Source organism: Pecten maximus, chromosome 10, assembly GCF_902652985.1.
Source record: "Pecten maximus chromosome 10, xPecMax1.1, whole genome shotgun sequence".
Lineage (NCBI taxonomy): Eukaryota > Metazoa > Mollusca > Bivalvia > Pectinida > Pectinidae > Pecten > Pecten maximus.
This window is the reverse complement of record NC_047024.1, coordinates 39,461,402-39,582,463: the sequence shown is the minus strand read 5'-3', so window position 1 is coordinate 39,582,463 and position 121,062 is coordinate 39,461,402. Positions and strand designations below refer to the sequence as shown.

Here is a 121,062-nt window from a genome sequence, read left to right as displayed (position 1 = left end):
GAACTACATTTTGTATCAGAGTCACGGACCCTTCGAGCCTACTATATAGGTAACCAATAGCTTATCCGTCATCCAAATGTGTTATTTTCGTACAAATAACCACGAAAAATTTGAAATCGGGATTGGCTCTCCTCTCGTATGAACATAGACGTATGACTGATTTACAGTATATATATATAGTTTTTAAATGCACAGTTATTTTATTGGGTGCCAATTTTAAATTATAACATTTTTCATTGTGCAAAATCTTTCTGATTTTAGTGTAGCATTACGGTGATTGTCACAAAATCCATTTTTAATAAAATTATATTTTTCAGTCGCGAAGCTAACAGTTCCTGATGATCAGCCATTCAACGTAGCTAAATCAACGACAACTACCCAGCCCACCCCTGCCGAGAGGACGCCACAGACCCCTGTACCGGTAAAAGCTCCCCCATCGGAGGTATGCGAAGTTGGGTGGTTAGAATTTCAACGTGACTGTTATTACTTCAGCGATGACAAACGCACGTGGAATTCAGCACTAGTGAGTATATCCTGTGTAACATTTTATTATAATGAGAATTAAGTTCCCTATTCACTGTAAGGCATATGTCAATGTGAGAAAAGATTGCTCTAAAAACACACACTATACTTTAAAATACTGTTCGAGGGCCGTACATACCTGACAACATTAGCTTATCGATAAAATACGGAACTCTTACTATTCCGTAACACCTGGACCCAGTTTTTTTTTTACCAAATTGAGTTTAGCTTAATCGCAGTTTAACAACAATTTACAACAATCCTGACATGAAGTCATTTAGGGTAAAAGTCACAACAAAAGTCTATAGCACTATTCAGTCTCTTCCTACCTGCCAACTTTAAGGAATACACACACTTAGGTTTAGAAGAAAACGAGAAGTGATATTTTCACATATTACGTGATTTAGCGTTTTGAACAACTTGACCCTGATGGTGTTATTATCCTTGCTCATTTCAATAGTCTAAATTTCCATTAAATGAAAATTGTATGATTTATCACATTTTTTATTAATTTTGGATAAAAGAAATCAACAGTCTGCGTGACCAACTTATTTTTCTTTACATTTCGCCCTGGATTTTGGAGATTCCTTGTTGTTTACGTTACAGACACAGTGCCATAACATGGGAGGACATCTTGCCAGAATATATACTACCGAGGAAAACCGGTTCATACAAGACACAGCCCGGAACAGAGAAGGTAACATTAAGAGTAAGAATTGAAAAAGACTATCTTATGGAAGACGACATTTAGAACAATCATATTCTACAATAGACGAGAAAACAGAAACGTTAACATTACATCATGAAAATTGAACATTACATCGTGAAAATTTAACATTACATCGTGAAAAGCTAACGTTACATCGTAAAAAGTTAACATTACATCATGAAAATTGAACATTACATCGTGAAAATTTAACATTACATCATGAAAAGTTAACATTACATCGTAAAAAGTTGACATTACATCGTGAAAAATTAACATTACATCGTGAAAATTTAACATTACATCGTGAAAAGTTGACATTACATCGTGAAAATTTAACATTACATCGTGAAAAGTTAACATTACATCATGAAAAGTTAACATTACATCGTGAAAATTTATCATTACATCGTGAAAATTTAACATTACATCGTGAAAAGTTGACATTACATCGTGAAAGTTAACATTACATCATGAAAAGTTAACATTACGTCGTGAAAAGTTTTCCGATTTTCTTTATTACATTATATATATGTTATATAAATACATTAAGGTTGACAGTTGGCATGACAAAATGATTTACTATTGTTCGTGATAACCATTTGCAATACACATTGACAAAAAACAAATTAGCATTTTCTAAAATTATTTCATAATAAAATGTTTACTTTAAAATGGCACAAACTGATAATTCATTTTAAATATTGGCAAAAATGTTGTCCAAAAAATTCAGATAACAAAAATCTTCAGACATGATTTATCAAACGACGAATACCATATTTCATCAATTGTATAAAGGTCAATATTTTACCTGTATTTAATGTACAGGTAAGTGACCTTATGTTGACCTAGTAACGTAGTATTAGGAAGTAATATAGATAATTATTTACTGTAATATATCAATGTTGTTCTCAGTAATATTGACAGGGTTCAGCAACCTCTGTTACGCAGACGTATGTGACATGGTTCTCTCACGGGACTTAGTTTTCATTGAACAGCGAAGATACTTGACGGCTGTTTGATTTACTTGGGAAAAGTGTATCCAAAAAGCTAAAAAAAACGTCAAATCATTGCCGAAGTGTAAACAAGAATCTTAGAATTTAAAAAAAAGAAGATAATGCTTTAGGAAAATAAAGACATTTTTATCAATATAGGTTTGTAAAAGAAGAAGGAAAACGAGATCAGGTGTTTCGGGGGAGAAAGCGTCTTCTGCTTCATAATATGGCTTTATTTATTTATTTATTTATTTATTTATTTACTTATTTTCATCATATGCTTATAAACTACGGGTACATGTAAATTTCTATTCTAATTTATTTGTATTATATATTCTATAAATCCATCCTGATGTACGTAAATCACAAAAAAACTGAACTTTTTTATGGGTGGAGCAGATCTGGGATTAAAACCTGCTCGATTGATTTCTCCTATAAACCGTAGAGTGATCCGTTAGAACATTTATCTGCTGTGACATGTTATCAAGTCTTTTATATTTTTCTTTGATTGATAAACCATCACAGAGAAGGGCGTGATTATTCTTATTAGCGATAAAAAGTGTGAATTTTAACAGCTAACCGCCCGAATGAATTGACATAGTTAATCCCGTCACCAACAGCAGGCTTTATTGTTTTCTGTCTTGGATAATTTGTAAAATCTCTCTTCCGTATCATTTCTCAAATGGAGAACTTTTCGATTGAAGATGAATTAAAGTGATCAGTGAGTCTGGTGTGGCTGTGTTTACTCCCACGCTTAACACAATTGATCATCTTAAAGGACATGTCAGCTTGGTCGGAAAATAAATAAAATAACTTTAAAAATACCGGAGAAGTCATGTAATGCACATAAAATTTGATGTGAAATTCTTGGAAAGTTTTACTCGATAGAATATACAAAACTTTGATAGGTATATAATGTTATATGTATAAGTCTTTTAATGACATGTAAGAGCAACAATAAAGCACGTTTTAATATGCCAAACAACAAACATATCTTTTGTTCATCAACTCCTCAAGATAGTATTGAGTCTGATTAAGGACCCTAGGTAACTAAGTTAGATGCCTATAATAGCTATTTTCGGTATCTTAGTAACTAAGCTAAGAGCGTAGGTAGCAACACACTTAGGTCAGGGTCATAATATAACTAGGTCACGTTTCTAAGTAACCAAGTTAGGATTATAAAATAATTTTGTTCACGTCTCTAAGTAATCATATAAGAGAGCCCTGGAATAACTAAGTTAGATCTCAAGGTAACATGTAGTTAAAGTCCTAGAACAACTAAGTTAGGTCTCAAAGTAACTTAGATAGAGCCCTGGAATAACTTGGTTAGATCTCAAGGAAACTTAGATAGAGCCCTGGAATAACTTGGTTAGGTCTCAAAGTAACTTAGATAGAGCCCTGGAATAACTTGGTTAGGTCTCAAAGTAACTTAGATAGTGCCCTGGAATAACTTGGTTAGGTCTCAAAGTAACTTAGATAGAGCCCTGGAATAACTTGGTTAGGTCTCAAAGTAACTTAGATAGAGCCCTGGAATAACTTGGTTAGGTCTCAAAGTAACTTAGATAGAGCCCTGGAATAACTTGGTTAGGTCTCAAGGAAACTTAGATAGAGCCCTGGAATAACTTGGTTAGGTCTCAAGGAAACTTAGATAGAGCCCTGGAATAACTTGGTTAGGTCTCAAGGAAACTTAGATAGAGCCCTGGCATAACTAAGTTAGGTCTCAAGGAAACTTAGATAGAGCCCTGGAATAACTTGGTTAGGTCTCAAAGTAACTTAGATAGAGCCCTAGAATAACTTGGTTAGGTCTCAAAGTAACTTAGATAGAGCCCTGGAATAACTTGGTTAGGTCTCAAAGTAACTTAGATAGAGCCCTGGAATAACTTGGTTAGATCTCAAAGTAACTTAGATAGAGCCCTGGAATAACTTGGTTAGGTCTCAAAGTAACTTAGATAGAGCCCTGGAATAACTTGGTTAGGTCTCAAAGTAACTTAGATAGAGCCCTGGAATAACTTGGTTGGGTCTCAAAGTAACTTAGATAGAGCCCTGGAATAACTAGGTAAGGTCTGAAGGTAACTTCGTTAGAGCCCTGGAATAACTTGGTTAGGTCTCAAAGTAACTTAGATAGAGCCCTGGAATAACTTGGTTAGGTCTCAAGATAACTTAGATAGAGTCCCTGGAATAACTTGGTTAGGTCTCAAAGTAACTTCGTTAGAGCCCTGGAATAACTTGGTTAGGTCTCAAAGTAACTTCGTTAGAGCCCTGGAATAACTTGGTTAGGTCTCAAAGTAACTTAGATAGAGCCCTGGAATAACTTGGTTAGGTCTCAAGGAAACTTCGTTAGAGCCCTGGAATAACTTGGTTAGGTCTCAAGATAACTTTGTTAGGTCTCAAGATAACTTTGTTAGGTCTCAAGATAACTTTGTTAGGTCTCAAGATAACTTGTTAGAGCCTTAGAATAACTAGGTTAGGTATCAAGGTAACTTAGTTAGAGCCCTGGAATAACTAAGTTAGGTCTCAAGATAACTTTGTTAGGTCTCAAGATAACTTTGTTAGGTCTCAAGATAACTTTGTTAGGTCTCAAGATAACTTTGTTAGGTCTCAAGATAACTTGTTAGAGCCTTAGAATAACTAGGTTAGGTATCAAGATAACTTTGTTAGAGCCCTGGAATAACTAAGTTAGGTCTCAAGATAACTTTGTTAGGTCTCAAGATAACTTTGTTAGGTCTCAAAGTAACTTAGATAGAGCCCTGGAATAACTTGGTTAGGTCTCAAAGTAACTTAGATAGAGCCCTGGAATAACTTGGTTAGGTCTCAAAGTAACTTAGATAGAGCCCTGGAATAACTTGGTTAGGTCTCAAGATAACTTTGTTAGGTCTCAAGATAACTTTGTTAGAGCCTTAGAATAACTAGGTTAGGTCTCAAGATAACTTTGTTAGGTCTCAAGATAACTTTGTTAGGTCTCAAGATAACTTTGTTAGGTCTCAAGATAACTTTGTTAGAGCCTTAGAATAACTAGGTTAGGTATCAAGGTAACTTAGTTAGAGCCCTGGAATAACTAAGTTAGGTCTCAAGATAACTTTGTTAGGTCTCAAGATAACTTTGTTAGGTCTCAAGATAACTTTGTTAGATCTCAAGATAACTTGTTAGAGCCTTAGAATAACTAGGTTAGGTATCAAGCTAACTTTGTTAGAGCCCTGGAATAACTAAGTTAGGACCCAAGTAAAATTATGTTAGGTATCTATGCAACGAAGTTAGAGCCATAACATAACTATGCAGGTTTCTAGGGAACTAGGATTGGAGACATGAATAATTATTTAAGACCCTACAGATGTTACCACTGTTAATCACCTAGAGTTCGCGAATACATTATTTCACAAACGTTAGGGTCCCTACAGAGAAAGATATCTTTGTATCACGCCATAGGATCTAAGGATAAGGATATATAGTAACGTTTCTTCCAACTTAATAGCTAACTAATTGTTCTTAAGGTGTTATTCTTGATTGATATCACGATCCCAACTCTTTTGAATATTATACAGGTTTTGTCTTTGACACAGTTTTAAGCTCCTTTGTTGTTTTTTGGGGGGGTTTTGGGGGGTTTTTTTGGTTTTTTTTTTATTTAATTTTTATTCATTTATTCATTTTATCTTCTAAAGAGGAATGTCATTGTTCAATAATTATTTATACAATATTCAGCTTTACTACATTCATTCTTTGAGGATAACCTCCTTTTTGATATCAGTATAGGCACTTTTATTTCACCTTTGTCTTTTCGACACAACTTTCACAAAATATTCACAATATTACAGATGGTGGTTCTTACGATGGCTACTGGCTCGGAGGTTCTGACATCCGGAATGAGGGAGTATGGGAATGGCACGAGACACGTAAGGAGATAGGACCGTTATTCTGGCACCAGAGTGAACCGAATAGTTTCCAAGGAGACCAGGACTGTCTCCAGTTGTATGTTCATCATGGCTTCCAGTGGGACGACGAGGTTTGTGCTATTCCAAGACACTACGTGTGTGAAAAACCCGCCAAATTTGATTGAGGTTGTACAAATATTATGTGATTTCTGTTTAAGTGTTTGAAAATGCTTGATGCTGTTTCTTAATTCTTAAACCATGCTTAGGCATTGAAGCGTTGTCAGATAAAGTGATAAAAGTACAGAATCCCATCTGATCATCTGGCTTCACTCGCTCCCATTAGAATGGCTGGACTGTGAGAAAGTGGAATTATATAAAGGAAGGAATGACAAAATGTTGGATGGAAAACAAAACACGATTCCTGCCGGTTGGATGAGCGAGTCTACATTGTAGTGTAGATAACTAGATTTAAGTAAAATATTTAAGATTGTATTAGTAATAGACATTTTCAAATCGTTCAAATCGAGGCGCTTTATAATACCAGTTTGTTATATATATACTCAAAACGAGGCTGTATATAACACTAGTTGGTGAATAGATATTTTCAAATCGAGGCTCTATATAACACCAATTGGTGATATAATTTCTGAAATCGGGGCTCTTTGGAACTACAGTTGGGGATATGAATTCTCAAATCGAGGCTCTATATAACACCAATTGGTGCCATAACTTGTCAACTCGAGGCTCTATTTAACATCCGTAGATGATATGAATTCTCAGATCGAGGTTCTATAAAACACAATTTGTGATAGATATTTATAAATCCAGGCTTTATATATGGACAAGGATATCTGATAATATCCCTTAACTGTACAGGTACGAGACACTTCAAACTTTAACCAGTAAAATCACTTTAGCTCCAGTGATATTTGGGGAGATCGTAACATACACCTAGGTGTAACCATCAGTAGTGATATTTATGCATCACTGTATGTAGAATCGCAATTATTTTATTTTCTACCAAATATAATCTATTTTCTTAAAGTTTCCAATAGTTATCACTCAGAATGATTCATGCTATGATAAATGACATGTATTTATTCAAAGATATGGTATATTATAAATTCAAATTACCTAAAACCATTTGGTTCGAATTATCGTAACACTGTCTTTGTTGGAAGAATTTTCAGACAGGGATTGATCAGAAGGCTGGTGACTTCAACCACGATAACTACAATGGTTTTGCAAATCAAAGCAGTATTCCACCAAAATAATCTCGCACAAACTAAGTGTAATATTTAATTTACTTACTTTAAACATATTTTATTTCAATTAAGGAAAAGGGATTAGGCACAAGTTATTGCAACTTACTAAGGCCTTCTCCCATTTAATATCGGAACATTACCCACGTGTCCCATTAAATTGTTACATATTTGACCTACTTTCAGTCCAATGAATACTTCGGTCATCTTAACTCTAGGGATTACAACAATGAGACAAAAAATGCACGTGTCACGTGTGATTACGTGCAATTTATCAGCATGTGATACGTCACACTGACAGGTCAGTTTACCGTGTAAAATGCGCTGCTGGGTTAATGATGGGAGACGCACTTCCTGGTAATATCTTAACAGCCAACCAGTAATTAGATATTATGATTTCTTATTCCGTGAACGAGTATGTGTGGACAATAGGTTATTATGAGTCTAGATTTTGTCTGGGTTAAACGTCCTCTATGAGTTAGCGAAATTTGTATGAGTCAATATTTATGCTATAAGCCCATCATCTACAGATGAAACAGATTTTTTTTAATTATATGATTGTTATTGTTAAAACGCCAATTAAAATGGAACAATTGTTTCCCAAAACAATACAATGAAAGGCCACCTTGTTAGTATAGTGCTACTGAAAGATGACGTCACAAAACATTTGTGTGTACCTATCTCACCAATATGATGTATTATGTTGTTGTAAATATATGTATTGTTATCTTTCACTTTCCTATTTTTGCCCTTTGTGTGTGTATTTTTTACATGTTTATCTTTACATTTAATATTAACTATTTTACAAAGTCTTTAACTTATCTTTCCTGTATGATCTATTCAAGGCAACTTTAGGGGCAACACTAGGGGCGACGTAAGGGGAAACATTTGGGGAGGGGGAGGGGGGGGGACTGAGGCAAAGTTAGGGGCAATGTTAGGGGCGACCCTAGGGGCAATGTTAGGGACGACGGTAGGGGCAATGTTAGACAATGTTAGGGGCAATGTTAGGGGCAATGTTAGGGACGACGTTAGGGGCAATGTTAGGGGCAACGTACGGCAATATTAGACATATTAAACAATATTATTTATGATACGTTTATAGCTTCCATAGAGCACATTTCGAGGTTGTTTGAGCTACTATTACACGTGAATTAGCTTCAGAAGTACAAATCATGATAGCTATAAGATAACGCGAAGTAATGTCGTAACAAACAAACTATCCCTGTACATAAACACATTCCCAATACAGCCAAAACAGTGATGTAAATAATCCAAATTATTGTGTATTATTATTATTATTGACAATTACGTGTTATCTATTGTTTGTTTAGACGATGGTGTGATATTCTAACTGGTGACACAATATACCGTAAGTAAAATGGGTGTCAGCCCTACAAATCGACCCCATGTTGATGTACATATATAAACAATTTGCTTGTATTTCTTTATTTTTATATTCTGTCTTTTGTTTTTGTTGATTCGAGTATTTCACTATTCTGTAGAAAAGATGAGACACAAAATGGGTGCGACTTTATGAAAAGTGATTTTGTTGTAATTATATGTTAATTAAAACCTCTTTATAATGCCATTATACCGACAATGACATTTGGGTTGGTTTTGTATCGTCATATCAATAGCTAGTTCATTTAATGACGTAATAAAGGTAGACATTTGTATAATAGGAGAGAAACACATCGTATATAGGGGTTTACAAAATTGAAGTGGAGTCTTTTAAAATGGGTAGGTATTTATCGAGATTTGAAATAAGTGAATGTCATATTGGAGGTTTATTATACAAAACATATCAGTGGCCGTATATTGAGGTTCATTATAGATATACAGTGTATCAGTGACGTCATAGAGACTTTTAATTGTTAATTGATCAGTGACGTCATAGAGAGTTTTTATTGTTAGTATATCAGTGACGTCATACAGAGTTTTGCTGTTAATATTTCAGTGACGTCATACAGAGTTTTAATGTTAATATAGCAATGACGTCATACAGAGTTTTAATGTTAGTATATCAATGACGTCATACAGAGATTTTATTGTTAGTATATTAATGACGCCATACAGAGTTTTGATTGTTAATTTATCAGTGACGTCATACGGAGTTTTGATGTTAATTTATCAATGACGTCATACATAGTTTTTATTATTAATTTATCAATGACGTCAAACAGAGTTTTTATGTTAATTTATCAATGACGTCATACAGAGTTATTATTGTTATTTTATCAGTGACGTCATACAGAGTTTTGATTGTAAATTTATCAGTGATGTCATACAGAGTTTTGATTGTAAATTTATCAGTGATGTCATACAGAGTTTTGATTGTAAATTTATCAGTGATGTCATACAGAGTTTTGATTGTAAATTTATCAGTGATGTCATACAGAGTTTTGATTGTTAATAACAGTGACGTTATATAGATGTTTGTATTGTATATATATGTCAATGAAATCGAGGCTTGATGAAGTCAAATGTATATGTCTATTGTTTAATTGAAATAATATGTTTATCAAATATGCTACAGCGCCGATTATGATCGATTTAAAACAAGAATAGGTTGTTTATTTTTATACAATACCCAAAGTTAGAAACGTCATGCTATTACCACCCTCCAAATGCGTCAGCTTCTAATTTATTTTTTTTCTCGTAATACGCAAAGTTGGCGATCCGTTAGTGCGTTGGTATATATGTTACATATATATATGCTGTGGAGTAACCGGCTGAAATAATACGTACAAGAGATTTGGAAACACAACAGCGACCAGTGGCGGGTCTTTTAAAAAACGTAATAAATTAATATTGTATTATACGATAATATTATGTTTATTGAGCATGGTCCCTGTGTCATGTATTCAATGGACCTATACACCAACAGGTAAAATAGAAAAGAAAAAAAAGGAAAAAATTAAACCCAGTCGCTGACATGTAAAACGTATTTACGTATTTTAATCATCAACAGTTAAATATCGAATATTCTTGGTCGTTAGAATACCTCTCTGATGACGGCAATAAAGGAATGTAAAACTGGAAAAAAAAAAAGAAGGAAGAAGAAAAAATAGGAACAAAAAAAGTTACATAAAAAATACCGACGAACAAAATACAGCACACCAACAAAAAAAATAAATACTTTTATTATAACGGAAAAAAAGGATATTTGAGATTCGAACTCGTTACACCTTATATACCTGTACTCACCTGAGCAGCCCCTCACGTGATTCCCCAATGCAAGAAGTCTTCCATATATTGATATCAACTCGCCTGTCAATCAAAGGTCAACACGACAGGCCACTCTGGTGGGGTTATAAGTCATAAAAACGATCATTATTGGGACACTGTTAATATCTTTTTATTTGTTGGTGTCAGTTGAATGGTTTTGATACCGTGGGTGCCGTTTTATAAATTTTAGTGAAAGGCGGTGTATATGCTGACGGCACTGTAGCATCTTTGATAACGGTATATTCAAGTTCATTAAGTAATTTCTGCAAAAACTATATTTATCAATGATTTTTATGTAACCATGTCCTACAAAACCTTTGTTGCTATTGTCCTCACCTGCAATGCTATTGTATTGTTTCAATAAATGTTTCCAAAAATACCACCTGGATTTTGTGTATGTGTAAAAAGGGTTTGTGTGTGTCAAGATCGATAACTCTGGAAATAATCACAGGTAAAACCAGAATCGCCAGGTGATAATTCAGTTTTGTTATGAAAAAGGACAGGGCTCTGACACCAAATCCAAACCCGTGGTCAGTATTATACATTTGGTTTAAACAGTATTTATTTGTTCAAAATGACAATAAGATAATACAAAAAGAGAGAATAACAGAGAATTCGGAAAGAAGTACTTACGTACTTATATTATTCCGTCTTCTCTTTTGTGACAAGCATGTTAAACGGAAAAGATGTCATGGTGAGCCACAGACATACATCTTGTATGTACATAGCTCAACATGACTCCAGGCCCGTAGGTTGTAAAATCAGCAGAGAAAAGATAATACTGTCGTTATAATAGTAATATCAATACGTAAAATGATAACATTAACACATTAAGAATAATGTAGCTGAATAGAAGAGAAAATATTGAAACGAGAAGGGGAGGGGGAGAAGGAAGGGGGAGGAGGGGGGAGTGGTGGAATACATTTCTTGGAGGAGTAGAGTACAACACACACTCGTAAACCCGCGTAAAGTAGTGACAGCTGTAGATATGATTAAAAGATATAGTTTCAGGAATGAAATGGAAGGATTAACTTTTATATCAGGAGGCAAATTATTCCTTAAGTTAATAGTAAGAGGATTTATTATAAAACGTGGTTCTGGCCTGTACAAGTAGGTTAGCATTATTTTGAGATTGGCATGTATTATGACCATGCATTTTATTGATTCGACTAGGTAGTATTTCTGACAAATAGCTGGGTGTCAGTCCCTGAATGATTTTATAAAGTTGGATAATTTTATGTTTGCGTCTTCTTTCCGACAATGGCTCTATTCCAGTTTCCAGGTAAAGTGAATCATGACTAGCTAGTTTAGTGACACCACATCTTATTCTAATAGCTTCAAGTTGGATACACTTTTTTACATATTCTATTGTGAGGTTGTCTCATACGACATCGGCGTATTCCAACAAGGGACGATTAAAAGACAAATACATCTGTTGCAGACTTCGGCTGTCGACTCTAAATTTCAATTTTCTAAAAATGTTAATGCGATATGACACTTTAACAATACCATTGTCAATATGCTGTTTCCATTCAGCGTTGTTTGAGATAGTAACATCCAGGTGTTGGTGAGAATTAACTTCAGAAATAGGGATAATATTTAAAAGGAGAACCGGACGAGGAGGTTTGTTAACTTTTTTACTTATACGAGACTCTCCGTTTTATTAGGGTTAAGATCTACCAACCATTTAGAAGACCATTCTCCTACCAACAATATATCGTTTTGAAAAATGCGAGAAGCATTAAGAGGTGTTTATACAATAAGATATAAAGAAGTGTCGTCAGCAAATAACTTTACCATTGCTTGAATATTTTCAACAATATCATTAATATGGATAAGAAAAAGAAGAGGCCCAAGGATGGATCCTTGAGGAACGCCTGCATTTATATTAAGCACACTAGAAGAACTTTCATTTAAGACCACTCTCTGTTTCCTATTTGAAAGATAGTTAGCAAACCAAACTAATAGATTCCCTCGAATTCCCACTGAAAAAATGTTGCATACAAGACCGCGATGCCACACATGGTCGAATGCCTTGCTTACATCACAAAACACTGCTCTTACTTCTTTACCGTTGTCAATGGCTTTACCTATGTCATGAGATATACCTAACAACTGATTTACAGTAGAGACACCTGCTGGTGGTTTGTTATGATAGTACATGTATTAGTATTAAGAAAATTAAAAACATGTTTATAAACACATCTTTCCATCAATTTTCCAATTATACTTAACAATGAGATAGGGCGGTAATTCTTAATATTACTAAGATCGGATTGTTTGTGAATAGGAGTAACATTCGCTTTTTCCCACAATTCCGGAAAAGTGTTAGTAGACAAAGATTTGTTAAATAAGATTGACAGGTGATACCAAAGGATATGTGAAGCTTCCTTGGCGTAGACTCATCAGATCAGGGCCAACTGCCTTGGAGATGTCTAAGCAAGAGCTCGCATCTTTGATATCGTCTTCAGATATAATAAGATTGTTTAAACATTTATACATTTAATACATATTAACAGTCAAATGTACCTCGGATGAAGAAATGTGTCAAATCCCTGTGATTAAGAAGTCAAACATTTATCTGAATTCATCAGTACAAGTTATATTGAGCTGATTCGAATATTTGTAAGGATATAAGTTATTTAGTTTTTTCGGTATAGCCGTATAATATTCTCTTGGTCCCGGATATGACGCGACAGGTGGCGTTACTGGTAAAGATGAAGTATGTGATTGGTCAGTGTAGCGGTAAATGCAAAATGCAGATATAACAGTTAAAAACGAAACAAAGTTAAGAATGCAAGCTGAAAAAGTGGATGTATCTTTTCAAATGACACATTAATAAAATTATATTCCGGATTCAAACGCAGTCTTATTATCACCAAAAATGATTCAAACTGATATAATTTTGTTATCCGTGCTGAAACGCATTAGTTCGTTGATTTATTTCACTAGCAGTTTTACAATAACCACCAGCATTAAAACTATGCCGTTTATCTTTTTTAAAGATATTTCCTGTTCCCTTTAATTCGTTGTTTTTATTCTATTATTTAAATCTTTGCTTAATTTATTTCTAATTCCCCTTTACCTCTTCAATCAGCCATATATGATTTGATTGGTGATGCTATACTATTTAACATTGTACCGTGTATTTGAAAAGTTCATTAATGTGAACTGTACACAACTGTAGCTGTTATGTAGAGTTAATTAAAACTGAAGTTAAAAGATTATTAGACTAGATTTAACCTCTCACAACTTTCTCTTCAAATCTTTGAGTTCTGTTAATAGCCACTGTCCATCTTGGTCACTTAAGTGGTTGACGATAGGTGGCGTGGCAAACTCACTCGAAAGATCGAGTGACGTAACCATTAGTTTACGTCTGTTGTATATGGGGGCATTTTACTGTGGTATCAGATATATATTGATATCTTGCTCCCATAACATGAGGAAAAAATTGCTGATTGCTGAACAATTAAAATCTGTATATTTACTGATAGATAAAACAGGTATTACGCAAGAATATAATACTTCCAGTTACTAATTTAAAAAAGCACATGATTAATAAATAGATAAATAAACATTGATATTGTATGCCTAATATATTATTTGATTTTAGATATCAATGTTCTTGTTTCTCATTTACGCATTTGCATCAGAGATTTTCCTGCATCCAACCATTGAATGAAAGCACGTTAAGGTTTTTAGAGTATGTTACAGCGAACTACTAGGTCACGACAAACTGTTATCCATGCATATCTTTATATCCATTTTGTTTCTTTAAACAAAGAATTTATTTCTTTTATTTATTTGTTTAAGAGTTATCTCTCTTGATCCAATCACAACTAAATTAAGATGAAATAAATTATATATAAATATCATATAATTAAGAATTTCCCTCATTCACTGAAATCTAAATTTTCCTCATACATGTTTGATAGTTGCCTAAAAATAAACAAAACAATTAAATTTCAATATTTTGATTGCGAATATAGATCTTCTCCATATTGCTTCGCTATGATACCGCGTCATGGAAAATTTGAAAACAAAAAAATAAACAATACATATTGTGTACCTATGTTCCCTCCACACCAGATATACACAAAAGCTACGAATTTTAGATAAAACATTTTAATGTAGGTAATGTACTCCGATATACATATACAAAACATCATGGATATCACCATCATATTCATCACATCCATGACTTAACGTGGTTATATTAATGATATCATGTGTAATGATTTTATGAGCTAATTTCTAAGAATTAATCGTTGAATAGTAGATATTGGACAGATATGAAATTAGCGTTCTGCAGTTCCCTCACCGAGATTGCAGTCTCGTATTGGATCTTTCAAGAAAAAGGTCAAGACTGCTTTTTTAAGATGACACATACCTCTGTTTATTGCTTATATTTCGACTGCCTTTATATGCAAAACGTTTTGTTGTAACAGAGATGCATGTAGTTTCATCATTTATTGAAGAAAGTTTTTAAGAATATATTTCTAACTTGTGACAGAGATTAGAGAGCAAATTAGTCTAAATTCTCTACATACACCAGAAAAAAAGCTACGATAAACCCTCGCTGTTCTACATATTGTAATATTGGAATATCTAGTCATCCTTGCCGGGTATCTCTCCTTTTTATTGTGAACGTGACGTTTAAACGGTTTGACAACATCTTTCAGGTGTGGTATTTCCGTCCAGAGAGATTCCCAATCAAGCTCGGTATATAATATATACATCTGCGCGTTCCTTTTATTGCCCTAACAGTTTCTTAATAAACTAATGCTAATTCTTGCATTTGATAAGATTGCTTCGTGTATTCCAATATAGGCACAATAGATATCTGAGAATTTTTTTTTTAAATATTCAATTATTTATTTATTTATTTATTTATTTTTTTATAATTCTGTTTTATATACATATTTTTTATTTGGTTTATTTTTGGGGGGTGGGAGGGGGGGGGGGGTTGCTGAATTTTTATTGATTTTTCATGTACATGTTCCTAAAAGTACTGTTCGCAAAAGGAACACTACGCATACCCGTACCCGTATGTCGACAAAATTCATTCTTGTCGCTAATAATTTACAGGTATTAGTAATCTCAATAAGCTAAGAGGTCTCCCAACATAATTATTTATTAGTAATTAGTTAGAGTAAAGTTTGAGATAGATAAGTATGTAGAAGCTCGAGTGGTTATACCGAGAATCGCTGTGTTTTGCTATATCATCAACATTTTTCATTATCTATATTTAGAATGTATCTATATATATTGGATATGGTTATCATTTCTTCATCAGATGAAGGTCTCTTGGGGCATATTAAATGGATTCTCGATACGATAGAATACAAAAAAGATATTTATGATTTATTTCAATGTTACCTCAGGGGAAATTCTTCCCAAAACAACATGTTGGCTCGTTAGCATTGTCGGTGTTATTGACGATACTGTTGATGTTGTGAGCTTGTTTTAGCTTATAATCTCGTAATGTAGAAGGTTTCAATAATTGATATCAACATTGGAGAAAATTCCCTAGTCCGTATAAGCTGTGGCAATGTCATTGGTTTCCAGCGGTGCTGATCATATGTGGGGTGTTAACAAACAGTCTTAATAATGTATTAATCCTCAGAGAAATGTGTTACTAGTCGCTGACTTAATGCGACGAATTTTATATTTTTTTTTTCTCTCAAAAATTCTATTTGGTCACATGAAGCGTAACGAACGCGCCCTAGAGAGACTTTTAATTGCTACGTTACCAGTTGTTATCAACATAGTTCAAACAATTAACGTAATTTTAAAAATAAAAATTCTTAAAAGCGAGTATATCAGTTTCTAATAAAAACGTGTTTGCTAATTATTATTAATGATTATTTTAATTTTTTAGCCCACTTTCATCAGATGTTATTCAGATCGTATCGCTGTTCGCTGTTTTTGGAGAATGAAATACTTGATAGATTCATATGTAGGATATTTACAATAAAAATGTATTTCTTATTCAAAATGGCTGCGAATTGAAATTTAGCATATTTACAATAAAATGTATTTCTTATTCATAGAAAATTCTCCTTAGACCTATCCTAGATTTTATATGTAGATTCTACTTGTTATTAAATCATTAAAGTAGAGTAAAGATCATTCCTAGAAGTATTAAAGATCGTACAATGGTGGGCGTCAAGATTCCTCTGGGATCTCCTGTTTTTTTCAAATTGTCTTATTTATAATGAACCACCCAGAGATTGTTCTTGTATGCATGACTTAGCTAACAAATAACTACCTATCGATTTGTGACTTCTTCTGAAATGGAAACAGAAGATGTCGACTGGAGAAGTTCCAATCACTCCGCTATATCTAAGAAATACTCAACCGTCTTGGATACAACGAAAACAAAAAACAAAAGAAAACAAAAAACAAAAACAAAAAAAACAATCTACAATAAAAATCAAGAAGAGATGCAAAGATAATGGACTTGCATATATCGTTATCTGTTAAATTTTATCACAAACCTGCCCGTGACGATTGTTAAGAGATATTTTTCTTTTTAAAATGAACCCCTAGAGAGGTTAATTTTGGTAAGTTTCCTAAGTTAAATCATTTCACTTTTTATAATTGCCAAGGCAGGCTTTTCTTTTTAAAATTAACCCCTGGATATGTTGCCAGTCATCTTGGTAAGCCTCCTAAATTTTTCATTTCAATTAAACTATAGGACGTTATTTCGGAAATGATGGCCTGATTTGATAATACCGTTTTATTGTTCCTATTTGATACATATGTTCTTCATAATTCAACTTCAACTACATTGTCTTCTTAAATAGGCAAATGTGGTGGTAACGTAAGTCCATCGAAGATTCAGAAAGTGACAATTATTGCTAAAAATATCGACTTTTATGACAGAAGACGTTTGCCCTTCAGAGACACCTGGATTATTTCCAATGTATTATGTATGGAGCTAAAATATTTATTTTATATTATTTTACGCGCTGAGTCTTGAATATCGAGATTATATGGTATTGTGGTTCTCTCTGTATTGCGAAAAAAATGTTGATGAACATTTTTTGCTTTTTAGTAAAAATCGAGAGAGAAAAAAAATATAAAATATATATAATCAAAAGAAAATAAGATAACATTCTCGCGTTTTGTTAAATCGTTCCCTGCTTCTCGTCTGTCGATTTGATCCACACTAAAATGTGTTTTCAGCATCCCTCCATAAAACGGACGAAGGTTATTTTTTATGTATATGATAAAAACTCTGTAAAACAGGAGAACATGAATCGTAGTTACCTACGTGACGAATCTTTCCCATAATGCATTGCGGCCCCTAACGACTTCGCGGGTAACATCCCTTACAATTATCAAGTATGACTTTTGTAGGTAAATGTTGGTATCAGTTTATCGTTGTACTATACTGATGGCTTTAACGAAATCCAGTAGATCAGAATGGTTGATATAGATGAACCGTCCTCAGGTAATTCAGCACCTGTTGTGATTCCTAGTGACCTTTTGTGATTCCCAGTGACCTGTTGTGATTCCAAGCGACTGTTGTGATTCCCAGTGACCTGTTGTGATTCCCAGTGACATGTTGTGATTCCCAGTGACCTGTTGTGATTCCCAGTGACCTGTTGTGATTCCCAGTGACATATTGTGATTCCCAGTGACCTATTGTGATTCCAGTGACCTGTTGTGATTCCCAGTGAACTGTTGTGATTCCCGGTGACTTGTTGTGATTCCCAGTGACCTGTTGTGATTCCCAGTGACATGTTGTGATTCCCAGTGACCTGTTGTGATTCCCAGTGACCTGTTGTGATTCCCAGTGACTTGTGATCCCAAGTGACCTGTTGTGATACCTAGTGACCTGTTGTGATTCCCAGTGACATATTGTGATTCCCAGTGACTTGCTATGAGTCCCAGTGACCTGTTGTGAGTCCCAGTGACCTGTTGTGATTCCCGGTGACCTGTTGTGATTCCCAGTGACCTGTTGTGATTCCCAGTGACCTGTTGTGATTCCCAGTGACATGTTGTGATTCCCAGTGACATATTGTGATTCCCAGTGACATGTTGTGATTCCCAGTGACATGTTGTGATTCCCAGTGACCTGTTGTGATTCCAAGTGATTTATTGTGATTCCCAGTGACATGTTGTGATTCCCAGTGACATGTTGTGATTCCCAGTGACATATTGTGATTCCCAGTGACATGTTGTGATTCCCAGTGACATGTTGTGATTCCCAGTAACCTGTTGTGATTCCCAGTGACTTGTTGTGATTCCCAGTGACCTGCCATAATTCCCAGTGACCTGTTGTGATTCCTAGTGACCTGTTGTGATTCCCAGAGACTTGTTGTGATTCCCAGTAACCTGTTGTGATCCCCAGTGACCTGATGTGATTCCCAGTGACATATTGTGATTCCCAGTCACATGTTGTGATTCCCGGTGACTTGTTGTGATTCCCAGTGACCCGTTGTGATTCCCAGTGACCTGTTGTGATTCCCAGTCACATGTTGTGATTCCCAGTGACCTGTTGTGATTCCCGGTGACTTGTTGTGATTCCCAGTGACCTGTTGTGATTCCCAGTGACCTGCCATAATTCCCAGTGACCTGTTGTGATTCCCAGTGACCTGTTGTGATTCCCAGTGACCTGTTGTGTTTTCCAGTGAACTTTTGTGATTCCCAGTGACATGTTGTGATTCCCGGTGACTTGTTGTGATTCCCAGTGACCTGTTGTGATTCCCGGTGACTTGTTGTGATTCCCAGTGAGTTGTTGTGATTCCCAGTGACCTGTTGTGATTCCCAGTGACATGTTGTGATTCCCAGTGACCTGTTGTGTTTTCCAGTGAACTTTTGTGATTCCCAGTGACATGTTGTGATTCCCGGTGACTTGTTGTGATTCCCAGTGACCTGTTGTGATTCCCGGTGACTTGTTGTGATTCCCAGTGAGTTGTTGTGATTCCCAGTGACCTGTTGTGATTCCCAGTGACCTGTTGTGATTCCCAGTGAGTTGTTGTGATTCCCAGTGACCTGTTGTGATTCCCGGTGACTTGTTGTGATTCCCAGTGACATGTTGTGATTCCCGGTGACTTGTTGTGATTCCCAGTGACCCGTTGTGATTCCTAGTGACCTGTTGTGATTCCCAGTCACATGTTGTGATTCCCAGTGACCTGTTGTGATTCCCGGTGACTTGTTGTGATTCCCAGTGACCTGTTGTGATTCCCAGTGACCTGCCATAATTCCCAGTGACCTGTTGTGATTCCCAGTGACCTGTTGTGATTCCCAGTGACCTGTTGTGTTTTCCAGTGAACTTTTGTGATTCCCAGTGACATGTTGTGATTCCCGGTGACTTGTTGTGATTCCCAGTGACCTGTTGTGATTCCCGGTGACTTGTTGTGATTCCCAGTGACCTGTTGTGATTCCCAGTGACCTGTTGTGATTCCCAGTGACATGTTGTGATTCCCAGTGACCTGTTGTGTTTTCCAGTGAACTTTTGTGATTCCCAGTGACATGTTGTGATTCCCGGTGACTTGTTGTGATTCCCAGTGACCTGTTGTGATTCCCGGTGACTTGTTGTGATTCCCAGTGAGTTGTTGTGATTCCCAGTGACCTGTTGTGATTCCCAGTGACCTGTTGTGATTCCCAGTGAGTTGTTGTGATTCCCAGTGACCTGTTGTGATTCCCGGTGACTTGTTGTGATTCCCAGTGACATGTTGTGATTCCCGGTGACTTGTTGTGATTCCCAGTGACCTGTTGTGATTCCCGGTGACTTGTTGTGATTCCCAGTGACCTGTTGTGATTCCCAGTGACATGTTGTGATTCCCAGTGACCTGTTGTGTTTTCCAGTGAACTTTTGTGATTCCCAGTGACATGTTGTGATTCCCGGTGACTTGTTGTGATTCCCAGTGACATGTTGTGATTCCCGGTGACTTGTTGTGATTCCCAGTGAGTTGTTGTGATTCCCAGTGACCTGTTGTGATTCCCAGTGACCTGTTGTGATTCCCGGTGACTTGTTGTGATTCCCAGTGACCTGTTGTGATTCCCAGTGACCTGTTGTGATTCCCAGTGACATGTTGTGATTCCCGGTGACTTGTTGTGATTCCCAGTGACCTGTTGTGATTCCCGGTGACTTGTTGTGATTCCCAGTGACTTGTTGTGATTCCCAGTGACATATTGTGATTCCCAGTGACATGTTGTGATTCCCAGTGACCTGTTGTGATTCCCAGTGACTTGTGATCCCAAGTGACCTGTTGTGATTCCCAGTCACATATTGTGATTCCCAGTGACATGTTGTGATTCCCAGTGACATGTTGTGATTCCCAGTGACCTGTTGTGATTCCCAGTGACATGTTGTGATTCCCAGTGACATGTTGTGATTCCCAGTGACATATTGTGATTCCCAGTGACATGTTGTGATTCCCAGTGACATGTTGTGATTCCCAGTGACCTGTTGTGATTCCCAGTGACATGTTGTGATTCCCAGTGACATGTTGTGATTCCCAGTGACATGTTGTGATTCCCAGTGACTTGTTGTGATTCCCAGTGACATGTTGTGATTCCCAGTGACCTGTTGTGAGTCCCAGTGACCTGTTGTGATTCCCAGTGACTTGTTGTGATTCCCAGTGACCTGATGTGATTCCCAGTGACATGTTGTGATTCCCAGTGACCTGTTGTGATTCCCAGTAACCTGTTGTGATTCCCAGTGACTTGTGATTCCCAGTGGCTTATTGTGATTCCCAGTGACATGTTGTGATTCCCAGTGACTTGTTGTGATTCCCAGTGACATATTGTGATTCCCAGTGACTTGCTGTGAGTCCCAGTGACCTGTTGTGATTCCCAGTGACATATTGTGATTCCCAGTGACCTGTTGTGATTCCCAGTGACCTGTTGTGATTCCCGGTGACTTGTTGTGATTCCCGGTGACCTATTGTGATTCCCAGTGACCTGTTGTGAGTCCCAGTGACCTGTTGTGATTCCCAGTGACTTCTTGTGATTCCCAGTGACCTGATGTGATTCCCAGTGACTTGTTGTGATTCCCAGTGACCTGTTGTGATTCCCAGTGACTTGTTGTGATTCCCAGTGACTTGTTGTGATTTCCACTGACCTGTGGGTGATTCACAGTGACTTGTTGTGATTCCCAATGACTTGTTGTGATTTCCACTGACCTGTTGTGATTCCCAGTGACCTGTTGTGATTTCCACTGACCTGTTGTGATTCCCAGTGACCTGTTGTGATTCACAGTGACCTGTTGTGATTCCCAGTGACTTGTTGTGATTCCAAGTGACTTTTTGTGATTCCCAGTGACCTGATGTGATTCCCAGTGACTTGTTGTGATTCCCAGTGACCTGTTGTGATTCCCAGTGACTTGTTGTGATTCCCAGTGACTTGTTGTGATTTCCACTGACCTGTTGTGATTCACAGTGACTTGTTGTGATTCCCAGTGACTTGTTGTGATTTCCACTGACCTGTTGTGATTCCCAGTGACCTGTTGTGATTCACAGTGACCTGTTGTGATTCCCAGTGACTTGTTGTGATTCCCAGTGACTTGTTGTGATTTCCAGTGACCTGTCATAATTCCCAGTGACCTGTTGTGATTCCCAGAGACTTGTTGTGATTCCCAGTGACCTGTCATGATTCCCAGTGACCTGTTGTGATTCCCAGTGACATGTTGTGATTCCCAGTGACCTATTGTGATTCCCAGTGACCTGATTGTGATTCCCAGTGACATACTTGTGATTCCCACTTTGTATGAAAGGTTGGAGTTATTTACATGCAGTGAAATCTGTCTGCACAAATGTTCAGTAATATATTATTTAAAAAATTTGTCCAGAATAAAAAAGAACGTAAACACTGTTTTGTAAAATGTATTTACATAACCATTAAAAATTAATAATTAAAAGCTATGCTATTTTAATAATTAATAAATTCATACAAAAATAACTAACATTTATATCACAACATCGAAGGCCTTTTAAAAATATTTTATCAGCACCGATTCATTCTAAATTTCAAACCGGACAATTCAAGTATCCGGTTTTCGCAAAAAAACTTTGATGTCTCGTAAAACGAGCCATTGTTTCTGTGGGCGCGTGACGTCAATCGACAAACAGTTTACGTCAGAGGGGAAGTCACTGATTCCTTGTTCTATTGTGTCCACATAGCCGCGTACAAACACCCCTCTTCTGATCAGATTTTTACACGGAGGGCTACCTGTCCCCATTCGAAGATACCCGGATGACAACCGGTCTTTCTCGCCGTTGTCACTTCCGGTCATCACAGTTACCCGCGATATGTTAACAGTTGAGTTAAATATCAATCTGAAATTGTCTCCTAGTGCTAAAGACGAAGCCCAAAAAAACGTTGAGTTGTCATTATCGTAAGCTTTTTCTGGTGAATGGTTTCCAAACAACGTCATCGTGGTATCAATTATTGCGGGTGGATTATCTCCCTTTAACAGATCAGTGTTATCTCCCCTTTCGAAGAGAAACCTGCTTTTCAGTCGATCTATATCGTGATGCAGACAAGGCGAAGAATTAGTGAAGATTAAACACTTTTTTGAAATTGTCTGATACAATTGGCGTAATAATACGTTGATGTTTTCAATCCGATACCGAGAGGCTAGATATTCTGCCATGCTCTGGAGAAAAGTAGAATGAAACAGAGTACCAATAAATCCGAAATGTCCGAAGTCGAGTCCAAACCAGATCCCTGTCTGAACTTTGGCGATCTTTAAAATATTTCTGATAATAGATCGTTCACAGACGATTCCCGGTTCTAACTGGACAAAATACGTTGCTAGGTATCTTGAATAAAGGAACAGTAGCGCGTAGTCAAGGATCTCTTTACGCATGTCTGCATCTGTTTCCTTCGGAATACCAAATCGATGGTACAAATCCGAAGGTCCAATGACGATATGAACTTGACCGGTCTCATAAAAGTCGGCATAACGCTTCATGGCGTCCTTAAAGACTTTGACCCCGAGGTCAGCGTCTCGCATAGAAAGTTGAAGAATGAGTAGGAACTTTTTCCTGTCTTCGCCAGCATTCTCCTCCAAAAGAGTATCCATCGTTTTAAAGGTTTTATCCAGTTGGCCAATTTCATTCACCAGTATTCCTACGCTGACTAACCCTAACAAGAAAAATACAAGATGAAATGTTAAGCAAAAATTTTAGTTTAGATGGACATTAAACGTTGAAAATACAGACCGTCGAATATCATTGATTATGTTTATTAATTTATTTTTTCCTTTATAATATTATTTATTTATTATAAATTTTATTTTTATTTTTTGCAAGAGGAGAAAACTTTCGGATACAAAGTTAATAAGTTTTTTGTTTTTAAGAGTGAAAACTTGAACCACTGGAAATAACGACATTTGCAGTATTTCGTCTATTTTAGTGCATGTCGTCACGTGACTAACAGGACCAATATGAGATACTGTTACTTACGAGATTTGCTATGTTGTGAGTACTTGTAGGAGAGGGAGCTGTTCCGGACCAAATCGAGTCCCGTCGTCAGAAAATTAGTTACATTCTTTGTCAGTTTGACTCCAATTAGGGGATTCTTGAACTCAGATAACCATTCATCATAGATGTTATTTGTCTGGACAGTCTAGAAATCATTAATACAAAAATCATACTAACTGGCTTAGAAATCAGTAAAACAAAAATCATACTAACTGGCTTAGAAATCAGTAATACAAAAATCATACTAACTGGCTTAGAAATCAGTAATACAAAAATCATACTAACTGGCTCACACATTAGACAACCCCTACCTCCTACGAATACAATACCTTTGAGCAAGTCTACATTTCGGTTAGTTTCACAACATTTGTAAAATCGCTTTTGAAGTTCAAATTCATGCATGTAAAACCACACAAAGTGTCGAATGAGAATAGCTTCAAACATATCTATATATTGAAGGTAAATCCAAATTCACGTGTTTAGTACCTTCAAACACTTATAATTACAAAATGTAAAACAACAATTGTATAAAATGATTAACTCACATTTGTAGTAATAAGTTTCGGTGTGTTTTCCTGTGTTTTCTTCCCAACTGGACGCTTTTCATTACAGGTCCGGTTTTCTTTGTCTGATGGTACTGTGAGACATGAAAGAAAAGTCAGTAAACATCAAGTTGAAAATTTCGCCAGTGAGAGTTTCCGGAGTCGTAGTGGTCAGTGAGAGTTCGTGGTCGTTTTGGTAAGTGAGAGTTAACGATGGTTTCGGTCAGCAAGAGTTCGGGGTCGTTTTGGTTAGTAAGAGTTCGTGGTCGTTTTGGTAAGTAAGAGTTCGTGGTCGTTTTGGTTAGTAAGAGTTCGTGATCGTTTAGGTCTGTGAGATTTAACAATGGTTTCGGTCAGTGACAGTTTATCTAGGTGAAATGTTCGTTAATGAGAGTAAGCGCTGGTTGGAGTGACCATTGGGAGTTCGAGGCGATTTTGGTCGGTGAGAGTTTGTGCTAGTATTTGTTAGCGAGAGTTTGCTTAAGTTTTGACCAGTCAGAGTTTGTGGTCGTTTTGGTAAGTGATAGTTTGCGGTGGTTTTGGTAAGAGAGAGAGTTTTTGGTAGTTTTGGTCAGTGCAAGTTTGCGGTAATTTTTAGCCAGTGAGAGTTTGCGGTAATTTTTAGCCAGTGAGATTGTGCCGTAGGTTTTTGCCAGTGAGAGTGTGCGGTAGTTTTTTGCCAGTGAGAGTGTGCGGTAGTTTTTTGCCAGTGAGAGTGTGCGGTAGTTTTTTTGCTAGTGAGAGTGTGCGGTAGTTTTTTGCCAGTGAGAGTGTGCGGTAGTTTTTTGCCAGTGAGAGTGTGCGGTAGTTTTGGTAAGTGAAAGTTTGCGGTGGTTTTGGTCAGTCGGAGTTCATGATAGTGATATTGAAATACATTTGTACGTCTTTGAATTTGTCAAATCCCTTTTTTTCAAGAAGTTAATAGCAACGCCTAACATTATTAATTTATCAATTTACAATTTGTACTTAATCTTTTGCTTGATTCATTCTTATCTATCGTATACGTACCAACAAAAAGGATGCGTAGCTGTATAATTATACACAGAATGAACACGACGGAGGGGATGTACACCCTTCGAGGGATCAATCGGATCTTCATTGGTATAGGTGGCGCTGTTGGCACCAACGCTCAAAGTCACAGCCGATCAATGGCGTAATATCCGATAGGTGGCGTTATCCTGAGTGGGCGATGGTGTGCCTTACATTAAACTTTCTGTCCGGTAGATGGCGTATTTTACATACTTTAAGTGACACTGATGTGACGATATTCACTTTTAGGCGGCGTTGCAGAAAGTGTTCTTCTTTCACTAGGTTTGAAAGGTTTGATGGTGCAGCGGTAAGTTGGCGTTATTTTCGACAGGTGGCGTACCGCGTGCTATGCATACGATGGTGGCGCTGTTATCGTTGTAACTCAATGATGACACTTCTTTGCTGTTTTGAGTGAGTCATATATAATTCGAACTCGCCCAAATAAATTGTAACTCATCAGAACCACTATAGTCGATCATGTATCCTTCGCCTTACGCCCTTACCATTAGGAGATCCCCTTCCATTTCACACACTGGTCTCTAACACACATCCACAAGAACTCTTCATTTCGGCTGTACTCACAGGACATCCAATGAAATGAAACAAAAGAGACAAAACACCAATCATAGACTTTATACATTGATATCTACATACATTGTGTGTGTGTGTATACTGTATGTATGTCGTACAGTTCAAAGCGAGTAAAATAGTATAAAGTCGGTACCACTGAAAACGACGCCATGTCCAGCAAAATTGGTGTCATTTCCGCCTTATCCAAGGTCAGTATGATATTTCAGTTAGCTAGAGCGAATATTACATTTATATTAAATAAATGGAATTTCTTGACACCGATCGATGAAATGTTTAACCGGGGTATACAGATAGATATGCATATTTAATTAGCCAGCCCGAGTTACACACGTTTAGCGTTCAAATTATATCTAAATCCATTTATACAGCATTAATTGCCTGTAACAACACAATTTCCTTTTGTTTAGACGTGTATATAATACGTTCATTTATATCATCAAAAGAAATTGTGGTGTAACTACTGAAAACATCACCAATAGATGTAACTAACACCATAGTTTGCGGTTCGCCGGTGCTGCCATTTAGGCCATCGTCAATACCAAAATTCTACCTCCAGGGCATTTCAATGGATAGTCTACATAAAATGTATTCTTTTTAATTGTACATACCATATTGTCTTTGTTTCGGTATCAATAACTGTGAAAATCGTTCTAGTTTTCCTACACAGTATGGTGAATTGTAATTTCTGGAATACTGTCAAAATTATCAAGATTTCAAACTGAAGGCTGTCTAAAATATTTGAAATGAAAACCATGTTTTTCGAAACGTTCCCTTCGGGACAATATTTGTCATTACTACATTACTAAGTCGTTATTTCTAATTAATGACGCTTGATAATTAACATGAGTGGAGCTGAAAAGGTAATTAAAGCATTATTATAATTATTGTAATTAAGACATGTTTAAACATGATACCCGCGAATGTCTCGAAATTAATAAACAATAAAACATTAATTATGATATTAAATTAAAAACCGAAGTTTGAAATTTACCAAACAGTATGATATAAGTTAATGGAACCTTAGGTAACATGTATGTATCTATAAAAATAGATTTTTATTTTTGAACGGATGTAGAGAATACCTTCAATATAATGTCAATAGATTTTTACCGGAAGGTAAAATAAACCGGAAGTAGAATTACACAGGTAACCTTCGCGCTTTTACACTACAGAACTTTAGCCTATACTCATATTTGATATAGAATAAGCAGAGTTCTAAAATAGCATTCACAAGAAGGCAATGGTACATGTATATAATTTATGTGTTACAATGTAGTATTAGGTAGTTTCGCGCGTGCGCGCGTGAGTGTGTGTATTGTGTCGACCAAGCACTTTTATCGACATGTTATTAGAAGGGGTTCATCAGCAGAATCGATATTAAAGATTCCCTTGCGGAACAACTACGGTTATTCAAAGACCTTGTTTACTGTCCAAATACAAGCCAATAAGTCCCCAAAGTTTATTGTGTAGAAAGTTTGACAACACATCAGTATGAATAATCTCAATTTAACAGAAAACATAATAAACATGTATATGCCAAATTTCAACCGTTTGTTATTGGTACTTCTAAAACGAATATAGATTACATATCTTATTAATTTCTGATCTTTTGTATCCTTGTTTAACAGCGTTTTAGAGCATTCGGTTCCAGCCTACGACAGTGTTTAATTGATTTAATATATGATGATCATTCGTCAGAATAGATTGTCCATCTTCTATTCTATTACTATTACATAATGCAAACTGTCTGTTGTAATGTTTTCAGACAGTTTCACTACATGATCACGTGATTATTGTTTGATTTTATTTTATAGTCGACAAAATAAAACGAACAAAACATACCTGATTTATTAACATACCAATTTCATGTGGCAAATACCTGAATTATTTAAATGTCACGGATAATTTATGTTCTGACAAATGTATGGTCGTGAATGAAAATAAATACTGTTTAGTCGCTGTGATAACTAGAACTGTTTTCTCCTAATACATCCTCACCACCAACAACCCCCATCATCACCACTACCCTCCCCCATCATCACCACCAACAACCCCGATCATCACCACTACCCACCCCCATCATCACCATCAACAACCCCCATCATCACCACTACCCTCCCCATCATCACCACTACCCACCCCCATCATCACCACTACCCACCCCCATCCTCACCACTACCCTCCCCCATCATCACCACTACCCTCCCCCATCATCACCACTACCCTCCCCCATCATCACCACTACCCACCCCCATCATCACCACTACCCCCACCCCCATCATCACCACTACCCACCCCCATCATCACCACTACCCTCCCCCATCATCACCACTACCTACCCCCATCATCACCACTACCCTCCCCCATCATCACCACTACCCACCCCCATCATCACCACTACCCACCCCCCATCATCACCCTAAAAACCTACCCCCATCATCACCCACCCTCCCCCCTCCACTACCCACCCCCATCAAGGACCACAACCCCCACCCCATCATCCACAACCCACCCCCCCACCGACCATCATCACCACTCCCCCCCCCCCCCCATCATCCCCCCGCCACCCCCCCACCACTTTCCCAACCCCCCTCCTCCCCCCCCCACCCCCATCCCCACTGACCCCCCCTCCTCCCACTCGGCCCCCACCTTTCCACCCCCCCGCCCCCCCCCCAAAAATCCCCCCCCCCTAACAACCCCCCCCATCCCCCAAACCCCCCCCCATATCCCACAACCCACCCCGCGTCCTACCCTCCCCTCCCCCCTCCACCCGGGCCCCCCCCCCCTCCCCCCTACCCCCCCCCCTCTCCCCCTCCCACCCCCACCCACCCCGCACCATCCCAACTCCCCCCATCCTCACCAACCCCCCATCCCCCAAACTCCCCTCCCCCTCCCCACTCACCCCACACCCACCCCCCCCATCACCACTCCCCCATCATCCCCACCATCCCCCCCCCACCCCTCATCACCACACCTCCCCCATCATCACCACTCCCTCCACCCCTCCGCCAACCCCCCCACCACCCACACCCTCCCCCATCATCACCCTACCCCCCCACCCACCCCCTCCCCCCTCATCACCAAATTACCCCGCCCCCGCACCCTCACCACGCCCCCTCAGTGCCCACGGCCCACTCCTCCCCCCCCACCCCACCCCCCTCATCACCACTACCCCCCCCACATCCACCACTACCCACCCCCATCATCACCACTACCCACCCCATCATCACCACTACCCACCCCATCATCACCACTACCCACCCCCATCACCCCCCCCTACCCCACCCCCATCATCACCACTACCCCCCCCATCATCACCACTACCCACCCCAATCATCACCACTACCCCCCCATCATCACCACTACCCACCCCCCATCCTCACCACTACCCACCCCCACCATCACCACTACTCTCCCCCATCATCACCACCAACCTCCCCCATCATCACCACTACCCCCCCCATCATCACCACTACCCCCCCCCATCATCACCACACCCCCCCCCCCCCATCACACCACCTACACCACCCCCCCACTCATCACCACTACCCACCCCCACCTCACCACTACCCACCCCATCATCACCCCTACCCAACCCCATCATCACCACTACCACCCCCACCATCACCACTACCCACCCCCATCACCACTACCCAACCCCATCATCACCACTACCCACCCCCACCATCACGATTACCCACCCCATCATCACCACTATAACTGGGCCTAGGACACTTAATAGCGGTTTGTATTCCATGGTGTATAAATATAGCCTAGTCGTCATTATGCAAATGACCCTGTACAAACTGTTTTATTTACGTGTGTGATATACGTGTTTTAGTCATTAGACACGAGTCCCTAATAAGGAAAACCTGAAAATAATATAAACAAAACCATAAGGGAACCATGTGCCAACAAGTTATATGATTTCTCAACGCGTTGTTGTCTAAGTCATGAAATATTGATGCGGTGTTCATTAAAACTACGGGTTCGCGAATTGCATTCTGGGTGATTTCTGAGTTGATAGTTCCGCGATGCGCCTTCAGATAGTTATTGAAACACTTGGGGAATCTATTATATAGCTGTAAAAACAAGACTATTACGGCTTCAGTATGACATACTAATATTGTTACAGAAAACCAATTATTTCGACTTTGTATATTTATATTAGATACGTAATTATTTCTCAATATACGATAAGAATATATACCTATTTAAGGGTCATTCCTTCATTTGAATTAAGTTTCGGTCGTAAAAATTAAACTTACTGGAAAATATGTATTTTTTCCAAGTAGGAAAAGTTATAATCTTTACATTAATACGCCAGTTTTAATCTGAAGATATACCAAAGTTCTTCTAGTATTACGTCCTGAAAATACTTAATTCGACCCGAAGTATCACTTATTACCGCAAAGACATACGATATTTGTATACGATACACGTTTTTCTTGTATATTTCATTGTTTATTTCATTACTTGTAGACACAAACACTCAAATAATCATTGTTCGGACATAGATTCCATCAACAGAAAATGTGCATGTTTCTGATTTCCGAACGAAGGAATGTCCCTTTAACTGTCAAGCACGTGTGGAATAATGCATTCTTAAGAACCAGTTGTGATATCGTGTTCTGTAACGTAAAAACACGCGTATACAAACAGCACAGGAGCGAGGGAAAATGCCAACTATTTCTCAAGACAATGTCGACAAGACGAGGGGCAGAATAGGACGTTTCTGTTGTGCTTTGTACTTTTATGACAATAAAAAAAAAACACCCATCCTAATGACCCAGAATGTTTTGACCTAGCCTATAAGTGTCCCACTAGACACCTGTCCTTATACGACCCTAGCTGTTAAGGGTCCCCCTAGTTACCCATTCTCATACGACCCAACATGTAAGGTCCCCCTAGACACCCATCCTTATACGACCCTAGCTGTTAAGGGTCCCCCTAGTTACCCATTCTCATACGACCCAACATGTAAGGTCCCCCTAGACACCCATCCTTATACGACCCAGCCTGTTAGTGTCCCCCTAGACACCCATCCTCATACAACCCAGCATGTAAGGTTCCCCTAGACACCCATCCTCATACGACCCAGCATGTAAGGTCCCCCTAGACACCCATCCTCATACAACCCAGCCTGTTAGTGTCCCCCTAGACACCCATCCTTATACAACCTAGCCTGTTAGTGTCCCCCTAGACACCCATCCTCATACAACCCAGCCTGTTAGTGTCCCCCTAGACACCCATCCTCATACAACCCAGTCTGTTAGTGTTCCCCTAGAAACCCGTCCTCATACAACCCAGCCTGTTAGTGTCCCCCTAGACACCCATCCTTATACGACCCAGCCTGTTAGTGTCCCCCTAGACACCCATCCTCATACGACCTAGCATGTAAGGTCCCCCTAGACACCCACCCTCATACAACCCAGCCTGTTAGTGTCCCCCTAGACACCCATCCTCATACAACCCAGCCTGTTAGTGTCCCCCTAGACACCCATCCTCATACGACCTAGCATGTAAGGTCCCCCTAGACACCCACCCTCATACGACCCAGCATGTAAGGTCCCCCTAGACACCCACCCTCATACGACCCAGCATGTAAGGTTCCCCTAGACACCCATCCTCATACAACCCAGCCTGTTAGTGTCCCCCTAGACACCCATCCTCATACAACCCAGCCTGTTAGTGTCCCCCTAGACACCCATCCTCATACAACCCAGCATGTAAGGTTCCCCTAGACACCCATCCTCATACAACCCAGCCTGTTAGTGTCCCCCTAGACACCCATCCTCATACGACCCAGCCTGTTAGTGTCCCCCTAGACACCCATCCTCATACAACCCAGCATGTAAGGTTCCCCTAGACACCCATCCTCATACAACCCAGCCTGTTAGTGTCCCCCTAGACACCCATCCTCATACAACCCAGCCTGTTAGTGTCCCCTAGACACCCGTCCTCATACGACCCAGCATGTAAGGTCCCCCTAGACACCCATCCTCATACAACACAGCATGTAAGGTCCCCCTAGACACCCATCCTCATACGACCCAGCATGTAAGGTCCCCCTAGACACCCATCCTCATACGACCCAGCCTGTTAGTGTCCCCCTAGACACCCATCCTCATACGACCCAGCCATTCTACCTTTGGACAGCAATCCATCAAATTCCAAGGCTTCTCAAATAATGCTAGGAGACCAAAAGTTTAAAACTGACAATAAAATTAGCTATTTATCGAGATGGACGTTTCTTAAATATCATTAAATACCTTTCTAATTGAGACCGGGATGGCCTCATGCACATCCCATATATAATATACAATATACCGAGACTAGCGTCTATGTTTAAATCAATATACCTCGACAGGTAAGGTGTTGATGTGACTACCATCATAATGACGACAGACAGACAGAAAACAATGCGCTATAAATAGCCCTGAAGTATAATTATGTACTGTTAACATCTTATTGTTATTGTTTGATAAAGTTAAGGAGCGTACAGAATCCGCGCGTGAATAACACGTCTGGTTTTCGTACTTTTGTTGGATGTTTAAGTAGGTAAATTAGATTAAAAAAAAGTTTGTAGAACAGAATTCGTATGTCCTTGAAATGAAAATTATGAGTCCTATAAGACCGAAACAATTGTATGATGTCCCTAGCATCACTGTCGAGTCCTAGAAATATGAAACAGTTGTATGATGCCCCTAACATCACTGAGGAGTCCTAGAAGAACGAAACAATTGTATGATGTCCCTAACATCACCGTCGAGTCATAGAAGGATGAAACAGCTGTATGATGTCCCTAACATCACTGAGGAGTCCTAGAAGAACGAAACAATTGTATGATGTCCCTAACATCACCGTCGAGTCATAGAAGGACGAAACAGTCGTATGATGTCCCTAACATCACTGAGGAGTCATAGAAAGTCGTAACAGCTGTATGATGTTCCTAGCATCGCTGAGGAGTCCTAGAAGAACGAAACAATCGTATGATGTCCCTAACATCGCTGTCGAGTCCTGGAAAGACGAAACAGTTGTATGATGTCCCTAACATCACCGCCGGGTCCTAGATTACAGTCCTGTGGCGTATTTTGTGCTCCACCTTTTTGGCTATATAATATGAAGATACTGTTTATGTTGTAAATATGTTTAGGCAGCATGGCTGACATCGTTGTTACCATGTCTGCCATGTTATTCGTCATTTAATAAAATGACATTTACTGGAAACAGTTCTTCTCTGTTGTTCTTGATATATACTTACAACACATCATAGGTAGCCAAAAACATAGCTAAGTCGTGACTTTGTTATCGTCATGAAGATTTAGACATAAATACAATTTATGCAAATAAATAAATTTATGTTGTACATCGTAATATTATGTATGTGTGTAAAGTAGCCAAATTGATGGAGTAAATACTTATATAACACGGCTGAAGTAAATCGAGTTCTCCCACAAAAACCCCGTAACGATGACAGTAATTAAATATAATATGATAAGAGGGAGGGGAACCAAGTACACCCACACATGATCCGACATCCAATCAGACAGTCGGATTCATGCCACGTGATCATTTCTGATATTTACTTTCAAAGGACTGGTGCTCGGAATTTCGTTGTCCCACCATCCCACCCTTCGTTTTAAAAAGCTGTACTTCATCTCCGGCGTAGTTTGTGCTCCACCTTTTTGGCTATATAATAGGCGTATTTTGTGCTTATGTTGTAAATAATATCAAAATACTGTGTATGTGATTGGTCAATGTAGCGGTAAATGCAAAATGCAGAAATGCAGTTAAACACGAAACAAAATTAAGATTGAATGCAAGCTGAATAAGTGGATGTATCTATTCAAATGACACATTAATAAAATTATATTCCTGATTCAAATGCAGTCTTATTATCACCAAAAATGATTCAAACCGATATAATTTGGTTATCCGTGCTGAAATTATTTCACAAGCAGTTTTACATTATAACTACCAGCATTAAAACTACGCCGTTTATCTTTTTAAAAGATATTTCCTGTTTATTTATAATTAAATTATCTAGACATATTTCCCAAAACGCTACAGTAGCACATGGAATATGTATTCATGTTATTCAGTTTACTGGTTTTAAGACCATGCATTTTCATTTGATTTAATTTGATTTTTTTTCGCCTTTTTAGCAACAAGATTGGGCACAGTCGAAGCTTTTGGGCTAAATTGACAAAAAAATAATGAGAATAAGTTGAGCAACAAACTATTAACAATTATGTCATATTATAACTCGTCTTGGTTGAAATATGTGGAAAATATATTTGAAGAATGTAGCATTTTAGAAATATTTATTAGTCAAAAGTTTTTTTAAAAGATAAATTGGCTAAAGAGTGCAATATTTTATAAAGATAAGGCATTTTTTTAACAACTGGAGAAATGAAATTTTTACCTCCTCGAAAGACAACAATTATAGAATCTATAGGACTAAATTTTGTTTAGAGAATTACTTACACTTTTGTACTAGAACTCCCTCCCATATAAGCCAAGGATTACTATACAACGGATAATACAAAAATACCAATCGAAAGTGGTAGCTGTTCTAAAACAGAGTCTCTGCTTGTAAGCAAAAAACGTACTAGACCCATTCATCCGCCAGTTTTTATGAACAATACAGTCGTATCCAATGTAACGTCTCATAAGCATCTTGGTGTATACTTGTCCTCTAGTTTTGACTGGGTTGACCACATTGAATACATTTTAAAGAAAACTTCCATACGTTTAGGTACACTGAGGAAACTGAAATATGTTCTTGATAGAAACTCTCTACAGACTCTATATATATATTTCATAAGACCAATATTAGAATATGCCGATATTGTTTGGGATGCACTACCACAATATCTTATAGACAAAATAGAGCAAGTTCAACTTGAGGCTGGCAGAATAGTGACAGGTGCTACAAAAATTGTTAACATAGAACTGTTATATAAAGACTTATGCTGGGAAAAATTATCAGATCGAAGAAAAAAGCATAAGATTGTCCAATTTCACAAAATGTTTCACAATAAAACACCAAACTATCTATGTTCCCTTGTACCTTCCTTACACTCAGATCTTCATGATTATAGAACCAGACAAGCTGATCAGCTCTTATCAGTTCAGACAAAAACAAATTATTATAAATCATCTTTCTTGCCGTCAGCTTTAAAATTATGGAACTCCGTACCTCCAGAAATTAGAAATAACCCGGCAATGACAAGCTTAAAAAAATTCCTTGATAAAAATCTTACACGTCCTCCTTCATACAGAAACTATGGAAAACGTAAATTGCAAATTTTACACACGAGACTTCGCTTACATTGCAGTATATTGAAAGAACATTTGTTCAATAGAAACTTAATTGACAGCCCGTTTTGTACGTGTGGATATATTGATGACAACTTTCATTTCCTCTTCATGTGTGAAAAATATCAAAATCAAACAGAACAGTTCATTTTTACCCTCGATATGGACTTAAACACAGATATACTGTTATCAGGACACAGAGACTTATCTGACGAAGAAAATGAAACAAATGTTGCTGCGGTGCAGAATTTTATTCTTTATTCTAAAAGGTTTGATTAAAAGGAATCTGAATAGATATCAAAGTTAACCCCCAGTAACAAATCAAATTGAAGCTATGAATGTGATAGTTATGTATGTATGTAAAATATTAAAATAACTCACAAATAATTTTCGTTATATATGTTCCACCAATGTTCTTTAACTGAAATTTCATTCCTTGAATGTACACCTTATGTTTTAATACATTATCATTTACATAACTACCTATATGAATTGTAAAATGATTAAGCAGTGTTGTGACTTGACCACTATGCTACATAAAATTTCGCTGACCTCTTGAGGGAGATGGATTGATAATAAGCTTTAAGCTTGTTTCCAGATCCTTTTGCAAATTATGAACTGATATGTTGTATTTTTGTATGCAATGTCTATGAATTAAATACAATACTGTTTAAACTAAGTGGTAGATGGTCTAGAATACCACGTGGAAATGGAATTTGCAGATTATGTAATTTAAGAGAAATAGGCAACAAATTTCATTATTTATTTAACTGTGATCAACAACTTATACTCAATAGCAGACGGAAATATATGTCTAGATATTATTATAAAAGACCAAATACATTTAAATTACATACATTATTCAATTACGTAACTCAAAACACTTATGTGATTGGCTAAATTTATTATTGATATAAATGAGATAATAATTCACAATACTGACGTCCATCCTGTTTTACCATGTATCATTAATAGTGTTACCATTTGTTTGTACTCATATTCTCTGCACTGTTCTGTTGACAAGAATAAACAATTGGCATTGCCATTGAGGCCTTTTTTTTCATCTTCTAAGCATGAATAAACCATTTGATGTTTAAGGCGACGCGTCCTGTCTAAATCTGATATAACAATCATAGTTTCCCTTTAGTTAATTTAGAATCACATCATTTGATATTGATTGTCCTATTTAGAGATAATTATTTTTTAAAGATATTGTTTAAAAACATTCCGATAAAAAATTAAAATTGAGTGAAGGAAGCGGATTTTCCTTGAGACTATATAGCTTCTTATGTTTTAGCTATACGCTTCAAAAATGTCCGATTTTCACTTCTAGTTTTGGAATGCGAGTCGTTTCTCTTATAAAGAAAGTAAAAATAAACATTTTAACTATTACAATTCTTACGAAAAGCACGACATTTCTAGATGTAGTTTTACGATCCTTGTTTATGCTTGTCTAAGAGTAGTCATTAAGTTAAATACCATTGGTATGAGATGTAAACATGCGCTTTCACCAGGACAATTGATATCGTCCCCTACTGAAGCGATGTTTTATGTAAATGCCTTGTAAGATATATTTCACACGATAAATAATATACACCGTATCCTTAATTATCTAAATGTATATCAACTTCACACTTCCACATTTTCATAAACGACCGTAAACACGTACGTACAGGTCTCAATATCCTTGTGTTGTATACTTGAGATAAATCAATTATTTCCCCCGTTATATACGTACGCCGTTAAAGCGTACAAGATACTCAATTCATACACAATATCAAGTTTACGATGAAGCTCGTGCACCTGAAAACATACTGATGTTTAATGAATGACTATCAACCTGTCAAACAGTCACTTACCTGTTTAGGTTTTGTTGAGATACCTGTACAGTTCGCTGCTGTTGCGGAGACTGCTGGGTTGGCGAACTGCTAAGATGTTCGTCAGGTAAGGCTGTATATTTCACCGAGTTGACAAATGAACTACCAAGCTATACCCGGCCGATATAGAGGTCCGCGTGACAAAGATCGATACGGTATATTACGCCTTCTGAGAGCTGATAGGTAATAAATATGGAGTAGGGATGTTCTGGAATATAAGAAATACACAACGGTGTCATCAAAGCTATACTAATCCAGACTTTTTAATACTGTGTACAAACAACACTAGTTATATGAAAGATTGTACAAAAGCACAAAAGAGATTTGGACTTGGTGTTGATGGCTAGGAGACATCAATGACAAAGCATACGACATCATGTTATGGATAAATATTATGAAAACAAAAACAAAAAAACAAATAAGAAAACAAAAACAAAAAGAAACAAAAACAGACCTTTGCGTCTTTGTCTTCCAAGATTCTACGAATCATCAAAATGATTTTTAGTGAGGGATAATAAGTCTTGGACGTTATGAAGATTTGTAATAAACCTAATCAAAAATATCCGGTCAGTAACATTAATGCTATATTCTTCTGTCAACAGTTTAATATCTATATGCTTGAAGGCAATTTGTATACCATCAGGTTAAGTGTATATTTTTACCGATAGGAATATCATCAATTGTTTAATGTTTGTTTCTGGGTCTAAAGATCCTTTCACAATAAGAATCATTCGAGGCATTGTAGTAGTTGGTGGCTACCTCACTGAAAATAATGCGAAAACCCGTCGCATGCTAACAATGCTAATAATAGTATGTGTATAACATTTGATATGTCTGAGAAAATAGATTAAACCAAACACAAAAACACACAAATCTCAATACGTTTGCATCTGAATAGCAGTATGTGGTTTGGGATGGCAACGACCAATGCTTTTGATCTGATAAAATGAAACACATATGTTTTGTATGAAAATTTCACCATCGGTATATCTAACTAAGTAAATATTATCTGTTTTCAACATTATTATCAAATCCAAAAACATCTTTATAATGATTTTATATGTGAAAATTGCGATAAATTACGCTATTTGATTTCGATACAATGTAACGATCTTTCTTTTGTTTAATATGTTTATTCATTTCAATGCGACAAAAACTGATGTATAATTTCTATGAGGGCCATCCCATGAGCCTATCCGGAGATATATCTACAAATTGTTTGGCCGAGTATTAAAAGTGACTTTGAAATGCAAATCGCAGATGTGAACATCACACTTATATCGCACATAGAGCGACATTTCACACATCAAAAATGCTCCTTTTAGACACCATATAGAACTCAGAACATAGCAAGAAAACTGTTTTTAGGAAAAATCGTGAAAACTGGAATTCGGGCGTTTTTTTAATCTTCACTTTTTACCTTAAGCTCAGCGGTTGAACTATCTTTCCTAAAACAGGAAAACTTGAAATGAGTCTCTATCTGCTGAATTTTTGTGATATTATTCATGACCGGTTTTTACAACCAAAGGCCAATTGTAAGTCATGAATTGCACCACAGAAGTGACTTATAGGTTTGTGAAAATTTCACTAGATTTGTTGTTTAGATCACGCTTATTATATCTACTGAATTACCACAGCCATGGAATTATTAGTCTATCAAATGAAATGTTCACTTAAATACCCACGTTTACCAGAATTGATAACAATGGATCGAATGGTTCAAACTGGGTTAATTGTGTCCCGGGATTATTTAGGAACAGGTCAGTTGTTTACTGAAACAGCTCGATAATTCTTATGTACATATATAGAGTTTAATGCTGTTTGTGTTAGCTGTATCACATTCGATGATCAATAACTTTGTATTTACATACATGATTGAGATTATGATAATACTGACAACACGGTAGCCTTTTTGGGGCGAAAAGACGAAATTTATGTTCTGTTAATTCTGGACGAAATGGCACAAATCAGCCACCGTATACATGTCTGTAGTCGTAGAAACCCTGGCCTCCATTGTAGTATATCTGTTTATGACAACAAAGACAATTAAACTTTTCTGCCGAAATCTCAGATTAGTTTCTAGAATTATTGTCATTCGTATAAATGGTTACAGCCAGGAATTACGGGTGTCTTTCCGTGTTGGTATTATGTGTTGTTTTTGAAAAAATCTCTACAGATACCACATCTAGAGACACAAATCTAGAGACACAAATCTAGAGACACAAATCTAGACACAAATCTAGAGACACAAATCTAAAGACACAAATCTAAAGACACATATATAAAGACACAAATCTAGAGACACAAATATAAAGACACAAATCTAGACACAAATCTAGAGACACAAATCTAAAGACAAAAATCTAAAGATAAATATTCGAAAAACACAAATCTAAAGACAAATATCTATGCACAAATATCTACAAACTCATATCTAAAGAAACATATATAAAGACTCAAATCTGAAGACACATAATTAGAGACACCACAACAAGAGACACCATATCTACAGACACAACATCTAGAGAGACAATATCTATCACGATAACATCTGTTTCAGGCCTTTACCTTTCTATACATCCGGTTTCGCTGAATCTTGGACTGTAAACTGTGGACCGTTAACATTGATACAAGACTTGGCAGTTCTTTGACGACGTCTTTATCCTAAACAGTGGACCTAAACCGTGGACCTAAACTGTGGACCTAAACCATGGACCTAAACCTTGGACCGTAAACCGTGACCTTGGACCGTTAACCTTGGACTGTAAATCTTGGACCGTTAACCTTGGACTGTAAACCTTGGACTGCAAACCTTCGACCGTAAACCTTGGACTGTAAACCTTGGACTGTAAACTTTGGACCGTAAACCTTGGACTGTAAACCTTGGACTGTAAACATTGGACTGTAAACCGTAGACCGTAAACCTTGGACCGTAAACCTTGGACCGTAAACCTTGGACCGTAAACCTTGGACCGTGGACCTTGGACCGTAAACCTTGGACTGTAAACCTTGGACTGTAAATCTTGGACCGTAAACCTTGGACCGTTAACCTTGGACTTTAAACCTTGGACTGTAAATCTTGGACCGTTAACCTTGGACTGTAAACCTTGGACTGTAAACCGTGGACCGTAAATCTTGGACTGTAAACCTTCGACCGTAAACCTTGGACCGTAAACCTTGGACTGTAAACCTTGGACCGTTAACATTGGACTGTAAACCTTGGACTGTAAACCTTGGACCGTAAACCTTGGACCGTGGACCTTGGACTGTAAACCTTGGACCGTAAACCTTGGACCGTGGACCTTGGACCGTAAACCTTGGACTGTAAACCTTGGACTGTAAATCTTGGACCGTAAACCTTGGACCGTTAACCTTGGACCGTAAACCTTGGACTGTAAACCTTGGACTGTAAATCTTGGACCGTTAACCTTGGACTGTAAACCTTGGACTGTAAACCGGGGACCGTAAATCTTGGACTGTAAACCTTCGACCGTAAACCGTAAACCTTGGACAGTAAACCTTGGACTGTAAATCTTGGACCGTTAACCTTGGACCGTTAACATTGGACTGTAAACATTGGACCGTAAATCTTGGACTGTAAACCTTCGACCGTAAACCGTAAACCTTGGACCGTAAACATCGGACCGTAAACCTTGGACTGTAAACCTTGGACCGTAAACCTTGGACCGTTAACCTTGGACTGTAAACCTTGGACTGTAAACCTTGGACCGTTAACCGTGGACTGTAAACCGTGGACCGTAAACCTTGGACTGTAAACCGTGGACTGTAAACCTTGGACCGCAAACCTTGGACCGTTAACCTTGGACTGTAAACCTTGGACCGTTAACCTTGGACTGTAAACCTTGGACCGTAAACCTTGGACCGTAAACCGTAGACCGTAAACTTTGGACTGTAAACCTTGGACTGTAAACCTTGGACCGTTAACCTTGGACTGTAAACCTTGGACTGTAAACCTTGGACTGTAAACCTTGGACCGTTAACCGTGGACTGTAAACCTTGGACCGTAAACCTTGGACTGTAAACCTTGGACTGTAAACCTTGGACCGTGGACCGTAAACCTTGGACTGTAAACCTTGGACTGTAAACCTTGGACCGTGGACCGTAAACCTTGGACTGTAAACCTTGGACTGTAAACCGTGAACTGTAAACCTTGGACTGTAAACCTTGGACTGTAAACCTTGGACTGTAAACCTTGGACCGTAAACCTTGGACCGTGGACCGTAAACCTTGGACTGTAAACCTTGGACTGTAAACCTTGGACCGTAAACCTTGGACCGTGGACCTTGGACTGTAAACCTTGGACCGTAAACCTTGGACTGTAAACCTTGGACCGTAAACCTTGGACCGTGGACCTTGGACTGTAAACCTTGGACCGTAAACCTTGGACTGTAAACCTTGGACCGTAAACCTTGGACCGTGGACCTTGGACTGTAAACCTTGGACCGCAAACCTTGGACCGTAAACCTTGGACTGTAAACCTTGGACCGCAAACCTTGGACCGTAAACCGTGACCGTGGACCTTGGACCGTTAACCTTGGACTGTAAACCTTGGACTGTAAACCTTGGAACGTTAACCGTGAACTGTAAACCTTGGACCGTTAACCTTGGACTGTAAACCTTGGACCGTAAACCTTGGACTGTAAACCGTAGATCGTAAACTTTGGACTGTAAACCTTGGACTGTAAACCTTGGACCATTAACCTTGGACTGTAAACCTTGGACTGTAAACCTTGGACCGTTAACCGTGGACTGTAAACCGTGGACCGTAAACCTTGGACTGTAAACCGTGGACTGTAAATCTTGGACCGCAAACCTTGGACCGTTAACCTTGGACTGTAAACCTTGGACCGTTAACCTTGGACTGTAAACCTTGGACCGTAAACCTTGGACCGTAAACCGTAGACCGTAAACTTTGGACTGTAAACCTTGGACTGTAAACCTTGGACCGTAAACCTTGGACTGTAAACCTTGGACTGTAAACCTTGGACCGTTAACCGTGGACTGTAAACCTTGGACCGTAAACCTTGGACCGTAAACCGTAGATCGTAAACTTTGGACTGTAAACCTTGGACTGTAAACCTTGGACTGTAAACCTTGGACCGTAAACCTTGGACTGTAAACCGTAGATCGTAAACTTTGGACTGTAAACCTTGGACTGTAAACCTTGGACCGTTAACCTTGGACTGTAAACCTTGGACTGTAAACCTTGGACTGTAAACCTTGGACCGTTAACCGTGGACTGTAAACCTTGGACCGTAAACCTTGGACTGTAAACCTTGGACTGTAAACCTTGGACCGTGGACCGTAAACCTTGGACTGTAAACCTTGGACTGTAAACCTTGGACCGTGGACCGTAAACCTTGGACTGTAAACCTTGGACTGTAAACCGTGAACTGTAAACCTTGGACTGTAAACCTTGGACTGTAAACCTTGGACTGTAAACCTTGGACCGTAAACCTTGGACCGTGGACCGTAAACCTTGGACTGTAAACCTTGGACTGTAAACCTTGGACCGTAAACCTTGGACCGTGGACCTTGGACTGTAAACCTTGGACCGTAAACCTTGGACTGTAAACCTTGGACCGTAAACCTTGGACCGTGGACCTTGGACTGTAAACCTTGGACCGTAAACCTTGGACTGTAAACCTTGGACCGTAAACCTTGGACCGTGGACCTTGGACTGTAAACCTTGGACCGCAAACCTTGGACCGTAAACCTTGGACTGTAAACCTTGGACCGCAAACCTTGGACCGTAAACCGTGACCGTGGACCTTGGACCGTTAACCTTGGACTGTAAACCTTGGACTGTAAACCTTGGAACGTTAACCGTGAACTGTAAACCTTGGACCGTTAACCTTGGACTGTAAACCTTGGACCGTAAACCTTGGACTGTAAACCGTAGATCGTAAACTTTGGACTGTAAACCTTGGACTGTAAACCTTGGACCATTAACCTTGGACTGTAAACCTTGGACTGTAAACCTTGGACCGTTAACCGTGGACTGTAAACCGTGGACCGTAAACCTTGGACTGTAAACCGTGGACTGTAAATCTTGGACCGCAAACCTTGGACCGTTAACCTTGGACTGTAAACCTTGGACCGTTAACCTTGGACTGTAAACCTTGGACCGTAAACCTTGGACCGTAAACCGTAGACCGTAAACTTTGGACTGTAAACCTTGGACTGTAAACCTTGGACCGTAAACCTTGGACTGTAAACCTTGGACTGTAAACCTTGGACCGTTAACCGTGGACTGTAAACCTTGGACCGTAAACCTTGGACCGTAAACCGTAGATCGTAAACTTTGGACTGTAAACCTTGGACTGTAAACCTTGGACTGTAAACCTTGGACCGTAAACCTTGGACTGTAAACCGTAGATCGTAAACTTTGGACTGTAAACCTTGGACTGTAAACCTTGGACCGTTAACCTTGGACTGTAAACCTTGGACCGTTAACCGTGGACTGTAAACCTTGGACCGTAAACCTTGGACCGTAAACCTTGGACCGTAAACCGTAGATCGTAAACTTTGGACTGTAAACCTTGGACTGTAAACCTTGGACCGTAAACCTTGGACTGTAAACCTCGGACTGTAAACCTTGGACCGCAAACCTTGGACCGTTAACCTTGGACTGTTAACCTTGGACCGTTAACCTTGGACTGTAAACCTTGGACCGTAAACCTTGGACCGTAAACCGTAGACCGTAAACTTTGGACTGTAAACCTTGGACTGTAAACCTTGGACCGTAAACCTTGGACTGTAAACCTTGGACTGTAAACCTTGGACCGTTAACCGTGGACTGTAAACCTTGGACCGTAAACCTTGGACCGTAAACCTTGGACCGTAAACCGTAGATCGTAAACTTTGGACTGTAAACCTTGGACTGTAAACCTTGGACTGTAAACCTTGGACCGTAAACCTTGGACTGTAAACCGTAGATCGTAAACTTTGGACTGTAAACCTTGGACTGTAAACCTTGGACCGTTAACCTTGGACTGTAAACCTTGGACTGTAAACCTTGGACCGTTAACCGTGGACTGTAAACCGTGGACCGTAAACCTTGGACTGTAAACCGTGGACTGTAAACCTTGGACCGCAAACCTTGGACCGTTAACCTTGGACTGTAAACCTTGGACCGTTAACCTTGGACCGTAAACCTTGGACCGTAAACCGTAGACCGTAAACTTTGGACTGTAAACCTTGGACTGTAAACCTTGGACCGTAAACCTTGGACTGTAAACCTTGGACTGTAAACCTTGGACCGTTAACCGTGGACTGTAAACCTTGGACCGTAAACCTTGGACCGTAAACCGTAGATCGTAAACTTTGGACTGTAAACCTTGGACTGTAAACCTTGGACCGTAAACCTTGGACTGTAAACCTCGGACTGTAAACCTTGGACCGTTAACCTTGGACTGTAAACCTTGGACCGTAAACCTTGGACCGTGGACCTTGGACTGCAAACCTTGGACTTTGAACCCTTGAACAGGACTTGACTGTTCCTTTGACGGTGTCTACATCCTAAACACATGTAAATCAGACTACAGCTCTGGTGATGTTTTAGATGCCTCATTATACTTAATGGATCATTATCCATTGTTATTGACAGGAATGCGTACGACAAACTGCCCGGTGGTGTTAGAGTCGATAATGTTTATTCAGATATCGCCTACAAAAAAAATCGTATGAATATTTTACTCGGGGTATCATTGTGTTAAGTGAACAGACCCATGTATCCGAGCAAACAAATTAATAGTAAGTTCGCATGTTTCTGAGTCTACAAGGGTTGTTCGGGATTCGGGCCATCGGAAAATGGGAATACGTTACATAAAGGGCGGGGAAAAACAAAGGATAATCGTAAATATTATAGGGGCATTACTTTATTGCCAGTCAAGGTCAAACTATTTGACATGACGATATCAAGTAGAATTAACTCGGTTATATATTCAAACACTTTTCTCAACAGACAGACTTACCAAAATAAACTCTTTAGTCTATAGACATCATCTAACTTACACAAATTATTATGTAGGGTATTGTTAAATTGTAAAAGAAATTCTGTCGATAGGACTACTAGAGCATGTTGTAAATTAAAACCTGTTATGCCTCTCCTCAAGACTGGTGCTCATCCTAGTGCCCTCAACCCTCTTACACTAAATTAGTTCAAAATTAAAGTTTATTCATCTGCTTCTTTTATGCATTTTTTTGGCTACTTTCCTGAACCGATTTTTTTTTATTTTGGAACGATCATGACACTTAGTTGTTAAAAATGCATGGTTACCACGTTGTTCAAAACATAACGATCTTTTTTTCAGATTTAAATCCATTCATTATAAGCTTGAATCACATTACTTATGGAACCTAGCTGTGAAATACCCCCAGTATTATAGATAATATTTTAGAGTATGTATAAGTTCTCGCTTTTTGAACAACATGGAATTATGTCATTACTGTGACATGTTATACAGTGACACTATAGATACTACTTCACTGTGATAGAGTTCCATAGGGGGCCGCAGTGGCCGAGTTGTTAAGGTGTCCAGACACTTTATCACTAGCCCTCCACAGTTCGGCAAGTACTAAAGGTAACAGTTCGGCAAGTACTAGGGGTAACAGTTCGGCAAGTATTAGGTGTAACAGTTCGGCAAGTACTAGGGGTAACAGTTCGGCAAGTACTAGGGGTAACAGTTCGGCAAGTACTAGGTGGTAACAGTTCGGCATTTACTAAAGGTAACAGTTCGGCATTTACTAAAGGTAACAGTTCGGCAATTACTAGTAGTAACAGTTCGGCAGTTACTAAAGGTAACAGTTCGGCAAGTACTAAAGGTAACAGTTCGGCAATTACTAGTAGCAACAGTTCGGCAAGTACTAAAGGTAACAGTTCGGCAGTTACTAAAGGTAACAGTTCGGCAGTTACTAAAGGTAACAGTTCGGCAAGTACTAAAGGTAACAGATCGGCAAGTTCTAGGGGTAACAGTTCGGTAAGTAATAGGGGTAACCAATTTGATTTAAATTTTAGTTGGACATCGTGCTGTCCGGCAAATATCTCACAAAGTCTCTATTAGGCAGCTTAAAAAAACGAAATATCAACACATCAGCTTCGTGACGATGGAACTTAGGTTAGAAACGAACTTACCTGTATACTATAGGTATAGCTTGTTCATATCTACAGATTACCCTGTCGATTGCTTTGTGTCAAACTCAGTCACGTTAGGGGCCGTGATAGTTCATGCCGTTAAATCGCATGGTGCCACACTCCTTACCCGTGCCGGCTTGTGATTCCCTGGAAGTTGAAAAACGGGCCAGTCTATGCTGTCATGATTGTATCCTTTGGTAAGACACCTTCAATGCTCTGGATGTCATGTAACGGGCCTCGCGTATGTTGTTCAGTGAGGTAGCCACCAACTACTACAAGGAGACCCCGCCTCAAATTGGCTCTTGCTGTTCATAGGGCTATAAACCGAGCATACAAAAAAAAACAAAAAAAAACATAGAAAGCCGTTATGTTTAAACATGTGTAACACATTCGTAACATTAACGTTGATTGGCTCGTTAGCTTCAAATAGCCATTAGCGTTGAGATTACAATTATGTTACATAGGTAAAACATGACATTTTTTTGACAACGAGGAAATGTTTTTAGTAATGTTCGTCTTCTCCTTCAGATTTTAAAGACATGATTAACAAACCTAAGAGTACTTTCGTCAGCAACTGGGAAACTATGATGGAACTTTAAATGACTGAACAGAAGTTTGAATTGGAAAATATAATTCTTTGCATTCAATTGCTCAGAATTTTAGCCAATATTGTCAATATTACAAAAAAGAATATACTTTTATTGTCCTTATTTAATCTGAACTTCTGCTATTTTAGTTTTTTGTCAATTGACGTCATATCATTTGAAAAGTAAAACTTTAAAACATTAAAATACATTATATGGTTTTGATATAAATTATATAAATGCACAATACATGGTAAGATATTCAACAAAAATAAAGTAATTGTTTACATAGAAACATGCTAAACCTTAAACTTGAAATAACACTAATCAACTAATAATATGTACTGTGTAAGGTAGCATACCACCTTAAGTGGAGCAGTCCTACATCTTAATATCTACACTACACATACATATAGGTAGTGAGAAAACAATAAGTACATCATTACACAAGTAGCTTTAATGAATTAATCTAAATAAAACTTTACCATCCATTATTGATAAATTTTCAAAAACATAAGAAATATGTTTTTAGATATTCTTAGGCGCTCTGTAACATTAAGAGACATGATGATTTTCAAAAGTAAAAAGTAAAATATTTTCCATTAAAGCTAAAATGTAAAATTAAGCTGGTCATTCTAGGTGTACAGTGATCAGATCTTGTACCACGTACAGTATACGTTAAGCGATAACCTGCGTAATATGAATCAACGCATTGTTAGCTTAACAAGTCTTAAACAGAAATTTTAGATATAAAGTAATAATTGTTTATATTTAAGATTATGACGCTTTTGCAAATTCATTGGACTGGTGTCTAATTATATTTTCAACCGTAAATTATTTTCATGAACAAAATATCGTGGTAAATGTCTTATTGTGTATAAGCACATCACGTTATCAAAACGTTACATTGACTTAGATTTAACAGATCACGGTTTTAGTTGTTAAAGAGTCGAAACCTATCTTTTATCAGTACATGTATACAAGTTATATTTGATTTCCAAAGTGAAACTCTTTCGAATACCGCCATGTTTAATCACAGACAAATGGCTAACGTGTAAAATGTTGACTTATTAGGATATACCAAAAACATCCTAAGTATTTTCATTTTGGACAAAAAGGATCGTGATTTAAGAAATGGCGAACAAGACATTTCATCCCGCGGACTACGCTGTGTTTGCGGCCATGCTGGTGATATCAGCAGGAATAGGTGTTTTTCATGCTGTTTCTGGTGGTAAACAATCGACAAACCGTGAATTCCTCATGGCTAACCGTCAAATGATGTCACTTCCGGTGGCGCTGTCTGTATTGGCCAGCTTCTTTTCGGCGTCAACGCTTTTAGGGACCCCCGCTGAGATATACCAGTACGGGACTCAGTATTGGATGTCTGTGTTTGGGGCCATGCTGGCCCCTCTCACTGGGGCCCTACTGTTTGGTCCAATGTTCTTCAATCTGAAAATCGTCAGTGTGTTTGAGGTAAATATTAGTCAGCGTTACAATGATCGCATCATTATGTCATGTTTTATTATCATCATTATGTCATGTTTTATTATATCATCAGGTCATGTTTGATGTCATCATTATGTCATGTTTTATTATATCATAACGTCAGGTTTGATGTCATCGTTATGTCATGTTTGATGTCATCATAACGTCATGTTTTATTATATCATAACGTCAGGTTTGATGTCATCGTTATGTCATGTTTGATGTCATCATTATGTCATGTTTTATTATATCATAACGTCAGGTTTGATGTCATCGTTATGTCATGTTTGATGTCATCATAACGTCAGGTTTGATGTCATCATAACGTCATGGTTTATGCCGTTACAATGGCATGTTTGACGCCATCATAATGTCACATTTAATGCTATCATAATGCCATATTTTACGCCATCATAATGTCATATGTGACGCGATCGTAAGTCATATTTGATGCCATCACTATGTCATATTTGACGACATCATAATTTCATGTCTGACGCCGCCATCATAATGTCATGTTTGATGCTATCACAATGTCATGTTTGAGGTCACCATAATGTCATGTTTGAGGTCATAATAATGTTATGTTTGGGGTCACCATAATGTCATGTTTGAGGTCATTTAAGCATTGAACGGCTTTCAGTTGGCATTCATAGTCAATATGAATGCCAACTGGACAGAGGCAAATTCCATGAAGCGCGCTAGCGCTTCATGTTGAATTTGCCTCTGTCCAGTTGGAATTCATATTGACTATGAATGCCAACTGAAAGCCGTTCAATTCTTATATTTACCATCTGCGATTTTTTATTTGTCATGCGATTTTTGTTTTGAAATTTTCAAATTCAAATTTCCCGCGCTTACCAGTAGCAGAGATCACTTCCTGTTGGCAGTTCATAGGCTGGTGAACACGCAACTGAATTGGTAGGGTTATATAGTGGCAGTGCCATACAATGGTAAATATAATAATGTTATGTTTGGGGTCATCATAATGTCATGTTTGAGGTCACCATAATGTTATGTTTGGGGTCATCATAATGTCATGTTTGAGGTCATAATAATGTCATGTTTGAGGTCACCATAATGTCATGTTTGAGGTCATAATAATGTCATGTTTGGGGTCATCATAATGTCATGTTTGGGGTCATCATAATGTGTTTGAAATACATTATACATCTAAAACATTCGCAGGGAATGAATGTAAACTTGGTATTAACATGATAACTATTTGCATTACAGCACAAATATCCTGCCATTAAAGCAGCTCCCTCCAAATGATAACTCATTCGATAATGAATAGCGTGTTTTAAATAGAGTTAGACTCTTCATTAAACAGTAATATGTTTGTTTTACTAGAATATATCATGTATTTATAATTATTTCATCACATAATCGGTCTGTTGTCCAGTGAATTCGCCAATGGGACACATCTGCATGTGTCATTACCGTAATATATACCAACGAGCGTTTTTCATTGGCTAATCACTAGTGTAATATATCATGGAGCGTTTTTCATTGGCTTATCACTATTTTAATCTATCACGGAGCGTTTTTCATTGGTTAATCACTAGTGTATTATACCACGGAGCGTTTTTTCTTGACTGAATCAGAATTGTATTTTGGTGTCATATTATGGACAATGAAATGAAAATTGATACCAGGTCCTATATATATGTAGCAAGGCTTTGAATACAAAACATAAAATTGTGTCCTAAAGCTCCGTGATTCATAACGACAATACCTGCCCTAGCGTGTCTCGGGGTTTATCGTTTGACTACATACACAGTATGACTTATGTGATATAAAGTAGTCTATCTTGGTTTAGTTCGAATGTCCATATCTTTGACGGCGAGTGTATCGATAACGATTTTGGGTTGTTAAACTGAATGCACCAACTCGCGAAGAAATGTTTTCATTGATAGGTTAGCAAGAGGCCCATGGGACCTTAACGGTCATCGGAGTTCTGATATACCTTGTTTATCAATTTTATCTATTGTGACCCCGCCCATCAGCCCCTTGGTGTCAGTCAGAGCCGATATTGTCATACCGTCAAAGTGTCATTCCTTACTGATAACTACATGTACAACCAAGTTTTCAGCAATTCCAATATAACAAAGGATGCTAATAAAAATCATGTCATATACCTGTCTAAGCTTAATTTTATTTCCTCTCCTGGGGGAAACGCGAGATACCGGGGTCATTAATTTCAAAATTTTGGAAAAACACCTTAAAACCCTTTCATCTTTGGAGAGGATTTTGAAATTTCATTCATTTTGAACCCTGGATAGTCGGGACTATGGGTTGACCTTTGACCACGGAAGTGTTCTACAAAAGTCTATTGAAAATGGTGTTTGGGTTTCTAAGAAGAAGTCGAAACTGTAAATTGTTTACGGACGGACGCACGACACCCGACTACGAACAAAAGGCGAGAAGAAAAGGTGACCTCAAAGTGGCCGATATAATTTTTTTCGGTCTACATTGTAAATATTGATAGTAGTATTAGCAGGTAAACACAGATATGGTTTACAAATATTGTGTTATTAGTATGTAAATATTGTATTTTATATTAAATAGGTGTACACTATCGGATCTATTATTCTCTCCGAAAACATTTTAATGGTCATCTATTTTTGCAATTACAGTAATATTTGGTCGATATAGATGATGTTAATGTCGACTTATGTTATTTTTTTATTTTTTTATTAACTTTTCCAGAACAAGTGTTAAATATAAATTAAAATCAATATATTCTTGGTTTTGACATTTTCCGTCTGTATTAGTTTATTTACACACACCGACATTTAAGCCAAACTATTAATTTAAATTAACATCGATAAAACGAAGTGGAAATATGAGCAGCGTATTAACATGACAACCATTGAACGCCTATATGAATAAATAAGGGTTCGGAAGGCAAAGCGTCTTCTTCCTAAACCACGTTGTTGTTTATTTATAAGACTATTGCGGAGATTAGGTTTTTATTTAAAGCATAGATATTGAACTGATGTTGTTAAAGTTAACAATATTTGCAACATAAATGTCCATGTGCCCTCGAATGTACATAAACTATGACGTACTGTCTACTAAGTACAAATGTAAAACTACTAGTACGTGTGGTATGTGTGATTTTAACCCAGTTTTCAATTTGTGTTGCTTATGACAAGTATTTTCATGAACTGTGCAGATAATCCACAATAACTGTGCATTACAAATTAACTCTTGTGTGGGTTATAGTCGTTCGTCAACCTGTATCGCTTATTCTTTTGTAGTTCTTTTTTATTTAATTTTCCAAACACATATATCATTTTCACAATCATCATCATCATCATCATCATCATCATCATCATCATCATCATTTAGTCGTTCGTCAACCTGTATCGCTTATTCTTTTATAATTCTTTTTTATTTAATTTTCCAAACACATATATCATTTTCACAATCATCATCATCATCATCATCATCATCATCATCATCATCATCATTTAGTCGTTCGTCAACCTGTATCGCTTATTCTTTTATAATTCTTTTTTATTTAATTTTCCAAACACATATATCATTTTCACAATCATCATCATCATCATCATCATCATCATCATCATCATCAGTAAAATTAAAAATTAAAATTAAGGATTAGTATCAACGTCAAATTTTTGTGTATATACTCACGTGTTCTAGAACTCTGAAAATGTAAATACGTTCTTATGATACTGGAAGTGCATGCACAGTCGGAAGAAAGTCAAGAAAGATAAATTTTAGATGGTCAGATGGTCTGTACCTAGTCCTGCCCGCCGTCAGATGGTCTGTACCTAGTCCTCCCCGCCGTCAGGTGGTCTGTACCTAGTCCTCCCCGCCGTCAGATGGTCTGTACCTAGTCCTCCCCGCCGTCAGGTGGTCTGTACCTAGTCCTCCCCGCCGTCAGATGGTCTGTACCTAGTCCTCCCCGCCGTCAGATGGTCTGTACCTAGTCCTCCCCGCCGTCAGATGGTCTGTAGTTAGACCTCCCCGCCGTCAGATGGTTTGTACCTAGTCCTCCCCGCCGTCAGGTGGTCTGTACCTTATCCTCCCCGCCGTCAGATGGTCTGTACCTAGTCCTCCCCGCCGTCAGATGGTCTGTACCTAGTCCTCCCCGCCGTCAGATGGTCTGTACCTAGTCCTCCCCGCCGTCAGATGGTCTGTAGTTAGTCCTCCCCGCCGTCAGATGGTTTGTACCTAGTCCTCCCCGCCGTCAGATGGTCTGTACCTTGTCCTCCCCCTCCGTCAGATGGTCTGTACCTAGTCCTCCCCGCCGTCAGATGGTCTGTACCTAGTCCCCCCCAGCCGTCAGATGGTCTGTACCTAGTCCACCCCGCCGTCAGGTGGTCTGTACCTAGTCCCTCCCCGCCGTCAGATGGTCTGTACCTAGTCCTCCCCGCCGTATTCCTCCCCCCTCCGTCAGGTGGTCTGTACCTAGTCCTCCCCGCCGTCAGATGGTCTGTACCTAGTCCTCCCCGCCGTCAGGTGGTCTGTACTAGTCCTCCCCGCCGTCAGATGGTCTGTACCTAGTCCTCCCCGCCGTCAGATGGTCTGTACCTAGTCCTCCCCGCCGTCAGGTGGTCTGTACCTAGTCCTCCCCGCCGTCAGGTGGTCTGTACCTAGTCCTCCCCGCCGTCAGGTGGTCTGTACCTAGTCCTCCCCGCCGTCAGGTGGTCTGTACCTAGTCCTCCCCGCCGTCAGATGGTCTGTACCTAGTCCTCCCCGCCGTCAGGTGGTCTGTACCTAGTCCTCCCCGCCGCCAGGTGGTCTGTACCTAGTCCACCCCGCCGTCAGGTGGTCTGTACCTAGTCCTCCCCGCCGTCAGATGGTCTGTACCTAGTCCTCCCCGCCGTCAGGTGGTCTGTACCTAGTCCTCCCCGCCGTCAGATGGTCTGTACCTAGTCCTCCCCGCCGTCAGATGGTCTGTACCTAGTCCTCCCCGCCGTCAGATGGTCTGTACCTAGTCCTCCCCGCCGTTAGATGGTCTGTACCTAGTCCTCCCCGCCGTCAGGTGGTCTGTACCTAGTCCTCCCCGCCGTCAGGTGGTCTGTACCTAGTCCTCCCCGCCGTCAGATGGTCTGTACCCTGTCCTCCCCGCCGTCAGATGGTCTGTACCTAGTCCTCCCCGCCGTCAGATGGTCTGTACCTAGTCCTCCCCGCCGTCAGGTGGTCTGTACCTAGTCCTCCCCGCCGTCAGATGGTCTGTACCTAGTCCTCCCCGCCGTCAGATGGTCTGTACCTAGTCCTCCCCGCCGTCAGATGGTCTGTACCTAGTCCTCCCCGCCGTCAGATGGTCTGTACCTAGTCCTCCCCGCCGTCAGATGGTCTGTACCTAGCTGTCTCCGCTCCACATCAATAAATCGACAAATGTTATCTGACCCTGATCGACCAAGGGCAACTGTTCACTCAGATTAGTAAACAAGGCCTTGGAAAACCATATTAATATTTCAACACAATCACAAACATTGACGACAAAAACCGCGTGGCTTGTAATCGATTGATTAATTATGTAATAGCCGTTCAATAGTTCTAATACGCCACAGATTCGATAAACTTCTAATGGCTTTTTATATTTTGCAATTGTAATTTGCTCATCGATAAAAATACTTGATGCCACCTTGTGATTTGAATGTGTCCTTTCAGGTCATAGATTGGAACAGGTATTGTATTAATATGACCAATCAATACATGGCGCTATTTTAAGATAGAATCGGTTAACCAGTAACAAAGACGAATATCGAATCAATGAATATAGACTTTAACACCTTCTGTCTGCCTTGTTTACAGATACTCTACCATCGCAGCTTGATTCCGTTATAAATCTGCTACTTTATTTTTAAAGTGCATAAAAGTTCAACAGTGATTTTATCTTCATAAAGCAAGGTGCAAAGTGATGCCATAGAACGACATTAGTATGAAAACTCTTAGATCAATATATCCGATTTATACAAATCATAGCTTTACAATTAGACTCTATTAGTTTTTGTGTAATATAAATGAAGGACGTGCTGGTTGGTGGTTGATATGTTAGTGATTTTGTAGTCATTTCCCTGTTTCCCAGTTTGAGAACATGACATTACCTCGATTTGACGTAGATACACACGGAGGGTGTCGAAGGTGAAGAAGAAGACGTTTGTCATTTCTGAACACCTGTTCTTATCTTGTTCTCTTTAAGTGTATCCATACCTACCGACACTCCTGCCATCGATTATTTTGAATAAGCATCAAGAATAAATTTGCATGTACATGAAGTTTATATTTATTGATGTTTATATACGATTGGACCTCCACATATATTGGTATTCTGAAAACTCTCTCCGTCTTATATTTTAAAGAAAGGTGTCCCGACACTTTATCACTAGCCCTCCACCTCTGGGTTGCGAGTTCGAAACCTACGTGAGTTAGTTGCCAGGTACTGACCGTAGGCCGGTGGTTTTTCTTCGGGTACTCCGGCTTTCCTCCACCTCCAAAACCTAGCACGTCCTTAAATGACCCTGACTGTAAATAGGACGTTAAACAAAATAAATAAAACCATATTTAAGACAACATATAGTCTCATTTTAACCCTGGCATAACAGAAAATAAAAGGTGTCTTAAGTAATGAAGATTCTCAGATTATCTTTTATTGCACGATTGCCGTGTTGTCAAGTGAATGTCTTGTCATTTTTTGCACGTTAACGCATATTATTCATTGTGACGTCATCAAAATAAATCAAAAGCATCATCATTTACACGTATATGAAAATAAACCGAAAATAATGAAAAAGTTTTTATTCATTCTTGCTTATATAGACGTCATAAGCTTGGATGTCAAAATCGTAAAACAGTTCACTCATCAGGCAGTGTACAAAGGATATATAAACTATTAACACATTCCAATGTCAACAGACGGTTGGATACAAAAAAATATGTACATATAATGCTTAATTAACTACTGAATGTTCAGAAATGCATTTATAAGTGGCCTGAACAATTTCGGTTTTGTATCCAAAGTTATTGATACATGTTTAACGAACTATTAATTAAAGTCTGATTTTCTTTACAGTATCTAGAGATGCGATTCCATTCCAAGTCAGTCCGGCTGTTTGGAGCGACATTGTTTCTATTGCGGGCTGTAAGTAAATTTGATATATCATCATTATCTTGATACTTCATGTTAATATTATACAACATTCTATTCATGATACCATATACAATATGTACATGTAACAGAGTATACTGTATAGTTATAACTACGAGGATTTAAATTTTGTTTTATTCTACTTCATTACAGCGAATCTTCATCTATAACAACAAATGTAAGAAGGGTGTTCGGAAACTTTTGCGAATGACCTGTTTTCTCAGAAACGCTTATCAAAATTTTGTCTAGTTACCTTCAAAATTTTCCCCTTCAATTTGAACACACCGCTTCAATTTTTGAATCCACCTTTTGAAACAATTGTCATACTCCCCTTTGGGTACACTAATCAGAAACTGGGTGGACCGACTGTAAACGGTGAAATTTACACCTTTAGTTTGAATCCCCACCCACACACACACACACACTCCCTCACACTCACACACACACACACACACATACATGTATTATTTTGAATTAGTGGATCGTTCGCGAAAATTACCCACACGTGTATAGTTTACATATCGAAATCGCGGAATTAACCCATTTTAAGAACTACTACTGTATTTGTAAAGAATATTGCGTATAACACCTTCTTTGCCGTCAGTGTTCGTTTAGCAATACTGGACATTTTGGCATGCTTCAAAGCCCATATCCTATTGTCAACTTTCCCCTTAGGCTCATAAAAACATACCCATGTCTCATCACCTGTTATGAGACTATCATATGCCTTTTTCTGATCTGATATTTTGGGTATTTCTTCAGCAGTTTCTTAGCAATTTGTACCCATGTACGTTTCTGCTCGTCAGTGAGTAAATGGGGGAACCAACGAGCATTTATTTTCCTAACCTTGAGATTTTTCTTCAGAATAAAGCGAACAAATGCTCAACCCAAGTTTTTCATTCGTGCTAGCTGCTGTCTGACCGTTAAACGCGCATCTTTCTCAAAGATGGACTTGAATTTATTGATGTTCAATTTAGAAACCACACACCTGAGTAAGGGATATCTTTGACCGATTCGTAACCAGAATGAAATTTAGTAAGCCATCTATAAACTGTGGAAAATGACATAGAGGATATCTAACAGTGTCTTCAGTAATACCAAATATATTTCACGAGTGGGGCTAATATTTTGATATTTTTCACTCGTGCTGCGCACTCGTGAAAAATATCAAAATATTAGCCACACGAGTGAAATATATTTGGTATTACTGGAGACACTGTTAGATATTCTGTTTATTACATTTTTATCAACGAAAAACCTACCCCGCATGCTAACTAGGCCTACAACGAAAGTTTGCATACAAACAAAGGAATTCCCCCTGTCCAGGTGCTGACATATATGTCAGGCTTTCTGATTGGTAAATTATTTTGGTATTTTCTAAGCATTAATTTGATTGGTCGAATCAGCAAAAGTGATATTTTTCACTAGTGAAAAATATCACTTTTATAAAATGAATATTTTTGATATTTCACTGGTAAAAATGTAATAAATCCGTTTATCCCCATAAACACCACATATCTCATCAGGTATGTTTTTGAAGCTCAATCTCAACTTACAGCGAGCTTTTATATAGCCCCTGATTTCAGCGACATTTTAGATTCGTTTTCTAGCCACTTACTATGGTGGCTGATTTCTGCCATTTCGTTGTTTCGTTCTGGCGCCCCGACAGAACGATAATCTTCGTCTTTTCGCCCCCGATAATTAGCGTTATGGCGCCGCGCCATAACGAAAAGACGCCACAACTCAACGCGAAATAACGAAAACGTGAAGCCGCTAATCAGCGGGGCGAGTTAATTCGCCCCGCTAATCAGCGTCTTTTCGCCCCGCCATAACGCTGTTTATCGTTATGGCGCCCCGATAAACAGCGTCTTTTCGCCCCGACAAGACGATAATTATCGTCTTTTCGCCCCGCTGTTTATCGTTATGGCGCCCCGCTAATCATCGTCTTTTCGCCCCGCCATAACGCTGTTTATCGTTATGGCGCCCTGCTAATCATCGTCTTTTCGCCCCGCCATAACGCTGTTTATCGTTATGGCGCCCCGCTAGTCATCGTCTTTTCGCCCCGCCATAACGCTGTTTATCGTTATGGCGCCCCGCTAAACATCGTCTTTTCGCCCCGCTAAACATCGTCTTTTCGCCCCGACAAGACGATAATTATCGTTATGGCGCCTTCCGGCTAGTCATGCGCTGAGCAATCTGTCGAAGAAGATGGCGGAGCAAAGCAGTAACACCAACCTTTTGAACGGAGACAATACCACTAGTATCCTTTTTATTTAGCTTTAATAACCCTTTAGGTGAGTTTTAGAATGGTTTGGTACACATTGTACCGCTTATGTTCACTTGTGCTGTTTTATATATGTTCGAATATACGGTTAAGTTGTTTTTTCAATTTTACATTTTGAAATCATAATTTATATTCAGTAAAAATGTGTAACATGTTGTTAAATACAATTTCTGATAATTTTCCTTAAACATTGTCAGAACAGGATCTAATTAGTGAATATCATTTTGCTGGCTACACGTACTCCGAGATTATTCTTATTCTTTTCTACCGACATCACGTGTCTATAAGGTTTGTATGTTTGTTTTTCAGACTATTTGGACAACGCTTCAAATATTTGGGGTTTTTTTACCACATCATTGATTCCCTCTTCATGAGGATGTTATATCTTTAATGTATTTTGAATGAAAGAGCATTGCATGTTATATATGGTGAGTTTACAAACCCACGTTTATGTTTATGTAATATTAATCATAAGCTGTTAAACGGATGAAGTTGCTCAAGCTACATATACAGGTAAGTGTATCCTCCTTATTTGGTAAAATACATACCTGGTGAAAAGTATCATTTTATTCAGCTAATATACTCACTTCGGATAAGTTATTCCAGTATGATTTATAATGAAGCCCTGATAGGAATATATAAAACGCAGATGCATGAAAAGTAAAACAAGTATCAATATTTGCATTTAAAAACAGAACGAAATAAATCAAACTTTGAGATCATTTACGGCATTTCCATTTCTGAACATGAACAAAGATATGCTCTCGAGATGATGTTCGCTTTTGTTCATTTACCTTCGTTTCCTGCACTTACTCACATTTTAAGTTTATCCGGTATACGTGCATATGACACATGTATCCAGTATACAATGTACATGTGGGTGACACGTGTACCCGGTTTACCTAAAAGTGACACGTCTAGTATACATGTGTGTGATATGTACACCAGGTATACATGTAGGTGACATGTGTACCCGGTATAATGAAATGAATCTTCTTACTTAGATGGTATTTTTATTAAGATATACGTGCATCATACATCTGTACATGTATCGGTACAGGCCTGTCCCGGGCGAGAGCCCAGCCCAGGACTTAGTGTCCAGGAAACCGACTACATAATATAGTAACATCTAACCTTTTATAGTCCTAAGTCCTAGGTATGAGTATATATGATTGATTGATACATGATAATACGGAAGACGTCTGTCATATAGCCTGAGAGAATATTAGATAACCATTTACAACATGTACCATTAATATCAGATCAACTACGTCAACAGGTAAACAGAGTTGGTGCCAAAGGGCAAATGTGCTATATAGAAATACAGATCTGGGAATATTTTTGGATATAAAATCTTATACATATTTTTAACTAAATTTTAAAATAATTTATTATATTTCACCGGTATACATATATGTAGGTGACATATGTACCCGGTATACATGTAGGTGACATGTGTATCCGGTATACGTGTATGTGACATGTGTACCCGGTATACGTGTGTGTAGGTGACATGTGTATCCGGTATACGTGTGTGTGACATGTGTATCCGGTATACGTGTATGTGTGTGACATGTGTACCCGGTATACGTGTATATGTGTGACATGTGTACCCGGTATACGTGTATGTAGGTGACATGTGTACCCGGTATACGTGTATGTGTGTGACATGTGTACCCGGTAAACGTGTATGTAGGTGACATGTGTACCCGGTATACGTGTATGTGTGTGACATGTGTACCCGGTATACGTGTATATAGGTGACATGTGTACCGGTATACGTGTATGTGTGTGACATGTGTACCCGGTATACGTGTATGTAGGTGACATGTGTACCCGGTATACGTGTATATGTGTGACATGTGTACCCGGTATACGTGTATGTAGGTGACATGTGTACCCGGTATACGTGTATGTGTGTGACATGTGTACCGGTATACGTGTATGTGTGTGACATGTGTACCCGGTATACGTGTATGTAGGTGACATGTGTATCCGGTATACGTGTATGTAGGTGACATGTGTATCCGGTATACGTGTGTGTAATATGTGTACCCGGTATACGTGTAGGTGATATGTGTACCCGGTATACGTGTATGTGACATGTGTACCCGGTATACGTGTACTCGTCATTTAAAAATGTATAGTTAATACTCATAAGCAATATCCCTGTTTCATTTCGATTGACGTCGTCTATTAATTGTAATAAAGTGAATAAAACTTTATTTACCAGTATCGATCCCAATATGAAGTTTTTGTGCCTTTTGGTTATAGGGAAAGTTATATAAATGCTTCAGCATATTCGAAGCATGTGCACTTGAATTAAGACCAAGGTCAATACACAGATATACATTTGGTAGTTATTATACAATACCGCAATTGATGTTAAATATCATGTATGTTTGTGAAATATTAAAGGAGCTGAAACATCCCTTAACTTTGGCGTGAAAATTTACGTTTTTAACACTACACAGTGACCTTGAAATATATGAAAAACATAAAGGCACTGAATCGGATCAAATGGATCAAAATGCCATTATCCAAGTGATATATCGTCGCCATCTTGACCTTGAAATTCTACATTATACCTTAGTTAAATCATGCTGAGAAAGAGATTGCAAATGAAATAACATGTATAAATATATCAGATATTTCATGTACAATAGAGATGTTTAATTCGATGAAATACATGATTAACATTGAACACTACTTGACTAATGTTGAGTTGGCTTGCTTTTTTCACTTCAGGAGCAATGTGTTGACTCTTCAGCGCGAACTGGACCCGGACGGTGTTCGTAGCAGACAGATGCACCGAAGGACCGAGTATCCTTATACATGTCGATGGCTTTGACAAACTGAAGCGATTTGGTTTTGCCATTCACGGTGCAATATGCGGGTATTTTTTTTCACATCAAAGCTTATTTTTCATTTCTATCTGAAGTACAGTATGTTAATAGGTATGGAATATGTGCGATATCATTTTGAGGTCGAGGTCAATATACATTGTACGTAGCGGTAGATTAAGTTTCTTGATTAAAACCATATTGAAAAAAAGTCTAGTTTTCTTTCATATCAACTTCACATATGTAAATATTAATGAAAATATAGGTACAAACTTCCAATTTCGTTTCTTTTTTCGAAATAGTCGTGTCTGTTTACAACGACATTCAAGCGACATCACACGTGTTTTGACGGTATGCACAAAGTGTTGTTAATGTCACCATGTTGTTATTTAACAATTGAATGATTGGTAGATTGTATTTATAGTCAAGGTGAATGCAATCCGAGTGACAAGGAAATGTAATGTTACATTAACACACGTAAAGTTTTCCTTTTTCTGAATCCGTAGTTAATGTTCAGCCATTCCCCTAGTCTAAGTTCATTAAAAAAAGGCAAACTTAAAATCCATTAACCTCCTGTAATTGATTTGCATTCAAACTGACACAGCCATATTTCAAAAAATCGCCGTTGTGACTGTAGACAAAGCGCCAAAATGAAAATTACGCGATGGTTCTAATGACAAATCCTTGCTACGTTTGATTTACCCCCAACGCATCGCAAAGAATTCTGTGACGTAAATAATACCTTGTACATATTTGCTTTATGATGTTAATTATAATATAATGACATGACAGAGCAGGTCATTTATGGGATAAAATAATGTTTTGTGAGATTCATGAAGGACACCAAAGACCAAAAGAATCTTCATGGTTGAGAATGGAGAATTGAATACAGTCAAGCCATATGGAAAAATAAACTGCAACACACAACTTGTTTCTTATTGCAAACATATAGGAGGCGACAGACGAAACCAATGTTTACAAATCAAATAAGTCAAGAACATGTATAACTTTATGAACTGTACATATTTATTTGTCGCTTTGATTGTTGTAGGCACAGTTGATTACAAGATACTGGTGGGTAATGAAGACATGGAAGGAGTGAAAGAACTCTGTACTTCTGTTCTAGTTAATTCTGAAGTAGTCACTGTATTATAACAGGATATGGGTGAGAAGAGGCTTAGAAAGCCATCCACATATAGTGAAGCTCTGGAACTGTGGAGAACTAGTTCACTACTGGTACTAAAACAATCTACAGATAGCCTATACAACGGCATAGTAGAGCAAAATTTGAGTGTGCTTTTTTCTGTCTCACTATCAGCCCTACGTACAGACCGCGTATAAAGGATAATATTTACAGTAATCAAAATATGTGAAGAGAAATACTAATAGGTTTTGAAGGCAAAAGTGAATTTCAGTTCGAAATTCTTATACATGTAGTTAGCCTGAACTCCTATGTATACCAACATCTTTTGTTTTTTCCATGCAACTGCACTTCTTTAAGAAAGATATCATAATGTATACATTTGTATATCCAATGTAACTTTGGTAATTAAAGCAACATGCATTACCTTTCTGGGAAAAATCTAGTAACACTTGATGTATTTTGTTTACGAAATGTATTCCCGCATTAACAGATGTATTGATAATTATTGATTTTGATTTTTGGAAATATTCATAAAACACTGATATCCCATCCGTATTTCACATGCAAAAAAAAAGTAATAAAAATGTTGCAAAGTAATTATAATCATGCAAATGATTGAAAAAAAAGTCATTATTACCACAAACATAAATGCTCAGGAACCATAAAATATCAATTTTGAAAATATTTTGGTGATAAAATTCTTCGGACAATTTTAAGGAAAGTCCGAGTTATTACTGCGATGAATCAAGTTAAGCCCGGTGTCATCATATCTAACAACTAGTAGGATTGTTAAAGCATTATTCGTTTGTGGTATGTCCATTTATATATTGAACATTTCGTTCGCACTGTTTGTGCGAAAGGTGGGTTTATTCTGTAATGAGGTACCATATTCAAAGTAAAATGGAGTGAGCTGTTAGAATTTGATTAATTAAATTCGGTTCTTCGCAGTTTTACATTGATGCGAAAAACATGAACCATGGTTGGGTACGACAAACATTCAGCTTCAACAGCCGTTCTTATTTCTTCACAATTGGTTTAGTCAATAAAAGGACATGTTGCTCATAGTAGCCTTCACTCATAGTCTGCCCCTAATTAATTGTTATTGTTATTTCTCGTCACGTACTTTAGGGTATGGAGTACGGCGTTTACATTTAAAAGTGTACAAAGAAAAAATAGTTTCAGTCTGTTACGAAATGATAGCTGAATTTATACTACATGTATTTTGATTGATCGAAAGCTATGCTATTATAGTTTGCACATATGTTGGAAAATAGGGAGTTCGAAAGGAAGATTCCTTATAATATTTATCAAATAACCTTTTTGTACAATTGTACAGTTTAAATTATTCACTTCAACTATGTTAAGTTTACAAAAAAATATAATCGAGTACAGTAGTACATGAATAATATTATCGTCAAAAAAGGGTGTTAACGACTGAACCTAATGTAAATTGTCAAATTTAAAGTATTTTTTTTCCGATAATCGTAACCATTGACAAGCTCAAAAGAATTTGTTAATAATTGATGAACCATTTTTATTATCTTTTTTTTTCTGTGATTGTTGTATTTTGTAACAAATGTTCTTATATATAAATTTTATTGGTGATAATTGCACATGAAATACGTACCATTTTCCAGTGACATTTAAGAAATGAATACTCACTCGTTGGGTTGTTACTATCATAAATCATTACTTATCATTAATGCAATGAAAATAAGTACTGCAACATTTAAAGCAATGAACATTTGGAGTTTAAAGCAATAGATTGGTCAAGGGGAGGGACCATACAATAAAATTTGACTAATATAAAATTATGATAATATGAAATTTGATAAAAAAGGGAAAATATGATAATTTTAAAAGAATTTAAAAGGATATTACAATTTAGGATTGAAATAGCTTGCAAACAAATTCACTTTTCAAACATGTCTCGTATGTATTGCAAAATTGTCAAAACAATTCATTTGCAATTTAAGATAACGCATGCTACATCTGTGTTATTATCTATAGGCATAAGGAACACTATAAATTGGACTGACAGACGAATGGAGAATCCTAGTCTTCCCTCATATTTCACATTTTGGTAAATCATAAAACTATAAAGTATAAGTGATTTTTAAGCTGTAAAATCAAACAGGTACTGGTATATCATTTTAAATGACAATCATGTATTTGCTCTTTCTTATAATGCCGATGAAACACAAACATTTTAAACACAAGAACATAATCATGCAAATCATAATCCGTGCGTAGGTTGCAAGGTTGACAATTATTGATAACAAGAATTGTTTACGGAAGGACGGACGAGCCACGGGTCACGGATGAATGGCGAGTTGACTAGCCAACCAAACCGAACCATCACATTTTAAAATCAAAATTACAATTTGTTTTGCAAGCTTAATAATATCATGAATTTTTCAGAAAAGTCACTGCACAAACATCATCTTTTGATCTCAAAGTCTACGCAAGATGGAAACCGCAACACCACTGAATAGCTTTCACCATGTCATTGCAAAAGACATCTGGATCCGAGTATCCCCACCAAATGCACAACACTAGACCACATGTGTATGCGGTGGGTAACTGTTGAGTACTTCCGAAGCTTATTTCTAGCTTGTTAGGGAATCATAAGGCGGTACAGTGGAGGCCCCAGTCTAAAACGCCAGTACGTCCTCCAACCTAACGCCAGTGGCCCCTCCTATATAATAAACACAATGCATACATTCAACTGCTGGTGACTATGCATACGAAATAATGCTAGTTAACATTTCTTTGAAAGCTCAATATTGACAAAATATTTTATAATGCAGTATGATATTGTATTAATCCCGACAGTAATTTTTCAGATAGTTATAAAGACATGCATTTTTCAATACTACATAATGCCAAGTAAGCAACCCGACAACTAGACAATATGAGGATTTTACCCCGACAATATAATACTCTATACCCGCTATTTAGCGTGTTCATAATGTCGTGTTGTCTAGTTGTCCGGTTTCTATAAGTTTGTAAAGTTATTGATGGAGTATATTATTTATGGATTTCTTAACCCTGTAGCACGTTCTTAAATATAATACCTTCACAGTCAGCCAGAAATGCTTCAAGAGAATACATTGCCTGGTTATCAAGGCTCCGTTTGTTTGAACCCTCAAAACTAAACTGAACCTTGTACATTTTGCTTGAGGTTTCTAAATGATAGTGGTTTGTTCCCAAGTTTACAGAAAAGAGTCTTGAAATCATCCGGTTCGAGCATGACTGCATCAAGCAACCTCCCGACTCTAATGAGTCCCTTTCGGAATTGGTCAATCTGTGTATACGTACATTATTATTTATTTATAACTGAAACAAGAATTTGAATCGGCTTAAAATCTATGCTGTCATGCCATATACATGGTATAAAAATGACGACGACGTTTGTGCGTCGATTTTGATTGACTAATACAGAGGTGTAATGATTAAACAAAGTGTTTTCGTTATGATGGGTATATCTTACTTTTATGATACATTTTTGTACCCTTGACGAAAGTTTCCAAGAGTGATATTTGCAGTGGCTTAAAGGACATGAAATTTGAAAAGAAATGTTCTAATATGTGTACATGTACTTACAGTCAAATGAGTGGGTGAAACATATTATTAGATAATATCAGATGACTCAACTAACTTGCTTAGATAAAAATGTAATCAAATTCAAATTCAAATTTCTTTATTGCATTTAGCTGTACAGCTCATTTGCATTGTACAGATGTAATAGTACAAAATTCAGTTGGCGTACATACGGGACACTGCACATATAATTATATCAATTAATTAGAGAATGGACAACATCATTACATCAGAGATTTTCTCAAATTATTTACGTCGTACACAAATTTACTTAAAAGATTTAGCTCTTTTACATTTGTTGTGCTTAATAGTTGGACAAGCTTAAATACACATGGCTTTTTCCAATAATATTTTTTTTTATAAATTCCTGCCTTAGATATTGATAAACTGGACATACAAGGAAAAAATGGAATTCATCCTCAAGATCACGATTAGGATCACAAAATTTACAGATACGTTCACTCCTGACTATATTAGAATAACGTCCTGACTCAATACACAAGTTATGTGCTGATAACCTCATTGTTGTCAATACAATACGATTTTTCTTTGGTATATATTTAGTCAAATAACTTTGTAATACAACATCACTTACCAAGTGTCGATATAAATGGCACTTCGGAGAATTTTCTAAAATAACAGATAATTCTTAAAGTGTTATGTCATTAATCCTTTGCTTAATCAAAGGTAAGATATTTGAATTTATTGAATGTTGGTTTATCCATACTTCACCATAACCAAGACTGAACAACATATCTTTGACACATTCAACCCAGTTAAATACAGTATTTGATTTTGGTAAATTCAATAAAACATCATATGCGGTTTTCAAAATACAGTTATTAGAATTTATAATTTTGAACCAGTATTTTATCATACGATATTTTCTGGTATATAGAATCCTGTATAACAAAAATGTACGTTGTGTAAAAATGTTCTTGGAACAATGGATATAAGAGTAAATACATTTGTTGTAAGCAATATTGATATAATAGTTTCAATGTTAACCATGCATTTCTGTACTAATTTCAAAATAAGCTCCAAACCACCAAAGAAGAGTTCATGTTATACAATACTACTTTTGGTATCTACAATAATAATTATATCTGAATATTGTTTCAATCTTCAATAAAGCTTTATAAGCCTTTCCCTGTCCGCTATATTTCTGTATGGCAAGGTGGAAAGCCCACGGTCACAGCACCAGTCCGATATATCACTAAGAGCTTGTCGGTTGTGTTCTTCTGTCTCTGCTTGACGGGGAAATAGGCAAATGACACCATCTTATTTGCATTTGATTCATTTTGCATTAAATAACGGGTCATCATTTATGGAAAATATTTTCTCCTATCCGAGCATTGCTTCAAATCCATTCGATACTTTATGACTAGCAACGATTTAAAGGAATGGTATTTCATCACTAGTAGCAATAAATCAAAATAAGAAATATCTTTTAAAAAGATAAACGGCATAGTTTTAATGCTGGTGGTTATAATGTAAAACTACTGGTGAAATAAATTAACAAACAACACTGTAATTAATAAATGCGCAGTTTCAGCACGTATAACAAAATTATATCAGTTTGAATCATTTTGGTGATAATAAGACTGGAAATGTGTCATTTGAATAGATGCATCCACTTATTCAGCTTGCATTCAATTTAAAAGGGACATCACGGTAAAAACGTTGCAATTTTCACTGAATGTACGCGTTTTGTTCCTTTCTAGTTATGTTTCTGTGCTGTTCCAATGTTCACAGTCAATCCCTATGTCCAGCTTGACCACTCGATTTAGTTGGGAATCCCCCTCTAAATTTAGCGCGGAAATTATTTTTAGATCATTACGTGACTGTTTTGAAATCGTGGCAACACAAACACACGATAGTTTACAAGGCGATATCTATATTCCATCTGGGTTAGTTGGATAACGATATTATACACAGTGGTTTAAATGTTAAATAACACGTTCTGTAAATATTAAATCTGAATCGATGACACAAAGGCTTGTAGCAGTAAAGCAATGCATATTTCAGGGAGAACAGGGATTTCCTCGAGAGGGTAGGCGGTGACCTAGATTTTCGATCTTATAAGGCCGAGGTACGATTTTTTTTCAAATTAAACATTCGATTGTAATACAATAATTTACTCGTCTATAATGAAACATTTGAATTAGAAATATCATAATCATGTCCACAAGTACCTGTGGTATATATGTCTCTGCTTTAACTTTGTTTCGTTTTTAACTGTATATCTGCATTTTGCATTGACCGCTACATTGACCAATCACATACTTCATCTTGACCAGAACGCCACCTGTCGCGTCATATCCGGGGCCAAAAGAAAATAAGACGGCTATGCCGAAAAAAAAATCTGTAAAGTTAAATGACCCTGCTCATGGACAGGACACGCGACATGCACATACAGTGTATTTTTGTAGACTATAGCTTGGGTCAAACAACCCAATGGTTTCACTTGGTTTGGTTTTATTTTACTTTACGTCCTGTTAACGGCCAGGGTTATTTAATTATGTTTCCTGATTTTGAAGTGTAGGAAAGTCGGAGTACCCGCCAAAAATCTCCAGCCTGCGACATGTACCTTATAACAGTCCCACATGGTTCTCGAATTAATGACCAAGAGTTGGAGGGATAGTTGGTCGAGACACCTTAACTACTTGGGCACCACGGCTCCTAAATAAATGGTTCTATTCTTTCATGATATTTTTTTCATGGGTCGCCTTACAAATCTATATTTAAATTGTTGATATACTGTCCTTGTTTCATCGATTTTAAGTTTTAATGATGTTTTCCTTGTGCTGTCGGTATTACTTATTTGAAATTGAATGAGGGCGTTTCTGATAAACATAGGGTTATGCGTTCCTCTTTGATATGCATATATATTAATTTGAATAAAGAATAGAAGACAAATTAATTACTGAGTACCTGTGTTTTCCTGTAGAGATTTGATGTGACTCACTTCTATCTATCACCCATTGGTATTTTATCTACACCATTTATAAACTAATAAGTCTACACAAAACATACACAATGAAATGTATGCCATAACAACAAACAATTTAATGCATGATGTATGCTATAAAAACACAAACTCTGATACGTACCTTTCCCTTCACATATCGTAACATGTTTAATACACCACAGCAAGCATGGGCATATCATGCATACCGGAAGGCGAAAAGACGATGATTAGCGGGGCGCCATAACGATAAACAGCGTTATGGCGGGGCGAAAAGACGATGTTTAGCGGGGCGCCATAACGATAAACAGCGTTATGGCGGGGCGAAAAGACGATGATTAGCGGGGCGCCATAACGATAAACAGCGTTATGGCGGGGCGAAAAGACGATGTTTAGCGGGGCGCCATAACGATAAACAGCGTTATGGCGGGGCGAAAAGACGATGATTAGCGGGGCGAATTAACTCGCCCCGCTGATTAGCGGCTTCACGTTTTCGTTATTTCGCGTTGAGTTGTGGCGTCTTTTCGTTATGGCGCGGCGCCATAACGCTAATTATCGGGGGCGAAAAGACGAAGATTATCGTTCTGTCGGGGCGCCAGAACGAAACAACGAAATGGCAGAAATCAGCCACCATAACTTTCAACACAGTGTATATGACTACACCTGAAAGCCTCTTGTTAACAATATACAGTATACACCAAACATCAATGATACCATACAGTATTGACAATACACAATATGTAGTTGTTCTGTTTTCTTTTCTTTTTTGTTTTTGTTTTTGTTGCTAGTTTGGACAGGATTCTTATCAAATAGTCATATTGATCGACCACGCAAACACTGATAAAAAAATTGTTAGCTCAGTGTTGCTGAAAAAATTCGAATTACTTTCTCTTGGTATTGTCCAACAATGTCCAATATCTTGCCGACAATTGAAACATGGACAAGAACTAACACTAAAATTTCGAAGGTAATCAATGGTCTTAAATGCATAAGTTGTTTAAAAGATATAACTAAAAAGAAGCTAATATTTCATAAAACATTATTAGCTTATATTTCCTCGACAGTTGTTCGTTCAACTATTCTTAAAATGAAAATAGCGATAAAAATAACACAGCCTTTTCATATCGGTCGATACTTGGTTTCGTTCGCCTGAAAAAAATATGAACTTCGATCGATATTTTCCCCATGGGTCATTAAGACCGCGTGTATCACCCTTGTCATAATGTAATACTTTGCAATATTGATAATATTCCGTATTAAAATAAGCAAAATATCTTTTTACTGTGTACCGCATTGATTATTCGTCTATAGCAGTTTATTTGTCCTGCCAGGGATTAACTGTCATTTGCTTGTATTATCGCCAATAAATTTCAAATAGACCAATGTATTGATCGTTTAATTAATATAATTGTTTCCCCGTCGCGTGCCCCATCGCGTGCCCCATCGCATGTAGCAATATACTCATTGATTCTATAGATTAAACAATAGGTGCGTCTAATTATAAGATATTTTTTTTAACTCTCCGTAATCGAATATTGATTTTCATCTAAAACTAGACTTAAGTTTTACTATGTTCAACCTCAAAGAACGTAGAGTGATTAGATAGTAAAGACACTTGTTTTAAACATAAGCCGCCGGTATTCGATTCACCCACTGGGGCATGTCTAGTTTTATATTTTTAAAAAAGTCAGAATTACCTATATATATTGTCAATATACATAGGTATTTCTGACTATTTTTTTTTAATATATAAAACTAGACATGCCCCTGTGATTCACCGATCACGCTTGAAAAAGTACGAAATCACCTGCCCGCCAACGAGGATTTTCTCATTAGGGTTTCTTTAAATGCTTTATGTTTCATTTAAAACCGATCGATATTATTCTCGCGAATATCCGTTTTCTAATCCGAGTGGTTAAGATGTCATAACACTAATTCCCTCCACCTCAAGATCGCGAGTTCGAAACCCACGTCTTGTACTGACCGTGGGACGGTGGTTTTTCTCCGGGTACTCCGGTTTTCCTCTACCTCCAAAACCTGGGACGTCCTTAAATGACTCTGGCTGTTAATAGGACGTTAAAAATCTTTGAATTTCCAAGGTGTCCTTTGATGGAATATCCCTTTGGTTTAACCGGATTGACGAAGTTAAGCGGGTGTTTAAACGAGCAGTGAAATATAACACGGGGATTCATTGTGATATCACGTTTTCTGACAAATATTTCACAACAATTGCATTAATCTCCTAACTTATTTGTAAAATTCATGTGAATACAAATTAAAAACAGAAATAGTCGATAAGTAACGGATGTAATGATTAACAGAAAATATATCGGGCTTGGTAATATCAAAACTCCAGATTTAAAATCTAATGCTACCAAAGTTATATAAAATGTTTGAGTCAAGAAGTTCAGAATTCGTGATATCAAATTTCGTGATATCGTGATATCGAAATTCGAGAAGCCACGGCTCACTGTAACAAGTCACCCAGTTAATAGAGATTTGAAGTCGGATTCTGTTTAAAACTCCAATCTGATCTTGATGATGCTGCAGCCTGGGGAAAGGACTAGCTCATGTCATTCCATCCCGACAAGTGCTCCGTCTCCAAAGTCTCTATCAAACTTCAATACAGTCTTTCGGCTACCTATATACTTCATGGTCACACTCTAGACATTCTACCAATACCTCGGCATCACTACCCAGTTTAATTTTAATTATCGCAACACAAGCTCCATTACTGACATGTAGGCTACCCTTCACCGGCCACCATTACACATCAGACACCTTAGTTCAGACTCATCATGCTCTATAAAATCGTAAATAATCAGGTAGCAGTTCATCCAGAAACTCTTCTTACCCCACCGACCCACTGACACGCTCAAACCACCATAACCCTCTAAATGTATAAATACTCATTCTACCCCAGAACTATAACCTAATCCATCATTACAATGTCCTATCTTTCACAACTATAACGTCATATGATTTGTTCATTCTTTACCTTTATACCATATCTAACAAAAAAAAGTCCTGTTTAATCTTTAAATCGAGACGAAGAAGGTCTAAGCCGGGTTGCACTATCGCAAAAGTTGATTTTCAAAGATGACTGCATGGAATGTTAGACTCTGACATAAAACAGAATACGGATATTAGTCTCCAAGATGATATCGATTTAAACAGAAGATAATGTAATGGTTGTTGTAATGGCAGACAGACGCCAAGGCAGAACTACAAACCATGATAAGTATTGATGTATGGCGTTGCTTAGAAAACCTGGCGACATCCTAACATGTCAAGGTCTTTATAATGGAAAGGTGTGTTCTGGTTGTTTTCGTCTAACTCACGCATGCGTAATTATCCTTCTTCCTTTGTTCTATGTATTTTTACGAGGACCTTCTTTAGCCTAGATTTACATGTGATTTGATATGACCTGCTGGCTTACTACAGAGAACAGGAAACTATTGATCTCAGAAATATCGTATAAACTATCAGTAAGGTTTATCGGTCATAACAGCTTTTGTCACCAGTTGAACGTACGTAAAACCTTCAACGTCACCAATGAGGAACTGACAGAAAGAAACATTGCAGACATTTCAGATAGAAAGAGCAGTCAAAAACGAAAGGACGTAGAGATAAAAATCACATATTTGAGATGGATCGATGTCCTAAAATAGAAGAGAGCGGGTTGATGTGTCTCTTCGATGTCCGATAGTAGGTACTGAATTCTCGTCCTGCAACCAACATATTGTAAGACCTATGATACTTAAATGTCTTATTTATAGCGTCTGCAATGTCCAACAAACTTAAGACATTCAGGGTCATCCATATATAGAAGAATGCTTAGAAACTGAATAAGTCTAACATCGCAACGATAGCGAAATTTCACAGAACATCGTAATGAAATCTTAGTTCGGAACATGTCCAATCGTTGACCTCGCTTTTGTCATGTGATTTTCTTAACTGTTTTACGTTCTTTTGCACAATATGGGGAAAAATATGTTTGGGAACATAATTAGGTCGGCTGGATCACATATGTTGCACAAAATCACCCTACCCTTAATTTGCTTACAAATGTCAATTGATGCATTTGTTTGACCAAATATGACTCTCTAAAAGTGTTAAATTTGCCTTTGAAATGCAAATGGCGGCTGTGAATAATATCACAAACAAATATGGCACACAAAGCGGCAGTTCGGTCATCAGAACTCAGAACTGATCTTATTAGACACTATAAAGAACTCTAAACATAGCAAGAGGACCGTTTTTAGGAAAAATAGTTCTACTGCTGATTTTGAGGTTAAAAACAGGTTTCTGGAGAAAAAAAACAAATATGCACAGTTTGTCTTCTGTCTTATAAACAACATCTTCACTTTGTTAAGAAATCTTAATAATAGAAGCATTTTGAAAACGAGTAATTGAAAAATCTCTATATGGCATATTTGTGTAATAATTTCCATTGCCGCTACTTGCGTTTCAAGGTCAAAACAGAATCAATGTGTACCCTTTTATAACGTCATATCCGGCCAAACAAATGTCCCCATTGCATGTTACAGACACCTGTAAGCGTAATGGTATGTTGTTTTTGTTCTCATAAAACATGCATTTTTCGAATGTTTGGCCAAACTTCACAAGCAGCTTAAGCAAATTACGTGACAATAGCAAAGTCTGCGTTTAGATATTACCTTTCCGGAGCACATCCCGGTCAGATTATTGTTTTTGTTTAATAGTTTGCATGTATTTATTTCTTATTGTTTTAATTCCTGACAGAGAGTCGTCCTTATATTTTGCGGGACTTAATTTGAATTTAATCAGACATTAGCGAGTAATTTTTTTTTTCGATTTTTTTTTTTTAATAAATATAAAGGGATGGTTATCGCAGTAAATCCTTCGCCCCTAACGTGTTAGGTAGGATACCACCTTAAGTGAAACATGATTTATTCACACTCGGATCGCAATATTCAAAACATGACATTGTCACAAACACTTTACATAAACAGCTTGTTACATTGATTTATTGACTTTGATAGGTATTCCTACAATATCTCGAAGTGTAGCTTTTTATCTTTAAATTAAGTTTTCCTTGTGTCCTTAAACAATATGCCCGATAGGGCTTTCTTTTCTATGCAGACTCTCGGAATTGGGATAGTTCTCTACGGGCCTTCTACAGCTCTTAGTGCAGGTAACTATGAATTATATTTACAGTGTAGATATGGGTGGTCGAGTGGAAACACACTTGCCTTAAACCTAAACGGGCGGGGTTCGATTCCCCAATTGGACATGACAAGTTATGGGGTCGAGGTCACCTGCCAAACCAAGTGTGATTTCCCCGGATTCTCATATTTCCTTCCATATGAAGACTCCCTCGCGCGCTTCTACCTAGGCACTCAGGTGTGATTAATATAAGTTGATATTACTTTTTTTTTGCAATTGTTGTAAAACAAAGTATACAATTTACTATGTTATCGTTGATAAGGTAAAATACCAATTGTTGTATGATAATAATCTGACGGTATTATCCTTGTTTATCAAAGATCACTTATTGGTAAATTAGAAAGAATTTATCAAAAATAATTTGATAAATGCATATGGCTTATTGTATTAATTGAAAGATATTAAATGCTGTGTTAAGTACTGATATTTGAAAAGAGTTTTAATTAGGTAATGTGAATAATGGTTTAATTATGTGACATTGATTATAGTTACGTAATAGTTTGTTTTATATTGTAACTTAAAATTGTTCCAGAATATTAGTTACTTACTATCAAAATATTCAGACCAACTTAAGAAATATGATGTCATTAAATCCCTACTCGTATCAATTTGATTAAATATCAGCCTTATATTTTACGAGCATTGGTGACGCAAAGTTATGACGTCATTCCTCACATAATCCCCGTTGACGTCACTTTATCATATGAATTAATATTTTAGTCACCAACTTTCCTGTCTGGGCCATTATTGTAATGGTTGGAGGGATATGCACATTTTATACGACTTTGGTAAGTAACATGTATCTAATCGAACTTTTAATTATTCTGTTACCTATATCTTAGGAACAGAGCTAGTTGATGTCAAAAATGTCCAACTGTCGAGCCATGTTATTTGGGAACTATCATTATCGATGATAAAAACAATGTCAATTTCCTTTACATAACTGCCAAAATAAAACAAAAGTCTTGCTTCGATCTAGCCGACTTGCCGAATTCCAACGCGTATGGGTAGCCAGTTTAACCTTTACCTATAATGAATACTGCAGGCGTTATGTTCGATTTCACACTCTGAAGCTCGAGAATATGTCATGGAAAATCGAAGAAAAACAACTAGCTGTGCGATTGGTTTCAGGAAATATAATTGACCGATCACTAAACTGATGTATTTCTTTTGAAGATCACGGAGGAATGAAATCATTTTTTGTTTTATTTCTTTTTTTCGTCTTTTTTATCCACAAGATCATGGTAACTGAACTTTCAATTTTCCCATGACGTATTCAAAGGTTGTAGAGATCGGTAATGAACTCCCAACCCCACCCACCACCCCCACATTCTCCTGTTATCTTGTCTCCTGTTTTGATATTCTCTAGGGAGGAATGAGAGCGGTGATATGGACGGATGTGTTTCAGACTATAGTCATGGTAGCCGGTATGATAGCGGTCCTAATACAGGTGAGAAAAATGCCGATACATTATGATAAAAAATACGAGAGATTAAACTCGGTATTCAATACACTTAACCATTTTCTGTGGAGTCAGGATTGAATATGCTCCAAGTACTGTTAGTTTCAGTACATCAAAATACACATCATAGTTTAAATTTTTTGTACACATAGTCATCTAAAATGAGTGTCTTTACTTCTGTTTACGAGGGCTAATTGATATGCTATGAGCCTCATATTAAGGGATTTAAACTCTGCCGGGAATATTGTATTATTTTTCAACATAATCCCCTTCAGTATCTATACACTTATGTCAGCGGTGTTAAAGGGCCTCAATGCCACATTTATAGAACTCCTTTTCTTGGCTGTTCAGAAAGTTATCCAATGTATGTAGGACGTCATCATCGGACTGAAATTAGGTGTCTGAAATAACTGTTTTCAGTTTTTTTTCTCGTCGATATAAATTAACTAAATGAAACCAGTCCTTGGGTCACAGCCCTATATAGTCAGAGAATAGTAGGACTTAAAAGTAACATCCTCGAGTACCTCCTTCAATACGTGGCTCACAACATATCAATCATCCCTCGTAAGTTCATCCCTCGTAAGTTTTAATGTGTTTAAAAGACGTTCCTAATATTAGAGAAAGGTGTTTGGTTTAACGTGCTACTTTATCCACACTGTTTAACATTGACGATAATACACTTTCCTTTATGTCCTCCATTTTGTCATCCATGTTTCCGCAAAAATATGTTATTATTACTCGATAGATGCAGATTAAAATAAATTAGTAATTCTTCCATCTGTAGAATATTCAATGTGATACAAATGTACTTATCCTTTAAAAGAGATATTATGATCCGTACATCTTTGTTTTCAGGGATCTATTCAAATTGGAGGCTTAAGTGAAGTATGGAAAATCGCGTACGAAAATGATCGGATTGAGTTTTTCAAGTGAGTCTGGAAGATTGAAGGTAAAGATGTTGCCTTTTAATGGTGGTATATAGCCGACATCGATTTTTACACTCGAAAAAACAAATCAAAACAAAATATAAAACCCCGAAAGAAAAGAAAAACGATAAGAAGGAAAATTAAATATGAAAAAGCCCCAAGGAACGATAATCTGTTCATATAACGAGATAACTTCAAGATGACAATGTATCGGAATGCAGTAATCGTTGTTTGAACGTTGATATTGATGAGCCTATTGGGATTATTAACGATATTGTAAAGACATCTATTGAATGTATATAGCATAAACGGCCTTGCCATGAACCCTCAGTATCCGAAAAGCAATTCCAAGCAGACACTCAAACCAAGAAAGTTCTATATTGGGTTTGTTTAGCCCAGGGACGCTGAAGTTTTAGCACCCGAACCTTTGTTTGGACAATTAAACACTGACTTAGGGGCGAATGAAAACAATGTTGTTTTCTTTTCAGTTTCGACCCGGACCCTGAAGTACGTCATTCCTTCTGGTCACTTGTCGTCGGTATATATTTTGTATGGTTGCCGCCGTATACCGTCGATCAACAGATGGTACAGAGATTCTCGTCAGCCAAATCTTTGAAGGATGCAAAATTGTGAGTACCCTGTCTTCTTTTAGTGGTAAGTGCAAATAACATGTCCATTAATACCACAACATATGGATTTATAGCTTTTACGACAGCACAAAATTCTCACTACGAAGAATTACTACAATATTTTAAAGATTATGTTTTTCGAAGTGTTTAATATTTTTTTATTTGTCTGGAAGTGAAGTTTTCAAAACCCTGGATCTCAATTTGAAATAAATAGCGTATATCGTGTTTAACCGATTAAGAAGAAGTCGCTTACCATTCTGGACTACCTGGTCTTACTCTTGTCTTTTTATTAGATAAAATCTAAAACTCGTAAGTGTATGTGATGACATAGTTATGGAAACCAAAACAAGCAGTAAGTTTGTAGGCAGACAGAACAATAGCAAACAATAGTCCCTTGAAATAATCAGTTTATTAGTTTTCATCTTTTACAAATATGTAAGTTTATGTAAGGAAACTTGATGTTTAAACATCATGATATAATAGGATATCGGAAAAGTGATTTTGAATCCTGCTAAATATTCTAAAAAGTCATTAATCTAAATCTAACAACAAGAAATGTGAGAAGCTGTTATGTTTGATTCCAGATTACTAGTGTAGTTTTAACACAAATACCAAGGTATTGTAACGCTTGTTTGTTTACTGGGCTCATATCCCCGTTGGCAGAGACTGATAGTCTCATTTTTAATAGCAATTGGTGGCTACCTAACTCAACAACATGCGGTAGGCATATCACAGGCTATACAGAGCGAATGCCGATAAAGATTTTAACACACCTGCAACAGCACAACAGGGCCCGTTATCTAAACGTTTCGAGACATGTCTATCTCACCTTTCCCTTTAGGCTGATTTTCCTATGATCTGCAGACTGAGCTATTTCGGTCATCATTAATTCTTTAATGAATATTTATGATGATACTACAAACCCTATCACTGATGATAGATGTCATAGTTATTTCCCAATAGACTAACAAATTCTATATACAGCAATCGTCAAACGAGATTAAAGCTGGATACTGACAAAAACCAGACAGTCCTAACAAAAACTCCATATACAGTTACCTTGGCGATTTGCATGTCGTCAGAGACAGCATGACATAGCATGACTTAGTACGCTCTCTTGCATTAATAATTAATTATGGTATTCTCAGAAAATTTATACAAAATGTCAGTCAATGTGTCCAGTCATACCAACTCTGCTTTATTAGTTTTGGATAGGTGTGTATTCAAACATGCAAGATACGTCCTGATTACTCCAAGTTTTATAGATGTTTAATGTATGTCAATTCAACTGAATTCCTTATTCATAATTGATGCTATATACAGACTGGCTAGTAGATATGTAGCAACAGATTGAAGGAAAAAGCGTAACAGTACATAATGGGTTACAGACCCGTACCCGCGTTAGAGAGATTCATTTATGAGCTAGGATGACTTTGAAGTCTGAATATAGGATTTCCTGAAGACATGATAACAGACAGATAGTATTGGCCTTACTTTCTCATTTAGATGGAAAATTCCGGAAAAAACGCATTTCATATCTAGTCAAATCAGACTTTTTGGTGCATATTTCTTGGTTGAATAATTATGCAAATCTTGCAATTGTCTGGCTTGTGTTTACGTTATCTGAAATTCAGCACACTTTTTCTAAGGTCTGCGCCTATCATATTTCATGACGTTTCTAAAACAAGCATTATTTTTAATGACCATCAATTCGTAATAAAGTGAAACTTGTCGTTGCTAACCGCCATGCAGTCCGATTTCCTAAAAGAACGCAAGAAGTTATATGAAACTTCTATTTCAGAAAGCGTGTCCCGAACTGTCTTTGATGTAACTCTGAGGAAATTTCTACTTTTTAGTGATGTTTTCGAATTTGGACTAATTTTTCCTTTTCTACTGCTTTTCTACAGCAAAGAATAACTAGAGTGTGACCTTTCACAGGATACCATGGCACTACTGCTACGAATCTGTATCGGGATACTATGTCATTACTCCAACTGTAATGACATTCTTTTGTCAATATATTATCCAACATTCAATACTAAAACTATCTTAAATGTCATCAGCCTAAAGAACAATTCGATATACTTTGTGTATATGTCTGAATGTTGAGGCAAAAACATAGTTTAGGGGGGAAATAACTTACGAAGATCTGTAGTAAAATGTAGAGAGGTTTCGGCTAAAACACGTCTTTACTATTTCAGTGCTTTGCTGTGTAACCTTCCCGGTATGTTCGTCATCATAACTCTATGTTCTCTGGTGGGCGTGGTTTTATACGCAAATTACGCTACGTGTGACCCATTGAAAAACAACGACATTGAAAATGTGAACCAGGTAATATTATCTTCAATATTTTCTCACATAAACGTCGTCCATTTTATTTGATATGAATATATAATATGAAATATAAATGAGATTTTTTTTATATATTTTTTTATAATATCAACATGATTAACGCCGTAAAGAAACAAAACAATGTCAAGTATTTCAAAAAGATCCTATGACACAAAAAATATCAATGATATGAACTAAATTCAATTTGTACTTTCTTTTCCTTTGGCGTTTAGAAAGGACAGATTTTATATTTTCTCCTTGGAACCAGTTCGTTTTTCTTAGTCTTCACCCAATAACGGGCCCCAGTTTTGTTTTGCCGCAAAAAAAACCCCACTTTAGCTTGGTTAAATAATACCGCTGTTTTGATTGAACTCGTCATTCTAGTCATATCAATGCTTCAAACCTTTGTAAACTTAACAGCAATATACAATCGCATGATCAATTAGCCAATGGAAAGCAGTTTCTTTACAGTTGAAAATCACAGATAAAAATTCCAAGAGATTAATTCAGTGAGAAACAATTAGGAGTTAACATTATAAGGTTGTCAGATGAATAACTCTCACGCTTCAGCTCCCAAGCGATTAATTCAGTGAGAAACAATTGGGAGTTAACATTGTATAAGGTTGTCAGATGAATAACTCTCACGTTTCAGTTGTTGCCTTACTTTGTGATGGAGATATTCACAGACCTTCCTGGCCTACCCGGATTGTTTGTGGCCTGTATATTTAGTGGTGCCCTCAGGTAACGTGTTAGGATATTCCTGTAAATATATTATTAATAACCCAAAACAATCGATAAAATAAATAAACAGGTGGGGACAACAACACAAGGTAACAATGAAGTTTTTAACAATTGGCATTGTTCGATATATTACGTCATGCACGTTGCATTGTTCCTCACGAATTCGATATATTACGTCAAGCACGTGGCATTGTTCCTCATGAATTCGATATATTACGTCAGGCACGTATTATTGATAAAACACCGGAAATACATATACAAGTGTATATATATAGCATATACGAAAAAGAAAGCTGTCCTTGCGAAGGTGAATGTATATAAAAAAAAAAAAAACACTTTGACGCAAGGCCTTTCTGCCCTCTCAGGTTTCTTCAGTTTTATCGTAATTCACACAGAGCTTATGAAACAAAGAACATAAGTCCTGATCAAGACTGTCGATATAAATAGGGTTCACTTTAAAGAGGTTATACCGTATACGATTTTCAGTTCAGTCTCCTCCATGTTGAACTCATTGGCGGCTGTGACATGGGAAGATTTCCTGAAACTTAGACTGGGAATGGTGGACGAGACAACGGCAGCCAGAATCACAAAGGCTCTCGGTAATGTGTGTTGTGACCTTTCCCAAATTATTATACAGTCAACTCAGGATAAAGTCTGCCAAAGTAGTTCAGCATCGCTCATCATTAACTGTAGCTACAAAAACTGTAACGCCTGTATAATGTTCAAACGTCAAATGTCTTCAAAACGCATACTTCTCTTAGAATATAGCAATATAACGGATTTACTCTTTGAAATGCTGTCTATTATATTGTCGGTTTATAATAGTTATTTTTTCTAGGTAAACATATTAATATCCGTGCCTCTATAACGTCATTTTATTTAATTGTATAGATGTAGGTAAACCGTTTACCACTCACTCCTAATATTCTGCTCTCGAATGATTAATAGCATAACCTTTTTTTTCGCATGACTGTACTTTCGCATTCTTTTGCAACATTTCGGAAACTATCCCATAACTGAACTGTCAGCCCTTTATTTGCACTTTTTATTTCTTCATGCACTAATATCCACTTATCTTCATTGCTGTATATAAAATTTCATATCACTGCATGTCTAACTTCTTTTATCTTTTAAAACCTCATTTCCGATACTCCGGGCATTACCTTCACCTCCTCTCTCGACACTCCTGGAAAGCGTCATGGCAAAATCCAAGACTCATAAGCTTACAACATTTAGTTAATGAATTAAAGATGCAATTGTTTTATCCTTCAAAACACATCAAGCGATTCACATCTATCTCGCTATACAGTAAAATTGTCTTGTTTTGAACTTGAATGTCATGTCACTGTATTACTCACAAGAAAGTCATCAGCCTGGTGATTGGTCAGATTTTGTTCTGACAAAAATTCAAGAGCTAGTCGTGTGCATTCGAGTTTGCCATGAAATCCAGGTGTAGAGAGTGAAAGTGATATAACGTCACTCTTGAGCATCGAGTTTTCTGAATCCTTTACTAACCTTCACTTTCCTAAATGTCAAACAGCTGTGGTGTTCGGTTGTTTGGGTGTAGGGATGGCATTTGTCGTGGAGCAGATGGGCGGAACAGTTCTTCAGGTACGAAGATAGATAAACGATTGCCATACCTATTGTGTCTCAATATGGTTCATCACTACACTACTAATGTACAACATTAAGTTATCTATTACTTTGACTTTTATGGGGATTTTGGTTAATATTTTAGAGACTAAATATTAGTACGCAATATCAAAATTACAAAATTACCTTCATTGAATTTTAGGATTTCAAGTGTTTCCTGTTTCTTAAAAAGTGATAATGATTAATAATATATATATATACATATATTTCGTATGAGTCATATATGAACTGAATTGCTACTAAAACGAGATTCTGAAAAATGCATGCAAAGTACATCAAAAAAAGAATTCAAAGATTTGTTTTCGCCGGAAAACGATTTAATCCCAAATTGCGCGGGAGAAAAAAACACAACTGGCGTACTTTATAAATGGTTATAATGAATTTGAAAAGAAAAAAGGTCAAATATTGAAAAATCGTTGTTTTGAACAAAGTCACAAGGCTATAGCACATTTTAAATTAAGAGTTCAGAGTATTCGAGTCAAAATCAATTAAACTGTGACCTACAGAGGTTTTGTCCTGCAATAACTCCTCATCAGTGATGCTATGGGACTTAGATAATCGTAGGAGGCGACTAAGAGCTCGAAATATGTCAAAAGAAATATTTAAATCCGGATTGATCAGTACAAAAGAGCCATAATTTCAATAAATTTTAAAATTGGATTTCTAAAGAACGTTAAGTACATGAGTATATTCTGAACAGTGTCACTATTCATAAGAATTAAATGTGACAAGCAGGCGTTAAAAATAGTTCCCTAGTTACATACATATCATGTCAAAGGCCAGGTGGAGGAAGTTGTCACATAAGTGAAGCTTCGAGTCAAGAGTATAGGCATTAAGGAAAACAAAATGTTCCTCTTATTGGAGCCTTTAGAGCTTCATTTATGGCGCCGTGAACACCATAACGATTGTTTTAGTGAATTATTGATAAAAATCGCGGAGGACCAGACTTTCAATAATGGACTATGTTCAGACTGTGTTTGGAACATGTTTGCTTTGTAGGCATCCTTAACCTTCAACGGGGCTATAGGAGCTCCCCTGGTGGGCGTATTCATACTTGGAGCGTGTTTCACACGTGCAAACTGGATTGTAAGTAAATAAGTACGAAGAACAAATCAAGATATGCTATTTCCTTCTTGTTTGTAAAATTTGTAAACTTTTGAATATACATATTGCAGTAAAAGATAATAGTGTATTATGTAAAAGATATAAAAAAAAAGATAGATAGATGAATTAAATGAAAATACAATAGCCTCTCTTTTCATATCTATGTGGCCAGCCTATTTGTATTATCGTTATTTGCTGGGGTGTTTTTATAATGAAAAAAATAAACATTTTTTTCTTGGAAGGTATTTAGTCTTTAGAATAAACACGTTATAGAACTAAACTACCGTTGTTGAATAACAATGTATTGTTTAAATTATCAGACAGTGACACTACCATTGTTTAATGACTATGTATTGTTATAGGGCGACACTACCATTGTTTAATGACTATGTATTGTTATAACACTACCATTATTTAATGACTATGTATTGTTATAACACCGCCATTGTTTAATGACTATGTATTGTTATAACACTACCATTGTTTAATGACTATGTATTGTTATAACACTACCATTGTTTAATGACTATGTATTGCTATAGGGTGACACTACCATTGTTTAATGACTATGTATGGTTATAACACCACCATTGTTTAATGACTATGTATTGTTATAGGGTGACACTACCATTGTTTAATGACTATGTATTGTTATAACACTACCATTGTTTAATGACTATGTATTGTTATAACACTACCATTGTTTAATGACTATGTATTGTTATAACACTACCATTGTTTAATGACTATGTATTGTTATAACACTGCCATTGTTTAATGACTATGTATTGTTATAGAGTGACACTACCATTGTTTAATGACTATGTATTGTTATAACACCACCATTGTTTAATGACTATCTATTGTCATAGGGTGACACTACCATTGTTTAATGACTATGTATTGTTATAACACTACCATTGCTTAATGACTATGTATTGTTATAACACCACCATTGTTTAATGACTATGTATTGTTATAACACTACCATTGTTTAATGACTATGTATTGTTATAACACTACCATTGTTTAATGACTATGTATTGTTATAACACTACCATTGTTTAATGACTATGTATTGTTATAGGGTGACACTACCATTGTTTAATGACTATGTATGGTTATAACACCACCATTGTTTAATGACTATGTATTGTTATAGGGTGACACTACCATTGTTTAATGACTATGTATTGTTATAACACCACCATTGTTTAATGACTATGTATTGTTATAACACTACCATTGTTTAATGACTATGTATTGTTATAGGGTGACACTACCATTGTTTAATGACTATGTATTGTTATAGGGTGACACTACCATTGTTTAATGACTATGTATTGTTATAGAGTGACACTACCATTGTTTAATGACTATGTATTGTTATAGAGTGACACTACCATTGTTTAATGACTATGTATTGTTATAGAGTGGCACTACCATTGTTTAATGACTATGTATTGTTATAACACTACCATTGTTTAATGACTATGTATTGTTATAACACTACCATTGTTTAATGACTATGTATTGTTATAACACTACCATTGTTTAATGACTATGTATTGTTATAGGGTGACACTACCATTGTTTAATGACTATGCATTGTTATAACACTACCATTGTTTAATGACTGTGTATTGTTATAACACTACCATTGTTTAATGACTATGTATTGTTATAACACTACCATTGTTTAATGACTATGTATTGTTATAACACTACCATTGTTTAATGACTATGTATTGTTATAGAGTGACACTGCCATTGTTTAATGACTATGTATTGTTATAGGGTGACACTACCATTGTTTAATGACTGTGTATTGTTATAACATTACCATTGTTTAATGACTATGTATTGTTATACCACTACCATTGTTTAATAACTATGTATTGTTATAGAGTGACACTGCCATTGTTTAATGACTATGTATTGTTATAACACTACCATTGTTTAATGACTATGTATTGTTATAGGGGTGACACTACCATTGTTTAATGACTGTGTATGTTATAACACTACCATTGTTTAATGACTATGTATTGTTATAAGACACTACCATTGTTTAATGACTATGTATTGTTATAACACTACCATTGTTTAATGACTATGTATTGTTATAGAGTGACACTGCCATTGTTTAATGACTATGTATTGTTATAGGGTGACACTACCATTGTTTAATGACTGTGTATTGTTATAACACTACCATTGTTTAATGACTATGTATTGTTATACCACTACCATTGTTTAATAACTATGTATTGTTATAGAGTGACACTGCCATTGTTTAATGACTATGTATTGTTATAACACTACCATTGTTTAATGACTATGTATTGTTATAGGGTGACACTACCATTGTTTAATGACTATGTATTGTTATAGGGTGACACTACCATTGTTTAATGACTATGTATTGTTATAACACTACCATTGCTTAATGACTATGTATTGTTATAACACCACCATTGTTTAATGACTTTGTATTGTTATAACACTTCCATTGTTTAATGACTATGTATTGTTATAACACTACCATTGTTTAATGACTATGTATTGTTATAACACTACCATTGTTTAATGACTATGTATTGTTATAACACTACCATTGTTTAATGACTATGTATTGTTATAGGGTGACACTACCATTGTTTAATGACTATGCATTGTTATAACACTACCATTGTTTAATGACTGTGTATTGTTATAACACTACCATTGTTTAATGACTATGTATTGTTATAACACTACCATTGTTTAATGACTATGTATTGTTATAACACTACCATTGTTTAATGACTATGTATTGTTATAGAGTGACACTGCCATTGTTTAATGACTATGTATTGTTATAGGGTGACACTACCATTGTTTAATGACTGTGTATTGTTATAACACTACCATTGTTTAATGACTATGTATTGTTATAACACTACCATTGTTTAATAACTATGTATTGTTATAGAGTGACACTGCCATTGTTTAATGACTATGTATTGTTATAACACTACCATTGTTTAATGACTATGTATTGTTATAGGGTGACACTACCATTGTTTAATGACTATGTATTGTTATAACACTACCATTGCTTAATGACTATGTATTGTTATAACACCACCATTGTTTAATGACTATGTATTGTTATAACACTACCATTGTTTAATGACTATGTATTGTTATAACACTACCATTGTTTAATGACTATGTATTGTTATAACACTACCATTGTTTAATGACTATGTATTGTTATAACACTACCATTGTTTAATGACTATGTATTGTTTATAACACTACCATTGTTTAATGACTATGTATTGTTATAACACTACCATTGTTTAATGACTATGTATTGTTATAACACTACCATTGTTTAATGACTATGTATTGTTATAGGGTGACACTACCATTGTTTAATGACTATGTATTGTTATAGAGTGACACTACCATTGTTTAATGACTATGTATTGTTATAGGGTGACACTACCATTGTTTAATGACTATGTATTGTTATAACACTACCATTGTTTAATGACTATGTATTGTTATAGGGCGACACTACCATTGTTTAATGACTATGTATTGTTATAACACTACCATTATTTAATGACTATGTATTGTTAACACCTACCATTGTTTAATGACTATGTATTGTTATAACACTACCATTGTTTAATGACTATGCTATTGTTATAACACTACATTGTTTAATGACTATGTATTGTTATAACACACCATTGTTTAATGCCTATGTATTGTTTATAACACTACCATTGTTTAATGACTATGTATTGTTATAACACTACCATTGTTTAATGACTATGTATTGTTATAGGGCGACACTACCATTGTTTAATGACTATGTATTGTTATAACACTACCATTGTTTAATGACTATGTATTGTTATAACACCACCATTGTTTAATGACTATGTATTGTTATAACACTACCATTGTTTAATGACTATGTATTGTTTTAACACCTACCATTGTTAATGACTATGTATTGTTATAACCACTACCATTGTTTAATGACTATGTATTGTATAACACTACCATTGTTTAATGACTATGTATTGTTATAACACTACCATTGTTTAATGACTATGTATTGTTATAACACCACCATTGTTTAATGACTATGTATTGTTATAACACCACCATTGTTTAATGACTATGTATTGTTATAGGGTGACACTACCATTGTTTAATGACTATCTATTGTTATAACACCACCATTGTTTAATGACTATGTATTGTTATAGGGTGACACTACCATTGTTTAATGACTATCTATTGTTATAACACTACCATTGTTTAATGACTATGTATTGTTATAACACCACCATTGTTTAATGACTATGTATTGTTATAGAGTGACACTACCATTGTTTAATGACTATGTATTGTTATAACACCACCATTGTTTAATGACTATGTATTGTTATAGGGTGACACTACCATTGTTTAATGACTATGTATTTGTTATAGGGTGACACTACCATTGTTTAATGACTATGTATTGTTATAACACTACCATTGTTTAATGACTATGTTTTGTTATAACACTACCATTGTTTAATGACTATGTATTGTTATAACACTACCATTGTTTAATGACTATGTATTGTTATAGGGTGACACTACCATTGTTTAATGACTATGCATTGTTATAACACTACCATTGTTTAATGACTGTGTATTGTTATAACACTACCATTGTTTAATGACTATGTATTGTTATAACACTACCATTGTTTAATGACTATGTATTGTTATAACACTACCATTGTTTAATGACTATGTATTGTTATAGAGTGACACTGCCATTGTTTAATGACTATGTATTGTTATAGGGTGACACTACCATTGTTTAATGACTGTGTATTGTTATAACACTACCATTGTTTAATGACTATGTATTGTTATAACACTACAATTGTTTAATGACTACGTATTGTTATAGCACTACCATTGTTTAATGACTATGTATTGTTATAACACTACCATTGTTTAATAACTATGTATTGTTATAGAGTGACACTGCCATTGTTTAATGACTATGTATTGTTATAACACTACCATTGTTTAATGACTATGTATTGTTATAGGGTGACACTACCATTGTTTAATGACTATGTATTGTTATAGGGTGACACTACCATTGTTTAATGACTATGTATTGTTATAACACTGCCATTGCTTAATGACTATGTATTGTTATAACACCACCATTGTTTAATGACTATGTATTGTTATAACACTACCATTGTTTAATGACTATGTATTGTTATAACACTACCATTGTTTAATGACTATGTATTGTTATAACACTACCATTGTTTAATGACTTTGTATTGTTATAACACTTCCATTGTTTAATGACTATGTATTGTTATAACACTACCATTGTTTAATGACTATGTATTGTTATAACACTACCATTGTTTAATGACTATGTATTGTTATAGGTTGACACTACCATTGTTTAATGACTATGTATTGTTATAGAGTGACACTACCATTGTTTAATGACTATGTATTGTTATAGAGTGACACTACCATTATTTAACGAATATGTATTGTTATAGGGTGGCACTACCATTGTTTAATTTCTATGTATTGTTATAACACTACCATTATTTAATGAATATGTATTGTTATAGGGTGACACTACCATTTTTTAATGAGTATGTATTGTTATAACACTACCATTGTTTAATGACTATGTATTGTTACAACACTACCATTGTTTGATGACTATGTATTGTTATAACACCACCATTGTTTAATGACTATGTATTGTTATAACACTACCATTGTTTAATGACTATCTATTGTTATAACACTACCATTGTTTAATGACTATGTATTGTTATAACACTACCATTGTTTAATGACTATGTATTGTTATAACACTACCATTGTTTAATGACTATGTATTGTTATAACACTACCATTGTTTAATGACTATCTATTGTTATAACACTACCATTGTTTAATGACTATGTATTGTTATAACACCACCATTGTTTAATGACTATGTATTGTTATAGAGTGACACTACCATTGTTTAATGACTATGTATTGTTATAAACCACCATTGTTTCATGACTATGTATTGTTATAAAGTGACACTACCATTGTTTAATGACTATGTATTGTTATAACACCACCATTGTTTAATGACTATGTATTGTTATAGGGTGACACTACCATTGTTTAATGACTATCTATTGTTATAACACCACCATTGTTTAATGACTATGTATTGTTATAGGGTGACACTACCATTGTTTAATGACTATCTATTGTTATAACACTACCATTGTTTAATGACTATGTATTGTTATAACACCACCATTGTTTAATGACTATGTATTGTTATAGAGTGACACTACCATTGTTTAATGACTATGTATTGTTATAGCACCACCATTGTTTATTGACTATGTATTGTTATAGGGTGACACTACCATTGTTTAATGACTATGTATTGTTATAGAGTGACACTACCATTGTTTAATGACTATGTATTGTTATAACACTACCATTGTTTAATGACTATGTATTGTTATAACACTACCATTGTTTAATGACTATCTATTGTTATAACACTACCATTGTTTAATGACTATGTATTGTTATAACACTTCCATTGCTTGAATGACTATCTATTGTTATAACACTACCATTGTTTAATGACTATGTATTGTTATAACACTTCCATTGTTTGATGACTATGCATTGTTTACATTGTTATAGGGGGCTCTGGCCGGTGGAATCATTGGTTTCATTTTCCCTATATGGCTTGGAATAGGAAAGTATGTGAGACAACCCCAAAATGTTAAACTTCCAACAAACATCATGGGTTGTTCTGCCGAAAATCGAACGTCGACACCTTTTCTGAACACTACACTATCTACAGTCTCTACAATTTCGTCAGTCACGGCGGTAAATGAAGCGAGGTCTTTCAACGGAAGCATCTCTATATCTAACGAGTTGTACGTAAAAATATTAGTTCTCGTACCTGTGAAATTCTGGTACTCTACTGGAATGGTGGCGTGTAAGGCAGTGTTCACATTTTATATTTCAACACAAATTCTTGACATCATCTAGTCGACTGTAAAAGTGTATAAAATTCAGTAAATGTGGATTGATCGGCACGGTTAAATAAGCCAAAATTCAGTTTAGCATTATATTGAATTCATATTAACCTTCGCGTGTTTTTTTATCAATTTGAATAGTGATAGTGTTTTACCTAGTTCTAAATTTGTTTTTAAATATGCTGATTTCTATGTGTAACTTGTCCAATCCTTTTAGGACTGGACTGGACAGACTGTACGGGTTGTCATACCTCTGGTTCAGTGCAATAGGTATCCTAACAGTGGTGGTCATTGGCCTGGTGGTCAGCTGGTTGACCGGTAAGTACTCATCAAAATAAGTTGGTTTACACATACATGCCTAGTAGTACATACGGTATCATTGGTAATGCTTTGCGGGGATTTTATTTCTCTGAACACAGTTAACATGACAAGAAAATAATGTATGCATGTATATATATAAACATTGAAAAAAATCAGTAAGGCGGTGCTTATTGGATACTCGAGAAACAATTTCTGACCTGGAAATATTACTTCTGCGAAATAATCACTTAATTGAGAAAAAAAAAACGCTAATTACATTAATGATTTTGTAACATAGAAAAAACATAAAGAATTTTTGAGAATAAAAGAAAAATGGGAAATTTCGAAATATCTAAAAAAAAAAAAATCTATTTAGGTGTCAAAGTAAGAAAATAACGTGCACATGTCTAACTGTACAGTCTTTAACAAAGTGGGGTTTCGATTTCCCAATATGACGATAATTTATTTGATAACTCCAGTTTGCTCTCGCATTAAGTCACTTAGAGAGTTGTTACACGAGAGTTTAGTCCGAACGTTGTTAACCGGAAGGAGTTACAAAATACATCATGATATTCAAATCTTATAATATTTTAATAGATTTGCGCATTGTTGAATTGGTACATCTGCATAATGTACGTGTTATATAAAGTAATGTGCGGTAATTCAAAGTTATCATAACCTTGAGGTAGAAAAACAACAAAGAATACCTTGAAAAAGTATAATGAGAATAAGACCATGTGTTTCGGAAGAGTAAGCGACTTATGTTTCATCGACGACACCCGCCATGCAAATCAAGGTCACGCCGACACCCGCCATACAAATCTAGGTCACACCGACACCCTCCATACAAATCTAGGTCACTACGACATCCGCCATACAAATCTAGGTCACTACGACACCCGCCATACAAATCTAGGTCACTACGACACCCGCCATACAAATCTAGGTCAAATCAGGGTTACATACGATTGTCAAAATACGAACTAGGGTGGTGACAAAGGAACCACAGGGCATATCAACACTCCTCAAATATGTCTCACTTCATATCGCATCAGGATTTTTGTTTTTTGTTGTTGTTTTTTGTTGTTTGTTTGGGTTTGGTTTTTTTTGGGGGGGGGGGGGGGGTTCAAAATAAGATAAGACGTTTCCATTGTCTTCATCAATGATTTCTTTCGATTACATGCCTCCATTGTTTTCTGTATGATTTAACTCTTGTTTGTAGCTGAAATTCTTAAATTGCCAATGCTTTCACGGTATGTACATCTACTATATATGTCTACAGTGTTAAGGGGTCTCCTCTCATGTTATATCAGAAGAAATATAGGAAAACTATCAAATCTCACACTTGAATAGTTATTTTGCATACATGGCCGAGTTGTTCAAGAGGTGATTAGGCTAATCACAGCTTAACAACAATTTCAAAATCCTGATGAAATCATTTCTTGTAAAACAATATTGACAAAATTTTAGGAATCCTTAACACTCGCCAGTCTCATCCTACCATCCTATTTTAGGGAATACACACATTGAGATTTTGAAATAAAGGAGTAATGAGATTTTCACTAATCATGTGATTAAGCTAATCACATTTTGAACAACTAGGGCCCAGATGTCTTTTTAACAAGGTTGTCATCTTGACGGTTTCGATCGGATTTCTATCAATATTTGTGCAATCAAACACTTTTCTAACATAGGAAAACGTGGAATTAAATAAAGGATATAGAATTCTTTATTGAATGTATACCTTTTTATTGGAAAAATGTAATTTGCTTTAGCTTAGACAATTTTTATATGATGAAAGTTGATGACACTTGTTTGAGATTTGTTGTAAATTGTTTAAGTTTACGTTTAACAATTTAAATTTCAAAATACGAGTACAATGTGTTGATCCTTTTCCTTAAATTAGGTTAAAATTGATCTTCCGTTAAGAAGTATGTCAGCCAAAATAATAGATAGAAATATTTATGTGTGTGCTTAAGAAGTGCCAATATTCATGAAATATCGTCCCAAGTTCGGTTTTTAATATCGGCGGTGCAAGGAGCAAGTACATCGGGTTCTAACCATTTTATATTAATTAAGTGCTTGTCACAGAAAGTGTTGCTTTATGAATATACGGTCGCATTGCTCTAGGATACTTCAATGGTCTAGGATACTTCATTGCTCTAGGATACTTCAATGGTTTAGAACTTTATATAGTTGACAGCAGTTGACGTCATAAATAAAGCATGCTGGGTAATGATTAATGAGAATTTTCGTTTCATATCCAATCGTTTGGAAAATGTGTCCTGAAACCGTGTCTGTCCGTGTGTGTGATCCCTGACGGAGTTCCTTATGATCTCCATCGAACGACATTTATAAGTTAATGATTCATGAAACGTTGAATATTTATTGACTTATACATGTACGGTACAGTCAGACCGGATTTGATCATGGGTCTTGACAATTCCCCTGTAGATACCGGTTGAAAGTTGTTCCTGGAAATTTCACTATAATACCGGGCCCTGTCGATACTGGTTGAAAGTTGTTCCTGGAAATTTCACTATAATACCGGGCCCTGTCGATATCGATTTGATAGTTGTTCTTGACAATTTCCCTGTAATACCGGACCCTGTCGATACCGGATTGATAGTTGGTCTTGTCAATTTCACTATAATACCGGGCCCTGTCGATACCGGAGTGATAGTTGTTCTTGACAATTTCACTATAATACTGGGCCCTGTCGATACCGGAGTGATAGTTGGTCTTGGCAATTTCACTATAATACCGGGCCCTGTCGATACCGGAGTGATAGTTGGTCTTGGCAATTTCCCTGTAATACTGGACCCTATCGATACCGATTCGATAGTGGGTCTTGACAATTTAACTGTAATACCGGACCCTGTCGATACCGGCTTGATAGTTGTTCTTGACAATTTCCCTGTAATACCGGACCCTGTCGATACCGGAGTGATAGTTGGTCTTGTCAATTTCACTATAATACCGGGCCCTGTCGATACCGGAGTGATAGTTGGTCTTGGCAATTTCCCTGTAATACCGGGCCCTGTCGATACCGGAGTGATAGTTGGTCTTGGCAATTTCCCTGTAATACTGGACCCTATCGATACCGATTTGATAGTGGGTCTTGACAATTTCCCTGTAATACCGGACCCTGTCGATACCGGAGTCGATAGTTGGTCTTGACAATTTCACTGTAATACCGGACCCTGTCGATACCGGCTTGATAGTTGGTCTTGTCAATTTCACTGTAATACCGGACCCTGTCAATACCGGCTTGATAGTTGTTCCTGGAAATTTCACTATAATACCGGACCCTGTCGAGACCGATTTGATAGTTGCTCCTGGTAATTCCACTTTAATATCGGACACTATTAAACACGATCCTATCTTTTCAGACATTAGGTGGCTTATTTCTCATTCTTAGTTCATCAATCTTTCTAGAAGCAGTCTGTTTATCCGATTTCAAATTTCTATTTCCAATATACAATCTAAGTGATTTTCACAATTTGGAAAAGTTCAAGGTGAATGCAATATTATTTCAGTAGTTTGGTATCTAAAGATTATATTCCTAAACGTGAGGAGGTTTATGATTCTAGGGTGGTAGGACTACCATTACTACACGTATCTTATCTATGTGTTGGTGATCCGAAGATATAGATTTGAATTACCTGTCGTAGTTGTACCGAGAGAAATATATATATATATGTACAATTCGTATCCATGTATGTAAATACATTGCGATCCAGGTATTCATATCATCTTATAGACGACTTCCACAATGATCATGTCAGGGTATCGGGCCGACCATCTCTGCGCCATTGAAACGTTCAAACGTTCTTTGTTAATAACACCGGTGTGGCGCAGCGGTATAAGCTGGCTAGGCGATTGGGTGCCGTAGATCGTGAGTTCGAGGCCCGGTCAGGGCACGAGTCAAAAAGTTGTCTTCCTTCGTCATTTGTGTTGCTAGGTTATATATCTTATCTTAGACTTATATACTGCAGATAGTTCGGGTCAGAGAGTGCGAGTACATTTCGTTGTTTGATGGAGCTAGAGGTCTACACCTCGTGCCAACCACAACAGACACTCGTCTCATAATTTGATTTAATTATCTGGTTTTTAAAGGTAATCCTGAAGAAGACAAAGTGGCGGATAATCTTCAACTTCACTTTTGGAGACGGCTGTATGATGTATTTCTCTCTCGCTGTTCTGGGAATACAGACGATGATGTACGTTTATCTGTCATATCACACTACCCGGCCATATGTTTGATAGATAAATTCACATTGTGTCATATTCCAATTATTTTATTTCTCTTCTTCTCTCCTACAAATATACAGCTTTATCACTGACCTCCTTAAGGATATTTAAGTTCTTACATCAAGGATTTTGTGGCATCTTTTTAGAAACATTTGTTCAACGCAATCACTGCCAATGAATAGTACAAGCAATGAGTTTTGAACAGCGATTAATACTAACTTCTGCCGTTCGCACCTGAAAATAGATAATTCCATATATATGTTTTAACGGTATTTTCTTTGTTTCTTTTCCGAAGGAGGACACTCCAGGAATGGAAGAGGAAAATGAATTGAGAGACGATTACGCAAGGGTTGATGACGTAACAACATCGTTGTAAAACATCATCACTTTCTGTGTTACTCCATTATACATTGTATGTATTAGTACATACACGTGTATGTGTTGATCAAATTAACAAATATCCACTTGAAGTATGATATGTGACATGTATATACTGTAACTATGCCCCCCCCCCCCCCCCCCTTTTTTTTTATGTATCTAATAGATCATTTTATCATTTCCGTTCTCTTCAGATAAATTGTCCATCTATATTTAAACAATAAAATATCTCCTTCTCTCATGAAGCATCGTTATGTGCGTTTGTTTCCTTCATGTTGTTCGATATTCGGATATTTCCGCTAAATGATTACTGTTGAGATTCGAGTGTTTCCGTTATGTAGCTAGATATTCGGGTGTTTCCGTTAAATAATTACTGTAGAGATTCGGCTGTGGTTAGAGATTCGTGTGTTTCCGTTTGTGGTTAGAGATTCGGGTGTTTCCGTTATATAGTTAGAGATTCGGGTGTTTCCGTTATATGGTTACTGTAGAGATTCGTGTGTTTCCGTTTGTGGTTAGAGATTCGGGCGTTTAATATTAGAAATGATACAATGTTAGGCTTTCTGATACATCGTCCAGCTTTGAATGTTAGTCTGGTCTTTGACAATATTATCGTCAAGTTCACGTAAAATCCTGTATTTAAAACCGGACAATAGTCGTACCCATATACAAAGTACAACCGCGTGGTTCCGTTCTATTAATGGCGCGTGACGAGGGTATACTATTATATCGTTAAAATTGACAAAAACCTCTATGCTGTAAAAAAACAACTGTTGCAGTGATGTTGATTGAATATTTACTGGGTTTTAAAACTTAAGAGGCAAGAAGAACGACAGCTTTATTACAGTCAATTAACTTAACAACTTTCGTTTTCGTTACTGGTGACTAAAGTAAATGGCCGACCTGACAATTCAGATCTGTATATTATATATCAAAACGTTATTCTCTGAAAGGTTCAATGGATAAGTTATATAGTAACAGGAGGTTTCAGTAGATAAGGAACTGACGCCTGTTTACAGATAAGTCACCGTAACCATGACCTCTATAACCTGACGCTATGGTGGAACGGAGTGTTGTCGTTGTCGTGGCGTTCCTACTTTCTGTAGTGGAGAGTTATACATTAAGGAAGCTCGGGTCATTTCCGATACCCTACCCCGGATTTACCACTGTTTATCCGAAACCCTCAGGGGATGTTGACCTACTTATATCCACTTTTGATCCGATTCCATTCTCCACGGATACAGCTCAAATTGTTCCCGGAATTAGTCACTATTTGAAGAGTGTATCGTCCATTAAACCTGCGGTCATCACGGATCACGTGACGTGGCCAAATGAAGTTTCTGGAGTGCCAGGTAAGTATTTTTTCTTTCTTTTTTATCACTTTTTGTATCACTGCTACACTGTATATAAATCATTATTAACATAAACATAAATCGATTTCATGATCATAATGGGATAATTTATCATTTATTGTCAAATGTGTTCCGAAAGGATAATACGACCTGGTCTTCCGAAAGGATAATACGACATAATTTAACACTGATCCATATTGTTGAATTCATTTTGAATTGGTAAAAAGAAGGAAATACTTCAACGTGAATCACCATTATATTTTATTTTCTGCACCTAAATTAAAACGCATGCCAATCTAAAAGCATCTATATCTGAATCATTGTTGTGTTTTTTTATCCTTTAGAACACGTGTTCGGTCGACGAATGGTAGCGATTCCTCAAGGATTTCTGGTACCATTTAAGAACGATGGCGCCATAGCCCTGATGGACATATCTACCACAACGCCAAAGGGGCCGTTCAAACTGACAGACGACAGCGACGGGAAGTGGTTTTACCACAGGGTCATATGGAAGGACATGGACTCCGATGGCGATGACGATGCAGTCACGTGTCGGGCTAGGGAACCAATCATTGGTAGTGACAAAGTAAGTGTGCTGGCTGCTGAACGTGTTTGGGAGAGGGTCCGTGGATTAAGGTATAATGAACAACTACTATATAAGATATTAGTTAAACGCTGTATGTTGATATATTGTAACAATCGCGATTTAACATCCTCTCATAAAACTTCGTTATAACGCATCTCATTTAGGAACAGGAAATATGATGTCCCTTGTTTATAGACTGACTTTTTTGATATAATGCCTTTTGTTTGAGCAGAAAACTTCGATATATCGCCTTTTGTTTATATACCGAAAACTTCGATATAACGTCTTTTTTATATTGACAAGCCTTCAATATAACATCCCTGATGCAAAACTTAAATTAAACTAATGGCCCTTGACTATTTCCTCTATGCGTCACCTTACCTATATTGCCAAAATTTCCTAAAAATAAAGAAAGTTGTTATATTTTGACCCGAGTGCTATACATATATTGTTACGCTGGTTTTGACAGAGATAATATTGGTTTTATGAAAATGAAATAGGCTTACAAAGAAACATTTTAAAGGACCAAAACAGGAAATTCGAAAATGTCTTCTTTATAATTACAGGAGTTTGAGTTGCTATGGCTCGAGAACAAAGGACAGCTGGACGGGCCTTGGACACCCCACGTGATCGCCCATGGTCCAGACATATTTATGAGGAATGTCACGTTGATGACACCTAGTGGGCCAAAGGACTGCATCATTACAGCCCAATACTTTACCCAGAGTCTGTCCGTCTACTGGACAGACAATGTGACACATTCTTGGACTAATCTATCACAGGTATGTATCATTACAGCCCAATACTTTACCCACAGTCTGTCCGTCCACTGGACAGACAATGTGAACCATTCGTGGACTAATCTATCACAGGTATGTATCATTACAGCCCAATATTTTACCCACAGTCTGTCCGTCCACTGGACAGACAATGTGACACCATTCGTGGACTTATCTATCACAGGTATGTCATCTCATCTTCGAATTTCTTCTACTTCATTTTTCAGTACTTTTATTTTACGACCCTTGTAACTCAAACATTTCTTTTTGGGGCACCTGATGAAAATAACACGAGGCCATGGGGTTCTCGGGTATCATACTGTGCGATCTGTCATTGTTTGTTTGAATCTCGTTTAGAAACATGCATGACTCAAATTTTAGTTATGTTCTCAAAAGCAACTGTATCTTTCCTGCGAGATGGCCGTTAAACAGAGATTTGAATATTTGTATGTGGAAATCTTTATTTATCAGGAATCGTTTCATTTTTATAAACATTCCAGAAAAGAAATGAACTATCTTAAATGAACTATCTACCGGGTACATTCCCGGGTGATTGATAACACCATAGGGGGCGTTTTTGAGGTGGAAGTCGTGGACCTAAACGGGGACGGAAAACTTGACCTCCTTGTGTCAGAAAACGGCGAGAAAGGGGCCCTGTACGGGTTTGAGATCCCCGTGGACTTCCGGTGAGATAGTATATGTAGGGTTGGTTTATATGGTGTGTACGACTGTTCCGTCTACGTCCCTATGTTTGATGGCCCCGTTGCCCTTCAACGGTTCTCACATTGAGAACGTGTCATTCTTTGATTACCTTGTTTGTTCTTTGGTGTACTCGTTCTATCCAGATGTTGTCAGATTTGTTGTACAATATGTTATCAATATATTTTTTTATCAACAGCATGAACCATTGTCGCAGTATGAATTATATAACATAGGTTAATAGTCAATATCGTGATTTCAATTGAAAATATTCTGTTCTTCTGCACGATATAAAATTAAACGGTCTTGATGATTTTACAACCCCGGTTCCTGCTTTGAGGACGTGACATGAGCTAAATTTAACCTAGATTTAATTGGCGGAAGTTGTCGATGAAGCCATTCTAATGGTCAAGCATGAAATCTGTGCTCTGTCCAGCTTTCTTTAGCCTATTTTCAATCATGAAATAACAATTTAAAAAAAAAAACAAAAACAAAAACAAAAACAAAAAAACAAACCCAAAACATCAAAAACTCTTTTGGCTGCCCGACCACGTGTGTTTTCTCTGGGTACTCCGGTTTTCTCGGGGAACTCCGGTTCCCTCTCACAGTAAGGCCTCTATCCTGTTTCTATCCGGGCTGACAAGAGTGATTTATACAAGTCGCGGTATAGCTAAATAAAATTTACATTTTTTCAGTTTATATTAAGTGTATTTTAGCATTATCATTGTACTTTTTTTAGGAGTTTCCATTTTAAAAAAAAGGTCATAATTTTTCCTAATTTATAGCTGGCTGAAGTTAGCAGCGGATTCGTTATTCGTTATTGGGAATTCGAATAACGAATCCGCTGCCGGCTGCTAACTCGCTCCCCGATTTAGAATTACAATTTTTTGACATAACGGTATAACCTGTTTGCTTCATTAACGTCTCGATTATAAATATTGTGATATGAAATGTAACAAATGTCTCATTGTCTATGACAGAACCGATAACTTCACTCGGCACACCATAGCACAAGGGTTTGCACCACGAAAGTCCGGAACTGGCAAGGGAGCTCCTGGGTCTCCAACTGCGGTGTTTCCGAACAAAAACGCAAAGCAGAAGTAAGTGTGTTACTAAGTCTCATTATTCATTGGGTAAATTATTCAAATATTTATTTCAATCAATCAGAGGTAGAACACTATCATACCCCGGAAGTGCAAAGTTAAATCTGGAAATTTGTTTTTTGAGCAAGATTTATTCGATTAATCTCTGTATTTCCTGAAACTCGATTTATTTTGAGGTATTAAGCAATATAAAAACCTATATATTGTTTGCTAATATATAATTTTATTTTCTACTTCATGAATTTGAAAACTTAGTTTTTCCTAATATGATTTATAAACATAACGTGTTAAAGATAAAGCGGACAACCTCAATTCCAAATAGTGGGGATATTGTTAGTGCGTCGAAGATTATTTCTTCAAATAATTTTAAAGATCACTAAATAGAAATATATCCACCCAGTGTGAAATATGTTTACCCTTTGGAGTTTTACCTTATCCAATATAAATATGGTTCACCCCTGGGGATTTCCCCTTTACCAGTGTGAAAAAGATTATCCCTGGATTTTTTTCTTTACCAATATGAAATTGGTTCACCCCAGGGATTTTTCCATTTGCCAGTATCGAATAGATTCGCCCCCGGGTTTCCCCTTTACCAGTGTGAAAAAGGTTATCCCTGGATTTTTTTCTTTACCAATATGAAATTGGTTCACCCCAGGGATTTTTCCATTTGCCAGTATCGAATAGATTCGCCCCCGGGTTTCCCCTTTACCAGTGTGAAAAAGGTTATCCCTGGATTTTTTTCTTTACCAATATGAAATTGGTTCACCCCAGGGATTTTTCCATTTGCCAGTATCGAATAGATTCGCCCCCGGGTTTCCCCTTTCGTCCACCCCCGGAGTGTATCCTCCGTCGTTGTAATAAAACTCTACAGAGCTATGTTGATTGTTGACCTTGTATACGACCTTCAATGACATTTCCCTCCAGTTAATTGATGCATATGATAACGTCCAATTATGTTTAAAGTGGCTGTACAACAACAGATAAGGTAGTTTTGTAACACATTCCTTCCACACACGATTACATACACAACATACATTTTGATAAACGATTTCAGAGAAAAGCCGTCCATTTTGTTGTCTGGAGACGATGAAGGTACAGCATTTTACCTGGAACCTCTGAGCGCCGACGCGTCGACGTGGACATACAACCTGACGACGTTTTTACAAGCGGGCGACGGGACGGTCGGCCAGCTCAGCTACGCCGACGCCGACGGAGACGGCTACCAAGAAGTGTTTGTACCGTCCTACAGCACCAACGAATTATACGTCTTCACCTTCCAACCTTAGTAGGGCATCGTTCACCGTCACGTGACACAGATAGCCTATAGACGGACTGGAGGATCAACGTCTTCTATTTCTGCTTTTTGGACTACGGGATTCATCATTTGTGACAAGACGAAATATTGTATTGATAAATGATTCATTCAGTTTTTATTTTTTATTTGTAGTTTTCGTGGAGGTTCTCGCGACAAGAAAAAGTTACATAAAGCTAAGTTGTTTTAGTTTCAGTTTTTTGTTTTTTTTTTTCTTTGTTGTGTTGTGTTTTGTTTCGTTTTGTTTTATTTTAAAGATTTATTATGATCTTATTTTTGCTTTTATTTATAAATGCATACAGGTTGTTAAGTATGCATGGTAATCTATCAAATTTATCCTGCAAGACTTGTTCTGGGTACGTAACTGTGAAAAAGGAATCCATATATCTTACACAGATAGTAATTGTGCACGGTGAACAGACACAGTGAAATTTATAAATTGGAATACCGTCAGGAATATGTCTTTTTGGCATTACATAGAGAATCAAAGTCAAAGGGACAAAGTTTAATTTTTAAATGTGCAAAGGTTGTTTTATTTGTGCATTACACTGTATTTCATTTTATGTTTATTTTCAGTATTAGAATTCTGTATGATTCTTAACACAATGTATGGTGGCTGATTTCGGCCATGCCGCACTGTCGCATTGGTGCCCCTCCAAACGAAGAGCGACAATGCGCCATGCCAGAGCGAAAATGTGCCATGCCAGAGCGAAAATGCGCCATGCCTCAAAAATAAACTGAAGATATGAAATATCACTTTATCACAAACCCCTGTGATCCCGGTCGCTCAATTGATACGATTCCAAGCCAATGTGTTATTGACAGGTTCTTTTAGAAACTCTTGGAAACAGTTGGCGTGTACATTTGTTGATATTTTCGAGTTCTGAGCAATCTTGCTTTGCCGAATTTTATCTATTTCTGCTTCTTCGACTGCTCGAAAACGTTTGCGTTTCTGTTCGTCTGCCATTTGTAAATAACTGGAAGGGAGACAACTCCTCGCAACAGAATGTGGGGGTCGCCATGGGGGCACGCGGTCCAGGGAGATATGATATTTGTCTCCCTGGCTCACGCGCCTCAGGGAGATATGATGTTATGTGCCCCTTCCACGTGATGCGTGTCAGCTAATCACAGGCACTGTTATAAACATGAGGTATAATAATATAATATGTCGCACTGTCGCGTTCATTTTTATTTGTCACTTGGCGCATTGTCGCTCTTCGCAAGGCGCAATGTCGCACTGTCGTTCTTCGCAAGGCGAGGGCGCCAATGCGACGTAGCCAAAATCGGCCACCATACCATTCTAATTGAATTTATCACTTCCGATATTTCCTAAACAGTTCCATAATAACACCCCGATTTCCTAATTGATTCCGATCCTTGACGGAATTTGCCGAGATGTTACCATTATACCTACATTTCTTGTTTGATTCCGAGCCATGACGGAATTTGCCGAGATGCTTCCATTAAACCTACAATTCTTGTTTGATTCCGAGCCTTGACGGAAATAGCCGAGTTATTACGATTGAATATACATTTGCAGGTTTGATTGGTTGACCTGTACGTACTGTTATCTAGTTCATGTGTACTACTAATATGGCGTCTAACTATAAATATACACCTCATTAGTGAAAGGCCATCGACGACAACCTACATAAGTAGGTTGCTGTATAAAACATGTCATTGTTAGATACGAAAGGTTTCATCGGGCCATAGCATACATCCCCGTGACACAAATTGTTTAAAAACCAATTATCTACAAAAGTAATAAATATGCAGTAAACGAGAATGCCGAATGCTCAAGAGAACTTTTGTTTTTTTCCTGTACAATTAATCAGGGAATGATATTTTATCTTCTAATTACATCTATATCATTAATATGTAATATTTCGTGCTTACTCTACAAGCAGGTAATTAGTGAAATGAGACATGTGTTGGATTATCAATAGATAAAACACCCCAGTTTACTATATAGATGTAAATGAACAGCGAACACGCTATCCTGACGAGCGACAGGAAATGAACACGGTTCTACCAATACACAGCTACAGTTTTGACCCTTTTTAAGGGCCACACTGCCAGTTCCTTTTTTACATGTTTAAACATGAATCACTGTACAAATTCTGATCACAACTTGAGTTTCAGTCGATTCACATACCCGGAATAACTGTCCCGATCTACACTAATGTAAAAGTCATTTTTTAACCAATAAAACATTTATTTACTACGACTTAGTGTATTTCCGCCGCAGTTGTCCCCCCTTACAGTAAATGCTATAATCTACAACGACGAAGCTATATGCAAGGATTGATTGATATGTTGTGAGCCTCGTAATGAAGGAGGTACTCAATAGTGTTCTTTTAAGTCCCACCATTCTCTGACTATATAGGTCCGTTTACCCAAGGACTGGTCTCATTTGGTTAGTTTATATCGACGAGGCAGCACTCTAAAGTAAACAAGACATGCGGCTTTTGCAAAATGGACAGAATTGGTGAAAGAGCAGTGATCCAATATTTGTCTAAAAAAAGTTTAACACCTAAGTTGATCCATAATGATATGGTAGCAACACTAGGGAAAGATGTCCCTTCATATGCTACAGTGAAAAGGCGGGTGGCGGAGTTTAAGCGCGGCCGACAGAGCCTTGAGGATGACCCCCGTCCTGTAAGACATATCAATGTTGCAACCCCAGAAATGGTAAATAAACTTCATGGTATTGTTATGACTGACAGACGAGTCACAGAAAGATATATAGCCAGTAGCGTTGGCATATCACAGGAAAGAGTACATTCCATTCTGACCGAGGATCTTGAAATGAAAAAAGCTTTCGGCCCGATACAATGTAGGTACCAGAACTTCTGACAGTTGATCAGAAGCACACCAGGCGCACATTATCGCGTGCTAATCTTAACCTTTTTGAGGAAGATCCTGCCAACTTTCTTCAGAAATTTGTCACTATGGATGAAACATGGGTCCATCATTTTACCCCAGACGCCATACAACAACAACAAAAATGGAAGCATCCTGGCTCTCCCCCGCCAAAGAAGGCAAAGACTGTTCCATCAGCTGGGAAGGTTATTACCTCGGGTTTTTTTGGGATGCAGATGGTATTCTGCTGAAACATTATCTCCAAAAGGGACAAACAACCAATGGCACATACTACGCTTCACTTCTGAGGCAGTTATCGGAAAATAATAAACTTAAGCGCCACAGAAAGCTAACTAAAGGTTTGTCATTGCCATGGCAGTCATTCACGATTGTAGCTTTAAATCCACCTTATTCACCTGATCGCGCTCCATCAGGCTTTCATCTATTTTCAAAACTGAAAAGTTATTTCAAGCACCCATTTTCAGTCCGATGATGACGTTGCACATGCAGTTGATGAAAAGGAGTTCTATAAAAGTGGCATTGAGGCCCTCAAACACCGCTGGCAAAAGTGTATATATACTGAAGGGGATTATGTTGAAAAATAATACAACATGTCCGGCAAAATTCAAATCCTTCAATATGAGGCTCACAACATATCAAACAGCCCTCGTAGCTCACCTGTGTCAGCAGCTGACAAAGCTTAGATGTATGATAATGAAGCGATGTAAAACCAGTTGTTCAAAAGGTGATAAGGCATCAGAGTTTAACAACAATTTCAAAATCCTGATAAAATCATTTCTGGTAAAACTAACTTGACAAAATTTTATGAAACTACAACACTGACGTCAGTCTTCCTACCTGCCTATTTTAAGGAATATATATTACATACACAGATTATGAAGTAAAGGAGAAATGATAATAATCAAGTGATGAAACTAATCACCTTTTGAACAACTGGGTCCTGGGGTTACGTTGTCACTTCCCTGCTTCCTATTTTGAGAACGTCACATTAATTTGATTTCGAATTGATTTACACAGTGAGTATTGTCCCTTCTGGAATACCTACTGGTATCCCGATCAGCCTTGAACTTTTTAAAGTGAGGTGAAGGTTAAGTGTTCTAGATTGTTTTGATGGAGCTGCAAATCTTGTCGCATGTCCCGATTGTTACATATATAAAAAGTGTATGAACAGAAAGATTGAAGTCTTCTGAAGAGACCGGTAGTAGAATCATGTAGGTAGGGTGGAGGTTTTTTTATGGATAAAAGAAATTTGAAAAAAATAGGTCAGAACTGCAATGGCGATCGTTGACTCCCTAGTCTCTATATATAAGTATTTCTGTTTTGCTTTTTTGTTTTTGTTAGCTCACATGCCCCAAGGGCAAGTGAGCTTATGCTGTGGTGCGGCGTCCGTCGTCAGGCTGGCCAGCGTCAGCTTTTAACCGTGAGGCACAGAGACCTGATATTGGTCCTTGGGCACACTGGGGTGAAGGACCAATAACTAAGAGGCACATGGAGTTGATACTAGGCCCGTAACATGCTTGGGTGATGGGCTACCAAGTTTGTTCAAATGAATGACCTTGACCTTTATTGGAGGTCACAGGGGTCAGACTTAAATCTTTTCAACAACTTCTTCTCAATAACCAAGGAGCCAAGGGAGTTGATATTGGGCCTGTAGCATGCTGGAATGAGGTATACCAAGTTTATTCAAATGAATGTCCTTGTCAAGGGGGTAAAATAGGCTAAAATCTTTATAACGACTTCTATTCAATAACTAAGAGGCCCATAGAGTTGATATTGGGCCTGTGGCATGTTGGGATAAAGTGCTATCGAGTTTGTTCAAATGAATGACCTTGGGTACATTCAATGTCACAGGGGTCAAATAAACTAAAATCTTATAACGAATTCCTCTCAATAACCAAGAGGAAGAGGCCAAGGGAGTTGATATTGTTCCTGTAGCATGCTGAGGTGAAGGGCAATCAAATTTGTTCAAATGTATGACCTTGACCTACATTCAAGGGCACAGGGGTCAAATAGACTAAAATCTTTATAACGACTTATCAATAAACAAGAGGCCCAGGGAGATGATATTGTGCATGTAGCATGCTGAATAAGCCAAGGGACTTTATATTTAGCTTATAGTATGCTGGGGAAAAGGGCTATCAAGTTTGTTCAAATGAATGACCTTGACCTACATTCACATTGACATGCCTGCTCTGATATTTGAATAAAGTGGTAAACAGCATAGTATCTGTAGAGATTACTTCAGAGTTGCTGTAGAATCAGTGAGCGATACAGGCCTATTGGGCCTCTTGTTTTTATATGACAGTATACATATCCCTGTGATCTAAGTATGAAGTTCCAGTGAAAAATTATGTAGGAAATACAGCCATGACAAACTTTTTCTTTGATTAGGTCAAATGTGAAAAGGTAGGTCATGATACACCACCTCATCCAGGTCAACCCATGACTCGGTTAAATGACAAGTATAGAAGATAGAGCCTGGACAGGTATCGGACAGACGGAAAAACAGACGGATACAACGCAAACTATATCACCTCTACCCTCCCCCTCCCCCTCCGCCTCGGAAACCCGAAGGGGGACTGATAAAACCCACATCGATGAAGTTACTATGAGGGTCAAGGTAGGGAACAATTGTTCAAGGTATTGCAACAAAGCCTTGTAGATCATCAAATCTATAAGTTTATTAACAATTGATAGACTATAAAATCACCATAATAATAAGTTATCGAAAAAGAACATATGCTTCAACTATTAATAAATCTAATATAATCGGAAACGTAATTGGGATGAAAAAAGGAACCGACGAGGATGGGATTCGAACCCACGCGGGGAGACCCCAATGGATTAGCAGTCCATCGCCTTAACCACTCGGCCAAAAAAGGGGGATAAAGGACTGCCTGTGGGGGGAAAGGGGGGAAAGGAAGGGGGGAAAGGGGCAAAAGGGGGCAAAGGGTAAGGAAGAATAATATTTGTATAAAGATAAAGACGCAATATAAGTTTGATATTGATATTGTTTTATATTCAAAACATAATAAAGGTGACAATGCATGACATGTATAATAATGTTGAGCACATGAAATATTTCGGCATTGTGGATGGAATTTGAATCAAAAGAATGGCTTTATTTTCTATATAATTTGTAATAATCACCAGTTGATAAATTACATACATAATGCTGAACATGAAATTGATAAATCTTTAGCTGAAATTTTGAAGACTTGTTTAAGAAATGAAATGTATTTAATTATTAGACAAATAATTAACTGAAAGATCATTTTGCACCAATTATTCTTGCTATAAATAAAGACACTAATTGATCAATTTGAATTATCCATCATCAAAATATCACATTCTACACATATTTTAACCCTAATTCCAATAAAGATTTGATATGAGATCCAATTGTTGTGAAATTCCATAGTATGATGAGAGCAATTGAACATTTTCTAAATAGTAAACAATAAATCATTTCTTTGGAAAAGTATATCAGTTTACATAATATACCTTAAATTTTAACACTATATTGAAAAGGAACAAAGGTTTACATGATATATATATATAGAGTCTTATGCCAAAATGAAATAAAACACACAATGGACAAATTCATCTCAGCTAACTTAAAAATTAAAAATGTAATAAAATGCTATACTTTGACTAGAGCACAAAATATTGGCACAGAATACCATTCCATCATATGAAACATCATTGATTATTGCAGAACACACTACATTTTTACATATGAAAAAAGGATTTCCAGATATTCTCCATATTGGTATGCCATTTCAGGCACTACAGCTGTGACTCATAACAGTTTGGGCAATACAATTCTCTACAACTATGACTCTATACAGCTGTGGTACTATGGCTATGACTCTATACAGCTGTGGCACTATAGCTATGACTCTATACATCTGTGGCACTATGGCTATGACTCTATACAGCTGTGGTACTATGGCTATGAGTCTGTGGCACTATGGCTATGACTCTATACAGCTGTGACACTATGGCTGTTACTCTGTGGCACTATGGCCATGACTCTATACAGCTGTGGCACTATGGCTATGACTCTACACAGCTGTGACACTATAGCTATGACTCTATACAGCTGTGGCACTATAGCTATGACTCTATACAGCTGTGACACTATAGCTATGACTCTATACAGCTGTGACACTATAGCTATGACTCTATACAGCTGGGGCACTAAAGCTATGACTATACAGTGGTACTATGGCTATAACTCTGTGGCACTATGGCTATGACTCTATACAGCTGTGACTGGTAACTATTGCTGTATATGCTGACTTCTGCTAGGACTCTATGGCTATGACTCTATACAGCTGTGACACTATAGCTATGACTATACAGCTATGACTCTATACAGCTGTGACACTGTAGCTATGACTCTATACAGCTGTGGCACTATAGCTATGACTATACAGCTATGACTCTATACAGCTGTGACACTGTAGCTATGACTCTATACAGCTGTGACACTATAGCTATGACTATACAGCTATGACTTACTATGCTATGACTCTAAAGCTGAACTATGCTGTGCTGCTATCACTGTACTAGCTATGACTCTATACAGCTGTGGCACTATAGCTATGACTATACAGCTATGACTCTATACAGCTGTGACACTGTAGCTATGACTCTATACAGCTGTGGTACTATAGCTATGACTATACAGCTATGGTACTATGGCTATGACTCTATACAGCTGTGACACTATAGCTATGACTCTATACAGCTATGGTACTATGGCTATGACTCTATACAGCTGTGGACACTATAGCTATGACTCTATACAGCTATGGTACTATGGCTATGACTCTATACAGCTGTGGCACTATAGCTATGACTATACAGCTATGACTCTATACAGCTGTGGCACTATAGCTATGACTCTATACAGTGGTACTATGGCTATGACTCTATACAGCTATGGTACTATGGCTATGACTCTATACAGCTGGGGCACTATGGCTATGACTCCATTCAGCTGTGGCACTATAGCTATGACTCTATACAGCTGTGGTACTATGGCTATGACTCTATACAGCTGTGGCACTATAGCTATGACTCTATACAGCTGTGGCACTATAGCTATGACTTTATACAGCTGTGACACTATAGCTATGACTCTATACAGCTGTGACACTATAGCTATGACTCTATACAGCTGTGACACTATAGCAATGACTCTATACAGCTGTGGTACTATGGCTATGACTCTATACAGCTGTGGCACTATAGCTATGACTCTATACAGCTGTGGTACTATGGCTATGACTCTGTGGCACTATAGCTATGACTTTATACAGCTGTGGCAGTATAGCTATGACTCTATACAGCTGTGGTACTATGGCTATGACTCTGTGGCACTATAGCTATGACTTTATACAGCTGTGGCAGTATAGCTATGACTCTATACAGCTGTGGTACTATGGCTAGGACTCTGTGGTACTATGGCTATGACTCCATACAGCTGTGGCACTATAGCTATGACTCTATACAGCTGTGGTACTATGGCTATGACTCTATACAGCTGTGACACTATAGCTATGACTCTACACAGCTGTGACACTATAGCTATGACTCTATACAGCTGTGACACTATAGCTATGACTCTATACAGCTGTGACACTGTAGCTATGACTCTATACAGCTGTGGTACTATGGCTATGACTCTGTGGCACTATGGCTAGGACTCTATACAGCTGTGGTACTATGGCTATGACTCTGTGGCACTATGACTATGACTCTATACAGCTGTGACACTATAGCTATGACTCTATACAGCTGTGACACTATAGCAATGACTCTATACAGCTGTGGTACTATGGCTATGACTCTATACAGCTGTGACACTATAGCTATGACTCTATACAGCTGCAACACTATAGCTATGACTCCATACAGCTGGGGCACTATGGCTAGGACTATATACAGCTGTGACACTATAGCTATGACTATATACAGCTGTGACACTATAGCTATGACTCTATACAGCTGTGGTACTATGGCTATGACTCTATACAGCTGTGACACTATAGCTATGACTCTATACAGCTGTGGTACTATGGCTATGACTCTATACAGCTGTGACACTATAGCTATGACTCCATACAGCTGTGGTACTATGGCTATGACTCTATACAGCTGTGATACTATGGCTATGACTCTGTGGCACTATGGCTATGACTCTATACAGCTGTGGCACTATAGCTATGACTCTATACAGCTGTGGTACTATGGCTAGGACTTTGTGGTACTATGGCTATGACTCTATACAGCTGTGGCACTATGGCTATGACTCTATACAGCTGTGGCACTATAGCTATGACTCTATACAGCTGTGGTACTATGGCTAGGACTTTGTGGTACTATGGCTATGACTCTATACAGCTGTGGTACTATGGCTAGGACTCTATACAGCTGTGTCACTATAGCTATGACTCTATACAGCTGCAACACTATAGCTATGACTCCATACAGCTGGGGCACTATGGCTAGGACTCTATACAGCTGTGGTACTATGGCTAGGACTCTATACAGCTGTGACACTATAGCAATGACTCTATACAGCTGTGGCACTATGGCTAGGACTCTATACAGCTGTGGCACTATAGCTATGACTCCATACAGCTGTGGCACTATGGCTATGACTCTATACAGCTGTGGTACTATGGCTATGACTGTGGCACTGTGGCTAGGACTCTATACAGCTGTGACACTATAGCTATGACTCTATACAGCTGTGGTACTATGGCTATGACTCCATACAGCTGTGGCACTATGGCTAGGACTCTATACAGCTGTGACACTATAGCTATGACTCCATACAGCTGCAACACTATAGCTATGACTCTATACAGCTGGGGCACTATGGCTATGACTATATACAGCTGTGACACTATAGCTATGACTCTATACAGCTGTGGTACTATGGCTAGGACTATATACAGCTGTGGCACTATAGCTATGACTCCATACAGCTGGGGCACTATGGCTAGGACTCTATACAGCTGTGGTACTATGGCTATGACTCTGTGGCACTATGGCTATGACTGTATACAGCTGTGGTACTATGGCTATGACTCTATACATCTGTGGTACTATGGCTATGACTCTATACAGCTGTGGTACTATGGCTATGACTCTGTGGCACTATGGCTATGACTCTATACAGCTGTGGTACTATGGCTATGACTCTATACAGCTTTGGTACTATGGCTAGGACTCTATACAGCTGTGGCACTATAGCTAGGACTCTATACAGCTGTGGCACTATAGCTATGACTCTATACAGCTGTGGTACTATGGCTATGACCATCTGGCACACGGAGTCTGCCTATCACAATTGAAGTTTAGGTATACCAGTGAAAATTAAAAGGCACTTGTATGCCCACAACAGTGCTGTATGTACAAAAATGTAATGTAGACATGTATGCTGATGACACTACCATACATATAAAAGGAAAAACAATATCTAGTATTGAACACTATCTACAAGAAGATCTAGGAAACATTTTAAAATGGTGTGAATGCAATAATATGAACATAAATATACAAAGAACAAACAGTATGCTTATTGGGAGTAAAAGAAAATTAGCAGGAAAACACATGCAAATAGAAATAAACAATATAGCTATTACTCCTTCAAACTGTCAGAAAGTTCTTGGTATTTACATAGATTAAAACATTAAGTTGGACAGAGCAAGTTAGAAAAGTATTATCTAAATTATCAATATCATTGCTTTACTCCGAAAAATGAAAAGATATTTAACTGAAGATGCCAGAAAAATATACTATAATTCATACATATTACCAATTTTAGATTATGCAGCCATAGTATGGGAAACGGTCTTACAAAATAACAAATTCATCAAATAACAAAACTGCAAAAGAAAGCTCTTAAAATAATGCTAGATAAACCCATTTTAACTGAAAGTCTATCCCTTTTTAAAGAAGCCAAAGTCCTACCGTTTGAACAAAGAATAAAATATCATACAACTATATTAGTCTATAAAGCCTTGCATAACATGACGCCTGATTATATACGCTCATTAATTGAAACTTGTCAAAATTCGTACTTTTATAACTTGAGGTCAACTACAGATAAACTTATTTTGCCCAAATTGCAATCAGAAACAATGTGAAAATCATTTAGCTACTCTGCAGTATTGTCATGGAATAACCTACCACTACATCTTAAAAATATAACATCTCTTACAACTTTCAAACAAAAAATACGCAATCATTTTCTCTCAAGCTTAAAGTCATCAATTTCAGTTCTTCCAATTCAAGCGAAACTTCATTTTTAAGAAAGCATGTTTTTTTTTTATGATCTATTGATTTTAAATAATTCCCTACCAATGTATATATAAAGAAATTCATGTTCTACCGAATGATACATGTAACTGTATTATGATTATTCTATCATGAGTACCTGCATGTTCATATATATATACTATAAGTTTTTCCAACCATATTGTATATATTTCAAGATATCTTGTTATGTGTTGATTAATGTATATTATGTTTTGTATCTTGTTATAGAGGGCCATATGGAAGATTAGCACATGCTAAATATGTCACCCTCAGAAAATATATTATTATTATTATTATTATTCAAATGTAGTCTTATTTTGCACCAGAAATGATTCTAACTGATATAATTTTGTTATCCGTGCTAAAACGCATTAGTTCTATAATTTATTACACCAGCAGTTTCACATTATAAAAACCAGCATCAAAACTATGCTGTTTATCTGTATAAAGATATTTTTGGTTTTGAAATATTTCTGTCTGCTTGACCTTTTTGATCTGCCCATGGCCATCAGCCCTGGGTGTGTCAGTAAGGGCCATTATTAATATACCATCAAACTGTTAATTGTAGCTAAGTTAGAGTTAATTCCAAAAAAATGCAATGTTTTTACAATATATGGGAGTTGAGAAGAATAATTTAGATTTTTTTGTCAATTTGACAAGTTTTGGTGTGCTCTTGATAACCTTGAGAGTTGGGAACCATATAACTCACAATTTTGGTTGACCATTGGCCATTGAAACTTCCAGCCAAACTTTCAGCGGTTTGTTTACGGATAGACAACACACAATGGACAAATTCATCTCAGCTAACTTAAAAATGTAATAAAATGAAGCTATACTTTGACTAGAGCACAAAATATTGGCACAGAATACCATTCCATCATATGAAACATCATAATTATTAGTCATAAAGAAATGTTTGCTACAGTAATAATAATGCTATCAATAAAGTTTTTTAAGTATGACAAAGTCCAATTGAAACAAGATGCCTACAAGGGTTTTTATCTGTCAACTGGATATGTCATTGATTATTGCAGAACACACTACATTTTTACATATGAAAAAAGGATTTCAAGATATCCTCCATATTGGTATGCCATTTCAGGCACTACACATTTCATTACAATTGAAGTTTAGGTATACCAGTGAAAATTAAAAGGCACTTGTATGCCCACAACAGTGCTGAAATGTGTCATTTTTTCAGTTGGTTCCGCCATTCCTCAACAGTGATGCCAAGAGACGGACAGTACCACTTCCCTTTCACTTGTGTGTGACCTGTCTCTGCAGACTTCTGTTTCCCACATGTACTGCAATTGTAACGGTACTGTCGTTTCTTGGCATGGCGTTTGATGGGTGGCTCACCTCTTTCTAACCTCTCTTGGTCCTCTTTTGCTGCCTGCCTTTGTCTCCACTGTTGTTGGCGAGTAGGAGTCTCAAGATTGCTGGATAGAAATTGTGTGGAGGCCAGGATGGGAGGAGCAATTTGAATATGTGGTAGAGGCTGTTGAGGAGCTTGTTGATGTGACAGTGGTCCTGGTTGAGGGAATACAAATGATGGCATATAATATTGTTGCCATGGATTTAGTGTTGGGTACCCTTGTAAGTAATGAGGTGGGCCTGGCAAGGTACTAGGTAAGAAGCCTGACTGATCATGATGTGGCAGACTTGACTGAGAACCAGAGTCAGTGGCAGAAGCTATTTTTTTATTTCTTGGACGCTTCACAAACTGTCCTTCTTGATTTTCTGGCTCCATAAAGGTCAAGGCCTTATGACCAGACTGTTTATGATGTGTTGGAAGGTCCTTTGCTTTTGGCAAACCCTTTTTTGAAACTGAGAGACGTGGTAGGTCTGTTCCTTGTAACAGAGCTTCTCTGTCTGCTCGTTTCTGTCTCTGGTGAATCCTAAGTGATATAAAAGAAATCATTAATGTTATTTATATGATGGAGACAGTGAACAGTGGAATGAATCAAAATAAGATAGCTCTCACTCATTTTTCACATAGAAAATGGTAGAGGCAATAATAGTAGGTGATTTCCTTGTATACCAAATATAATAGGAATTTTCATTAATAACATGAAATGATTAGCATTGATTACAGTCATTAAGATAAAAACTCAGTTACACTGGATCTACTTTTCCTGTTATGATTTATTTTTAAACTATCACCAACACATTGATATTTTCATGACATTAAGTCTAGCATGTGTGTAAAATTAACGAACGAAACGGCCACCATTTTACAATATAACTCCTTAAATCATGTAGAAATACATGTTTGAGATCCAAAACAAATATATAATTCATTACTCAAGTGCAGTAGCTCAAAACAGTTGCCAAAGTAGTGACTGCATCACTGTAGATGAAGTAAAAAAGATAACTTTACCATGCATTTACTGTGGTGTTGTTGATTGTGACTAACACCAGGTTTGTATTCTCTTGGACTGCTTTGCTGTCTTCAAGTAGTTGCTGTAAGAGGCTATACTTCTTGACTATAGCATGGGCCACCTGTAGAGTCTTCCCTGCCGCATCCTTTGGTCTGTTTCGTGCAGACTGATATATCCTCCAAAGTCGGATACAGACACATTCCGAAATTCTGTTCGTATCTGGGGTCTGTGCTGCCCGACCATGAGTCATGAATAATCTAAATGAAATATATCATTATGAATAATTCCGAAAAAATATTATTGAAATAATATACAATTTGAAGGAAATATTTTTAAAAATACTTATAACTCAATGGTAAAGTATGGTTAAAGTTACTTTAACAGTTTCGTGCAGCCAAGATTACTTCCTGAAGCAAACTCTATACCATTACATGGCAAAATCCCTAACTTTATCAATTAACAGTCAAATGAAAGGATTTGGAAAGAAATTAAAACATTATCAGATGTTAGAAAAACAAAGGGATTATAAAGGTATGAGAAATAGGAAAAGGGTTATGAATGTATTTTTTTAGCTTTGGGGAAGAAATGCACAATTTTCTCCAATTGGAAGAAACCATATCATTAAAAATCAATTCTCATTCACAATTTCACAGCCTTTATATCTCTGTACCTAATCCTAACAAGTCTTTGTCTCGAAACTCCATGCAGTTATTTTTGAATTTTTATGGAACAGCAAAATAGATGAAATCAAAATAGTTATTCAAAACTTGTTACATTGTGGCATGAAAAGGATAAACTTGGAAGCTTACATAGCCTCTATAAAATCAATTTGGATTCAAAGACTTTTTCAGACTACAGTCAAATGGCAAATTATCCTTAATAATTCTATCAATGTAGACCTGTTAGCCAATTGTGGTGTTGGTTATATAAAAAAAATTTGGAAAAAAAAAAGAAGAAGAAAGATTGATGTTTTCAAAGCCTGTAATTTATTAATCTTGATGAATGAAAAGAACACTACTAGAGAAGATTTACTTATGAGAACACCAATTCTGTTTACAAGAATATATCTGTCGGTAGGTCACCAGTTTTTATCAAAAAAAAAAAACTTTGAGAATAATGACATTTCAATTAACGACCTGATGAAAGATAAAAAAAAAATGTGGTCTATTGTTTTCATCAATGTCTTCATGCATACAAAGTTACTACTAATTTCCTTCATTACAATAGAATCTTATCAGCAGTTAAAACAAGTTTCCTTCATCTTCAGTTGAAAATCATACTGAAAGCTTCAATATCCTGCTATACCTTTGAAAAGAGAAGTATTAAGTTGTGGTGAAGACAGACAGGTGGTTAAGATGACAGTATGGTGATGACAGTGTGGTGATGACAATGTGGTGATGAAAGTATGGTGATGAAAGTGTGGTGATGACAGTGTGGTGATGACAGTATGCTGATGACAATGTGGTGATGACAGTATGGTGATGACAGTGTGGTGATGACAGTATGGTGATGACAATGTCGTGATGAAAGTGTGGTGATGACAGTATGGTGATGAAAGTGTGGTGATGGCAGTGTGGTGATGACAATGTGGTGATGACAGTGTGGTGATGACAATGTGGTGATGAAAGTATGGTGATGACAATGTCGTGATGAAAGTGTGGTGATGACAGTATGGTGATGAAAGTGTGGTGATGGCAGTGTGGTGATGACAATGTGGTGATGACAGTGTGGTGATGACAATGTGGTGATGAAAGTATGGTGATGACAGTGTGGTGATGACAGTATGGTGATGACAATGTGGTGATGAAAGTGTGGTGATGACAATGTGCTGATGAAAGTGTGGTGATGACAGTATGGTGATGACAGTGTGGTGATGACAATGTGGTGATGAAAGTGTGGTGATGACAGTATGGTGATGATGCTATTAGCAATAATGGCAGTGTAGTTAAAACAGTAACTGTTTATAATTTTTATTGGGGTCATATTTAAATTTGTGAAAGAAAAGTACATGTCTTGGTAGTAAAGCCTTTCAAGTTTCAAAGAAATATACCTCTCAGATGCCTGCACACCAGGAGTTGAACCACTCCGTTTACGGGAGGCTCGCCAAGGTCCCGGCAATACTTCCTTCTTTGACTTTGTGGTATATTTTGTGGGACTTTTGTCATGCTCACAAAGATTATCATAGAGACAGACAATGTGGTTGGTTTCCGCTACCGACAAGGCTGTTTTAGAAGTGTCTAGTCTATCTACTAAGTATGCTGCAAGAGAATCTACTTTCTCCCACCCTGGAAAGCCTTTGGTATCATGACGAGTACCCTGGAAAATAAAAAGGTAATTTTGAATGAATACTTTGAGTAAATAGTTATGTATAACCTAATTCATTATTTGTTTAGATTCTCCAGCAATTTCTGATCAGAAATAAGGAAAAAATATAGGGATACAATTGAAAAAGTATAAGGCTTTTTAATTACGGCTAAATATCACAAATTTTGTAAATAAAATTAGGGCAGTTTTAGACATTTAAAACCCACAAAAAATACTTTATGGAAAAGGATGGAATTTTCCAAGGTTCCATAGTCTCAGCTATTATTGGCAATAATCTTACTAGTCACATCTTTGTCACATAGTCAGAACCAATAAACAAGCTTGACACAAGGATCCACTGGTCAACTACCTTTCACTGCATAATCTGAATTAGACCGGCAAACTACATTATGACATATTTAGTATGATTGCGTTTTAAAAATTGCTGCAGGATTTCCCCTTTTATTCAATTGTCTTTAAAAGAACCTAAGCATTGATTTAGCCATTGATTTTTTGCACTCAATTGACATTTGACCTTCAGGCCTAGACAAGTAATTGTTATATAGTTTCCACCTATTTGACATTTGAGGTCATGTCCACTGTGACCTATTGCAACGGCAGTCAAAGTGCACTGCATATCAGTTCAATTGTTAGAATATATGAATCTCATTATAAATTGAGTCAATCTTGCTGCTGTTCAAAAGGAGACAAGATAGTTGATGCTACTGTATCAGTCTATTTTGATAGGTGTGATTCTGTTATATTCAAATAACAGATGTCATCACACCAAAATTGTACAACTGTACGCGTTCTTAATAAAACAGGAAAATCTTAAGATATGAATACAAATGTACCAGAGAAGAGTCTTCTTCCACGTCTTCTAAAGTTGGAATGTCACTGGAATCTGGCAAATCACTGATAGGTGACTTCTGTTCAGGACTGTTGCCGGAGTCCTCTTGGCAGGTGATCACATGTGTGACCATATCGCCAGTGTTAAGCATGATGCCACACCTGTCACACTGGCTCATGTGTACTGGCACTGATGTGGATTCAATGATGGGTGACTTTCCTTTGGGAATGGTTCTCGAGTCATCTTTACAATAAACTTTGTGCATCACCACATCAGCGTGACTCAGTCTCAGGCCACACCTGTCACACTGGATCATTTGTACTGGCACTGATGTGGCTTCAACGATGGGTGACTTTCCTTTGGGAATGGTTCTGGAGTCGTCTGTACAATAGACTTTGTGTATCACCACATCGGCGTGATTCAGTCTCAGGCCACACCTGTCACACTGGATCATACTTTCGACTGATGGAACTTCTGGCACACCTGTAATATTAATAAATCAAAGGTTATAACTTTCATATTACTATTGAAAACACTGAGAAGTTTGGCAAATAAATATTGATATATATAGTTATGCATATAATATATATATAGATATATAAATATCGGCGGATAGTGATCGTTTTCACAACATAATGCTATTCATTTTTGTTTATACCCACTATACTTGTATATGTCTATATGTGATAGTTTGTAAGTTACCTATGTCTTGATAAAGGGGCAGATTGCCTCGAAAATTCGATAATTTACTTGCTGTCTTTAATACTACTTGACAACTAAGAATATATATATATATATATATAACACAGTAACACAATTGATGAAGGAAGACAACTTTATGAGTCATGCCCTTAACAGGCCTCGAAATCATTATCTACGGCACCCAATCCCCTAGCCAGAAATACACACAGCTAATGAGCTATACCACTGCCCACATCAACGTTCTAAAAAAAAAGTTTCAATGTCTAAGTGATAGTCGGCCCGACATCCTGACACGATTGTAATGGGATTAAGAAGAAGTTTTAAGTTGAAAATACAGGAGTGCAATATTGAAATAAATCATCTCCAAAGCATTCTTTACAACAGCTGATTTCCAAACTGTTAAACATATCAATATATCAGTTTTAGAATTTAAGTCAGGGAAAATACTATATATGTATATATGCACTCATACAAAGTATTAATGCAGATTTCGAAATGTGGAATACAACTGATAATTATGAACTGACATCATACATTGAATGTATATTTCCAGATGTATGTGGATTATGAAAGTATTAGGAAGTGTTCCCATTTGTACAGTACTGTTGTATTGTTTGATGTGTTGTAACCGTATTATATGTTTAAAATGAAGACAAATTAAAAAAAAAATGTAATATTTTTTTTTTTTTAAATTGGCCTAACACATAAGTATTTCTACTTTTCTCTTGCACTAAGAAGACAAACATACCAATATCATGTGTTGTGAATTCTATCTCCATGTCCTCCATCAGGCACAAGGTGGCATCATCGACCTCGAGCTCTTCAATACCTGATTCTTCCGCCTCGGGTTCAATTTCAGGAAGGACGCTTCCAGTCTCTGCATCGAAAGATGGTCGCATGTCACCTCTACCTGACTGTGCCAGCAGATATTCAACTGCCACTCTCTCATCTGAAGTATAAAGAAGTAAATGAAAGCATTGCAATTTATGCTTTAATAACTGAACATGATGCTCATGAGACTAAAGTAGTCATTGGACTACAAAGACTTATTGCAAAGAGAAGGATAGCATTTACACTCACACCACTTTCAGCAGTTCATAAAGTTTAAAAGATTTTTTTTATTAATTATATCTAAATGTTTGATGAAATATTTCATACATGTATATAATGTATAGTCTTGAAGACACAAAGATATATTTCTCACAAACATGTTTAAAAGCTGACATAATTATGCATGATATTGTATTGATTTTTTTTTCTTTTCTTCATTTTTAGTAATAATTTCATCACTTCATACTTTATGATATGACATGTTTTATCATAGATGTGGTATTATCATGGTGAATGTTTTGCAATAAGATGGAGCTTAATGGTATGTAATCTCACTTTTAGCATTCTGTGCTCTGGTTTTGAATAAAAAATGTAATACAAATAATAAAACAGTGTCGTCACTTTGATACATATGATGATATATGGAGCCAATATAACCTATAAGCAATATTAACGTGGGCCTCCAGCCTCTACAATATATATTGATGCAGCAAAAATGAATTACCTGTTGGCTTGCCTGGGGGAACATATTCTGGAAACAGGTCTTTTTTCAGAATTTTTTGACCCAAAGAATTGATGTTTGACATCAATCTTATGTCATAAATTCTGGTCAATGATGTGTCTTGGATTGAAACTGCCTCTCTTGTCCTGTTGAGATTCCAACGGCTACACCCTTCAACCATATACATCTGGGTGTGGACAGCATTAACCCTATAACCTACAAATGAAATTACAGACTGTAAATAATGTGACAAAACATTCACCAAAACTGTCATTAATATCTCTTATCATAAAAGATTTCCTTGAATAGTGTTCCAAGCCATGTAGAAAAAATGAACTTTCCAAAATCGTCACTTGTAAGGCAACTTCCTCCATTAACAGATAGATGTTATTACAGTTAAATGATGGCTATGGTATCACAGCCAATAATGAAACATGACTTTAAGTTCTCTTTAAAGTTTTATAACTTTATAGAAATTCTGATTGAAAGTAAAGTTTCAGATTTTTTATTGTGTTTACAATGTAGTTAAAATTTCTAGTTGATACAATTTCCTTAACTTATTTTACAGAATTACTGTATACCTGGTAATTTTCGACCCTGTTTAATTTTCGCCCTTTGACGACAGGGCGAATTTAAGATGAAGGCGAAAAATTTCAAGCTGAATTGAAGGGTTTATAAACCATAGTACAAGGGCCAAGTGTAGTCAGATTACAAACATACCCTCTTACTTTTCAACTGTACAGTCACGTACTAGGCTTAGCATTTTCAATTAAAAAACGATAAATACTAAGTTATTCTAAGAATTCAGTCATTTTGTTTTAAATCATGTAGTCCGGTCATGACAAAAATGAAATACAGAGTTGCATTAAAGTCCTACCACGGAAAAGACTAATGTTACGAGTTCATCGTCTCTTAATTGTGGCTTCCATTCATGTAAATGTATGTACATGTGAACAAGAGGAAACACTGGTCAGTCATTAGTCACGGTGCGGCTAACTTACAATTGATCGTGTTTGCTTAAAATCAACCATGCATACCCGATACTACTTGAATCAGCAGTGACTAAAAGAAAATCTGAGCACAGGTGAAAGGTTCTTTATTTCACAACTGATTACATTTCACATCTCATACCGGTAAGACAATAGGAGAACTCGATAAATTCCGAGTGGTCCGATTGTAACTGTATTGAGAATTCCGAACATAATTTTTCGATTTTACAAACGAGGAAAAGGATAATTCTTGGAGATCACTTGGGGCGAATTTAAAATGGGGAGAATAAGTTTTGTGTTGCCGAAGGGCGAAAATAACCTGGGGCGAAAATTACCACGTATACAGTATTGAAACCCCGAAATACTATTTTTTTACATAGATAATAATATCACTTAAGTATATATATTTACAATTTTTGCAATGCTGCTTACCAGGTATAAATGCACACTGATGTCTATGGAAGGACTCCAGAGATGACGATCCTCGGGCACATTTCAGAACATCCAAAACCACACTGCCTTTCTCGGATGTGCCGACTTTGGTATACAAA

At 37.1% G+C, this 121,062-nt stretch overlaps 5 protein-coding genes across 5 annotated transcripts; 3 read left to right on the top strand and 2 right to left on the bottom strand.

Moving 5' to 3' along the window:
* Positions 1-277: 277 nt before the first annotated feature.
* Positions 278-7,386, top strand: LOC117336697 (perlucin-like protein; the record flags this gene model as incomplete). The annotated part of the gene is made up of 3 exons (XM_033897308.1): positions 278-523; positions 1,129-1,219; positions 6,033-7,386. Coding segments are annotated over 3 exons (579 nt in total), but the record flags the coding sequence as incomplete, so codon positions are not given.
* Positions 7,387-22,448: 15,062 nt separating this feature from the next.
* Positions 22,449-46,826, bottom strand: LOC117336373 (alpha-1,3-mannosyl-glycoprotein 4-beta-N-acetylglucosaminyltransferase C-like). The gene is made up of 6 exons (XM_033896879.1): positions 46,669-46,826; positions 37,367-37,592; positions 25,572-26,164; positions 24,567-24,658; positions 24,004-24,166; positions 22,449-23,683 (listed from the first exon to the last, which is right to left on the bottom strand). Exons 3-6 carry the CDS (start codon positions 25,660-25,662, stop codon positions 22,578-22,580), a joined length of 1,452 nt encoding a protein of 483 aa, XP_033752770.1. The 5' UTR covers positions 25,663-26,164; positions 37,367-37,592; positions 46,669-46,826; the 3' UTR covers positions 22,449-22,577.
* A 1,081-nt stretch (positions 46,827-47,907) lies between these two features.
* Positions 47,908-94,808, top strand: LOC117336327 (sodium-coupled monocarboxylate transporter 1-like). Its single transcript, XM_033896821.1, has 16 exons — positions 47,908-48,598; positions 55,665-55,733; positions 73,706-73,757; positions 74,510-74,577; positions 75,159-75,239; positions 76,107-76,180; positions 76,666-76,806; positions 79,008-79,137; positions 79,790-79,878; positions 80,365-80,477; positions 81,419-81,489; positions 82,531-82,617; positions 89,410-89,648; positions 89,968-90,068; positions 94,170-94,273; positions 94,600-94,808. Exons 1-16 carry the CDS (start codon positions 48,260-48,262, stop codon positions 94,678-94,680), a joined length of 1,839 nt encoding a protein of 612 aa, XP_033752712.1. The 5' UTR covers positions 47,908-48,259; the 3' UTR covers positions 94,681-94,808.
* A 46-nt stretch (positions 94,809-94,854) lies between these two features.
* Positions 94,855-100,705, top strand: LOC117336328. The gene is made up of 6 exons (XM_033896822.1): positions 94,855-96,031; positions 96,376-96,617; positions 97,184-97,399; positions 97,934-98,082; positions 99,076-99,195; positions 100,253-100,705. The coding sequence occupies exons 1-6, from the start codon at positions 95,737-95,739 to the stop codon at positions 100,482-100,484; spliced, it is 1,254 nt and encodes a 417-aa protein (XP_033752713.1). The 5' UTR covers positions 94,855-95,736; the 3' UTR covers positions 100,485-100,705.
* Positions 100,706-110,485: 9,780 nt separating this feature from the next.
* On the bottom strand, positions 110,486-121,056 carry LOC117336296. Its single transcript, XM_033896785.1, has 7 exons — positions 120,944-121,056; positions 119,526-119,738; positions 118,719-118,919; positions 117,273-117,751; positions 116,165-116,430; positions 114,114-114,371; positions 110,486-113,631 (listed from the first exon to the last, which is right to left on the bottom strand). The coding sequence occupies exons 2-7, from the start codon at positions 119,707-119,709 to the stop codon at positions 112,923-112,925; spliced, it is 2,097 nt and encodes a 698-aa protein (XP_033752676.1). The 5' UTR covers positions 119,710-119,738; positions 120,944-121,056; the 3' UTR covers positions 110,486-112,922.
* Positions 121,057-121,062: the final 6 nt, after the last annotated feature.

What these genes read in the sequence shown, in the direction of transcription:
- LOC117336327 (XM_033896821.1), top strand. Translation starts at nt 48,260, where the DNA reads ATGGCGAACAAGACATTTCATCCCGCGGACTACGCTGTGTTTGCGGCC. An exon ending in ACATTGAAAATGTGAACCAG is followed by an intron (nt 79,138 to 79,789) that starts GTAATATTATCT and finishes CTCACGTTTCAG; the next exon opens with TTGTTGCCTTACTTTGTGAT. An exon ending in ATATTTAGTGGTGCCCTCAG is followed by an intron (nt 79,879 to 80,364) that starts GTAACGTGTTAG and finishes TACGATTTTCAG; the next exon opens with TTCAGTCTCCTCCATGTTGA.
- LOC117336328 (XM_033896822.1), top strand. Translation starts at nt 95,737, where the DNA reads ATGGTGGAACGGAGTGTTGTCGTTGTCGTGGCGTTCCTACTTTCTGTA. An exon ending in GAGATCCCCGTGGACTTCCG is followed by an intron (nt 98,083 to 99,075) that starts GTGAGATAGTAT and finishes TGTCTATGACAG; the next exon opens with AACCGATAACTTCACTCGGC. An exon ending in AACAAAAACGCAAAGCAGAA is followed by an intron (nt 99,196 to 100,252) that starts GTAAGTGTGTTA and finishes AAACGATTTCAG; the next exon opens with AGAAAAGCCGTCCATTTTGT.
- LOC117336296 (XM_033896785.1), bottom strand. Translation starts at nt 119,709, where the DNA reads ATGTATATGGTTGAAGGGTGTAGCCGTTGGAATCTCAACAGGACAAGA. An exon ending in ATTCACAACACATGATATTG is followed by an intron (nt 117,752 to 118,718) that starts GTATGTTTGTCT and finishes TTAATATTACAG; the next exon opens with GTGTGCCAGAAGTTCCATCA. An exon ending in GGTGTGCAGGCATCTGAGAG is followed by an intron (nt 114,372 to 116,164) that starts GTATATTTCTTT and finishes TATTTCATTTAG; the next exon opens with ATTATTCATGACTCATGGTC.
- LOC117336373 (XM_033896879.1), bottom strand. Translation starts at nt 25,662, where the DNA reads ATGAAGATCCGATTGATCCCTCGAAGGGTGTACATCCCCTCCGTCGTG. An exon ending in GCTACGCATCCTTTTTGTTG is followed by an intron (nt 24,659 to 25,571) that starts GTACGTATACGA and finishes CATGTCTCACAG; the next exon opens with TACCATCAGACAAAGAAAAC. An exon ending in CGAAACTTATTACTACAAAT is followed by an intron (nt 24,167 to 24,566) that starts GTGAGTTAATCA and finishes AATGATTTCTAG; the next exon opens with ACTGTCCAGACAAATAACAT.